The sequence below is a fragment of the Ranitomeya imitator genome, chromosome 1 (genome assembly GCF_032444005.1).
Source record: "Ranitomeya imitator isolate aRanImi1 chromosome 1, aRanImi1.pri, whole genome shotgun sequence".
NCBI classification, from domain to species: Eukaryota; Metazoa; Chordata; class Amphibia; order Anura; family Dendrobatidae; genus Ranitomeya; species Ranitomeya imitator.
In genome coordinates, this window is record NC_091282.1 from 834,518,235 (window position 1) to 834,662,413 (window position 144,179).

At 46.8% G+C, this 144,179-nt stretch overlaps 1 protein-coding gene across 8 annotated transcripts; it reads right to left on the reverse strand.

Moving 5' to 3' along the window:
* Nucleotides 1–3,661: 3,661 nt before the first annotated feature.
* MBD3 (methyl-CpG binding domain protein 3) lies at nucleotides 3,662–116,594 on the reverse strand. Of its 8 annotated transcripts, none has more exons than XM_069740628.1 (8): nucleotides 116,132–116,502; nucleotides 97,860–97,919; nucleotides 76,150–76,209; nucleotides 59,207–59,366; nucleotides 58,392–58,529; nucleotides 58,212–58,302; nucleotides 42,906–43,083; nucleotides 3,716–4,581 (listed from the first exon to the last, which is right to left on the reverse strand). In XM_069740628.1, the coding sequence occupies exons 1-8, from the start codon at nucleotides 116,197–116,199 to the stop codon at nucleotides 4,407–4,409; spliced, it is 930 nt and encodes a 309-aa protein (XP_069596729.1). In that variant the 5' UTR covers nucleotides 116,200–116,502; the 3' UTR covers nucleotides 3,716–4,406. The 8 variants fall into 8 exon arrangements, with proteins under 8 accessions (XP_069596734.1, XP_069596729.1, XP_069596737.1 ...); XM_069740636.1 differs by having other exon boundaries at nucleotides 116,090–116,436; XM_069740631.1 differs by lacking the exon at nucleotides 97,860–97,919 and having other exon boundaries at nucleotides 116,132–116,536.
* Between the last annotated feature and the right edge of the window lie 27,585 nt (nucleotides 116,595–144,179).

A 144,179-nucleotide genomic window follows, 5' to 3' on the forward strand; every position in this document is an offset into this window, starting at 1 on the left:
TTTGGCTAAAAACTAGAGATGGGCAGACACCTGGATGTCTGAGTCCGGCGAGTTTGGTCGAATAGTTTAAAAAGTTCGAGTTCGGATACCAGAACAGTACCCGGACCTGAACCCGAACCTCATTCACTTGAATGGGGGCATGAAAATCCAGTGTTTTGCTGCGCTGTAATGTGCATGACAGCACTGAAAATGCTGCTTCTGATCAGCAGTGAAATCATCCCCGCCAGTCAGAGAACCGCGGTTCCCACGCTGTCAGAAGACAGCGTGAGCGCTCAGCTGTGATTAGAGTTATAAAGTTTACCTCCAGTCATTGGTGCCAGCTGATGGGACAACTGCTCCCATCATCCAACACCTGCTGCCACTAATAAAAGCGAGAGCAGGAGCAGCGGATGGGAGAAATCATCAGCCGCTCCTGTGCTGTAAAGAAATCATTTTTTTTTTTTTTTTTAAATGGCGTGGGTTCCCCTGTATTTTTGTTAACCAGCCAGGCAAAACTGACAGCTGGGGGCTGCAACCCTCAGCTGTCAGCTTCAGCAAGGCTAGTTATCAAGAATAGAGGAGTCCCAATGCTGTATTTTTTAATTATTTAAATAAATAATTTAAAAAAAAGCGGCATGCTGTCCTCCCCATTTTTAACAACCAACTTTGCTAAAGCAGACAGCTGGGGGCTGGTATTCTCAGGCAATTTTACACGCCCATTGAGAAAATATATAATATGAGCTGCCCCATAGATTAACACTGGACCCAGTGCTATGCGATGCTTTCTCACATAGCACTCACATGTATTCTACGGTAGTGTGACTCCGTCCTAAGACTGGATTACTCGTGCTGACTTTGGTGCATTGCACTTGCCTTTAGCAGTGCTCTCATATTTTATGTAGATCAGTTGGTCATTCCCAACTAAAATGTCAATAATGGCTCTTGCCTGTCTTTCTTCTCCCATTCCTGATTAATCTGTGGTCTGTACTAATAATTAGTGATGAGCGAGCATGCTCGCCACTACTCGGCACTTGCCCAGGCATCTCACTGCTTGAGATGCTCAGAGCCGGATGAGATTTTCCGGGGTTCCTCAGTGGGAGCTCGGGTCCCCTCCCAGCATGTTTGGCACTCTTTAGAGAGCCAATGCACATGCAGGGATTGTCTGTCACACACTGTAATGATGCAGCCATGTTGGTTGTGGCATTACAGTGATTGGCTGACCGCACAGCGTCATCAGGTCTATATCAGTCCTGGCAATGCCATGTTCGCCACAGACTACTCTGGAATCAGGCAGTGTAGGGAGAGTTGCTGCTGAGCTAGGGAGAGATTTGTTTGTTTATTAGTTTGTGTGGGTATACCACATATTATACACATATCCATCTCAAATAACAGTCCTTCTGAGGACTAATCTAGCTGCATAGATATCAGTTCTAGGCAAGCAGGCAGTGTATGTGGCAGACTGCAGTGCCTATACCAAGAGGGTCCATTGCAGTTATGTCTGCTGCTGCTGCTGCTTTCACAGATATTTCTAGACATAGTCCCAGGTATCAGGGGTCAGGAATTTTTGGGGGGATTTTCATTCTGCTTAATAAGCAATCCAGAGAACACCATTTTTCTGCTCCATTTGCTTGATGGAACTGCAGAAAACAGTAAGATCCTTTCCATATTACAGTGTAAAAAATCAATCTATTTAAAACTGGTTTGTCAGTCACATGGATCATATATGTGCTCTCAAAATTCTGCCATTTCTGGCCTCCATTTAAATTTTGTTGCAGTGTGCTAGCGAAGTTATTGACACCAGTTTGCTGTTAAAAATTGTTACCTACAGGCCAGCTATTTAAAACTGTGGATTTCCGTCACACAGATCACATATAAGATCGCTCCAAATTCAGCCATTTGTAGTGAAAGTGGAAAATATTGTCCTCCATTTAAAATGGGCAATGCCAGTGGCAAGGGATGGAGAACTGGACGTGATGGTGATGATGCATGCAGAGGCCGTGGGCAAGCTGAAATTGTGCCACAACAAACCCCCACATCTTCTCGCCCGACCTTCCTGTCCCAATAACTATGGGACCGCAGCACACCACTAGTGCTTGGAGACAACTGATCCCACACTTGGACACTCCAGAGAGCTGATCACTTTTCCATTTATAGATTCGGGCATCTCGCCACTTGAAGTGGGGCAAGAGGAGATCACATGTAGCAATGCCCAAATATTTGCGCAGCCAGTGTCACACGAAAGCGACGATGGGAAAGTGTCACAAGAGATGGACGATGATGAGACACAATTGCCAGAAAGTCAGGAGGAAGACCAGGGAGCAGAAGACGAGGTGGTGGATGATACAGTAACTGACCCAACCTGGCAGGAGGACATGCAGAGTGAGGACAGCAGCACACAGGGGGAGGGAGATGTAGCACCCCAACAGGCAGGAAGAAGCAGTGTGGTGGCCACAGACAAAAGGCGGGCAACCATTCTCCGGAACACCAACACGGCGGAAGTTGCCAGTCCAACTGTTAGGTCTTCCCGAGTCTGGTTGTTTTTTTAAAGACTCTGACGATAATCCCCAAAAAGGTCATTTGCACCACCTGCCAGGCAAGCATCAGCAGGGGTATAGCAGGGGAAATAACAATCCTGAAGAGTCCTTTAGAACCTAGATTCTGCCGTTCCTGTTATTCCAACTGTAAGTGGGGCTTCCATCATTTGAGCATGTGTTGGGACTCTTGACGCCGTCCAAGGAGTGCAGACCCCGGACTGTAGGGTCACACAACTGACAAGGGAAATAGTATCACCCAATTTGTTTCAGGGAGGGAAGGGAAGGGAAGGGAAGGGAAGGGAAGGGAAGGGAAGGGAAGGGAAGGGAAGGGAAGGGAAGGGAAGGGAAGGGAAGGGAAGGGAAGGGAAGGGAAGGGAAGGGAAGGGAAGGGAAGGAAGGAAAAAAAAAAAAAAAGGAGTTCTAATGAAAGATGCTCCAAAAAAAAAAAAAAATCATGAAGAATACTAATGTACATAATAAACCAGCAACAAAACACCAGGCAGGCTCTCTTATACACAACAACCATTTCTGAAAAACTAAAATTACTGACAAAAAAAAAAAATGAAAAAAACAAAATAGCTGTAAAACTGTTACATTTCGCTGTCAGGGGAGGCATTTCTGAATAGCCAGGTCAACACTGCATCAATTTAACCCCTTAGTGACAGGGCAACATTTTTCAAATCTGACCAGTGTCACTTTATGAGGCAATAACTCTGGAACACTTCAACATATCCCAGTGATTCGGAGATTGTTTTTCCATGGTAAATTATAATTTATGATAATGGTAAATTTAGGTCGATATGTTTTGTGTTTATTTATAAAAAAAAAATATCAGAAGTTTGCCAAATGTTAAAAAAATAGCAATTTTAAAACTTTGAATGATGATCTCTTTAATCCAGATAGTCATACCACAGAAAAACAAGAATAAATAATATTTCCCACATGTCTGCTTTACATCAGCACCATTTGTGAAATGTTATTTTATTATGTTAGCATATTGGAAGGTTTCATTTTTTCAAGGAAATTTACAAAATTTATTTTTTTAGTGACCTATTCAGGCTTGAAGTGACTTTGAGGGTCCTTATATATTGGAAAACCTCCAAAAGTTATATCATTTTAAAAACAGCACCCCCCGACATATTGAAAACTGCTGTCAGGTAGTTTATTAACTCTTCAGGTGATTTTCAGGAATTAATGCAAAGTGACAAGACAGAAATGAAAGTTTATTTTTACCACCTAAATGCCGCTAACTTCTGAACAGGTTACAACATCCGGCAGACTCTAAGGCCGCTATTTGGCCATTAATTGCCATGGCAAACATCAGGACCACAAAATGATGATCTCAGGGTGTCAATGATGTTATATAGGAAGACCCCACACTCTGCTAATCATTTATATGATGTAGTCACTATTGACAGCATCATCTAAGGGGTTAAACAGATATGGACAGTACCAGCACTGACCATGGCTGATGCAGCAGGTTGTCAGCTATAGTGTACAGCCGACAGCTGCTGGATTGTCACCCACTGGGGGATGCTAGTCTCATATCTCAGGTCAGCAAAAAGATGTATTGTGGTCATTAAGGGGTAAACAAAGGTGAAGCATCTTCAGTTATTGTTCCTTCATCTAAGATTTATATATGGCAAAAAAAAACAAAAAAAAAAAAAAAACAACAACCCACATTTGTAACTTAGCTCAAAAAACAGAAGCCCAAATGTACTTGGATTTAAAAACTGTGGAAACCTGTAGTGACTAAAGTTCAAGATGAAGGTGGCTCCAGATCTACTAATCTTCCCCATTGTACATTTGAAGTGTTTGCCAAGGGAAGAAAGAATATAAAAAAAGGACCACAAATGTCTACAATATTGAAAGCAGAGAATGGAATTCTCGCACTCATGCATCATCTGCTTCCTGTCCTCGGACATCTTCCTCTTCGTCATCGTCATCAAGATCTTTATCAAGTGGTGCACCACCGTCTTTCGATATCTCCTCTACATGAGCGAGCATGTCTGCCATAAGAGCTTCTTCCAACTTTTTCCTCACCTGCTGCACAAGTTCTTCCTGTTTCCTGGAAAATATTAAAGATTTGAGTGTCAATGACATATTACATGGCCCAGGACAAATCTGCAACCCCAGGCAAAAATTATGGAATCAGCAGCCTTGGAGGATGTTCATTCAGTTCTTAAATTTTGTAGAAAAAAAAAAGCAGATCACAGACATGGCACAAAACTAAAGTCATTTCAGATGGCAACTTTCTGGCTTTAAGAAACACTAAAAGAAATCAAGAACAAATGTGGTAGTCAGTAGGGTTGAGCGACCTTAACCTTTTTAGAGTCGAGCCGTGTTTCGCGAAACCCGACTATCTTAGAAGTCGAGTCGAGTGGAATCGGCTGATTATCGCGAAAAGTCGGGTATCGCCCGAAACACGAAACCCAATGCAAGTCAATGGGGGAGCATAGTCGGCAGTGAGTGGAGGCCAGGAAAACACCTACACTGCCCATTTTAATGGCAAAAACATCCATTCTTGTTACAGAAGCTTGTCAATCGTAATTTAGCTTATAATAATTGGAAGGCATTTGAAATTGGGGGTCATTTGGCTAAAGTTGTGGGGGGTAGGGCTGGTTCAAGTAATTAGTGGGCCCAGGAAATCTGGAACACGTCACGGCAGTGGAGCAGGGAGAGGTAAGAATTTAAACTTTGCAAGTGCTGTGATCCTGAGCAAGCAGGGGGGGCCCACTCGTTGGCATTGGCACTGGCAGAGGGCCCCTCAAAGTACAGCGGTGTGTTTGCACGGCGGGGGCGCCTCCCACCGGCAGCAACACTTTTGCGTACTATGAGAGGCCCTGTGCCAGTGACGTCGCCAACTAGTATTCCTCCCCCCACCTGATGAAGGAACCTGCACTTTCATCTGCACCTTCCTCTTTATCCCCGTGTAAGGTGGTATGGTATGCGGGAAGAGGAACCTGACTTTCAGCAGGGTCACAATCTTGCTGTGTAGCGTGCACGGGAAATGTTGCGTTATGGGTCAATGTACCAGCAGACTCATCTATCACTGGCTGGGCAATGGGCAGGATGAGGAGGAAACAGATATAGGCCCAAAGAATAAAGTGGGCTAAATGCAGTTCAAAATTGGTAACACAGGACTAACCAGGGGTCATTGCAGTGGAGGACAACTGGAATGAGAGGCTGACACAGAGAGTAGGCCCAAATCAGTAAGTAGTCGAAATGCAGTTCAAAATTGGCAACCGTAGTAAACAGGCGGCACAGCTTTGTTCAGTGGAGGAGAACAGCAAGGAGTGGCAGACACCGATAGTAGGCCCCAACCCAACTAGTAGGCCAAATGCAGTCTAACATTAACAACTACTTAACGAGAGCCTGAAAATGGAATTTCAGGACAGGAAACCAGGAGAACAGCAAGGAGCGGCAGACACTGTTAGTAGGCCCCAAACCAACTAGTACGCCAAATGCAGTTGTTCCATTTAACCACTATTTAACAAGAGCCTGAAGATAGAAGCTCAGGAAAGGCAACCTGGAGAACACCTTGGAGTGGAAGACACCGTCTCTACACCCCATACCCAATTTGTAGGCCTAATGCAGTGTAGTTTTCTACAACTACTAAACGAGAGTCAGAAGACCGAAGCAATGTGGATGAAACCTGGGGAACACCTTGGAGTGTAACACACCGTCTCTCTACACCCCATACCAAATGTGTAGGCCTAATGCAGTGTAGTTTCCAACAACTACTAAACGAGAGCATTAAGATCGAAGCAATGGAGAGGAAACCTGGGGAACACCTTGGAGTGGAACACACCGTCTCTCTACACCCCATACCCAATTTGTAGGCCTAATGCAGTGTAGTTTCCATCAACTACTAAACGAGAGCATTAAGATCGAAGCAATGTGGACGAAACCTGGGGAACACCTTGGAGTTGAACACACCGTCTCTACACCCCATACCAAATGTGTAGGCCTAATGCAGTGTAGTTTCCAACAACTACTAAACGAGAGCATTAAGATCGAAGCAATGGCGAGGAAACCTGGGGAACACCTTGGAGTGGAACACACCGTCTCTACACCCCATACCCAATTTGTAGGCCTAATGCAGTGTAGTTTTCTACAACTACTAAACGAGAGTCGGAAGACCGAAGCAACGTGGACGAAACCTGGGGAACACCTTGGAGTGTAACACACCATCTCTCTACACCCCATACCCAATTTGTAGGCCTAATGCAGTGTAGTTTCCAACAACTACTAAACGAGAGCATTAAGATTGAAGCAATGGAGAGGAAACCTGGGGAACACCTTGGAGTTGAACACACCGTCTCTACACCCCATACCAAATGTGTAGGCCTAATGCAGTGTAGTTTCCAACAACTACTAAACGAGAGCATTAAGATTGAAGCAATGGAGAGGAAACCTGGGGAACACCTTGGAGTTGAACACACCGTCTCTACACCCCATACCCAATTTGTAGGCCTTATGCAGTGTAGTTTTCACCAACTACTAAACGAGAGTAGGAAGATCGAAGCAATGTGGACGAAACCTGGGGAACACCTTGTGGCGGCAGACACCGTTAGTAGGCCCTACCAAAGTTGTACCCCCAATGCAGTTTTAAAATTCCTAGAGGCTGAAAACAAGACTATTGACGCTCAGCTTTTTTCAAAGGAACACAGCTGAATTGAGTGGCGCAGACAGACACAGGTAGTAGGCCTTAAACCAAAAATGTGGCTCACTGCAGCTTAAAAAAGGTTACAGGGGTACACAGGCATCATTGCTCTGGGCAGTGTAGGACAATTTCAATAGTGGACCGCAGACAGACTTTGTACGCCTACTATTAAAAAAAGGATGCTCTATGCAATAAAAAATAGGTTCCAGGGGTACACGGGCAGCAGTGGTCTGGTCAGTGTAGTAGTAGTAGAAAGAACGGGCCGCAGACAGGCTTCGAAGGCCTAACATAAAAAAATATTGGGCTGTAGGCACTTTAACATTGGTTCCAGGGGTACACGGGCAGCAGTAGACTGGTCAGTGTAGTAGTAGTAGAAAGAACGGGCCGCAGACAGGCTTCGAAGGCCTAACATAAAAAAATATTGGGCTGTAGGCACTTTTAAATAGGTTCCAGGGGTACACAGGCAGCAGTAGACTGGTCAGTGTAGTAGTAGTAGAAAGAACGGGCCGCAGACAGGCTTCGAAGGCCTAACATAATAAAATTGGGCTGGCTGTAGGCAATTTAAAATTGGTTCCAGGGGTACACGGGCAGCAGTGGTCTGGTCAGTGGAGGCCTAGTGGAAGGAGGGACCGCAGACAGGCTTCGAAGGCCTAACATAATAAAATTGGACAGGCTGTAGGCACTTTATGATTGGTTCCAGGGGTACTCGGGCAGCAGTGGTCTGGTCAGTGGAGGCCTAGTGGAAGGAGGGACCGCAGACAGGCTTCGAAGGCCTAACATAATAAAATTGGACAGGCTGTAGGCACTTTATAATTGGTTCCAGGAGTACACGGGCAGCAGTAGACAGGTCAGTGGAGGCCTAGTGGAAGGAGGGACCGCAGACAGGCTTCGAAGGCCTAACATAACAAAATTGGACAGGCTGTAGGCACTTTATCATTGGTTCCAGGAGTACACGGGCAGCAGTAGACAGGTCAGTGTAGTAGTAGTTGAAAGAACGGGCCGCAGACAGGCTTCGAAGGCCTAACATAATTAAATTGGACAGGCTGTAGGCACTTTATAATTGGTTCCAGGAGTACACGGGCAGCAGTAGACAGGTCAGTGGAGGCCTAGTGGAAGGAGGGACCGCAGACAGGCTTCGAAGGCCTAACATAATAAAATGGGCTGGCTGCAGGCAATTTATGATTGGTTCCAGGGATACACGGGCAGCAGTACACAGGTCAGTGGAGGCCTAGTGGAAGGAGGGACCGCAGACAGGCTTCGAAGGCCTAACATAATAAAATGGGCTGGCTGTAGGCAATTTAAAATTGGTTCCAGGGGTACACGGGCAGCAGTACACAGGTCAGTGGAGGCCTAGTGGAAGGAGGGACCGCAGACAGGCTTCGAAGGCCTAACATAATAAAATTGGACAGGCTGTAGGCACTTTATGATTGGTTCCAGGGGTACACGGGCAGCAGTGGTCTGGTCAGTGGAGGCCTAGTGGAAGGAGGGACCGCAGACAGGCTTCGAAGGCCTAACATAATAAAATGGGCTGGCTGTAGGCAATTTAAAATTGGTTCCAGGGGTACACGGGCAGCAGTAGACAGGTCAGTGTAGGAGTAGTTGAAACAACGGGCCGCAGACAGGCTTCGAAGGACTTTATAATTGGTTCCAGGGGTACACGGGCAGCAGTAGACAGGTCAGTGTAGTAGTAGTTGAAAGAACGGGCCGCAGACAGGCTTCGAAGGCCTAACAATTAAATTGGACAGGCTGTAGGCACTTTATAATTGGTTCCAGGAGTAAACGGGCAGCAGTAGACAGGTCAGTGTAGTAGTAGTTGAAAGAACGGGCCGCAGACAGGCTTCGAAGGCCTAACATAATTAAATTGGACAGGCTGTAGGCACTTTATAATTGGTTCCAGGAGTGCACGGGCAGCAGTAGACAGGTCAGTGGAGGCCTAGTGGAAGGAGGGACCGCAGACAGGCTTCGAAGGCCTAACATAATAAATTGGGCTGGCTGTAGGCAATTTAAAATTGGTTCCAGGGGTACACGGGCAGCAGTGGTCTGGTCAGCGGAGGCCGATTGTAATGAGTGTCTGCCAGTTAGTAGTCCAAAACAATAAATAAATGTGAATGTCTCGCATTAAAACAAAACGAAAACACTAAAGGGTGCAATCAATAAGTACAGGGGTGGGATCCTCTGCGTAGTTTCAGACCTACTAATTTAGCGCAAAGTATTTACTGTGGTAAATAGAGGACACTGCCCCTGACTATGTTAAGTACCATCATACATGTCAACACAATGGTATTGTCAGTGGCAGGAATGGAAGGATGTCAGCGCATAGACTAAACATTGGTGGAAGTGTGAGAGATAACTGTGGAAGTGGTAGAGCAATGTTTGACCTGGGGGTGGGTGAACTCTCTTGTGGCCGGCGGTATAGGCCCAGGGCCCCTCATGTTACAACAGTGTGTCTGACGTTGGGTGCGCACCACCACCGCCAGAGACACTTTATTGTACTATGAGGGACTCAGTGGCAGTGCCGTCGACCAAAAGCGGGCACACCCACCTCTTCAGACAAACAGCACTCTCACGGGTGCTTGCGCCAAGTCGCGATACCACGGCCCCGTGTGGGGAGTTTGGCCATTTAGGGAGGTGTAAACATGTCGTATGCTGGACAATAAGCTGCAGCAAATTAGACATTAGAAAAGTAATTCACAGTAGTCCACAGGCAAGAGCTTTTCATAGGAAAGCTAGGTGTCGGCCGGGCAAGGTGGGGCAAAAGAATTCGAAATCCAGTTGTGGTTCATTTTAATGAATGTTAGATCATCAACATTTTGGGTAGCCAGACGAGTCCTTTTTTCGGTTAATATTGAACCTGCAGCACTGAATACTCTTTCTGATAGGACACTAGCTGCCGGGCAAGCAAGCTCCTGCAACGCATATTCTACCAATTCTGGCCAGGTGTCTAATTTTGATGCCCAGTAATCAAATGGGAATGACGGTTGAGGGAGAACATCGATAAGGGATGAAAAATAGTTTGTAACCATACTGGACAAATGTTGTCTCCTGTCACTTTCAATTGATGCAGCAGTACCTGTCCTGTCTGCGGTCATAGCAAAATCACTCCACAACTTGGTCAGAAAACCCCTCTGTCCAACGCCACTTCTGATGTGTGCACCCCTAACACTCCTGGTCTGCTGCCCCCTGGAGCTCGTGTGAGAACGATCACGGGCGCTGTGTGCTGGGAATGCCTGAAGCAAACGGTCAACAAGAGTTGATTGTTTGGTTGCTAATATTAGTTCCAAGTTCTCATGTGGCATAATATTTTGCAATTTGCTTTTATAGCGTGGATCAAGGAGGCAGGCCAACCAGTAATCGTCATCGTTCATCATTTTAGTAATGCGTGTGTCCCTTTTGAGGATACGTAAGGCATAATCCACCATGTGGGCCAAAGTTCCAGTTGTCAAATCTGCGGTTGTGATTGGTTGAGGGGCAGTTTCAGGCAAATCTACGTCACTTGTGTCCCTCAAAAAACCAGAACCCGGCCTTGCCACGCAACCAATTTCCAGTAACCCCGGGAAAGCTTTCTCATTAAAAATATACTCATCCCCATCATCCTCCTCGTCCTCCACCTCCTCTTCGCCCGCTACCTCGTCCTGTACACTGCCCTGACCAGACAATGGCTGACTGTCATCAAGGCTTTCCTCTTCCTCTGGTGCAGACGCCTGATCCTTTATGTGCGTCAAACTTTGCATCAGCAGACACATTAGGGGGATGCTCATGCTTATTATGGCGTTGTCTGCACTAACCAGCCGTGTGCATTCCTCAAAACACTGAAGGACTTGACACATGTCTTGTATCTTCGACCACTGCACACCTGACAACTCCATGTCTGCCATCCTACTGCCTGCCCGTGTATGTGTATCCTCCCACAAAAACATAACAGCCCGCCTCTGTTGGCACAGTCTCTGAAGCATGTGCAGTGTTGAGTTCCACCTTGTTGCAACGTCTATGATTAGGCGATGCTGGGGAAGGTTCAAAGACCGCTGATAGGTCTGCATACGGCTGGAGTGTACAGGCGAACGGCGGATATGTGAGCAAAGTCTACGCACTTTGAGGAGCAGGTCGGAGAACCCAGGATAAGTTTTCAATAAGCACTGCACCACCAGGTTTAAGGTGTGAGCCAGGCAAGGAATGTGTTTCAGTTGGGAAAGGGAGATGGCAGCCATGAAATTCCTTCCGTTATCACTCACTACCTTGCCTGCCTCAAGATCTACTGTGCCCAGCCACGACTGCGTTTCTTGCTGCAAGAACTCGGACAGAACTTCCGCGGTGTGTCTGTTGTCGCCCAAACACTTCATAGCCAATACAGCCTGCTAACGCTTGCCAGTAGCTGGCCCATAATGGGACAACTGGTGTGCAAGTGTCAGCTGCCGATGGAGTGGTTGGCCGACTGCGGTCTGTGGAAGAGCTCTCGCTTCTGCAGGAGGACGAGGAGGAGGAGGAGGGGGTGCGAACGCCTACAGCCAACTGTTTCCTAGACCGTGGGCTAGGCACAACTGTCCCGAAATTGATGTCCCCTGTGGACCCTGCATCCACCACATTCACCCAGTGTGCCGTGATGGACACGTAACGTCCCTGGCCATGCCTACTGGTCCATGCATCTGTAGTCAGGTGCACCTTTGTACTCACAGATTGCCTGAGTGCATGGACGATGCGCTGTTTAACATGCTGGTGCAGGGCTGGGATGGCTTTTCTGGAAAAAAAGTGTCGACTGGGTAGCTCGTAGCGTGGTTCAGCGTACTCCATCAGGGCTTTGAAAGCTTCGCTTTCAACTAACCGGTAGGGCATCATCTCTAACGAGATTAGTCTAGCTATGTGGGCGTTAAAACCCTGTGTACGCGGATGCGAGGATAAGTACTTCCTTTTTCTAACCAGAGTCTCATGTAGGGTGAGCTTGACTGGAGAGCTGGAGATCGTGGAACTAGCGGGTGTGCCGGTGGACATGGCAGACTGAGAGACGGTTGGAGACGGTATTGTTTCCGCCGGTGCCCTAGATGCAATATTTCCTCCTACAAAACTGGTGATTCCCTGACCCTGACTGCTTTTGGCTGGCAAAGAAACCTGCACAGATACTGCCGGTGGTGCGGAAAATGGTGGCCTTACAGTGACGGAAGGGATGTTGCGTTGCTGACTAGCTTCATTGGCCGAGGGTGCTACAACCTTAAGGGACGTTTGGTAGTTAGTCCAGGCTTGAAAATGCATGGTGGTTAAATGTCTATGCATGCAACTTGTATTGAGACTTTTCAGATTTTGACCCCTGCTTAAGCTAGTTGAACATTTTTGACAGATGACTTTGCGCTGATCAATTGGATGTTGTTTAAAAAAAATGCCAGATCATGCTCCTATTTACTTAACAATCTCACTTCATTCTGCCTCAAGACCAGGTTTCTCTTGGCGCTTGAATGAAAATCTGTTACAAGATCCCATATGTAAATCCAAGATTGATCAAACAATCACAGATTTCCTGACTGACCACGAGGAAGACACCACGTCCCCCACTGTACAATGGGAGGCGTTGAAAAGTGTAATAAGAGGCGTCCTCATTTCTCATGGCGCTAGGCTAAAAAAAGAAAGAGCGGCGGAAATACTTAGCTTAACAGAACAAATACACCAATTAGAAAACAAACACAAACGAGATCTTGAGGCTAGCACATTTGCTAGGCTCTCCTCGGCCAGACAAAAACTGCTATCTATAATAGACCAAAAATCCAAATGCCTCAGAGAAAGACTTAAGAGCCGCTTCTACCAGCTCGGCAATAAAAGTGGTAGACTCTTGGCCAGAGCTCTCAATCAACGCAATCCCAACACTTACATCCCTTTTATTAAAAACAAAGAGGGGAAGAAAGTTTTTAATACCAGAGATATTCTCTCCAACGTCAGCGAATACTACAAATCTCTATATAACATAGCAGGACACTATAAAGAGGCTCCATTACATTCTCTCCGTAATAAAATCAAATCATATTTACAGGAACATAAACTACCCACTCTGCCTGAAGGTGATCTACTTGATCTTGAAAAGGAATTCTCAGTGGAGGAGGTGTCTGAAACCATCAGCGCCCTGAAACAGGGCAAGAGCCCGGGCCCTGATGGGTACTCAGCAGGCTTTTACAAGTCATTCAACTCACTGCTTAGCCCAATATTCCTGAAGGCATGTAATTATGTCTCTCTTGGGGGCTCGTTCCCTACACAGGCACTCATCGCTCACATAACAGTTCTCCCTAAGCCGGGCAAGGATCCTTCTACTTGCGACAATTACCGTCCGATTTCCTTAATAAACCTAGACATTAAAATATATGCAAAAATGTTAGCCAATAGACTATGTCCCCTTTTACCGAAATTAATAAACCAGGATCAGGTGGGCTTCGTCCCAGGGCGAGAGGCGAGGGATAATACAATCCGAACCATCTCTCTAATTGACAGAGCGGGCAGAGAGGGGGACCCCCTGTGTATCATGTCAATTGACGCTGAAAAGGCCTTTGACCGGGTCCATTGGGAATTTATTTCTCAGACTCTAGAGGAAATTGGCCTAAAAGAGAACATGCTGCGTAGGATCTCCGCCCTGTATTCTTCCCCTAGTGCTCAGGTCAAGGTAAATGGCACACTATCGGAAATGTTCCCGATCAGGAATGGTACAAGACAGGGGTGCCCTCTCTCTCCCCTCTTATATATTCTAACAATGGAGCATTTAGCTGTGGCCTTGAGAAACAACCCATCAATCACTGGTATAAAACTTCGTTCCGAAGAACATAAGCTAGCGCTTTTTGCAGATGACATCCTGTTATATATTACGGCCCCCTCTACGAGTCTACCAAACATCATTTCGGAGCTACATAAATTCGGATTTCTAAGCAACTTCAAAATAAATTCCCATAAATCCGAAATCCTAAACATTTCACTCTAACTCCCTTTGGTAAATCATCTTAGGAAGACCTTCCCATTTAAATGGTGCTTTGATTCCCTTACTTATTTAGGTATTAAAATTACAAGCAAAACATCTAAGTTGTTCGAAACCAACCTAGCACCAACCCTACAGAAAACAAACTCAGATTTAGAGAAATGGCACAGGCTTCAATTGTCCTGGCTGGGTAGGATCAACGCAGTTAAGATGGACCTCCTGCCTCGCCTCTTATATTTTTTCCAAACAATCCCCCTATACCTACCGGCTTCTTTCTTTTCCCGCCTCAAACAAATGATTACTCGTTTTATTTGGTCTCATAACCGGGCGCGTATTTCATATACAACATTAAGTAGATCTAAACTGATGGGTGGATTGGGTCTCCCGGATCTCGCAATTTATAGCTACGCATCAATGGGAACTTGTATTCTAGACCTTTATCACAGTAAAAACAGCAAAAAATGGGTAAACCTAGAAAACGATCTTAACGGATGCGACTCCCGAGTTGTTCTTTGGACAGGAGACAGGGGGCCAGGACCAGGCACTTACATACCCTTCCTCACACGAAACATACTGCTTCTTATTAAAAACCGAAACAAAGACCTTCAGATCACAACTCTCCCGGGCCCCTTAATTCCAATTCATGACAATTCTGCTTTTCCGGCGGGGCTGAATAGAGAGACATTTCTACATAAGAGAAAAGATTCCAATCCCATCATCCATGACTACTTAAAAGAAACTGGTATGAAGACCCTTCGGGAATTATTCCCAGAGGAGGAATCACACTCTGTTGATTGGTTCTTCTATGAACAACTAAAAAGTTATATCCACTCAATCTCTAAACAAGCCAATATCAGCAGACCGCTAACTCCCTTTGAGAAGCTTTGTATATCAGCAAATCCCCCGGATCATACTGTCTCGCTGCTGTATAAAATCTTCCAAGAGGGGAGGGCTCCACTGCAGGGTTGGCCATTGTTTTTCTCGAAGTGGGAGGACGATCTGGGAAGGTCCTTGTCATCTGAAGATAGGGGAAAAATTCTTCTCTTCTCATCTAGATCGTCATTATGCGCGGTATCACAGGAGAGGAGCTATAAGATTCTAGCAAGATGGTACAGATGCCCCTCCATGGTGCATGCGGTGTTCCCCACGACCCCTGACACCTACTGGAGATGTCTAAAGGAGATAGGCTCTTACATGCATATCTGGTGGGACTGCCCCCCCATAAAGGATTTGTGGTTGGCTGTTTTTGAACTTCATAACAAGCTGTCTATCATACAGATCCAACCTTCACCAAGTATAGCATTGTTGTCTCTATGCGACTTGTCAATATCTAGGTTCAAGAAGGGTATCCTTAGACACTTTCTTACTGCAGTCAGAAATTAATTCCTCGGTTTTGGAAACAAGAAAAATTTCCTTCCCGTACAGAATTTGTGGCAGAACTTAATAACATCTATAGAATGGAGCAGCTGATAAACCAGTCACCAGGTAACGCAGAAAAAACCTACAACATATGGGCCCCCTGGATCGCTTTTAGGGAAACTCCTGAACTAGACCTCTGGGTTTCCAGAACCCGACACATTGTATAGCTTGTTCTCGTGTACATCCGGGCCGTTTCTTGACGTGTGTTCTGTCCGCTAGGATACGGAGGCAGCCACACTCCTTCCCCGAATTTCCCCCACCCTCTTCCATTCCTCCCTTCTTCTTGTCCTTCTTCCTTTCCCCTTTTCTGACTTTCTATGTTTGTCTTCCCCATATCCAGTTTGATTATATATATATATAGTATTTTAAATGAATACAAAAGAACATATCAACGGTTACCAGCTATCCCGGATGTTTTCTATTATTATTATCTCATATTCTCGGGTCAGCCAATAGCATTATTAACCAGACAGTTAAAGTATAAGATTTAATTGTTACAACAATGCTCTTCTTGTTCGACTTGTAATTACCGCCTACCATTGCACAGATTTACCAGTTTGTAATGTTTACCTTTAATCTTTATTGCTGTGACCAATAAAATGATTTATACTAAAAAAAATGCCAGACTGCACTCTTCCTAGCATCGGATCCCTTTTCAGGGATTGCAGACTGAGCTTTAACCGGATGGCCACGCTGTCCTCCAACAGGTTTTGGCTTTGCCACGCGTTTTGGGCCAGATACGGGCCCGGCCGATGGAACCTGTTGAGATGTTGATGCCTGCTGCGGCCCCTCCTCCACCTCCGCTTCTGAACTACTGCCGCCTGCACCCTGTTCCCCCAATGGCTGCCAATCGGGGTCAACAACTGGGTCATCTATTACCTCCTCTTCTAGCTCGTGTGCAACTTCGTCTGTGTCACCGTGTCGGTCGGTGGTATAGCGTTCGTGACGGGGCAACATAGTCTCATCAGGGTCTGATTGTGGATCAGTACCCTGAGAGGGCAATGTTGTGGTCTGAGTCAAAGGACCAGCATAGTAGTCTGGCTGTGGCTGTGCATCAGTGCACTCCATGTCAGAATCTACTTGTAATGGGCATGGCCTGTTAACTGTTTCACTTTCTAAGCCAGGGACGGTATGTGTAAAGAGCTCCATGGAGTAACCCGTTGTGTCGCCTGCTGCATCCTTCTCTCTTGTTGTTGTTTTTGCTGAAGAGGACAAGGAAGCGACTTGTCCCTTACCGTGAACATCCACAAGCGACGCGCTGCTTTTACATTTACCAGTTTCAGAAGAGGAGGCAAAAGAGCTAGAGGCCGAGTCTGCAAGGTAAGCCAAAACTTGCTGTTGCTGCTCCGGCTTTAAAAGCGGTTTTCCTACTCCCAGAAAAGAGAGCGTTCGAGGCTTTGTGTATCCAGACGACGAACCTGGCTCCACAGCTCCAGACTTAGGTGGAATATTTTTTTTCCCACGACCACCTGATGCTCCACTACCCCTACCATCATTACCAGCTGACAATGAACGCCCACGGCCACGACCTCTTGCACCAGACTTCCTCATTGTTTTAAAAACTTAACCAAAGTAACTATTTGTTGCTGTCAAACAACTTACACGGTGAGCTATAACTTCAGTATGATTTCAATATCCCTTTACAGGTTGGTGAGACCACAAGGAAAATCAGGCACAATGTTACACACTCTGTTTTCTGTGGCACCAAATCACAGAGATGCCACACACGCAGGACTGTCACTCAAGCACAAATGTCAATATTAATCTCCCACTGATTTTTTTTTTTCAGGGAGACTTTAGAAACAAAATAAAATAAAATGATTTTTTCAGGAAGAATTTAGAACCCAAATCAAGCAACAAAATAAATAGGCTTTCTATGGCCCAACAATTTGAGAGAGAGAGAGAGAGAGAGAGAGATGGCACACCCAGGAGTCAAGACTGGCACACAAGCAGAAAGGGCAATATTAATCTCCCACTGATTTTTTTTTTTTTTTCAGGGAGACTTTAGAAACAAAATAAAATAAAATGATTTTTTCAGGGACAATTTAGAAACCAAATAAAAAAAAAAAAATAGGCTTTCTATGGCCCACTGAGTGAGAGATGGCACACACAGGAGTCAGGAGTGGCACACAAGCCCAGAGGCCAATATTTTTCTCCCACTGATTGATGTAGTGATTTTTTCAGGTAGAATTTAGAACCCAAATCAAGCAACAAAATAAATAGGCTTTCTATGGCCCACTGAGTGAGAGATGGCACACACAGGGATGGCACTCTAGCAGAAATGCCAATCTTAATCTCCCACAAAAAAAAAAATAAAAACAGGGACTGTCCTACAATTACTATCTCCCTGCAGTAATCTCAGCCAGGTATGGCAGGCAGCAATAAGGAGTGTACTGATGCACAAATTAAATAAAAAGTGTGGACAAACAAAAAAGATAGCTGTGCAGAAAGGAAGGAACAAGAGGATTTGTGCTTTGAAAAAAGCAGTTGGTTTGCACAGCGGCGTACACACAGCAATGCAGCTATCAGGGAGCCTTCTAGGGCAGCCCAATGAGCTACAGCACTGAGAAAAAAAAAAAAAAAATGTAGCTTCCACTGTCCCTGCACACCAAAGGTGGTGTTGGACAGTGGAAATCGCTACAGCACAAGCGGTTTGGTGGTTAATGGACCCTGCCTAACGCTATCCCTGCTTCTGACGAAGCGGCAGCAACCTCTCCCTAAGCTCAGATCAGCAGCAGTAAGATGGCGGTCGGCGGGAACGCCCCTTTATAGCCCCTGTGACGCCGCAGACAGCAAGCCAATCACTGCAATGCCCTTCTCTAAGATGGTGGGGACCAGGACCTATGTAATCACGCTGCCCACACTCTGCGTTTACCTTCATTGGCTGAGAAATGGCGCTTTTCGCGTCATTGAAACGCGACTTTGGCGCGAAAGTCGCGTACCGCATGGCCGACCCCACACAGGGGTCGGATCGGGTTTCATGAAACCCGACTTTGCCAAAAGTCGGTGTGGAGACCAGACTGAACCAAAGGATCCATTTTGTCTCCCAGATGAAATCTGCTTCTGCACAGCAAACTTGACATTTCCTTTTATAGAAGTAATCACGCGCGCATTTCTCCTTGATATTGTAGCCTTTCACCCACATACCAGATATTGTAACTTTTCACTAGTATAGATTTGCTTTGTAAGTGATTATGAAATATGAGCGCTTGTGCGCATGTCTGTAAATGCCTAACTTCTTACTATATAAAGAAGGGGCAGCGCCCAGTGAGGCAGGCGTGCTCCGGGGCTACCCCTGTTTATGAACACACAACCTTTGTGCTGCGTGTCATTTACTTGGATTCCTCAATCCAGGAAGCCAGGGACGGAAGAGGACTCAACATTTCTTGGCGCCCGAAACAGGGACCCGAGGCGAGAGTATCTGCTCGAGATTCACCTGCGGATACGGACAACGGAGATCTGGGATAATGGACGGCAAATGAACTGAAAAACCTGGCCAGGTAAGAGACATAATTAGTTCTCTTTTATCTGCCCTGTATTATCCGAAAGATCTCTACGAGCCGTGTCATGCTGGGTTAGTCTAGTAGTGAGTAGATACCTATAAAACTCGGGTTACCATATTGTATAGATTTATGAGTCCTGTCCCTGGCAGTGTGTGAACAAGTGTGAAGGTTGTGGCATGTTATGAAAGAAGGATAAAAGTACGTAGAACAATAAGCCGAAATTGTTAGGACAAGTCTTATTAGTGAAGTCAGCCTAACTGGGTCATGTGGTTGCGTCCTTTCGGGGAGACCTCCGCCCATGCTTGACTCTCTTTGAGAAACTTGTTCCTTCATTTTTGGATAAGAGTTTGATAGAATGAGCCCAGGACACGAGTCCATGAGCCTGGGACAAGTATGATAACAGAGACGGAGAGTTTGGTGATCTGTTTGGTGTTGCTGATCCTGTTTGCGTGCATTGTAGGAATCAAGTTTATTCTGCACATTAGAAAGAACGGAGCAAATCAGCCCTTCAATATCTTAGCTCCCTAGGAGAGAAGGCAACGAGACATCACTCCAGAGAGGTGGTTGTCCAAACGTCACCTAGGGTAGATACAGCTATTATTGAAAAGAAAAATGGGAAATAAACAGACAAAATCCGTCTTAGGACAAGTAGAAGCAAAAGATATCATACAGGAAAGATGTGGAAAGACAGTCAGAAGGCAGATCAGAAGGGTAAGAGAAAAATTGGGAATTTCAGAAGCACTTATGTTTAGCACTGAATGGGAAAGACTGAGTAAAGAACGAGGTGGAATTATCAAAGACAATGGGTGGGAAGAAATCATACACTGTATGATAAAGGTCTCAAAAACAGCTAAAGAGGAGAATTGGAAGTATGATCCAGACACTTCCAAATGGAGTATGGGTACGGGAAAATGTTGTGCTACGACTCATTCAGTTCCTCCTCCTTACCTAGATCCGAATGTTCAACCATTTGTACCTTCTGAAGGAGGACAAACCAAACCAAATTTATATCCTGGGTTAAATGGGGTGGAAGGATGGGTGTGCAAAAATTGTGGCCAGCAGAATCCAGACTGGAGAACTGAATGTTCTGCCTGTGGGGCCCCCAGAGGTCATCAATTGTTAGCTCCTGTTAGGATAGTACCGAAACCCTTCAGAGAAACTGGTGTAGATGGAGCAATGGCAACTAGATATCACCAAACCCGACAATACTTCCCTTGGTCCCCCGCTGAAGGAATGTCTCTTCTACATAATGCACCAGATCCTACCCAGTACCCAGTTAGATTCGCACAGTATATACAGCAAATTATGCAGACTCATGCAGGAGTCTGGGCAGATGGAGAGGAATTATGTAGAATGAAAATGACTCCTGGTGTCTTCCAGGAACTGCTAACACATCTACAGGGACACAGGCCACAGGTGGGACAGGAGCTACAAGAGGGACAAGCGGGACAAGGTGCCTTACAAACGATAGAATCAGGAACACAATTTGTAGACCATTTAATAGTTTTCATGAGGCAGAAACAGAGGCAGAGAGGAACAACGGGAGTGGTGGCTCAGAGACCTGGACAATCGGTAGATGAATATTATCTAGGGGTAGAGAATAATTTTAGAGATGAAGGAATAGATCTAACCGCTCCAGGAATGATGAGGTTAATTACAAAAACCTTTATAGATGGATTGTCTCCAAAAGTAAAGAAAAAACTTAAGGCTGCAACTCCTGATTGGAGAACCTTGGAAGACCCACACTTGGCCAGGCAAAAAGCCGTAGGGATAGAGTTGGATTTAAGAGAAAATCATAAGCCTGTCAGAATAGCGCAAGCAAACACAACAGGTGGAAGGGCAAGACATAATTTTCCCTGTCATTACTGCAAGAAACCAGGACATTTCCAGAGAGAATGTAGAAAGAAGCAGGCAGACATAAAATCAGGAAAATTTGTACCAAAGAATAAGCCCTCAGACATCCAACAGACATCCATAGTGGATGGTCCCATACCAGACTCAGATTGACTCAATGTGTTACAAACTTCCCTACCAGCTAGAAGACCTATAATACAGGTGAATGTGGGGGGAAGAGAGATTCCATTTTTAATAGATACAGGTGCAACTTCCTCAATTTTGAATCAGGATTTTCTTCCGAACCCAGAAGATGTTTCACAGCAAACAACTTTGGCTGAGGGTTATGATGGGGTAATTCGAACACTGCAATATACTGTGCCCCTAGAGGTCTCATTAGGACCTAAATGTTTTGCATCCAGATTTTTGTATGCCAGAGGTGCCCCAACATGTTTGTTGGGAACTGATGTCTTGAAGAAATTAGAAGCTAACATCAATTTTAGGGAAGATGGCACAGTCATGCTGACTATCCCTGATGATGCGGAAACATTAGAACAATATGTCAGAATTCAGGCTTTTGAGGATTATACTGAAGAAAAAGAGTACACCACAGATCTAGACCTCTCAACAGTCCCAGAAACACTGTGGGCACAGGGTGACACTGATGTGGGATTATTGCATATCTCTCCTGTAAAACTATCTGTGCAACCAGGAACTGTTCTCCCACAGCTCAGACAATACCCTGTGAGTGCCCAGCAGGAACTAGCGATTACAAAACAGATAGAGGGATATAGAGAGAAAGGGGTTTTGGTAGAGATACAATCACCTGCTAACACTCCTCTGTATCCAGTCAAGAAGAGAACTCTTGATAAGGGTTCTATGCCCAAATATCGTATGGTACATGATCTAAGAGAAATAAACAAAGTTCTAGATCCAATCACCCCAGTTGTACCCAATCCTCATACGTTACTATCACAGATACCAGCCAGTTCTCAAGTGTTTACTGTAATAGATCTTTCAAATGCATTTTTCTCGGTTCCTTTACACCAAGACAGTTGGCATTTGTTTGCATTTACATTTAAGGGCAAACAGTTGGCGTGGACACGCCTTCCACAGGGAATGATACACTCCCCTACTCTTTATTCAAATGCCCTACAAACAGTCCTTCAGAGGTTTGAACCCGAACCACAGGTAGTAATTTTGCAGTATGTGGATGACCTACTACTTTGCTGCCCAGATCTAGAAACTGCAGAAAGGTCCACTGTGAGTTTACTATGTTTCCTAGAAAAAGAAGGGTGTAAAGTGAATAGACAAAAGCTACAAGTTTGTCAGACCAAAGTGGTCTTTCTAGGTCATTGCATTTCTCAAGGTAAAAAGCATCTTACACCTCAAAGAACTGAAGCAATAAGACAGATGAATGAGCCTAGAAATCATAAACAGCTACGAGCATTTTTAGGAATAGTGTCTCATTGTAGACAATGGATTATACATGCCAGTCAACTAATGCAACCACTGTATGACTGTGTAAAAAGTGAACCTTATTTGTTGACAAAAGAAGGTCAGATTTCGTTCCAACAATTAAAAGATGCCCTTGTTTCAGCTCCAGCGTTAGGGCTACCAGACTACACCAAACCATTTCAGCTTATGGCTGCAGAAGTTGATTCCCATGCTACAGGAGTTCTTACCCAGAAGCATGCAGGGAAACAAAGACCAATTGCATATCTTTCAGCAAGGTTAGATCCCGTAGCTAGAGCAGCGCCAACCTGTGTACGTGTAGTTGTTGCTGTCTCACTATTGTTGGACAAAGCATCAGAAATTGTCCTAGAGCATCCACTCACAGTTCAAACTACACATGATGTTTATGGGATATTAAACCAGGTCCAACCAAAACACATCTCCATGGCCAGACATTTGCGGCTTCAGTGTTCTTTGCTGCTACCCTCCACTATCACATTTGCAAGGCTTCAGACTCTCAATTTAGCTACACTGCTACCTCTCGAGTCTGAAGGGGGGAATAAGGACACTGATACACACACAAATTTTTTCCCTACAGACACACATGATTGTACAGAGCTAATTTTACAAGAAACGGTAGGCTTACCCAATGTATCCGAAACACCACTTCAAAATCCAGATTTAGAGCTGTTTATAGATGGTAGTAGGTTTGCAGATGACACAGGTAACTTCCATACAGGGTATGCAGTTGTGTCAGGATCTGAAACTCTCAAAGCAGAACCGCTTCCACCGAAACAATCTGCACAAGAAGCAGAACTAACAGCATTGATTGAAGCTCTAAAAATAGCTAAGAATCAGACAGCTAATATATACACTGATTCTAGGTATGCACATGGTATTGTGTTTGATTTTGGAGTAATCTGGAGAGCTAGAGGTTACATGACAGCGTCAGGACAACCTGTAAAACATGCTTCTCTGATCAAACAGATCTTAGAGGCTGCACAAGAAACAAAAGAAGTAGCAGTAATCAAGGTAGCTGCACATGTGAGACTCGACACTAGGGAATCTAGGGGAAATGATAGGGCTGATAAAGCAGCCAAAGCAGCAGCAGTCAAACCCTTACAACAGGTCCATACTGTAAATCCCACGGAAAATACTGAAGATAGACTGAGACAAGCACAGGAAGATGCAGGAGAAGAGGAGAGGGACAGGTGGAAAAAGGAAGGGGCAGAAGAACAAGAGGGAATTTGGAAGAAAAATGGACTAATATGTCTACCTAGAGCCTGGTACCCGATAGTAGTTGGTGGATTACATCACCCTACGCATGTGTCTGCAAATGCAATGACACTACTGGCAAAGCAAGTCTGGTTGGCTCCAGGTTTTGGCAACTACGCAAGAGACTATTGTGCTGCATGCGCTATATGCCTGACACATAATCCCGGACAGACAGCAAAGACCCCTATGAAGCACCACGTCCGACCTCTCTACCCGTTTCAACGGTTGCAGATAGACTTTATCCAGCTGCCAAAGAGTAATGGGTATGAGTATGTGTTGGTGTGTGTGGACATGTTCTCGGGGTGGCCAGAGGCCTATCCAGTTCGGAAGGCTTCAGCTAAAAACACTGCTGTAAAGCTAGTTACCGAACTGGTGCCCCGTTATGGTCTCCCTGAAGTGATCGAGTCAGATAGGGGTACTCATTTCACTGGAGAAATATTTCAAAATGTACTAAAAATGTTGGGTGTTGAAAGTCAGTTACACACTCCGTATCATCCTCAAAGTTCTGGTAAGGTAGAACGCATGAATGGAACTTTAAAATTAAAAATACAGAAAGCCATGGCTGAAACAGGAAAGCCTTGGACAGAATGCCTTTCACTGGCCCTTTACTCAATACGCAATACCCCAAGGGGTAAGACTAAACTGTCTCCATATGAAATTTTGTTTGGCAGGACTGCCAATTTAGGATGTTACTTTCCACAGCAACTTGTGTTAAATATTGAATCACTGACTTCCTATGTGCAAAATCTTCAGAAACAATTAACTAAGGTGCATGCACAAGTTTTTGCTTCCCTTCCAGATCCTGATAACACTGAAGGAAGTCACAAGTTGGAACCAGGTGATCAAGTCTATATAAAAAGACACACCAGAAAGGCTCTTGAACCAAGATTTGACGGACCCTTCCAAGTCCTGTTGACAACACCTACATCAGTCAAGCTTGAAGGAAAGGCATCATGGATACATGCAAGCCATTGCAAAAAAGCAGTATAAAACTCATGATATTGATGTTAATAATGTTAACCACAACGAAGGCATGGGAAAGACTAAATTCTTTAGCCCCTTTGAACAATAGATTCGTACAACATCATAGAAAATTAGTGCACGACTTGTTAAACAATACACAAACCCTGACAGATTGTTGGATCTGTACCCATTCGCCGGTATCAGCCACAATTATACCTTTTCTAGCAGTTCCCGTATCAGCAGAAGAAATATTCGCTTGGCCTAATTGTTCAGACAACCTGGCCAACAACCAAACTGGCAACACTAGACTATGGAATACTACAATCGCCATACCAATTGTGGGATGGGTAGAATTTCCTTGGTGGCAGGGTAATCTCTCAGGGAGTAGTACACATCTACAATATTTGGCCTATAAGGGTGGAGCCTGGGTCCCTAGGAATAAGACTGGATTAACTAATTTAGGACAGGTCCCCACAGAAAATCTACAGCTCAGTTTCAGTACAACCGCCCCTCCCTCTGATGCTTTCAAACCTGTAGTATTGGAAAGATACCGTATTTTCCGCTTTGTAAGACGCACTTTATTTCCCCCAAATTTGGGGGGGGAAATGTGGGTGCGTCTAACAAAGCGGATATACCGCTTACCATTACAGGCTGGGAGGAGGGGGTGTCCGCCGCCGCTACCGCCTGCCGCCGCTGTCGTCCGCCGCCACTGCCGGGGTTGTCCGCTGCTGCCCCGGGTGATGCTGAAGGCTCCGGTGCTGCGGGGGGCTCTGGCGACATATTGTGAAAGACCAGAGCCCCCCGGCAGTTCTTCCATGCGTTCCAGTATGACTAATTCCGGGAAAATGGCCGCCGGAATCTCGGGAGATGAGATTTCAGCGCTGAGATCTCATCTCTCGAGATTCCGGCGGCCATTTTCCCGGAGTTAGTTCCAGTATGACTGACTCCGGGAAAATGGCCGCCGGAATCTCGGGAGATGAGATTTCAGCGCTGAGATCTCATCTCTCGAGATTCCGGCGGCCATTTTCCCGGAATTAGTCATACTGGAACGCATGGAAGAACTGCCGGGGGGCTCTGGTCTTTCACAAAATGTCGCCAGAGCCCCCCGCAGCACCGGAGACAGCCCTACAGCACAGGAGCCCCCTGCAGACCCCTCATCCCAGCCTGCAGCAAAGGAGCCCCCTGCAGACCCCTCATCCCAGCCTGCAGCAAAGGAGCCCCCTGCAGACCCCTCATCCCAGCCTGCAGCACAGGAGCCCCCCTGCAGCACAGGAGCCCCCTGCAGACCCCCTCATCCCAGCCTGCAGCAATGCTCCACTCCTGCCTCCGGCAACGAGCCTGGGACCCTGATCCACCACAACCACAACCCCCGGTAAGTAATAAGACGCATGGATTATAAGACGCCCCACCAATTTATTAAAAAATAGTTTTTTCCTATTTTTCTCCTCAAAATTTGGGGTGCGTCTTATAATCCGGAGCGTCTTACAAAGCGAAAAATACGGTACATACATAATAGAAAATGGGAACATTCTGAGTTGTTCCCCCAAGGTGATGATAACAGTTGTACAAGTAAGCCGGGGAACCTGGTTTGTAATGAATCTGATGAGTATGTCAACGGAATGCATGTGTGTGGGAATCCCGCAGCCGGGTACTGTAGCCCCTTGGGACAAAAGCCCTCTTGGTGTATGCTTCAAAATGTATCTAGTTTTGTGGATTTGGCTCACAGATTGGTATTGCAGCACTCAGCTCTATGGGATCTGCCTGAAGGTACATTTTGGATATGCGGAGAAGGAGCATATAAATGGCTTCCCGTAGGTATAAAGGGTACTTGTACATTAGGACGCCTAACCCCAGCTACTTTCATAATTTCAAATAAACAAGTGAATATGCAAGCCGTGCCCAAGCACACACTATATAAAAGAGCTGCAGATAACTCACCACGTCCCTCGGGGAGGCCACATATAGTACAAATGGGAATTCCCAACAAAATTGCTAGTACCATTTTTATTTATCCTATGTTAACACAAATGTGGGATAAATTAGTTAGAGCCACGGATTATCTAGATGATCAGATCTGGGATATATTGGATATACTAAACACTAGTGTAGCTGTACAGAATCAGCTTATAATAGTCGTCAACCAACATACCCTGGTATTGGATTACCTAACTGCCTCACAAGGGGGTATGTGTCAAATCATTGGACCCACCTGCTGTCATTATATAGACCCGAATAGTACTATGAGTATGACATTTAAATTAAAGGACGTACAACGACTCAGAGATCAGTATGACAAAGACAATGACCAGAATAAGGATAGCTGGTGGTCAGATACCTTTTCTTTTCTTAACCCAGCCAACTGGTTCAGAGGGATCGGTGGGTGGGTTGCCGGGATTATGCAGAGCATAATACATATAGTTATGATTATTGTAATCATATATGTGTTATTCAAGATTGTACTCAAGGGTATCTCAGTATGCACAAATAAATTTTGTGTAATAGATGCAAGAGTATAAAGTTTATTATTGCCGTACTAATTTTCTTTTATATTTTAGTATACTGCCGCATAAAGAAGAAAATGCACAAGCTTCATGCAAAAATTTATGACAAATAATAAAAGAATATGTCAAAGGGGGGAATTGTGGAGACCAGACTGAACCAAAGGATCCATTTTGTCTCCCAGATGAAATCTGCTTCTGCACAGCAAACTTGACATTTCCTTTTATAGAAGTAATCACGTGCGCATTTCTCCTTGATATTGTAGCCTTTCACCCACATACCAGATATTGTAACTTTTCACTAGTATAGATTTGCTTTGTAAGTGATTATGAAATATGAGCGCTTGTGCGCATGTCTGTAAATGCCTAACTTCTTACTATATAAAGAAGGGGCAGCGCCCAGTGAGGCAGGCGTGCTCCGGGGCTACCCCTGTTTATGAACACACAACCTTTGTGCTGCGTGTCATTTACTTGGATTCCTCAATCCAGGAAGCCAGGGACGGAAGAGGACTCAACATCGGCGACTTTTGAAAATGAACGACCCGTTTCGCTCAACCCTAGTAGTCAGGAATCATTACTTTTTTAACCAAGCATAGGAGTAAAATTATGGAATCAATTATGAGGGAAAAAAATACACTTCTATTGCTGGATGGAAATCAAAAGTGTCCTGACGTTTTGCGATTCCAACAAATTGGCATCAGACTTAAATGGGTTGTCCCACAAATAAAGCACACGTTAAATCAATGCATCTTGGAATAAAATGAATGCATTTCCAAAATTGGAGGTGTAAAAAAAACAAAAACTATATATATATATATATATATATATATATATATATATATATATATATATATATATATATATATATATATATATATATATATATATATATATATATATACACACTATGAATTAACACATGTGGAATTACCGTATATACTCGAGTATAAGCCGACCCGAGTATAAGCAGAGACCCCTAGTTTTGCAACAAAAAACTGGGAAAACTTATTGACTCGAGTATAAGCCTAGGGTGGGAAATGCAGCAGCAACTAGTAAATTTCAAAAATAAAAATATATACCAATAAAAGTAAAATTAATTGAGACATCAGTAGGTTAAGTGTTTTTGAATATCCATATTGAATCAGGAGCCCCATATAATGCTCCATACAGTTTATGATGGACCCCATAAGATGCTCCATACAAAATACGCCCCATAAGATGCTCCATATTAAAATATGCCCCATATAATGCTGCATAAATGCTGATTACGGCCCCATAAGATGATCCATACGGAATTGGCCCATATACCGTAATGCTCCACAAATGCTGATTATGGCCCCAAAAGATGCTCCATATAACAATGTGCCACATGTAATGCTGCTGCTGCAATTAAAAAAAATAAAATAAATGACATACTCCCCTCTGGTCGCTGCCTACTGCTCCTCTGGCGACTCTAGGTTCAGCACCTGTTCACACTGAGTCTATGTTTGGATGTGCCGGTCATGTTTTTGAAATGTATTCTCTAGCCTTCTGATCGTGCACTCCGCCTCCTAGCTTCAGGTGTTTTAATTACAGCAGGTCCAATACCCCTCCACAGAGAGAGAATTTTAGTCTAGTAAGAGGTTTTCACATGTACCCATTCAGATGGAGACGTTTATTCTCAGCGAGGTAAGGCAAGTTTAGGACCTGGTATAAGAGAGATGCCGTAACGGGGCTACCAGGTACACATAAAATTGGCCATTTTTCTGCGCTAAAAGCTCTCATTTTTCATATTTCTAGTGCAGTAATGCAGTTCAAATTTCGTTTTTCAAGTTTGTATGTTCTAGCGCTGCAGTGTGCTGCCTTATTTACTTAACTGCTGCTCCTCAGTGTCCCGTCTCTCCGAAGTGACTGTTCAGGCAGAGGGCGGTGCGCACACTAATACGTCATCGCGCCCTCTGACCTGAAAAGTCACTGCAGAGGACAGGGAAGACGGAGCGGGGGTGGAACGGGGAAAGGTGAATATGAAATACTCACCTGCTCCCGGCGTGGTCCCTGGCAGCTTCTCCCGGACAGATGGTCTCTGGCGTCGGCAGCTTCTTCCCCTGTTCAGCGGTCACTGGTACCGCTCATTACAGGAATGAATATGCGACTCCACCCCTATGGGAGTGAAGTCCATATTCATTACTTTAATGAGCGTTACCAGTGACTGCTGAACAGGGGAAGAAGCTGCCGGCACCGGAGACCATGGGACACGCAGGGACCGCGCCAGGAGCAGGAGAGTATGTGACCGTCGTCGCTCCCCCTCACCTGCCGACCATGACTCGAGTATAAGCTAAGAGGGGCACTTTCAGCCCATTTTTTGGGGCTGAAAACCTCAGCTTATACTCGAGTATATACAGTATTTACTTAACAAAAAAGTGTTAAGCAACTGAAATTAGGTCTCATATTCTAGGTTCTTCAAAGTAGCCACCTTTTGCTTTGATGACTGCTTTGCACACTTTTGGCATTCTCTTGATGACCTTCAAGAGGTAGTCACCGGGAATGGTTTTTAATTCACAGGAGCGCCCTGTCAGGTTTAATAAGTGGGATTTATTGCCTTATAAATGGGGTTGGGACCATCAGTTGTGTTGTGCAGTCAGTCGGTCAGTCGGTCTGAAAAATTGGGAAAACTTAGAAAGTGTCCCCAAGAGCAGAGGCAAAAACCATCAAGCGCTACAAAGAAACTAGCTCACATGAGGACCGCCCCAGGAAAGGAAGACGAAGAGTCACCTCTGCTTCGAAGGATAACTTTATCCAAGTCACAAGCCTCAGAAATCGCAGGTTAACAGCAGCGGAGATTAGAGACCAGGTCAATGCCACACAGAGTTTTAGCAGCAGACACATCTCTACAACAGCTGTTAAGAGGAGACTTTGTGCAGCAGGCCTTCATGGTAAAATAGCTGCTGAAACCACAGTGTTTAGTTGGACCATCATTTATTTTTCAACAGGACAATGACCCCAAACACACCTCCAGGCTGTGTAAGGGCTAGTTGACCAAGAAGGAGAGTGATGGGGTGCTACGCCAGATGACCTGGCCTCCACAGTCACCAGACCTGAACCCAATCGAGATGGTTTGGGGTGAGCCGAACCGCAGAGTGAAGGCAAAAGGGCCAACAAGTGCTAAGCATCTCTGGGAACTCCTTCAAGATTGTTGGAAGACCATTCCTGGTGACTACCTCTTGAAGCTCATCAAGAGAATGCCAAGAGTGTGCAAAGCAGTCAAAGCATAAGGTGGCTACTTTGAAGAACCTAGAATATAAGACAATTTCAGTTGTTACACACTTTTTTGTGAAGTATATAATTCCACATGTGTTAATTCATAGTCTTGATGCCTTCAGTGTGAATGTATAATTTTCATAGCCATGAAAATACAGAAAAATTATATATATATATTACACACATACAAACATGTATACATACCGTATATACTCGAGTATAAGCAGAGATTTTAAGCCCAAATTTTGGGGCTGAAAGTGCCCCTCTCGGCTTATACTCGAGTCATGGTCGGCGGGTGAGGGGGAGAGAGGACTGTCGCATACTCACCTGCTCCTGGTGCCCCTGAAGCGGTCCCTACCTGTCCGATGGTCTTCGGGTGCCGCAGCTCTCCTCTGTTCAGCGGTCACGTGTTACCGCTCATTAAAGTAATGAATATTGACTCCACTCCCATAGGGGTGGAGCCGCATATTCATTCCTGTAATGAGCGGTACCATATGACCGCTGAACAGAGGAAGAAGCTGCTGGCTCCCAGAGACCATCTGTCCGGGAGAAGCTGCCAGGGACCCCGCTGGGAGCAGGTGAGTATTTCATAGTCACCTGTTCGTGTTCCACCCGCCGGGTGCCGCACCGTCTTCCTGTCCTCTTGCAGTGACTGTTCAGGTCAGAGGGTGCGATGAGGTATTAGTGTCAGAGCGGAGAGACGGGATGCTGAGGAGCAGCGGTCAGCAAGCAAGGAGAGGGGAGTATGTTGTTTATTTTTATTGCAGCAGCATTCTATATGGCACAGTTTTATATGGAGCATCTATGGGGCCATACTGAACTGTATGGAGCATCTATGGGGCAATAATGAAATGTATGGAGCATTATATGTGGCACAGTTTTATATGGAGCATCTATGGGGCCATAATGAACTTGTAATGCAGCATTACAAGGGGCACAGTTTTATATGGAGCATCTATGGGGCCATAATGAACTGCATGGAGCATTATATGGGGCACATTTTTATATGGAGCATCTATGGGGCCATAATGAACTGTATGGAGCATTATATGTGGCACATTTTTATATGGAGCATCTATGGGGCCATAATGAACTGCATGGAGCATTATATGTGGCACGTTTGTATATGGAGCATTATATGGGGCGTATTTTAATATGGAGCATTATATGGGGTTCCTGATTCAATATGGATATTCAAAAACACTTAAACTACTGATGTCTCAATTAATTTTACTTTTATTGGTATCTATTTTTTACTTTTGAAATTTACCAGTAGCTGCTGCATTTTCCACCCTAGGCTTATACTCGAGTCATTAAGTTTTCCCAGTTTTTTGTGGCAAAATTAGGGGGGGTCGGCTTATACTCGGGTCAGCTTATACTCGAGTATAAACGGTACATATACACACACATCTTTATTATAAAAAATGTTAAATTTTGTGTTTCTGTGCGGTCGCCGCACACCTCAAATCGCCGCATGCGGACACATCCGCATACAATGCATGTCCCTGTGTACCCAATCTTAAAGATGGGCACACAGGGCAAAGCAGGACGCAGGCGGAAGTAGGCGGAGCTTCACGGCGGAAGCAAGGAAGTACGCTGCCATCCGCAGCGCACAGCATCGCAAGTGTGAAACCAGCCTAAGTGGGTTGTCCACTTTCAGGAAAGTGTGCCCCAGTTTCTGGAAAAAACCCGAAAGGATCTCATCAGTTATTCGCCATCCCTGGGCTCACCTACTGTCCCTGCACCTTGCCTGTAGCGGTAATGTCACATCACACAATGTCAATAGCATACGGCACTGTTCTAGCTGATCATAGAGTTCAGCTGTGGTGCGCTGCAGCAAGGTTCAGAGCACCTACAGCTGAGCGCTCGAGAGCGCCTACAGGGGGGGACATTACCGTTACAGCCAAACAGGGCCTGCACTGAATCAAGGGGGGAAAGGTACCTGCATAGTTTTAGATTTTACAGAATTTGGGGCTTGTTTTCCTGAAAGTGGACAACCCCTGTAAGTACACTGAAATCAGGGGGAGGGGCAGGGAATGGGGCTTTGTAGATACAGGTAAGGACTTGGCTGTAGCGTTTTTAACAGAATCATAAGCTACAGGCTGGTCACTGTCATCCAATCACAGACTGCTGGAGAATACATGGAATTTACCAGTGAGAAATTGGGCTTGGCCTGGGGTTATGACGGTATTGCCTAGAGGCAGTATATGGAGGTGAATCCCACTGTAAACAGTGGTGCATGTTACGGCCTGCTGTTAGGGATCTACATCACAAGGCATCCAGGTGTATTTCTCTGGTGGAACGCTCAAAGCCTAATGTGAACAGAGCCCAACACTGAAGGCTTCCATTTCATTTTACAAGGAAATGACACTGGTCAGTTTTTGGGAGGAATTCGTTTTAACCTTCGCTTTTGTACCTCTATAATGTAAATCTCTCTAATTTTTCCAGATAAAACACCCAAGTGTATACTAACATTTTCAAGGAAAAGTTAAAGTTTTCATTGGCAGCATTTTTGGGCTTAGAACATTTTCTGTTTGCTTCCAAGCCTAGAGTTCACATTTATAGAGCCATTTTAGGGCTTAATTTTTTAAGAGTCGTGATTTTCTCAATGTTTTTTTTTATATGACTTCTTGATTGTTTTTTTATTTCATATTTGCATGTCAGTACAATGAAGGCGCTACATTTTTTAGCAGGTTTTATTATTTTTTTCCCCGTTAACCTTGCAGCATAAATAATGAGATTTTTCTTTAGTAGTTATGGACACGGCAATACCAATTGTGTACTTTTTTTTTTTTTTTTTTAGTTTTCACACATAAGCTGTGTTTTTTTGTGGTGAAAGTTTTTTTTTTTTTTTTTAAATTGTGTTTTAGTCCCTCTATGGACTTGAATGTTTTTCATTTTACTCGCAATACTAATATACCACAGTGCATGAGATCCATCAGGTTTTACAATGACACTGCCCATTGTACTCTGCTTATGACAGGGCCTAACCCCCAAAGACATTACTTTGCTTTGGGATAGCATGGCAACTTCTGGAACCTGCAATTGCGATTATTGGGTCCCAATATATTAACCCCTTCATGACCCCAGCTTTTTTCGGTTTTGCGTTTTCATTTTTCGCTCCCCTCCTTCCCAGAGCCATAACTGTTTTATTTTTCCGTCAATATGGTCATGTGAGGGCTTGTTTTTTTTGCAGGACGAGTTGTACTTTTGAACGACACCATTGGTTTTACCATGTTGTGTACTAGAAAATGGGAAAAAAAAATTCCAAGCGCAGTGAAATTGCAAAAAAAAAGTGCAATCCCACACTTTTTTTTTGTTTGGATTTTTTGCTAGGTTCACTAAATGCTAAAACTGTCCTGCCATTATGATTCTCCAGTTCATTACACGTTCCTAGACACCAAACATGTCTATGTTCTCTTTTATCTAAGTGGTGAAAAAAATTCCAACTTTGCTAAAAAAAAATTGTGCCATATTCTGATACCAGTAGCGTCTCCATTTTTCGTGATCTTGGGATGGGTGAGGGCTTATTTTTTGCGTGCCGAGCTGGCGTTTTTAATGATACCATTTTGGTGCAGATACGTTTTTTTCATCGCCCGTTATTGCATTTTAATGCAATGTCGCGGCGACCAAAAAAACGTAATTCTGACGTTTCTAATTTTTCCTCACTATGCCGTTTAGCGATCAGGTTAATCCTTTTTTTATTGATAGATCGAGCGATTCTGAACTCGGCGATGGCAAATGTGTATATTTGTGTTTTTTATGTTTTATTTTGAATGGGGCAAGAAAGGGGGGGTGATTTAAGCTTTTATATATTTATTTCATATTTTTTAAAACATTTTTTTTTTTTTTTTACTTCTGCCATGCTTCAATTAGAAGCTGGCATAGCCTGATTGGCTCTGCTACATAGGAGCGATGCTCAGATCGCTCCTATGTAGTAGAATTGCTGCATTGCTATGACTACGGGGTGGCGATCACAGCAATTCGACATCAACAACCATAGAGGTCTTCAATAGACCTCTGGTTGTCATGCCGACGCATCGCTGACCCCCGATCATGTGACGGGGGTCAGCGATGCGCTCATTTCCGGCCCGATGGCGGGAAGCGCTAGTTAAATGCCGCTGTCAGTGTTTGACGGCGGCATTTAACTAGTTAATAGCAGTGGGTGGATCACGATTCCACCCGCCGCTATTGAGGGCACATGTTGGCTGTACAAAACAGCTGACATGCCCCGGCTTTGATGCGGGCTCCCCGCCAGAGTCTGCATTAAAGCGGGGTTCTGACCTTGGACGTACTATCCCGTCCGAGGTAAGAAAGGGGTTAAAGAGGGAGCCATCTCACTCAGTTAAAGGGACTGTCACCTGAATTTGGAGGGAACAATTTTCAGCCATAGGGGCGGGGTTTTCGGGTGTTTGATTCACCCTTTCCTTACCCACTGGCTGCAATATTGGATTGAAGTTAATTCTCTGTCCTCCATAGTACAGGCCTACGTAAGGCAAGATTGCCTTGTGCAGGCGTCTACTACGGAGTACAGAGAATGAACTTCAATCCAATATTGCAGCCAGCATGCAGCCAGCGGGTAAGGAAAGGGTGAATCAAACACCCGAAAACCCCGCCCCTATGGCTGAAAATTGTTCCCTCCAAATTCAGGTGACAGAGTCCCTTTAACCATCTAGATATATAGAAAATGTTCAGCACAGCCAAAAGGAGGAGGTGCACGGTCATAGGTTCCCAAGCCTTTATGTAAAATGCAAGTGACTAGCACACTCCAAAAGTGTTGTGATGCAAAGTGGGGGTTTTATTTACATACAGTATTCACAAACGTTTTGGTCGTTACTGGACCTTCATCAGTGTGCTAGTATACTAGTATGCTTAGAGAAGCCCCGAGTAGCAAAGTTAGATTGCATCAATAAGAAGCCTGAAGACATATAGGTCGCGGGGGTAGGCACAAGCCGCAGAGATACAATGGTGTGTCACAAGTGACACTAACTGCTGGATGGAGCAGGAGCCACGCGGAATGTACTGCCAGTATGGGCTGCAAAATAGTGCGCATGAGGTAGAAACAAGCTACTGAGATAGGGTAGTGTGTCACGGACTGACACTATATGCGGAGCCTGCACTTGCGGTGGACACCGCGTGCTTCCTGTTGCTGATGAGGCGGATAGTGCGCACTATTCTTGCAGCCCAGACTGGCGGTGTATACCGTGTGGCCCCTGCTTCATTCAGCAGTTTGTGCCTACCCCTTGAGCACTATTTTGCAGCCCATACTGGCGGTACATACCACGTGCCTCCTGCTTCATTCCGCAGATAGTGTCAGTCCGTGACACACTACCCTATCTCAGTAGCTTGTTTCTACCTCATGCGCACTATTTTGCAGCCCATACTGGCAGTACATTCCGCGTGGCTCCTGCTCCATCCAGCAGTTAGTGTCACTTGTGACACACCATTGTATCTCTGCGGCTTGTGCCTACCCCCGCGACCTATATGTCTTCAGGCTTCTTATTGATGCAATCTAACTTTGCTACTCGGGGCTTCTCTAAGCATACTAGTATACTAGCACACTGATGAAGGTCCAGTAACGACCGAAACGTTTGTGAATACTGTATGTAAATAAAACCCCCACTTTGCATCACAACACTTTTGGAGTGTGCTAGTCACTTGCATTTAACCATCTAGATGTCACAGTCGCAATTGACAGCAGTATTAGTGTATGTGCACACGTTGCAGATTAGCCTGTGGAATTTTCTGTGCAGATTCTTCCTCTCTTGCCAGAAAACACAGGTGCGGATTTCATGCGTTTTTTTTCATGCGGATTTGTATGCGTTTTAGAAAGCTAAATAAATATCTATTGTGATGTAATTTCTTGTCCAACCTCTTCATTTACATACTCCATTGAAGAATAATGTTTACACACATAGAGAGACAAATAGATAGAGCTATGGATAGATAGACAGATAGAGCTACAGATAGATGATAGATAGATCTTAAAGGGAAGGTGCCACAGTTTTCTTGCAGTTTTTTTGTGAAATTAAGCTAAAAATAGTAAATAAAATGTATTAATGCAATATTTGCAAACATTTCTATATGAAAAATATTATATATTTTCTTACAAATATATATATTTACCACTAAGGGGAGCATTTTCCGTTTAAGACCTCAAGCAGCTATAGTGAGACTTACCAGCTTTACTGTTAGGCTACTTTCACATTGCGTCGATACGGGGTTGTCGCTAAGCCTTCGGCGCGACGTACCAATGCACGTTGTGAAAATTTGGCACAAAGTGGGCAGCGGATGCAGTTTTTCAACGCATCCGCTGCCCATTGTAAAGTCCCGAGGAGGAGGGGGAGTTCCAGCCGCGCATGCGTGGTAGGATACGATGTGTGGCCATCCATCACAATTCGTCGCTAATGCAAGTCTATGGGAAAATGCAGGATCCTGTATTCTCAAAAAAACTATGGATTGTGACGGAAGCTGAAAAACGCAAGTGTGAAAGAAGCCTTAGCTGGAAAATTGGGGCAGCAACTGCTGACATCATCATTTCCCTCCTCTTTTGGGTGGTCTAGTATCCCTGGGGCAGAATGAAGAGCAGCATCACAGGGCAGCGCCATTTTGTGTGTGACTGCCCTGTGACCTACTATCACCAGCAGTTACTGCATCAGAAGCAGTGCTTGTTTACAGAGGAGCAGAAGATAATGGACTCAGCAGCATGGTGAACTGGAGGAAGAGTGAAGACATGTGGTGTGTATGGAGCAGCATTGTCTGAGGGGAGCTGTCTTTGACTCATCCATCAGTAAGATAAGGAGATCCAGGTCTGCAGTGAATGGCCAGGCATAGTGTGAGGGAGGGGAGAGATACATTGGTATGGCTGAGAGAGACTGATGGGAGAGCGAGACATGTAGTATGATGAGTGAGACACGTATGGATCATGATGGGGGAGAGAGATACACATGGAACAGAAGGGGTGAGACACATGGAGCATGATGGGGGAGAGAGATACATATGGAACAGCAGGGGTGAGACATATGGAGCGTGATGGGGAGAGAGATACACATAGAATAGCAGGGGTGAGACATGGAGCGTGATGGGGAAAGACACGTAGTATGATGAGTGAGACATATGGAGAATGACGGGGAAAGACACACATGGAATAGCAGGGGTGAGACACTTAGGCTATGTGCACACGTTGCGGATTTTGATGCTTTTCCGCAGCGTTTTTGGATGCGCGGAATTGCATCAAATCCGCAGTGTAGTGCACAAGCAATGTTAGTCAATGGGAAATTGAGAATTGTTGTGCACACGCTGTGGAAAAATAAGCACGGATTTGCAGGGTTTTATTTTCCGCAGCATGTCAATTCTTTTTGCGGATCTGAACCCATTGACTACCATTGAGTCAGGCAAATCCGCAGCAAAACCGCAGGTTTAAAAATCTGTAGTTTTGCTGCGGAGTTGCGTGCGATAAACGCTGCAGAAAGGGAGGAGGAAGAGTGTGTGGAGACTTGTGTGTGCGGAGACTGTGTAAGCTGTGAATATGTGCGTGTCTGTGTGTATCTGCGTGTATGTGTGTGTGCGGGAACAGGGAGTATACTGCTGTTTTTTTTTTGTTTGTTTTTTTTTACAGGAGATCGAGGGCGTTGCATGGATTAGCTGAATAATAAAGATGGGAAACTGTTGTGTTTTATTTTATTAAAATACTTTATTCTGGCTGTGTGTTTATTTAACCCCTTAACAACTATAGGATTAATAATGGATAGGCGTCTTATTGATGCCTCTCCATTACTAAGCCGGCTTGATGTCACCTTACAATACAAAGGTGACATCAACCCCGCAAATATTACCCATATGACACCACTACAGGGCAGTGGGAAGAGAGAGGCTAAGTGCCGGAATTGGCGCATTTTAGAGATGCGCCATTTCAGGGGTGGCTTTGAGCTGGTGTTTTTAGCTGGGGAAGGGGGGGAGGTGGCAATATCCATGGCCCCTTCCTAGGCTATTAATATCAGCCTCCAGCTGTCTGCATAGCCTTTTCTGGTTATTAATTATAGGGAAACCCCACGTCGTTTATTGGGGGGGGGTGCCCCTATTTTAATAGCTAGTAAAGGCTAAATATACAGCTGCGGGCTGATATTCATAGCCTGGCAAGATCCATGGGTATTAACCCCTTCCTAGGCTATAAACCTCATATAGTTCTCACATAATACCGCCATATAGATCACACATAATGGTGACATATAGTTCTCACATAATACTGTCATATAGATCACACATACCGCCATTGTGGTCTCATACAATACCGCTATATATTTCTCACATAATACCGCCATATAGATCACATATAATACCATCATATAGATCACACACAACACCATGTAGATCACACATAAAACCACCAAATAATTCTCACATAATGCCACATAGATCACACCTAATCCCACAATATATTTATCATACAATACAGTCATATATTTTTTACATTATTCCACCATACTGATCAAACATAATACCACCATACAGATCACATATAATACCGTCATATAGATCACACATAATGCCATAATACAGATCACTAATACTTGGCGGCATCAAGTGTGGTCTATATAGCAGTATTATGTAATAAATATATATGGCAGTATAATGTGTGGTCTTTATGGGAGTATTATGTGATAAATAGATACGGCCGCATTATGTGTGATCCATATGGCAGTGTGCTGGTCTATGGGGGGGGTCACAGAGAGAAATATATGGTGGAGGGAGCAGGGTGACAGGAGCACAGAGTATTTCAGGAGAGCAGTAAGCTGGTCTATGAGTGGAGTGTGCACATGCTGACACACGCTCACAACTGTATACTTAGCCTTTACTGGCTAATAAAATGGGGGACCCCAAACAAAAAACAAATGATGTGGGGTCCCCCTATAAATAATAACCAGCAAAGGCTATGCAAACAGCTGCGGGATATTAATAGCCTAGGAATGGTTCATGGATAGTGCCCCCCCGAGCTAAAAACTATCAGCTCTCAGCCGCCCCAGAAATGGTGCATCTATTAGAGGTGCCTTTTCTGGCACTTTGCCCGGCTCTTCCCACTTGCCCTGTAGCAGTGGCAAGTTGGTTTCATATTTGTGGGGTTGATGTCACCTTTCTATTGTCAGGTGACATCAAGCCCACAGCTTAGTAATGGAGAGGTGTCTATAAGACACCTATCCATTACTAATCCTATAGTTGTATTGTAAATAAAGACACAGCAAGTATAAAGTCCTTTCTTAATCTTAATTAAACCATACTTACCGAACGCATAATCCCTGAATCCCTCGTCTCCTGCAACAAAAATAAACCACAAATATTCCTCACCTGTCTGCCGAGAAGATAATCCATAATGTTCCACGGCGATCCTGATCACTTTAGGGGCAATCACATCAGTGATATGACTGCTCTCAAATACAGCCGGCGATAAACTGACAGGAGGTGATCGGCCCCTGCAGTGGATCACTGCGCCGCTGTGAGTATGTTTTTTTTATTTTTATGTGAATGTGTATGTAATGAAACTTTTTTTTTTTTTTTTTAAACTGTGAGCACAGGTGACGGCAGATGATACTACTCTCCCATCAGACATAGCCCAATGGGAGCAGTAGTCTCAACGGTCCGCGTCTGCTTTTTTACCGCAGCGTCACAGTCAGCTGCGGAATCACCCTGACATCTGCCAGCATGATCCCGCAGAGCTGTGACCAGCAGTACTGGTGGTAGTGTTACAGCTGTGGGGTGATGATGACATGTGACAACATGACTCTTGGAGCTCCTGTTATCGTACGCACTGAACTGTGTGTGCAATGGGGAAAGACATGCAGGGGGAAAGGAGTGCATAGGAGGGAGAGCGACCCATGGGGAGAGAGACACGCAGGGGGAGAGGAGTGCATAGGAGCAAGAGCGACCCATGAGGAGTGAGACATGCAGGGGGGAGAGGGAGAGCGACCCATGGGGAGAAAGACATTCAGGGGGAGAGGAGTACATAGGAGCGAGAGCGACCCATGGGGAGAGAGACATGCAGGGGGAGAGAGACATGCAGGGGGAGAGGAGTGCATAGGAGTGAGCGACCCATGGGGAGAGAGATGCAGGGGGAGAAGAGGGAGAGCGACCCATGGAGAGACATGCAGGGGGGAGAGCAACCCATGGGGAGAGAGACATGCAGGGGGGAGAGGAGTGCATAGGAGGGAAAGCGAACAGGCACAGGGGGATGGAGAGCCAACATGGGGAGAGACAGTCACCTCCGGGGTCACAGAGGGAGATATATGGGGGAAGGAACAGGGTGAAAGGGCACAGAGTATTTTACGAGAGCAGTGTGCTGAACTATGGGAGATCACAGAGATGATCCCTGCTGTGTGCATGCTACTTCTCTCCAGTTTTGTGAAGAACATTCTTGCCATCCCCCCTTCCACCTTAATCGCTGTCCTGTCAGCTGTCCTGCTCTCTCTCCAGGTGTCAGCTCCCTCTCTCTGCAGGCTGTGAATGCAGCTTACCAGAGATCACTGGGACTGTGTGTGAGTGGGGAGGCGGAGACAGAGCAGAAGGACACAGGGCAGCGTGTGAGCCGCAGCAGAGGACGTCTGCTCAGGACACACAGTGCCTGGAGTACAGAGGAGCACGGAGGTAAATCACCCACACTCCCCACTCTCCATCTTCCGGCTCCAGTGAGCGCTTCTGTCCTGCGATAGAGAGTAAGTAGAGCTCGGCAGATAGCACTGGGCTATAATAAAATGGCGGCCAGTCACACCTACAGCAGTGAATTGTGCAGCCCACAGAGGCGTGCCCAGCTCACTGCTAATGCTGCTGCAATGTTTGAGATAGGAGATAATAAACCACCGCGGACCCTATGTCCATGGGGTGCCGTATGATGACACAGTGTCGTGCTACTGCTGTGAACACAAATAGTAATACAGGAGAAACAGGAGTCAAATGCTAGTAATTACAAAAGTAAACAAACTTTATTAAATCACATATACAAGAACAAGATTAAAATCGTTTTAGTACGTAATACACACAATTCATTGAGCAATCAGTATATGATATAACAATATGAGGTAGAAGACAACAATTCCAACTAAGTGAGTACCGGTAAGGCATGCCCCCACAAATGGGCTGTCATTGTATAATAAAGGTCAGTCTATATGGCATAAATGTACGCAAAGTAACGCCATAGATATGCAGATAAGTAAGGCTGTGTTATACCAAGATTGCACGCCCCTGAAGTTGAACTCGCACCGAAACGTGCGTTGGGGAGTGAGGTCCGGGACGCTTACCTGACACAATTATGGGTAACTACTTTGTTTAAATATATGCTTCAGTAGCTAATGCCTATGTCATCAGCAGGTGGGGTAATTGGCTGATATGGGTCTTTGCACTTGCTGGATGGCTTAGAGTGGATGAGACTAGCGGTGGCTAATGATTTATAGGGATATGTACTGCTTATAAATCCACTGCTAATGGCTATCTAATATAACCCATTGCCAATCTTGGTATAACAAATGAATTGTGTGTATTATGTACTAAAACGATTTTAATCTTGTTCTTGTATATGTGATTTAATAAAGTTTGTTTACTTTTGTAATTACTAGCATTTGACTCATGTTTCTCCTGTATTACTATATATTGTTGAGTTGTGTTGCCCTTTCGAAATATGCAATTTAGCATACACATGCAATTTTATGCATGGTAAAAAACTAACATGTCTTGGGGACTATTTATTAAATTGCTGTGAACACAAGATGTCAGCCCCCAGTGCCTTCTTTAAACTTGTAACACACGAAATCTGTTTCACATGCATTCAAAACTTGGTTATAACAGCATGTTAAGCTACATTACAGTGATTTATTAATGATCTACAAACTCAGTACCTTCCCTTTAAGGCTAAACCCCCCCACAAAATTGTGGTTGATGCAGCAAGGTGTCAGCTACAATGTGCAGCTGACACTTGCTGCATTTTTGACCATCAGGAGGGTAGATCACTTTGAAGATCAGGGTCCCTTAATATCAGCTATAAAAGAAAAGGTATATATACCATTTTGGCATTCTCAACTTTTTTCTTTTTTTTTTTTTTTTTTTTTAGATACAAGTTCCCTTTTGTGTGGACAGGGGAAATTGATTCTGTGTCCCAAATACCTGGGAGCCAAAACTATTTTTTTTTTAGTTTTAGAATGGAGTGGCATTGGCTTGTTTTTCGTGGGACAAGCTGAAGTTCACATCTGTACCATTTTGAGGTAAATATGGCATTTTCATCACTTTTCATACCATCCCATGGGAGGTGAATTTAAGAAAAGAAAAAAAAAAAATATGACAACATTCCTTTTTTTCTCCAATCAATCCTGGCAGTCGAAGCATTGTCTGTCTGCAAGTTTAGGTTAACTGGCATTATTTCCAAAGGGTGAAGTTCTATATATTCCATCTACTAATCATAATTTTTCTAGTCAAAAGTGAGGAAAAAAAAAAAAGGATATTTACCATGGATAAAATAGCAATGCAATTATCTAGCTTTGGGGGAAAAAAAAAAATCACAGAACTATATGCACTTTTCCATATATAGCTCTTACAACATATTGTAATAGTACACAAATATACATCTACCTGATGTCCTCATCTGTAACCATAAATGCTTTACAAAGTGGCTGAGAAGTGTTAAGCCACACTCCTGGGTTCTTCTCCACTGCAGCAGACAACTGCCCAGTGATTGGCATGGTGCTCGTATGTAAGGCACTAGCAATAGCAGAAAGGAGAGTTTCATCAGTGCATCCAGGGCCCACACCTAGGAGTGGAGAAAAGGTCAGGAACACCATTATTAGCAATGTAAAAAAAACAAAAACAAACCACCAACAAAGGGCAAACGGCGACGATCACCATGTCACATATTTGCAGCCATCCTCACCTTCCTCATGATAGCCGCATACCCATTGAGGTTTCTGCTGTTTGACCAGTGTCTGAACACCAGCTGGTCTGCATTTAGAAGACAAAATGTAGGCTAAGTGCAGCCACTTCCAGCTGAATCTGGGCAACGTAATGTCAGGCCAAGCCCAATAATGCCAGCAGAGTGAGAACCTCACACGGTGGGCTGTAGGCAGCTAGAATTATACAAGTGCTTCTCACTAAATTAGAATATCATCAAAAAGTTCATTTATTTCAGTTCTTCAATACAAAAAGTGAATCTCATATATTATGTAGAGTCATTACAAACAGAGTGATTTAATTCAAGTGTTTATTTCGGTTGATGATTATGGCTTATAGCCAATGAAAACCCAGAAGTCATTATCTTATTAGAATACTTTACAACGCCAGCTTGAAAAGTGATTTTAAAATCCAAAATGTTTGACCTACTGAAATGTATGTTCAGTAAATGCACTCAATACTTGATCGGGGCTCCTTTTGCATCAATTACTGCATCAATGCGGGGTGGCATGGAGGCGATCAGCCTGTGGCACTGCTGAGGTGTTATGGAAGCCCAGGTTGCTTTGATAGCAGCCTTCAGCTCGTCTGCATTGTTGGGTCTGGTGTCTCATCTTCCTCTTGACAATACCCCATAGATTCTCCATAGGGTTAAGGTCAGGCGAGTTTGCAGTCCAATCAAGCACAGTGATACTGTTTGTAAACCAGGTGTTGGCACTTTTGACAGTGTGGACAGTAGCCAAGTCCTGCTGGAGAATGAAATTTTCATCTCCAAAGACTTGTCGCCAGAGGGAAGCAGGAAGTGCTCTAAAATTTCCAGGTAGACAGCTGTGCTGACTTTGGTCTTGATAAAACACAGTGGACCTACACCAGCAGATGACATGGCTCCCCAAACCATCAATGATTGTGTAAACTTCACACTAGCCCTCAAGGAGCTTGGATTGTGGCCTCTCCACTCTTCATCCAGACTCTGGGACCTTGATTTCCAAATGAAATGCAAAATTTACTTTCATCTCAAAACACCACCTTGGACCACTGAGCAACAACCCAGTTGCTTTTCTCCTTGGCCCAGGTAAGACGCGCCTGGCGTTGTCCCTTGGTCATGAGTGGCTTGACACAAGGAATGCGACACTTGTAGCCCATGTCCTGGATACATCTGTGTGTGGTGGCTCTTGAAACTAACTCCAGCAGCAGTCCACTTCTTGTGAATCTCCCCGACATTTTTGAATGACCTTTTCTTAATCCTTTGAAGGCTGTGGTTATCCTGGTTGCTTGTACACCTTTTTCTACCACACTTTTTCCTTGCATTCAACTTTCCATGAAGCCCGTCGCACAAGCGCATGTTGCTTATCTCCCTTTGACGTGGGCTCCGGCACGGAGCCCACATCTTTTCCAGCACATCATCGGTTTTGAACAGCTGACATGTGCCCGGAACAGCCGCGGGTGGAATTGCGATCCATCCGCGGCTATTAAGCCGTTAAATGCTGCTGTCAAACTTACAGCGGCATTTAGCGCACACTTCCGGCCATCGGTGACCCCGTCACGTGATCGCGGGTCACCAAGACAACCAGAGGTCTCCTCGAGACCTCTATAGTGGTCACTGCCGGCTTGCTGTGAGTGCCGCCCGGTGGTCGGCGCTCATAGCAAGTGAGGTAGTCTGCTACATACAGGTGATCTGATCATCGCCTGTATGTAGCAGAGCTGATCGGGTAATGGCAGCTTCTAGTCTCCCATGGAGACTATTGAAGCATAACTAAAGTTAAAAAAAAAAAAAAAAAAATAAGCTTTTAAAAATATAAAAAAAAAGTTTAAATCACCCCCCCCACCCCCTTTGCCCCATTCAAAATTAAAAAGAAAATAAAAAAAAGTCAAAACATACACATATTTGGTATCACCGTCAGGGCTGCCACTAGGAATTTCAAGGCCCCATACTGGCAAAATTTTCCGGGCCCCCTTAAGACTCCGCCCAGGCTCCACCCCAGCCCCGCCTTCACCCCTTGAACTGTCCACAGCCCCACTGCTGTCTCTTGGCAAAACTCCACTTCTCACAAATCACACATTAACAGTTCCCATCACCAGATCAAACACATAGCCAGCAGCTTTTGTTTTGGCCAAAAGGTTTTTTTTAATCTGAGACGACAACAAGGTAGACTCTTTTGGCCGGGCCCTACTCTACTCTAACCTATTTAACATTTGTTAAAATATGCAATACAATTTAGGTGTATTTTTATTTATTTTTCAATTTTTCAAATGACCAATAATACCACATACAAGGGACAAATACCACAACACGATGACCAGACACCATATTATCACAACATAGTGACCTATAATACTATCTACAAAGAACAAATACCGCCACACCATGTGCAGACCACATATTACCATCACATGGTGACCAAATACATACAAGGAACAAATATCAACACAACATGAACAGACCACATATTACCACCACACAGTGACCGAATAATAGCACATACAAGGAACAAATACCGCTACACCATGGCCGGACAACATATTACCACCACATTGTGACTGAATAGTACAATACTGATCATTAATTTAAAAAAAATACTATCACCATAAGTGCCATTATACACAGGAGATCTGTACTTAGTATGCAGTGTGTGTACAGGTAATACAGTGGTCACCGATGCCATTATACACAGGAGCTCTTTATATGTTGTCAGTGTACAGGTAATACAGGGATCACCAGTGACATTATACACAGGAGCTCTGTATATAGGGTACAGTGTACATGTAATACAGCGATCACTAGTGACATTATACACAGGAGCTCTGTGTATAGTGTACAGATAATATAGTGATCACCAGTGACATTATACGCAGGAGCTCTGTATACAGTATACAGTGTATGGTGTCAGTGTACAGGTAACATACTCACCAGTGACGTCTCTAGCTAAAGTCCTTCATCTTTGCATTTCTTTTTAATCCAGCGCAGACCGCTATCACTTATTTCTGCCAGGACTCGTCTCTGCATAAAATAACAGAGTTATCTAAAGCACCGCTTCCAGAGCACATTCCCCATTTTTTCCCTTTCTTCTACACTTCACATCTGACTACACACGTTCACCCACCATTAATATATAATTGGTTATTATGCAACCCACCATTCCAAATATAAATTATAATCCGCCACTGTGCCCCCACTATCTGTATATAGCCACTTTCCCCATGTAATATATAAATTAATTAGCACCTGTATTCTTTCTCCCAATTTATTACCAGTCACTTTATCCTCAACGACCCCACTATGTACCTCCCGTTTTAACCCTTACCCCGATTCATTATAGTTACATGCCCATTCTGCCTCAATTCATTGCCATGTCTTCTCTCTCTCCCACCCTCTATTCATTATCAATTGCTCTTCTCCACCCTAAAAATTCATTATTTGCTCTCCCCACCTTCAATACACCATTTGCTCTTCCCACCTCCAATTGAATTGCTGTCCACGTCCCTCACACTCACTTCATGTGAGGTCCCCATCACCCCCACTTCATCATTTAGTCCCCTATCCCCCCCGTCACTTCATCTGCAGTCCCCCTTACTTCATCATGTGCAGAACCCCCTCAAACACACTTCATCATTTGCAGTCCCCATCACCCCCACATCATCATTTGCAGTCCCCCCACATCATCATTTGCAGTCCCCCCACATCATCATTTGCAGTCCCCCCACATCATCATTTGCAGTCCCCCCACATCATCATTTGCAGTCCCCCCACATCATCATTTGCAGTCCCCCCACATCATCATTTGCAGTCCCCCCACATCATCATTTGCAGTCCCCCCACATCATCATTTGCAGTCCCCCCACATCATCATTTGCAGTCCCCCCACATCATCATTTGCAGTCCCCCCACATCATCATTTGCAGTCCCCCCCCATCATCATTTGCAGTCCCCCCCACATCATCATTTGCAGTCCCCCCCATCATCATCATTTGCAGTCCCCCCCACATCATCATTTGCAGTCCCCCCCACATCATCATTTGCAGTCCCCCCACATCATCATCATTTGCAGTCCCCCCACATCATCATCATTTGCAGTCCCCCCACATCATCATCATTTGCAGTCCCCCCACATCATCATCATTTGCAGTCCCCCCACATCATCATCATTTGCAGTCCCCCCACATCATCATCATTTGCAGTCCCCCCACATCATCATCATTTGCAGTCCCCCATCATCATTTGCAGTCCCCCCACATCATTTGCAGTCCCCCCACATCATTTGCAGTCCCCCCACATCATATGCAGTCCCCATCACCCCCACATCATTTGCAGTCTCACCTCACCTATTTAAAAAAAAAAAAAAATTTTATACTTACTTCAGTCGTTCCGGGGCGTCTAGTGTTTCCAGCAGTGAAGCAGCAGCTAGAATGTATGGGCTGCTGAGAGGACCTGACAGGAGCGCCTACATTCTAGCACATTCACTACTGAGACAGCTAGAATGTATGGGCTGTAGTCAGGACCTGCAGGGAGCCCATACATTGTAGCTACAGCCGAGCAGGAGCTGCGCAGCCGACTAGGTGAGACGGCCGTGCACAGCTCCAAGAAGGCTCCCGGGCCCCAGTGCCGACCTGTGCGCCGCAGTGCACAGTATTTTAGTGCATGATGGGGCCCGATCAGTAGAAGCACAACAGTGGGGCCTCGGATCTGCGGGCCCCTCTCTGTACTGCTGCTGACCGGGCCCCATACAGCAGTAACGGCTGTAATGCCCTGATGGCGGCCCTGATCACCGTGTTCAGAATCGCCTTATATATATATATAAATTAAATTAACCGCTATACGGTGTAACGAGAAAAAAAAGTCAAAATGTCAGAATTACGTTTTTTTTGACGTCACGACACCGCATTAAAATGCAATAACAGGCGATGAAAAGATTGTATCTGCACCAAAATGGTATGAATAAAAACGTCAGCTCGTCACGCAAACAATAAGCCCTCACTCAGCCTGAGATCACGAAAAATGGAGATGCTGCGGGTCTCGGAAAATGGAGCATTTTTTTTTTAAAGTTTGGATTTTTTTTGCACCACAAATAAAAACGAACCTAGACATGTTTGATGTCTATGAACTCGCAATGATATGGAGAATCATAAAGGCAGGTCAGTTTTAGCATTTGATGAACATGATTTATAAAAAAAAAAAAAATAAAAAACTTTTTTGCCAATTTCAAAGCACTTGGACATTTTTTCCTATTTTGAGTGTAAGATATGGTAAAACCAAAAGGTGTAGTTCAAAAGTACAACTTGCCCAGCAAAAAAACAAGCTCTCACATGGCCATATTGCTGGGAAAAAAAAAAAAAAAAAAAAAAGTTATGGCTCTGGGAAAAAGGGGAGTGAAAAATAAATGCAAAAACAAAGACGGGCAAGGTCTTGAAGGAGTTAATATGCTTGGATATAGCACTCTTAGCAAAGACCTTTTGTGGCTTACACTCCTTGTGGAGTGCGTCAATGACTGCCTTTTGGACATATGTCAAGTCAGCAGTCTTCCCCATGATTGTGGAGGTTACTGAAGTAGACTATGGGACATTTTTAAATGCTTAGGAAGCCTTTGCAGGTGTTTTTTGTTACGGTAATTATTCTAATTTACTGAGATAATGACGTTTGGGTTTTCATTGGCTGTAAGCCATAATCATCAACATTAACCCCTTAACGACCGCCGATACGCCTTTTAACGGCGGCCGCTAAGGGTACTTAAACCACAGCGCCGTTAATTAACGGCGCTGTGAAAAAGTAAATAGCGCCCCCCAGAGTCGGATTTTCTCTGGGGTCTCAGCTGCCAGGGGTAGCCGAGACCCCAGAGAACATGATTCGGGGGGTTTTTTACCGACCCCGCTTTTGCGATCGCCGGTAATTGACCGTTTACCGGCGATCGCAAAAAAAACCAAAACGCAATTTCCCTTTTAATTTCTCTGTCCTCCGATGTGATCGCACATCAGAGGACAGAGAAATGGGGTCCCCAATAGCCCCCCGATACTCACCTGTCTCCCCCGATGCTCCTCGTGGCTCCCGATGGGCGCCGCCATCTTCTTCCGGCAAAAAAATGGCGGGCGCATGCGCAGTTCACCCGCGGGCCGGCACCGGGAGGATCTTTGGGGTCTCGGCTGCCGGGGGTAGCCGAGACCCCAAAGAACATGATCGGGGTCGGTCTTACCGACCCCTGTTTTGCGATCGCCGGTAATTAACTATTTACCGGCGACCGCAAAAAAAAAAAAAGCAAAGTAATTCTCTGTCCTCTGATGTGATCGCACATCAGAGGACAGAAAGCATTAAGCTACTTACTGGTAGCGGCATTTCTCGGAGGCCCATGACAGCACGACGAGAGAGGGGATCCGCCCATTAGGAACAGGAAACCTACAGATACAAAAGGGCGGTACCTCTCCCTTGCCTCAGTTGTATTTCAGAGTCTTGAGAGGACTACCGCGGTTAGTGGTACACAAAAATATACACTATATACAGATTATATACAAAAATAGCAGACATCTATTGGGACTGGTATCATATTGTGAAATATATACATTTATATGGAGTGCAACCCCCACGTGAATAGGGAGGGAACTAAGGGTGCTGTCATGGGCCTCCGAGAAATGCCGCTACCAGTAAGTAGCTTAATGCTTTACTCGGACTCCCATGACAGCACGACGAGAGAATTACAGAGATGTAAGCTTCCTTAGGGAGGGACTATGGCCTGTAGCACCCTTAACCCGAATGTGAGATCAGAGGAAGCCCCCAAATCCAACCTATAGTGCTTAAAGAAGGTGGACGGGGATGACCATGTGGCCGCCTTACATATCTGGTCGATTGATACTCCAGACTTTTCCGCCCAGGATGTAGCCATGGCCCTGGTGGAATGCGCCCTCAGATTCTGCGGAGCCGGACCCCCACCTGCAGTGTAAGCCAAAGAGATAGCCTCCCTAATCCACTTTGCTAGTGTGTACTTTGATACCCTAAGTCCCTTTCTAGGGTTTTGGAAAGATAAAAACAACGCATTATCTTTCTTCCAAGTGTCAGTAATAGAGATGTATTCTAGCAGGCATCTCCTAACATCTAATGTATGGAGTAGTTCTTCTTTAGGGTTGGAGGGATTGGGAAGGAAGGATGGTAAAACTATCTCCTGTGTCCTGTGAAACCGTGATGACACTTTTCGGTAAATAGGCTGGGTCCGGTCTGAGGATTACTCTGTCTGGTAGAAACTCTGTATAAGGGGATACCCTGGAGAGCGCTTGTATGTCTCCAACTCTACGAGCAGATGTAATTGCCACAAGAAAGGCTGTCTTAAGAGATAGGGCCTTAATTGAAGCTGAATGTAATGGTTCAAACGGCTCTCTAGTCAATGCTGACAGGACTAGGTTGAGATCCCAAGGCATAGATCTATCTTTATGTATGAGTCTAGATCTAATAGAAGCTTTAATGAACCTTGAGATCCAATAATTATTGGCGATGTTACATGAAAATAGAGCCCCTAGGGCCGAGACCTGTACTCTTAGAGTACTAGTGGATAGATCTAGCTCTAGGCCTTTTTGCAGAAATTCTAAGATTTGTTTAATAGGTAATCCCTCTTCTAAATTAAAATCAGAAGAGGCCAGAAATTTCCGCCAGGTCCTAGCGTAGATTGTTGTGGTTATTTGCTTTCTACTTTTCATAAGGGTCTCAATTAGACTCGGGGAGAACCCTTTGCTTTTTAGTAACGCCCTTTCAAAATCCATGCCATTAAATGGAGATTCTATACTTGAGGATGGCTGATCGGCCCCTGGTAGAGCAGATCTGGAATGTCCGGAAGTACCCAGGGGTCCTCCACTGACATGATCCTGAGCCAAGTGAACCAGGCCCTTCTGGGCCAGAATGGGGCAATCAATATAACTCTGGCTCGATCTTCTCTTATCTTCCTGACTACTAAGGGTATCAGGCCTAGTGGAGGAAATGCATATGCCAGTTGAAAATCCCATCTGATCAGAAAAGCGTCTACCGACAAAGGATTTTCTCTGGGATTTAGGGAACAAAATTTTGTTGTCTTCCGGTTGTCCCTGGTAGCAAATAAGTCTACTTCTGGATGTCCCCATTTGTGGACGATCTGATCGAACACGTAATTGTTTAGGGACCATTCCCCTTGTCTCAAGGTGTTGCGGCTTAGAAAGTCCGCTTTGATGTTTTCTTTTCCTCTTATGTGTAGAGCAGTTAGGGATAAGAAGTGATTTTCTGCTGTCTGGAACAGACGATCCGCCACTCTCATCAGTGACTCGGAATGAGTTCCACCCTGATGATTTATGTATGCGACTGCCACCTGGTTGTCTGATAGGATCTTGACATGATGACCCTGTAGATATATGAGGAATTTTTTCACTGAAAGCTCTACTGCCATTAACCCTTTCTGGTTGGAGGAGGCTGATGTTAGGGGAGGGGACCATAGACCCTGAACCATCATGTCATCCATGTGTGCTCCCCAACCCGTAGGGCTAGCGTCTGTAGTTACCACACGTGTTACCTGTGACACCCAGGGAACTCCCGCCGATAAGTTTTTACTGTCTAGCCACCACCTAAGAGAAGTGAGTGCTTTTGGACCTAAGGTAATCTGATCCTGCAGGGACCCCTGTAAGATTCTATCATTAACCAGCACCTCGGATTGTAATGGTCTGGTGTGGAACTGGGCCCAACGGACAGCGGGAATGCAAGAGGTTAAAGAACCCAATAGTGACATAGCCTGTCTAAGGGTCATGGATGGCTTATCAATTGCCCTAGACACCTGTTGTTGGATATGTAACAACTTGTCAGGTGGAAGACAACACTGTTGGGATTCTGAGTTTAACAATAGTCCCAAAAATCTTTGTATTTTCTGGGGCTGTAAACGAGATTTTTCGTAATTTACGATCCACCCCAGATGCTCAAGTTCGGATGTGGCTGTCTCTAGCTGAGAACGGCAATGGTCTTCAGAGCTCCCTACTATAAGGAAAGTCATCCAAGTAGGGAATAATTAGGATGTCAGACTCTCGTAAGTGTGCCATGACTTCGGCCACTAACTTTGTAAACACCCTAGGAGCTGCTGATAAGCCGAAGGGAAGAGCTCTGAACTGGAAATGGCAAATCTGGCCCCCCATTGACACAGCTACCCTCAGGAATCTCTGGAAGTGTTCATGTATTGGAACATGATAGTATGCATCTTTTAGATCTACCACTACCATGAAACAGTGATTAAACAACATTTTTATTGCTGAATTGATTGTTTCCATTTTAAATGATTCATTGACCAGGAACTCATTAAGACATCTGAGATTAATGATCGTTCTAAAAGATCCGTCTGGTTTCTTAATCAGAAAAAGAGGAGAATAAAATCCCCTTCCTCTTTCTGATTTCAATCAGCACGTTCTTGGAACATAAGTTGATAACCTCTGCTTCCAGGGCTGCTTGCTCAAGGGGGGAGGAACGTAAAGGGGTTAATTTAAATTTTTCACGAGGCCAGTGATTGAAGTCCAGTTTTAGACCTTCAGTAATGATGCCTCTGACCCATTTACTGTTTGTAATGTCAAGCCAAGCTGAAGAGAATGCTGACAGTCTACCCCCCACAGGGATCGCTAGTCATTGGTCCGGTTTTTTCTGATCCTTTGAGGAACGGCGAAACATATAGCCCGTACCTCTACCGCGTCTGTCTTCCCATCTGAAACTTTCTCTAGTGGGAGAGGACCCGCGTTTTTTCCCGCGACCAAATCTCCTTCGATTGAAGGGCCGGCGGTAAGATGAATATAGACTGGGGAATTTCTTTTTGTCATCCCCTGCTTTTTCCAACAACTCGTCCAGAGTTGGACCGAAGAGATATTGTCCTTCGCACGGAATGGCGCAGAGCTTGGTTCTAGACTGAATGTCACCTGACCAGCATTTCAGCCACAAGGCCCTGCGAGCCGCGTTGGATAGTCCTGCCGCTCTGGCCGCCATTCTGACAGTCCACCGATGCGTCCGATAGGAAGGCTGCAGCATTCTGGATGGTCGGTAGAGCCTTCAGAATAGTATCCCTGGATGCACCGTCCTTAAGCTGAGACTCTAACTGATCTAGCCAGACCATTAAAGATCTGGCCGTACATGTTGCCGCTACGGCTGGTCTGAGAGATCCAGCCGCCATCTCCCAGGTACCTTTAAGGAATATATCTGCCTTTCTGTCCAGAGGATCCTTGAGGTTTCCCATATCCTCAAAGGGTAATGAGGCCTTTTTTGACGCCTTTGCAACAGCCGCGTCCAGTTTAGGAGCTTTATCCCATGTATCCACAACCGGATCGTCAAAGGGATACCTGCGTTTTAACGCTGGTGGTAAGGCCCCCTTTTTTTCTGGTTTCTTCCATTCTCTAAGGATTAAGTCCTGAATCTTTTCGTTTACCGGGAAAGATCTATGTTTTTTACGATCAAGTCCGCTAAACATCATCTCCTGTTTCGAGGGCTGTGATTTAGGTTCCTCTATACCCATGGTGCCTCTGACTGATTTGACGACTTTGTCGATTCTATCCAAGGGTAGAGTCCAAGAGAGTCCTATGCTTTGAGCCTTCCGCTTGGGATAGGGACCGTAGTGATTCCCTTACTTCCAGCCGGATCATTTCCCTCAGATTTGCCGGAGTTACGGACTCTTCTGTTACCTAGGGGAGGACAATATAGGAGATAACTAATATCTGACCTAAAGTCACTACCACCAACCCGCTCCTGTAGACCTCACCGTCTGCTGTATACAGGGGGCACATAATTTTTTTGAACAAGAGTCAGGTAGAGGGACTCAACAGAGGGCACATTCCTTATGTTTAGACTTCCCCATACTCTTCTTCCCCTGGAATGATAAAGTATAAAGGGGCCCGCGTCACAGAGTGAACTTTCACGTAGATCACTTACCCGTGCGCCAAAGTACAATACCGGAATCCGAGGGGTCTCTTTAGTCGAAGCTCTGGATCCTTGTTCGGAAGAGCTCTTACGACTGGGCTGGTCGCCTCTATCCTTCTGTTTGGGCTTCTGACGTACCTCGTCTGGCAGCTGCTGCTGCTCACCACCACTCTCCATGACGAAATGCGACCAAAAGCAGGGATCTGACATCTCCACCTGCATAAATACCCCTTAGATCCGGTCAGCAGATGGGCCAGCGCTGTCCCTATTGGCCCAGGATACAGCAGAGGGCAGGAGATCTTGCGGTCAAAAACCGGCACACAGACGCGATGGGCGCCGCCATATTGGAAAGACTGCGCATGCGCAGACGTCCGGCGACCCGGAAGCGGCCGCTAACTCCGCCCCCCCACGTCACTGCACCCGGAAATGCTCCAGCACGCGCTGAGAGCTGTGCAGGACGCCGGGGAATGGAGCGCAGCGCTCCGGGAGCTCACCCACACGCCTGAGCCTGGCACCTGCTGCCCCACCATACCGCTGCACCACCAATGAGAATACTTACCTGCACTGACGCTGATGGAGGCAGGAAATCCTCCGGACTCCGCTCCCTGCTGCGAACGCCACTGCCGTGAAGTCCAGCAAGGACCACCGTGGCGTCTCCAGGGATCTCCGCACCGGCCGAGGTAGGAGACCCCCCCGCTACCGTAATCGGCCGGCCGGCCTGGGCCTTCTGTCTGTAGGCACCCGTCCCCTCAGGAACAGGAAACCAACTGAGGCAAGGGAGAGGTACCGCCCTTTTGTATCTGTAGGTTTCCTGTTCCTAATGGGCGGATCCCCTCTCTCGTCGTGCTGTCATGGGAGTCCGAGTAAATAGGGGGATTCGGGGACCCTATCATACTCACCGCTGTCCCTGGGTCCTCCTGCTGCTCCTCCTGGCCGCCGGGAAAAGAAAATGGCGGGCGCATGCGCAGTGCGCCCACCATCTATCGCCATCTGCCGGCCGGCAGGAGAAGAGCAGTTGGGGCTAAAATTAGGGTTAGGGCTAGGGTTAATGCTCGGGTTAGGGTTGGGGCTAAATTTAGGGTTAGGGTTCTTTCACACTTACGTCGGTACGGGGCCGTCGCAATGCGTCATACAGACGCACGTTGTGAAAATTGTGCACAACGTGGGCAGCGGATGTAGTTTTTCAACGCATCCGCTGCCCAATCTATGTCCTGGGGAGGAGGGGGCAGAGTTACGGCCACGCATGCGCGGTCAGAAATGGCGGACGCGACTTACAAAAAAAAAATGTTACATTGAACGTTTTTTTGTGCTGACGGTCCGCCAAAACACAACTCATCCAGTGCACGACGGACGCGACGTGTGGCCATCCGTCGCAATCCGTCGGCAATACAAGTCTATGGGCAAAAAACGCATCCAGCGGGCACATTTGCAGGATCCGTTTTTTGTCCAAAACGACGGATAGCGACGGATGCCAAACGCAAGTGTGAAAGTAGCCTTAGGGCTAGGGTTAGGGTTGGGGCTATAGTTAGGGCTAGGATTGGGGCTAAATTTAGGGTTAGAGTTGGGATTAGGGTTAGGGTTTGGATTAGGGTTGGTATTAGGGTTAGGGTTGGCATTAGGGTTATGCTTGGGATTAGGGTTAGGTTTGGGATTAGGGTTAAGGTTAGGGGTGTATTGGGATTAGGGTTAGGTTTGAGGTTAGGGTTGAGATTAGGATTAGGGGTGTGTTGGATTTAGGGTTTTGATTAGGGTTATGGTTAGGGTTGACAATAGGGTTGTTTTGGGGTAAGGGTTGTGATTATCGTTAGGGTTAGTGATTAGGATTATGGATCGGGTTGGAATTAGGGTTAGGGGTGTGTTGGGGTTAGGGTTGGAGCTAGAATTGGGGGGTTCCCACTGTTTAGGTACATCAGGGGGTCTCCAAACACGACAGCCAATTTTGCGCTCAAAAAGTCAAATGGTGCTCCCTCCCTTCTGAGCTCTGCCGTGCGCCCAAACAGTGGTTTAGCCCCACATATGGCACATCAGTGTACTCGGGATAAATTGTTCAACAACTATTGCGGTCCAATTTCTCCTTTTACCCTTGTGAAAATAAAAACTTGGGGGCTACAATATCTTTTTTGTGGAAAAAAAAAATATTTTTTATTTTCACGACTCTGCATTCTAAACTTCTGTGAAGCACTTGGGCATTCAAAGTTCTCACCACACATCTAGATAAGTTCCTTGGGGGGGGTCTAGTTTCCAAAATGGGGTCACTTGTGGAGGGTTTCTACTGTTTAGGTACATCAGGGGCTCTGCAAACGCAACATAACGCCCGCAGACCATTCTATCAAAGTCTGCATTCCAAAACGGCGCGCCTTCCTTCCGAGCTCCGCCGTGCGCCCAAACAGTGGTTTACCCCCACATATGGGGTACCAGCATACTCAGGACAAATTGGACAACAACTTTTGGGGTCCGATTTATCTTGTTACCCTTGTGAAAATAAAAACATGGGGGCTAAAAAAATCTTTTTTGTGGAAAAAAAAATATTTTTTATTTTCACGACTCTGCAATCTAAACTTCTGTGAAGCACTTGGGCATTCAAAGTTCTCACCACACATCTAGATAAGTTCCATGGGGGGTCTAGTTACCAAAATGGGGTCACTTGTGGGGGGTTTCTACTGTTTAGGCACATCAGGGGCTCTCCAAACGTGACATGGCGTCTGATCTCAATTCCAGCCAATTCTACATTGAAAAAGTAAAACAGCACTCCTCTTCCAAGCTTTGCGGTGCGCCCAAACAGTGGTTTACCCCCACATATTGGGTATCGACGTACTCGGGAGAAATTGCACTACAACTTTTGTGGTCTAATTTCTCCTGTTACCCTTGTGAAAATAAGAATTTGTGGGCAAAAAGATCATTTTTGTGTAAACAAATGCGATTTTTTATTTTCACGGCTCTACGTTATAAACTTCTGTGAAGCTCTTGGGGGTTTAAAGTGCTCACCACACATCTAGATAATTTCCTTAAGGGGTCTAGTTTCCAAAATGGTGTCACTTGTGGGGGGTTTCCACTGTTTAGGCACATCAGGGGCTCTCCAAATGCGACATGGCGTCCGATCTCAATTCCAGCCAATTCTGCATTGAAAAAGTCAAACGGCGCTCCTTCACTTCCAAGTTCTGCTGTGTGCCCAAACAGTGGTTTACCCCCACATATGGAGTATTGGCGTATTCAGGAGAAATTGCATAACAAAATTTATGGTTACATTTCTGTTTTTACACATGTGAAAATAAAAAAAAATGGTTCTGAATTAAAATGTTTGCAAAAAAAAGTTAAATGTTCATTTTTTCCTTCCACATTGTTTCAGTTTCTGTGAAGCACGTAAAGGGTTAATAAACTTCTTGAATGTGGTTTTGAGAACCTTGAGGGGTGTAGTTTTTAGAATGGTGTCACACTTCATTATTTTCTATCATATAGACCCCTCAAAATGACTTCAAATGTGATGTGGTCCCTAAAAAAAAATTTTGTTTCCAAAATTGTGCTGATGTAAAGTAGACATGTGGGAAATGTTATTTATTAACTATTTTTCGTGACATATCTCTCTGATTTAAGGGCATAAAAATACAAAGTTTGAAAATTGCAAAATTTTAAAAATTTTCGCCATATTTCCGTTTTTTTCATTTATAATTGCAAGTAATATCGAAGAAATGTTACCACTAACATGAAGTACAATATGTTACGAAAAAACAAACTCAGAATCAGCGGAATCCGTTGAAGCGTTCCAGAGTTATAACCTCATAAAGTGACAGTGGTCAGAATTGTAAAAATTGGCTCGGTCATTAAGTACCAAATTGGCTCTGTCACTAAGGGGTTAACAGAAATAAACACTTGAAATAGATCACTCTGTTTGTAATGACTGTAATATGTGAGTTTCACTTTTTGTATTGAAGAACTGAAATAAACTTTTTAAATTATATTCTAATTTAGTGAGAAGCACTTGTATTTGCCAGAATGGCTTTATGAAGGTAATCAGGGTATCTAAAAACGGAGCTGGATCCTCTATAGATGGCATAGATAGAAAAGAACAAACGTACCGAAAAAGTGTCTACAAAAGAACAGTGTAAGAACAAAGCACCTACCCTGAAGTCCTTTTGGCAATTCCATAGTTTTCACAAGTTCCTCGGCTATGTCAAAAGCATTTAAGCCACTTAATTTCTTTTCCCAAAAAAGCTATTTATAAGGATAAAATAGTAAAAGTTTAGTCCTGGAAAGGTGTACTCATCAAAAGGGGGTTTTAAATACATTATGTAATTAGCTACCTGACGTGGCTGGTCAACTGCTTTCTGGGGGTCACTTTTCACTTTGTTAGAAGGGTGGTTTGTAACTTTGGTGACTGGTTGCTTGAAGATGGAGGCAGTCTGTCTAACTGGAAGAGCGGTGTTCAGATCAGGCTTGCCCTACAAAAACAAAATTATTATGAAGTAAATGGAACAGTTAAGTTTCACTTTTTTCAGTCGTTCTGCTCTGTGTATACAGGTCTCTTGTTTTAAGAGGAGTTTTCACCAAATTTTTCATAATGTTCTTCCTGTATGACTCTGACCAATCATAAACAGGCCCCAACACTCAGGCGTTCGTAATTACACTCGCAGTGAGATCAGGCTGTCATTAGATCTCAGGAGAAACCCGCTTGTTCTGGACTCCTGTGTGAGATGAAATGACACCCTGTTCTGATCTCGCTGCAAAGGGATTACAAACAAGTGCTGTTGCCACCTTAGTGCTCTCAGCTTTGGACAGACCGTGGTCATGATGGGGGCAGTAAAGCAGAGATGTCTGTGCCAGAAGGGTTTGTAGTGTGATGCAGGTAAACTCTGCTGCACTGCCCCTCCCCACACATTCACTGACATAGGATGTTAGACCAGTACATCTCAAGACACTGAAAAACCTGCCCGGACCTATTGTTGGGGAAGTGGTATTGTTCTGCTGTGATGCTGCCTTCTTATGATTGGTCGGCATCATACAAGAAGGAGCACATGCCCCCCAGTGAAAACTCCCACTTGGACTTAACAAAAATTAACTCATTAGGTAGCAAATACTTTGATTTCGAATTGGTACTCCTAAGATTTAACTAAATTACCTTAGCCTGATTTAGTCCATCGTATCGCAAACGTTGACGGTTCTTGTTGATTTTGCTCATCAGCATTTTCCCAGTCCGAAAGTCAAATGTGCTTAGGTCCATGGAGTTTCCAAGGTATCGTGCCAGTTGTGGCTTACTACGGAACTTCTTACCACTTGGGCTGAAAATGAAGGCAAGACTGAAAATCGTTTTCCTCGTTTGACTTCAATTAATTATTGATAAAGGGAACATAAAAGCTAGAAATGAAAAAGTTAGTAAAAAGAAGTTAAACTTGCCCCTACTGTGTGTCAGATTTTCCATGCAAAGTGTCTCTTCAGAGAGGAAGAGGACTAGAACTCTAGTTCCACCTATTGGAAGCAGTCAATCCTAACAGTCAATGTCGACCCTTTAACGAGTCTTGTCACACAACTAAGGATAAAAGCCAAACCAGAATCTCAATTTGTGTTTAGGGGTATTATCCCTAGTCAGTGCAAAGAGTGAGATCTGGTTTGGCTGTAAGAAGCGTCTGACTACGATCTGACGAGAGGCAGTATCCCGAAACACAGTGTCTGCAAATTGAAATTCTGGTTTGGCTTTTATACTAAGTCATGTGACAAGGCTAGTTAAAGGGTCAACTTTGACTTTTAGGATTGCTACTTCCAATAGGTGGCACTAGAGTTCTAGTCTTCTTCCTCTCTGAAGAGACAATTTGCATATTTCCCAGAGGAGCATTGAGGCTTTAAGTCTCCTCATCTCGGCATGCTTAACATGTCACTTGCCGCAAGGAGAAACGATACTTCTTAGATCACGGTCCGATTTTTCATAAAATATTGAAATACATGCTGGAGTGATGGAATAAGCACTTTCTGCAGACAGCTGTCTTCAGGTCCCCTTACACAGAGAAAAGTCAGCCTAACTCACCCACTTGATGCCTATCTAATGCGAATAGGGGCCTCCCAAATAGTAGGCAATGCCAATACATCCTAATTCAGTTGTTGCACCCTGTGCAAATAGGGGCATAGCCTTCCTTTTCTTTGAGCTGGACATTACATTTAAAAAGCTCCCCACTGCTGGGTGTCCATTAGTCGGGGCCTCGGTCCTTCTCAGCCCTTATTCACACATGCGTCATTAGACACATGGTGAGGGTTTAACATTAGAGGTTAGGACCATCGAGAATACAGTCACCGTGACGTGGCGGGATGGCTTTACCGTATTTTTAATCAAAATTATGTTAACCAAGTACCCTATATTTTCATGCACTATTGTTATTTATTTACTGCTGTAGTTATTTACTCATTTGGTTTTTGTCTGTTTAGTGGCCAGTGTGAAGTTGAGCCTAAACGCTGCATATTCCAGTTCATTGCTTTTGGTTTCAATGTCCAATAGAGACAAGCTATCAGCAGACATGTGTTCTTAACGAAGGGTGAATTTACACTATGAGTGTAATAGGAGTGTATTAATATTCTGATCTACTGCTGCTCTCTCTGGCATTTAGCTGGGCGCTGTGTGACCCGGAAAGGACTTATAATGCAAGCCTATAGAGCATCAGAACAAGACCTTATAGGCTGTCATTGTCAGAGACCTTCGGCTCACGCATAGAGAAGGCTAGTCGCAATTGTGGCGACATCACCGCTAAGAGAAGAACACGTGCTCAAAATTGTTGGTACCCCTCGTTTAATGACAGAAAAACCCACAATGGTCACAGAAATAACTTGAATCTGACAAAAATAACAAATAAATAAAAATCTATGAAAATGAACAAATGGAAGTCAGACATTGCTTTTCAACCATGCTTCCACAGAATTAAAAAAAAAAATATAAGACTCATGAAATAGGCCTGGACAGAAAATAGAATTAGGCTTACCGGTAATTCTGTTTCCAGGAACCTTCCACGACAGACACTTCGGAGGTTGTCTTCCCCGCCCTAATAGGGGACAGGAACACAAAGAGGTTAAATACCCCTCCCCTTCCTGCAACCACCAGTGTTTTCCTGGACACAGTGGCATGTTTAATTACCACAAAGTGCAGGAATCATTCAATAAATAAGTCATCAGATAGGGAGGGAAATTAGTGCTGTCGTGGAAGGTTCCTAGAAACCGAATTACCGGTAAGCCTAATTCTATTTTCTCTAGTCACCTTCCACGACAGCCACTTCGGAGTAGTACCAACAGCTAATTTCTTTAGGGAGGAATCACAGCCTGCAGAACTTGTCTGCCAAAAGTTAAATCCCTATTGAAATTTAGCCGGTAATGTCTAGTGAACGTGTGGATGGACGACCAGGTGGCGGCTCTGCATATCTGCTCTGATGAAGCATTCCCCCTCTCTGCACATGATGTTGCCATCACCCAGGTAGAATGTGCCTTCAGTGAAGCAGGTGGATCAAGTTTCTGTGATGAATAAGCCAGGCAAATAGACTGTTTGATCCAATTCGCGATAGTGTTCTTTGCCGCCTTCTTGCCTTCTCATCCTGAGAACTGGATCAATAGATTTTGATCAATTCGCCAGGCTTCAGTCTGTCGTAGGCAAGATACAGCCACCCTGCGGACATCAAGGGTGTGGAAGGTTTCTTCCTTAGGGCCGGAGGAGTTTGGGCAGAATGAGGGCAGCACAATATCCTGATCCCTATGAAAATCTGATTACTTTAAGTAGAAAGGACTGATCTAGTCTCAGTATAATCCTATCCGTAGTGATCAGGTATGGTTCCTGTATGGACAGGGCCTGTAACTCTCCTATACGTCTAGCCATAGTGATTGCGACTAATAAAACTGTTTTAAGGGTTAAGTTCTTTATGGTCATAGATTCCAGGGGTTCAAACAGATCTTGGGTTAGGCTGTTAAGAACGATATTAAGGTCTCAAGGTGGCACCTTACTACGGAGTCTAGGACGAATCCTGGATGCCGGCTAAGTCTAGATCAAAAAAGGTGCTAAGGGCAGATACTTGCACTTTGAGTGTGCTAGGGGTAAGGCCCATTTCTAAACCTTTCTGTAAAAAGTCTAGGACCTGTGCTATATTGGGATGGAAGGGGTCTGGGGTTTCAGGGGAGCACCAGGACGTAAAAGTTTTCCAGACCTTGGCATAGATGGCATTGGTTACTGGCTTTCTGCTTTTCTGGAGAGTTTGGATTACTTTATTCGAGAGTCCTTTGGCTCTTAAAATTCTGTCTTCAGTAACCATGCAGCCAGGTTCAGTTTGTATAGGTCCGGGTGCAGTAGGGGACCTTGGTGAAGGAGGTCGACTTTTTGAGGTAGAAGGCAGGGACCCTCTAGAGTCATGTCCAGAAGGGCACTGTACCAGCTCCTTCCGGGCCACAGTGGAGCGATTAGGATTATGGTGACCGGGTCTGTTCTGATTTTTTGTAGTGTCAGTGCCAGCATGGGGATGGGTGGAAAAGCATACGCAAGATTGATCCTCCACAGTTGTGAGAATGCGTCTATTCCCTGCGCTCTCTCCGTGCGATAGAGGGAGAAGAATGCCTCCGCCTTCGCATTTTGTCTGTTGGCAAACAGGTCCACCTCTGGAGTTCCCCATCTCGAGGTCAGGGACATTGAACACTGTTTGGTTGACACACCACTCTCCTGGGTGTATGTCTTTCCGGCTGAGGAAGTCTGCCTGAGTATTGTCTAACCCTCTTCGATGTACCGCTGTGACTGGCATAAGGTTTATCTCTGCCCAGAAAAAAAATTTTTGCTGCTATTTCCTTCAGACCGGCATACTTCGTTCCTCCCTGGTGTCGCAGGTAGGCCACTGTGGTCATGTTGTCAGAGTAGATACGAACATGGTGATTTTGGATCAGCGCAGATGACGCTTTTAAGGCTTCTTCCACAGCTTTCAGTTTTCTTAGGTTCGAAGAACTGCTGCTGATGCTTGATGTCCATCGTCCTTGAAAGTGGTAACCCTCTACCACTGCACCCCAGCCTCGTCTGCGGGCATCTGTGCGGAGTGTCTTCAGGGGGAGCTGATCCCAGCTGACCCCCCTCTGAAGATTTTGGTAATCTAACCATCACCTCAGGGCTGATTTTACATGGCCGGGGAGAAAAATTCTGAATCTGTCGTTCCCTGGAATGTAGAAGCACATAGGTTTGAAGGGTTCGCGTGTGAGCCTGAGCCCAGGAAACTGCTTGGATGCATGCGGTCAGGGATCCTAGAACAGACATTGATTCCCTGAGTGTCAGTGATCGCTGGTCTCTGAATCTGGTTATTCTGCGGACAAGGTCGAACTGACGATCCCTGGGTAGAAATGTTGTTCTTTCTTCCGAGTCCAGGAGAACCCCCCAGAAACTTTCTCCTTCTGGAGGGATGGATCTCTGATTTTTCTAGATTCGGAATCCAGCCTAGGAACCGTAATATCTCCAGTGTCTTTGTTACGTCCGACTCCAGACAGGGGGGTAGATGGTGCCATGATAAGAAAGTCGTCCAAATATGGGGCAATGCATATTCCTTGGCGACGGATGAAGATCATTACTTCCGCCATAATTTTTGTAAAAACCAGTGGAGCCATAGAGATGCCGAAGGGTAGGACGTTGAATTGGAAATGTTTGAGTTGCTGCCCCTGAGAGACTGCGAATCTGAGGAATTTCCTGTGTTCTGGATGGATTGGTACATGGTAGTATGCATCCCTCAGATCCACTGTCACCATTACCCAATTTTGCCCGATGAGGGGGGATCACCGACCTGATTGTTTCCATTTTGAATCTCCTGTAGCGAACAGATTTGTTTACTGGCTTCAGGTTTATGATGATCCTGTTCTACAGACTGTTTTGTTACCAGAAAGAGACGAGAATAGTGGCCACGTCCTTCCTCTCGTTTTGGCAACTGCGAGATGACATTTGATTGGATTAGGTTTTGTAGATCTTTTAACAGGGAGTTTTGGAGGTGTGGGGTTTGTAGGGAGGTTATCCACAAGCATTGTGGGGGAGGTCTCTCGAATTCTATTTTTAGTCCATCTCGTATGGTACAAAGGACCCACTGATTTGCGGTGATGGACTGCCACTGGGTGAAAAAGAGTGAGAGACGACTCCCGCCCGGAGCACAGTCATTGTTTATCTGGGGTCTGTTGAGTCTGAGGGACAAGGATGTTCCTGCCCTTGACTCCATCTCCCTGTTTTGCCTTTTCCACTATAATCCCTCTGTGAAGATTGATCATGGGGGGATTGGGTACGACGACGAAAAAAGCATCTTTTAGGATTTCTTTGTTCAGAAAGAGATTTCTTCTTGTCTGCTGCCTTAACCGAGATATCATCCAGAACGGGACCAGATACATGATGGACGTGGAAGGGGATGCTGCACAGCATGGACTTGGAGACGAAGTCACCCACCCCAGGATTTTAGCCAGAGTGCTTTCCTAGATGAGTTGGAGAGGACGGCAGCTTTTGCGGCTACTCGGACACTCAGCAGAGGCGTCGGCTAGGAACTCTGTTGCTTTTTGTAGCAGGGGTAGGGCGTCTAAAATCTCCTCTCTTGGGGTCCAGCTGGACCCGTTGAAGCGCGCAGGCGCGAAACGGCCGTCGTCCTCTTGCACCTCCCTTCCTACCAAGCCGCCTCTCCACCCGATAGTCTGTGAATGTATACTCTGAATAAAGGACATTTTTCATACAGCAATATTGGGTGAGTGCCACTTTATTTTTTCTTCATTCCTTGGATCTCCATTGCTTTTTTGTTGAGCACCACCCTAATGCTTTTGATTACCGCATGCCATAGTGGTTCTAAATTGAGTCTCCATTTTCCAGCGCTGTTTGTTTGACAGTCTAGGCATACCCCACGTTATACCATATTCATGGATGAAACACTTGGTGCCATTCTATCTTCACCTCACTAGATATATTTTGACTGTATATTTCTTGTAATTACCTAGTGCGCCCTTAAGGCAATTAAATCATAAATTAATTTTGGGCTGAACATTTTACTCTGATTGCGAATCTTAGAATACCCAGCGTGGGTAACAGGGCAGTCTCACCAGCGGTCATTTGCTCTAGGTGCAGTTCCCTTATTAACTTGAGAGACAAAGGGGGCGCCGGAGAGATGTGCCTTTGTAGTGACGTCACGGATTGGTGACGTGGGAGGAACCGGGTTTCCTTCCCACAGAGCAAGGGGGTTTGTCACCGTCCATGTCCGTTCCAGCATCAGACAGGTCTTACCCTGGTGTCTCCCCCACCTGGAACTTTAAAGGGGATCGAGGGTCAGCGTCATCTGTGCTCATCCTCCAATCTTGGCCCAGTTGGGGGAATCCTTTCCAGAACACCCCGGTATCTGACCGCTGAAGGAACCAGCGGCCGGCGAGCACGTGCGGTCCAAGTGGAACGCACAGGAAGAGACCGGAAGTGACGCGTGTCCCACCGGAAGGGACGCGTCAAAGTGCCGAGACGCGCACCACCCTCCCCCAGCGTGCCCCGACCAAGGATCGAGGCAAAGGAGAAGGAAACCGGGGGGCTAGTACGACACCGCCCCGCTTTTCCCCCAGAGGGGGCGCAGGAGAGGCGGGAAGGTCCAGAGTTACGCCGAGGCTAGGAGATGGGAGCAGCACCGCAGGAGAAGCCCCCGACCTCGGCTGCCCGGCTTGAAAGGTAGTGTGTGGAGCTCCGATCGCCGGCCACGGCAGCCCCTTTAGATCCTCTTCATGCCGTATAGGGGACAGGAAAACACTGGTGGTTGCAGGAAGGGGAATTTAACCTCTGTGTTCCTGTCCCTTATTAGGGTGGGGAAGTGTTATGGCTGGCAATCAGGCAACACAGCGTGCAGTAATCAGCGCACATACAGAGATCTGGCAATAACCAAAAACAATAGGACGAGCTCTGAGACGTGGAATCTCTGTAGACTGCAGTACCTGATCTATCCTCACACAACTATAAGCAGCAGTGGATTGCGCCTAACAACTACCTATGCAACTCGGCACTGCCTGAGGAGCTGCCTAGCCTGAAGATAGAAATACAAGCCTGACTTACCTCAGAGAAATACCCCAAAGGAATAGGCAGCCCCCCACATATAATGACTGTTAGCAAGATGAAAAGACAAACGTAGGAATGAAATAGATTCAGCAAAGTGAGGCCCGATATTCTAGACAGAGCGAGGATAGCAAAGAGAACTATGCAGTCTACAAAAACCCCTAAAACGAAAACCACGCAAAGGGGCAAAAAGACCCACCGTGCCGAACTAACAGCACGGCGGTGCACCCCTCTGCTTCTCAGAGCTTCCAGCAAAAGACAATAGCAAGCTGGACAGAAAAAAACAGAAAACAAACTAGAAGCACTTATCTAGCAGAGCAGCAGGCCCAAGGAAAGATGCAGTAGCTCAGATCCAACACTGGAACATTGACAAGGAGCAAGGAAGACAGACTCAGGTGGAGCTAAATAGCAAGGCAGCCAACGAGCTCACCAAAACACCTGAGGGAGGAAGCCCAGAGACTGCAATACCACTTGTGACCACAGAAGTGAACTCAGCCACAGAATTCACAACAGTACCCCCCCCTTGAGGAGGGGTCACCGAACCCTCACCAGAACCCCCAGGCCGACCAGGATGAGCCACATGAAAGGCACGAACAAGATCTGGGGCATGGACATCAGAGGCAAAAACCCAGGAATTATCTTCCTGAGCATAACCCTTCCATTTGACCAGATACTGGAGTTTCCGTCTAGAGACACGAGAATCCAAAATCTTCTCCACAATATACTCCAATTCCCCCTCCACCAAAACAGGGGCAGGAGGCTCCACAGATGGAACCATAGGTGCCACGTATCTCCTCAACAACGACCTATGGAATACATTATGTATGGAAAAGGAGTCTGGGAGGGTCAGACGAAAAGACACCGGATTGAGAATCTCAGAAATCCTATACGGACCAATAAAACGAGGTTTAAATTTAGGAGAGGAAACCTTCATAGGAATATGACGAGAAGATAACCAAACCAAATCCCCAACACGAAGTCGGGGTCCCACACGGCGTCTGCGATTAGCGAAAAGCTGAGCCTTCTCCTGGGACAAGGTCAAATTGTCCACTACCTGAGTCCAGATCTGCTGCAACCTGTCCACCACAGAATCCACACCAGGACAGTCCGAAGACTCAACCTGTCCTGAAGAGAAACGAGGATGGAACCCAGAATTGCAGAAAAATGGAGAGACCAAGGTAGCCGAGCTGGCCCGATTATTAAGGGCGAACTCAGCCAACGGCAAAAATGACACCCAATCATCCTGGTCAGCGGAAACAAAACATCTCAGATATGTTTCCAAGGTCTGATTGGTTCGTTCGGTCTGGCCATTAGTCTGAGGATGGAAGGCCGAGGAGAAAGATAGGTCAATGCCCATCCTACCACAAAAGGCTCGCCAGAACCTCGAGACAAACTGGGAACCTCTGTCAGAAACAATATTCTCAGGAATGCCATGTAAACGAACCACATGCTGGAAGAACAAAGGCACCAAATCAGAGGAGGAAGGCAATTTAACCAAGGGCACCAGATGGACCATTTTAGAAAAGCGATCACAGACCACCCAAATGACCGACATTTTTTGAGAAACGGGAAGGTCAGAAATGAAATCCATCGAAATATGTGTCCAAGGCCTCTTCGGGACCGGCAAGGGCAAAAGCAACCCACTGGCACGTGAACAGCAGGGCTTAGCCCTAGCACAAATTCCACAGGACTGCACAAAAGCACGCACATCCCGTGACAGAGATGGCCACCAGAAGGATCTAGCAACCAACTCCCTGGTACCAAAGATTCCTGGATGACCGGCCAGCACCGAACAATGAAGTTCAGAGATAACTTTACTAGTCCACCTATCAGGGACGAACAGTTTCTCGGCCGGACAACGATCAGGTTTATTAGCCTGAAATTTCTGCAACACTCTCCGCAAATCAGGGGAGATGGCAGACACAATGACTCCTTCCTTGAGGATACTCGCCGGCTCAGATAACCCCGGAGAGTCGGGCACAAAACTCCTAGACAGAGCATCCGCCTTCACATTTTTAGAGCCCGGAAGGTATGAAATCACAAAATCAAAACGAGCAAAAAATAACGACCAACGGGCCTGTCTAGGATTCAAGCGCTTAAGTCAAGTTCTTATGATCAGTCAATACCACCACGCGATGCTTAGCACCCTCAAGCCAATGACGCCACTCCTCGAATGCCCACTTCATGGCCAGCAACTCTCGGTTGCCCACATCATAATTACGCTCAGCAGCAGAAAATTTCCTGGAAAAGAAAGCACATGGTTTGAACACTGAGCAACCAGAACCTCTCTGTGACAAAACCGCCCCTGCACCAATCTCCGAAGCATCAACCTCGACCTGGAACGGAAGAGAAACATCAGGTTGACACAACACAGGGGCACAGCAAAAACGACGCTTCAACTCCTGAAAAGCTTCCACGGCAGCAGAAGACCAATTAACCAAATCAGCACCCTTCTTGGTCAAATCGGTCAATGGTCTGGCAATGCTAGAAAAATTACAGATGAAGCGACGATAAAAATTAGCAAAGCCCAGGAATTTCTGCAGACTTTTTAGAGATGTCGGCTGAGTCCAATCCTGGATGGCCTGAACCTTAACCGGATCCATCTCGATAGTAGAAGGGGAAAAGATGAACCCCAAAAATGAAACTTTCTGCACACCGAAGAGACACTTTGATCCCTTCACGAACAAGGAATTAGCACGCAGTACCTGGAAAACCATTCTGACTTGCTTCACATGAGACTCCCAATCATCTGAGAAGATCAAAATGTCATCCAAGTAAACAATCAAGAATTTATCCAGATACTCACGGAAAATGTCATGCATAAAAGACTGAAAAACAGATGGAGCATTGGCAAGTCCGAACGGCATCACCAGATACTCAAAATGACCCTCGGGCGTATTAAATGCCGTTTTCCATTCATCTCCCTGCCTGATTCTCACCAGATTATACGCACCACGAAGATCAATCTTAGTAAACCAACTAGCCCCCTTAATCCGAGCAAACAAGTCAGAAATCAATGGCAAGGGATACTGAAACTTAACAGTGATCTTATTAAGAAGGCGGTAATCAATACACGGTCTTAGCGAACCATCCTTCTTGGCTACAAAAAAGAACCCTGCTCCCAATGGTGACGACGATGGGCGAATATGTCCCTTCTCCAGGGACTCCTTCACATAACTGCGCATAGCGGTGTGTTCAGGTACGGACAAATTAAATAAACGACCCTTAGGGAATTTACTACCAGGAATCAAATCGATAGCACAATCACAATTCCTATGCGGAGGTAGGGCATCAGACTTGGACTCTTCAAATACATCCTGAAAGTCCGACAAGAACTCTGGGATGTCAGAAGGAATGGATGACGAAATAGACAAAAATGGAACATCACCATGTACTCCCTGACAACCCCAGCTGGTTACCGACAGAGTTCCAATCCAATACTGGATTATGGGTTTGTAGCCATGGCAACCCCAACACGACCACATCATGCAAATTATGCAGTACCAGAAAGCGAATAACTTCCTGATGTGCAGGAGCCATGCACATGGTCAGCTGGGCCCAGTACTGAGGCTTATTCTTGGCCAAAGGTGTAGCATCAATTCCTCTCAACGGAATAGGACACCGCAAAGGCTCCAAGAAAAATCCACAACGTTTAGCATAATCCAAATCCATCAGATTCAGGGCAGCGCCTGAATCCACAAACGCCATGACAGAATACGATGACAAAGAGCACATTAAGGTAATGGACAAAAGGAATTTGGACTGTACAGTACCAATAACGGCAGAGCTATCGAACCGCCTAGTGCGTTTAGGACAATTAGAAATAGCATGAGTAGAATCACCACAATAGAAACACAGTCTGTTCAGACGTCTGTGTTCTTGCCGTTCTACTTTAGTCATAGTCCTGTCGCACTGCATAGGCTCAGGTTTACTCTCAGGCAGTACCGCCAGATGGTGCACAGATTTACGCTCGCGCAAGCGACGACCGATCTGAATGGCCAAGGACATAGACTCATTCAAACCAGCAGGCATAGGAAATCCCACCATTACATCCTTAAGAGCTTCAGAGAGACCCTTTCTGAACAAAGCCGCTAGTGCAGATTCATTCCACAGAGTGAGTACTGACCATTTCCTAAATTTCTGACAATATACTTCTACATCATCCTGACCCTGGCATAAAGCCAGCAGATTTTTCTCAGCCTGATCGACTGAATTAGGCTCATCGTAAAGCAATCCGAGCGCCAGGAAAAATGCATCAACATTACTCAATGCAGAATCTCCTGGTGCAAGAGAAAACGCCCAGTCCTGTGGGTCGCCGCGCAAAAAAGAAATAATAATCAAAACCTGTTGAATAGGATTACCAGAAGAATGAGGTTTCAAGGCCAAAAATAGCTTACAATTATTTCTGAAGCTCAGGAACTTAGTTCTGTCACCAAAAAACAAATCAGGAATCGGAATTCTTGGTTCTAGCATCGATTTCTGATCAATAGTATCTTGAATCTTTTGTACATTTACAACGAGATTATCCATTGAGGAGCACAGAGCCTGAATATCCATGTCCACAGCTGTGTCCTGAAGCACTCTAATGTCTAGGGGAAAAAAAAGACTGAAGACAGAGCTAAGAAAAAAAAATGATGTCAGGATTTCTTTTTTCCCTCTATTGGGAATCATTGGTGTGGCTCCTTGTACTGTTATGGCTGGCAATCAGGCAACACAGCGTGCAGTAATCAGCGCACATACAGAGATCTGGCAATAACCAAAAACAATAGGACGAGCTCTGAGACGTGGAATCTCTGTAGACTGCAGTACCTGATCTATCCTCACACAACTATAAGCAGCAGTGGATTGCGCCTAACAACTACCTATGCAACTCGGCACTGCCTGAGGAGCTGCCTAGCCTGAAGATAGAAATACAAGCCTGACTTACCTCAGAGAAATACCCCAAAGGAATAGGCAGCCCCCCACATATAATGACTGTTAGCAAGATGAAAAGACAAACGTAGGAATGAAATAGATTCAGCAAAGTGAGGCCCGATATTCTAGACAGAGCGAGGATAGCAAAGAGAACTATGCAGTCTACAAAAAACCCTAAAACGAAAACCACGCAAAGGGGCAAAAAGACCCACCGTGCCGAACTAACAGCACGGCGGTGCACCCCTCTGCTTCTCAGAGCTTCCAGCAAAAGACAATAGCAAGCTGGACAGAAAAAAACAGAAAACAAACTAGAAGCACTTATCTAGCAGAGCAGCAGGCCCAAGGAAAGATGCAGTAGCTCAGATCCAACACTGGAACATTGACAAGGAGCAAGGAAGACAGACTCAGGTGGAGCTAAATAGCAAGGCAGCCAACGAGCTCACCAAAACACCTGAGGGAGGAAGCCCAGAGACTGCAATACCACTTGTGACCACAGAAGTGAACTCAGCCACAGAATTCACAACAGGGAAGACAACCTCCGAAGTGGTTGTCGTGGAAGGTGACTAGAGAAATGATGGTACCCTTAATATTTTGTTGCACAACCTTTTGAAGAAATCGCTGCAATCAAACGATTCCTGTTACTGTCAATGAGACTTCTGCACCTCTCGACAGGTATTTTGACCCACTACTTAAGAGCAAACTGCTCCTGTTGTCTCGTGTTTGAAGGTTGCCTTCTCCAGGCGGCATGTTTCATCTCTATCCAAAGATGCTCAATATGATTTAGGTCAGGGCTCATAGAAGGCCACTTCAGAATAGTCCAATGTTTTCCTCTTAGCCATTCTTGGGTGTTTTTAGCTGAGTGTTTTGGGTCATTATACTGTTGCAAGACCCATGACCTGCGACTGAGACCAAGCTTTCTGACACTGGGCAGCACATTTCTCTCTAGAATGCCTTGATAGTCTTGAGATTTCATTGCACCCTGCACAGATTCTAGACTCCCTATGCCATATGCAGCAAAGCAGCCCCAGGACACAACAGAGCCTCCTTTATGTCTCACAGTAGGGAGTGATCTTTTCTTGATATGCTTCATTTTTCGGTCTGTGAATATAGTGCCTTTCCAAAAAGTTCAAGTTTTGTCTCTTCTGTCCATAAGACATTCTCCCAGAAGATTTGTGGCTTGTCAACATGCAGTTTGGCAAATTCCATTATGGCTTTTTTATGATATTTTTCCCAACAGTGGTGTCCTCCTTGGTCGTCTACCATGAAGTCCATTTTGGCTCATACAACGACGGATGGGGAGATCTGACACTGATGTTCCTTGAGCTTGAAGTTCACCTTTAATCTATTTAGAAGTTTTTCTGGGTTCTTTTGTTACCATTCGTATTATCCATCTCTTTGATTTGTCATCAATTTTCCTACTGCGGCCATGTTCAGGGAGGTTGGCTACAGTCCCATGAAAAATATGTGCAACTGTAGTCACAGGAGCATCATTCTGCTTGGAGATGGTCTTACAACTTTTACCTGTAACATGTTTGTCTATAATTTTCTTTCTAATCTCCTGAGACAACTCTTTCCTTTGCTTCCTCTAGTCCATGTTGAGTGTGATACACACGTCACCAAACAGCACAGTATCTGTAGCCCTATATACAGGCCCACTCACTGGTTTCAAGATTGTAGACACATGTGATGCTAGTTAGTGGACACACCTTGATTTAACATGTTCCTGTTGTCACATTTTCAGGGGTACAATTATTTCTGTCCAGGCCTATTTCATGAGTTTTATTTTTTTTTTTATTCTGTGGAAGCATGGTTGAAAAGCAAGGTCTGTGTCATTTGTTCATTTTCATAGATCTTTTATTATTACTTTTGTCAGATTCAAGTTATTTCTGTGACCATTGTGGGTTTTTGAGTCATTAAATGAAGGGTACCAACAATTTTGACCTGGTTTGTAGGGGAGTATATTATTATACTCGTACTACATTACATGCACGTATACACACATTTAATAAAATATAGACGGGAGTACTTCTGTAAGGTCTAATTCAGACAGCAGTGGGGCACAATCCAGGTGATTGCATCCAGTCTGTTCATTGCTGTCTGCAGACGTCTCAATTCAGCTTTAGTCTGCTTCATTTTGGGGAGAGGGGCTAGAGATATTAAGCAGTCTGCCATCTAAGAGGTACTGGTTTCCTTTACAGGAAGACACTGGTGAAAAGGAAAAGAAAGGGGTAAACGTATGGTCTCTTGGAACACATACAGAAGAATTTATCATTTCTCGGTTTTAGGCTATAGTCACACTAGTATTTTACATCAGTATTTGTAAGCCAAAACCAGGAGTGGAACAATCGGAGGAAAAGTATAATAGAAACATATGCACCACTTCGGTATTTATCACCCACTCCTGGTTTTGGCTTACAAATACTGATGTGAAATAATGATCGCGTGACCGTAGCCTTAAAGTGGTTTTCCACTACATCTATAATGATGAACTACCAATTGGACAGGTCTTCAACAACAGATGGTGGGGTGCACTAATCGCAGTCTACATATGGCCACTGCCCCCGGAAGAAGGCATTAGCCGAAACGTACGTAGGGACTGAGCACCTATAGGTATGTGGAGCCTCTGTTAGTAATTTGTTTCTATTCTATTTATGCTGCTATTACAGCAGCGGACCTAGTAAGACACTATTTGCACTTTACTTTAGTAAGTTTACGGTTGCCCTATTTTTGCTGCACAACTTGTCTTGTGGCCCAGTGTGGTTTTTGTGCAATATAGAGACTCAGTACTTGTTATTAGCATTTGCACATGTGCACTTTATAGTGGTATATCTTATTTATATGCAGGGATTGTTATATTGAATACAATTTTGTTACACCCCCTTGTCCTTTGCCTTTGTTATATATAGTTATTTATTCAGCACTTTTTAGCACCATTGTGCACATATATATATATATATTTTGTAGTTTGGGTAGTGCAATATATGAGATATATTTAGCGTTTTTTTTATCTTAGTTTTTACACACTTTTATATAATTTTGTGGTTTTATTTTTTGCATTATTTATTCTATATATTTTTCGAGTGCAACATATTGGGTATATTTAGCGCTATTTATTTCGCTTTATCGTCACACAAATTTTGATTATATATATACACTGCACATTATTTGCAATTTTTACTAAAATATATTATTTTTCACTTTTTTGTGATTAGAGATTTTTTCATTATACACTTGTATAATTTTTTATCATTTTTTATTATTATTTGTATTCATCAATCCTTTTAGTGCAATATAAATGTATTATGTGAATACAGGGTCTATATTTCATATTTTATATATATTGAGGTGCTCCATCATACTATTGTAGTGTGTTTGATAATTATCAGCTTTATTATGTACTGTATTATTTTTTTATATTATTATTATTATTAATAAAGATTATTTTAATACTGTGTCTGTGTACTGCACTTTTATGTTTTGGATGATTCATGTTTAGTGGTGCATGACATATATTTCACATACAAGTGGTTATTTATTGGATTAATATGGCCACTGCTATAGCTTCTAACCTGCAGCAGATTGGTGAGGATATTGGGTGTTGGCCCCCCACTGTCTGTTACTGCTGGCTTTTCCTAAGAATAGGCCATCGATACAGTGGAAAACCCATTTACAAAGAGACATAATGGAATAAGCAGCGAGTTGCATGGCTAATTCCAATACTAGCTCCTACAAATTCAAGGGCAGACAAATGTGTACAATTATGGCTTACCGAGTAAACATTAAGGGTATGTGCACACGTTCAGGATTTTCACGTTTTTCCGTGATAAAAATGCATAAAAAACGAGTACATATGCATCCTATCATTTAGAATGCATTCTGCAATTTTTGCGCACATGATGCGTTTTTTCTGCGAAAAAAACGCATCGCATTAAAAAAGAGCAGCATGTTCATTAATTTTGCAGATTTTTTGCGTTTTTCCCGCTATTTAATGCAGTGGGAAAAAACGCGCAAAAAAACTCATGCGGATTTCTGGCAGAAATGTCCGTTTGTCAGGAAATTTCTGCAAGAAATCCTGAACATGTGCACATACCCTAAAGATGGAGTTGCATAGGCAGCAGCATCTCTAGAGACTACAATATAATTATGACATCTCAAAATTCATATGATGCAATTACAAAACATGATCATGAATTGTAAAAATGAGATTACGGTAATAAGTCAGTGTTGGAAACAGTGGTCCAGACAGGTAAATACACATAGTAAAATAACTAGCACAAATAAATATTGTCTATCTCCGGCAGATACCTGTTGCTAATTACAACCTACAGGGCAAGGATGGGGAACCTTTTTTCTGCAAAGGGCCATTTGGATATATCGACCTTTGGGGTCCTGATATCGGGGGCCCGGTACCAACTTGATTATGATCGTACTATATATTTGGTTAAACTTTTACTGATAATTAAATATCCCCTAAAGTGATGGCTGGAGCTGCTTCTCTTTGATGTGACATGTGACAGGGCGGGGAGCATAGACAACTCTGGAGACACTGGGCTGGGGCATAGACTTCACTGGAGACACTGGGCTAGGGCATAGACTTCACTGTAGACACTGGGCTGGGGCATAGATATCACTGGAGACACTGCTGCAGCCTTCTTTTGTGGGACGGTCACCCATTGTGCGCCAACTCCTCCCATGGTACCTTTGGACCAACGTACCCTTCCATTGCATGCGCCGCAGTGTTTTGTAGTGAATGCTACATGTGAGTCCTCACAGAGTAATAAATTAAACGGTCGGCGGCTATCAAAATGCAACTGCTGGCTATAACACTTTGGTGTATAAAAGGTCATGGTGCGCCGTACACGGAATCCATTCACAAATGTATTGGGGTCTCTCAGTCTGTAGGCACAACATGTTTGTTTTGATGTCTCTGCTATCAATAGTATCTCCCATGAAGATGGCATCCAATTTGCAGACAATTTAGTGAGGGAGGACCCCCTCCTACATGGAGATCAGCCAAAGTTACTTATTTGGATAAATGGGTGGTCTAGTCTAAACAAGAACATTACCATTAACATGACTAGGGTAAAAATAACAAAACCTGGAATACTCACCTGCTGTCACCAGCACAGGCAGCGAGCGTGTTGGTATCACAGTTCTTCTGTAACTGAGGCCTGTAACGGGAGAGAATGCCTGATTGGTATTTTCTCCCCATCCATGTCCCCTGTAATGTTTAGGTCACAACCCTTGAATTTTTTAAACTGACCCACAAATCAATTTAATAGCGTTTATATCTAATCTAAGGGAGTAACTATGGGGATTAAAGTAATGTAGTTTTTTGTTAATGTGTATGCGTGTTAGCACTATTGCCTTGCAGCACTGGGTTCCTGGATTTAAATCCAACTAAGGGCAACATGCTCTTGTGTTTGTGTGGATTTTCCCCCGGGTACTCCAAAAAAATATAGTAAAAGATCAATTGGCTTCTAATGAAAATGTGAGCACGACTGTGAGCCCTTCTGGGGACAAGGACCGATATGAATGGTAATCTGTACAGATCTGCAGAATATGCTCACAGAGAGAAATACAATTGTAATACATCTATTATTCATCAAAAAGGTGGAAATATGTTGAGATGCAAAGAGAATTTTTTTTTACTACTTAATTACATTTTTTTGCTTTATTAGAAATGTTTATGTATCCATAATCCCCCTGGATTTAGACAAAAATCCCCCTGGATTTTAATATCCCCGTTTTATTCAAAATTATGTGAATAATCTGCTGAATATTATAAGGGGGCTTCCCATGAAATACATGTACTCCCCATCCACAAAGTAACAAAGTTATGATTCCAAGAATAGGGGTCTCAAAGTCCCAGTGGTCATCACTGCTTCATTCACTTCTATTGGACTGACAATGAAAGCCATTGTACAAGTGCCAAAGAAGTGTATGAAAAAGTAGTTGAGAATGTACAACACTGTTCCATCAGAAGCTATGTTACAAGCAATAGGTTCATAAACATTTTAATGAAAGGAGAGGTTTCATTTTCGAAGTTTATAACGAGTAGACACTTTGGTAAGCAGTGAGGAGCCTTTTGAATAAATGTGGTCAATTCATGTGTACATATGAAGTACCGTAATTTGACAAAAGCAAGAAATATTTCTGAGATTCATTTCTACCATCTAAAAGTGCAGCTTGATAACTGAATTATGAATCCATTTCCATTGGGTGCCTAACCTAAGCCTGTCACGTTACATGGCTGCTTAACAGCAGAAAAAGGTTCCAGTTTCGTTTCGTTCACCTGTTCTGGATGGAGGACCCACCACATACGGTAATGTATTCATGGACCCTGACTTATGAGCAGGCAGTAGAGAACTTATGGCTACTGGAGCTCTGATGGCTCATGACATGACACCGATTAAGAAACGGATTACTTTCCGAAGTATTTTTGGCATTTTCCCGCCAGTTTCAAAGAGCTCTACCAGAATTTGGGGAGGCACACGGCATGACTACATCTGTCAGTCAAACTCAAGGTAAGGGACAGCGTTTCTTGTGCCAGAAAAATGTCCCTGACAGAAGTAATATATCGGCCGACAGACACACGCCACTGATAAGATGGGCTGAATCATTGCACCTCTAGAAGTTGTCGCACCTTATTCCTACACGTCCCTCGTTAAAGATTGGTGTACAAAATGCCAGTCTTAATGGAGTATGTGCTAAACAGTTTACATACACTCTCCCCACCTTACTGTATTTCTAAATAAAGGTACCGTCACACTAAGCGACGCTGCAGCGATACCGACAACGATCCGGATCGCTGCAGCGTCGCTGTTTGGTCGCTGGAGAGCTGTCACACAGACAGCTCTCCAGCGACCAACGATCCCGATGTCCCCGGTAACCAGGGTAAACATCGGGTTACTAAGCGCAGGGCCGCGCTTAGTAACCCGATGTTTACCCTGGTTACCATCCTAAAAGTAAAAATACAAACGCTACATACTTACCTACCGCTGTCTGTCCTCGGCGCTCTGCTTCTCTGGTCTGGCTGTGAGCACAGCGGCCGGAAAGCAGAGCGGTGACGTCACCGCTCTGCTTTCCGGCCGCTGTGCTCACAGTCAGACCAGAGAAGCAGAGCGCCGAGGACAGACAGCGGTAGGTAAGTATGTAGCGGTTGTTTTTTTTACTTTAACGATGGTAACCAGGGTAAACATCGGGTTACTAAGCGCGGCCCTGCGCTTAGTTACCCGATGTTTACCCTGGTTACCAGCGAAGACATCGCTGAATCGGTGTCACACACGCCGATTCAGCGATGTCTACGGGGAGTCCAGCGACGAAATAAAGTTCTGGACTTTCTTCCCCGACCAGCGACAGCACAGCAGGGGCCTGATCGCTGCTGCCTGTCACACTGGACGATATCGCTAGCGAGGACGCTGCAACATCACGGATCGCTAGCGATATCGTCTAGTGTGACGGTACCTTAAGCAGACCGGAAAGAATGCTTAAAGCATCTGACCTCACGGAAAACATCCTAAACAGAGGGAATATCCGTGCTGTGGTGGAGGGTGCCTAGAAAATGAATGACCAATACGTAGAATTCTATTTCCTCAAATCAACATCACCAAAAGGGGACATGCCAACAAAACAAGTAGAGTTGAGCAGATCAATTCACAGGATACTGGTCCATCGGCCAAATCAGTATTCTGTGACCGCCGGACAGGAGTGCTGCAAATCTCTTACCTTCCACGATCCCCGATGTAACTTTTCATTGCTTGGGCTGGCGCCACTTCATCTGTGTCACAACACAATGTTGAGATCGCACCAGCGCCACTAATCAAATGCTACACCAGGGACCTTGAAAGGTAGAATCGCAGAGCTTCCATCCACCTGTCACAGCACCCCGTTTTTTGGACAAATCTCCCACATGAATGGAGGTATATAGGAACCTTCCCCTGATGAGTATAAGAAAACGAAACGCGTAGGGAAGTATATATTATCTATTTGGGGTTTCTATGGGAACTGGTGACATAACGATGGGGTATTTGTATGGATGAGAATGTGCCATCTCCCCAGACATAGCACCAGATTTAAACGGCTATTGTCTTACCTTTGAAAAGAATAGGGCGAGACTGTCCCTCTTTTTTTCACACCATTCAGAAACCATTTGAAAGGTATTATTGCATTCTACTCAGCATCCTATATGGAAAGTGTATATTTGTTTTTTGGTTTGCTGAAAGATATTTGATGTGAAATCATATAGTTCTCTTCAATTGCCAAGGGAATTTTGTGTCATAAGATCCTCAACAGTTTGAGGTTTGTGGTTTAATTGGCATTCCGTTTTGAATGTGATATATTGTGAGTCATATATGTATTTTTTTAATACTATTCTATGGTATACTATTTTAAATGAATATATTAAAAGTTGATTTTTAACTAATTAATCACACCCTGCTTTTTGTACAAATCTCTTACCTTCCACGATCCCCGATGTAACTTTTCATTGCTTGGGCTGGCGCCACGTCATCTGTGTCACAACGCAATGTTGAGATCGCACCAGCGCCACTAATCAAATGCTACACCAGGGATCCTAAAAGGTAGAATCGCAGTGCTTCCATCCACCTGTCACTTCACACCGATCTAATGCTATAAAAGAACGCAGCAAAGGAATAGGGTCTTATCCAAGTATTACATGCTCACCTGATAGGGTCGTATGTGTTGACACAACCCAAATATGGCATCTAATATCACCTGCTGAGGCATCCACGAGGATTCAACATACCAAGATATCAGGAAAGTGGGTTTACTCTGCGCTGCTGAACTTCCAAGGATCCAGGAACCAAAGGATATTCCAAACTGGTTAATGGTAAGTTCACATTAGAAGTTTTTTCAGCGTTTTTTTTTTCCTGCAGAAAAACCTGTTCTGCAGAAGAAAAAAAAGCATGTTTTCCTTGTTCTTTGTTGCTGCAGTTTTGGCATGCTAGATTTGTCTCTTCTGCATGCTGCTAAAGTTTAATGCTTAGTACTATTCTATAGAATCAGGTCTTGGCACAAAATACGCAGCAAGACCTGATACCTGTGTCTTTGCAGTGGTTTTTTTTTACCATCCATTCAGTTCAATGGGTGAAAAACACTGAAAGAAGTGACATGATCAATTGTGTAAAAAAAACATGCTAACAGACAATCTTATCTTATTAAATAGTTTATTGAAAGTAAATTTTTAGCCATCTTAAGTTAAGGATCAGTTGCATTCATTGCCAAATTGTAATTAAAAACCATGTGCGTGCGTGCGTGCATGAGATTTCTGAAATCTCAGACTTGGCTGGTCCTGTAAAATTTGCATAAAAAAAATAAATAAAAAAACGCTGCAAAAACTCCTAGTGTGAATTTAGCCTGTCAACGTGTTTCAAAGTCAGACTCCTTCAGGACAACCATGGTGTGGTTTAGTCCTGATAAAGCTTGTAACTTCAAAACACAGTGACAACTAGACCACATTCCTGGATACCTCGCTTATTTATCCTTGATTTACCGGCAGCGCAGAATTAACCCTTTCATTCAATGTCACATCTAAAAAAGATTCTTGCAAAAAGAAGGCAGAACAATCTCCTGAGAACTGTGGAACAACTTTGGCACAAAAGGATTGATCTAAGCAAAGAATAATTTGGTCATCCAAAAACTTATGATCTCACATGTCTTCTTCAGATCTTGTAGAAGAGGAGGAGGAATGGAACTACTATTAGATTGCCCCATAATGAGATGGCGCTGATCTTTCATTTCTACGGTAATTTATACCTCTAGTTCCGACATTTTTTTGCAAAAATTCTTGAAGCTGATGAAATTCCTGAAGGCAAGAGGATAAAGCATTTCTAGGATTGGGAGAAATGGCAAAATCAGGAATTTAATTTACATAGCAAGGATGTGCATATGAAAGCAGGCATCCTAGTGGATGATGGCGGTCATGACAAAGTACTTGCCTATCAGAGGAATTGTGACATTTACGTACTCAGTCTTGAACAAAGAACAGGTTCCGTGGTTGTAGACTTATTATTCTGGAAGTTCCCCGTTTTTTTCACAAATAAGAGACAAGAGTAATGTCAAGATTCCGGTTTAGAGAATGCCTAGGGCCAGGAGTTTCTGAATGCCAGCGATTAGGGAACTGTGCTTGAGAATGGAGGTGATCTTCCTAACATTGCTTGGAGGTTGGTTACAAAATTGATTTTGAGTCCTTCCCTGATGGATTATAAAAGATTCATGCTTTGGAAAAATCTCTTCGGACACTCGGGTAAAAATCTGATATTTTGTCTTCCACATTCATTAGTTGTCTTAAGTCAAATAACAAAAGACTTACTGGCACATCCAAATCAGAAAACTGGTGTGAAAAGGTGCAAACTAAAAAGTAGCCATCTCTAAACATAAAAAAATAAAGTTGCACTCTGTAGTGCTGAGGCATGTAAATATGGACAGTCTGTGGCGGTTCTAACTGCAGCAAGATTCTCCCCATCCATAAATTCAGGCTTTAGCCTAAGAGGTGTTCACACCAGACAGGTTCCCAGCAAACCGCCTTGTCGTTGGCTGATAGGCATTCCTTCGCACTACAGAGCGCAACTTCACTTTTAGGTCTTAAGTCAGCTCAGACTAAGCTCCATTACTCCCTTTAGGTTAACTCCAAAGGTGCACATCACTTCTACATCCATAGTGATTCTTACTGAGCTAAGCAATTCTTTCATGTTTTCTGAAGAACTGTAGTACTTCTCTTACTGAACAACAATGGACATAATTAAAGGGACCATCAACATAGAATGACTGTTTAAACCAAGCAGAGCGCTTGGTCAACTCTTGCCGTGGACAAACATTGAAATACACCTTACCACCTGCTTGTTTTCCATCTACCTCCACTCTTCTCTGGCTCCTTGAAGCTACAGCTGTCAATCAAAGGGGGGAAAGTGCGCAAAAATATTCGGCCACATCAAGGGTGCACCAAGTACTTGTATTTGGATTGAACAGTCGTTCTGTGATAATAGACTCCCTTTAAAGCGAAACGTTCATCAGATTCATGATATCCAAACCACGGGCGGTATGAATCGGACACTGGCCGCTCAATTGCAGGATACCAAGTGACCAAGTTTGGGATGACTAGAATGAGGAAAGTTTATGGAAAAGGTTTCTGAGGAAAGCTTTACAAAGCATGTATATTCTGTAACAGTCCCCAGAAGGCAGCAATCGCACAGTGTGTCTGATTCACATTGCCCATGGATTGGGCAGAACGACTAATGGCAGATTCCCCTTCAGTCCCCAGCTTCTAAAATCTCTTCAGGTAAGGAATCCTTTCTAATAAAATAAAGTAGCACTCTCTAGCACTACAGCATGACTCCATGAAATATACGAAATGTGAATTGCATTACTTTTCTAGAAAATAGGAAAAATTGAGAATACTTAGCCCATATATTGATCAAGAATTCTCAATTTTTCCTATTTATGGGCTAAGTTCTCAATTTTTCCTATTTTCTAGAGAAGTAATGCAATTCACATTTCGTATATTTTGTGTGTTCATGCTGTAGCGCTAGAGTGCTGCTTTATTTGTTAGTTATGTAGAGATGGCTACTCTTAGCAAGCACCTTTGCACACCTGATTTCTGTTTGTAAGTGAAGGTCAGTCTTGATATTGGTACCGTTTCGAGACTCAATCTGACTTATTCCAAACATAACTTTCTTCTTTTGGAGTATAGGAGGCAGTAGGGAAGTACATTAAGAAAAAGGAGGCTACAGTTGACCATTTCTTGAAATATAATCTCTTTAACGTCACCCATCTTTTCTTTTCTAATCTTAGAAGGAAGACCGTTTTAAATTGCAAACTTTATTTTCAGATCAGAGGTTTATCTTTATACGTTTAGGTGGCAACTCAGATGAGAGACAAAAGTCCAAGCACAAAGGAGACGAGCTGGAGAAAGGCACAGCACTCCGCCTCAGCTGCCTGGTAATCTCACAGTACTCAATACCGCAATCTACAGTTCTGTTACTTAAAAAGAACCTATCAGCGCCTGTTTGGAAAGTAAAGTAAAGACATGGCTGTAATACCAATTACATTCACACGTTTGGTGAAGAAATAGACTCTGTGGTTCTTCTTTCATCACCATTTGAAGTTTTCTGCTAGATTTCGGTGCACAGGGGTCGGACTGTGCACTGAGTCTTCTCCTCCGTCTATTCCCCAGCCCCCCACCTGCCTCCATTCTGTGAATGAACAGTGAACTGGAGGCAGGGCCGGCGTCAGCACCTGGCGCACCTGAGCAAGTGCCAGGGCCCTGAGCAGGCGAGGGGCCAACTCGCCGTCAGGGACACCGGCGTGCGCAGTGGACACTTCATGAAACTGCCTGAGATCGGGCTCTGAGCTCTCCATGAGACAGCACAGACACGAGACTGACTGTGCGCTCCATGAGACGGAGGCTGAATGACGGATAGAGGGCACTGAGCGCACTGTAAGATGGCAGAGGGCCTGGCAGGGACTGGAGGAGCAGTTGATGCCAGGCTGCTGTGGTTGCTGCAGGCAGTGAGGACGGAGCCGCAGAGCTCAGGCTCATACACCCGACGCCACCGCTCTTCTCACCTGGCGGCTTCTTACAAGGAGTGCGCCTGCAGCAACACAGGGCTCCGGGGACGTCTGGTCTGCACTCCGGCACGTGTAGCAGACGGAGGTACCAGGGTCAGCATGGGAGTGTTGAGCTGCCCCAGGGCTCAGCACCCTTCTGTTGCCCATTTTGCACCTGGCACTGGGTAAGCCCGCACCCATCACAGGGCGCTATTTGCACCCAGCACTTACTATCTTGCGCTGCTGCCACTCATAGCTGTTGTAAATAGTGACCACAAACAGCGCCATATATGTGCTGCGACCCCCAATTATCTGCACCCCTGTATCGTGTGTGATCTTGTAAGTGGGAGCAGACATGGTATAGTGAGAACCCCTATATATCTTTATGTACCCCTAAATGCCTGTCTGTGTGCACCCCATATAGCTATTTGCACCCAATGCCTGTCCTGTGTGTGTGCACCCCCATATATCTATATGCACCCCTAAACGCCTGTCCTATGTGTCTGTGTGCAGCCCCATATATCCATTTGTACCCCTATACACCTGTCCTATGTGCCTGTGCGCACCCCCATATATCTATTTGTACCCCTATACGCCTGTCCAATGTGCCTGTGCGCAACCCCATATATCTATTTGTACCTATATGCCTGTCCTATGTGTCTATGTGCACCCCCATATATCTATATACACCCCTATATGCCTGTCCTATGTCTATGTGCACCCCCATATATCTATATGCACCCCTATACGCCTGTCCTGAGTCTGTGTGCACCCCCATATATCTATATGTACCCCTATACGCCTGTCCTAAGTGTTTGTGTGCACTCCCATATATCGAAATGCAACCCTGTACACCTGTCCTGTGTCTGTGTGCACCCCATATCTCTATATGCACCCCTATACGCCAATCCTGTGCACGTGCGCATCCCAATATCTTTATGCACCCCTATATTCCTTTACCATGGGCCCCTCAAACTGTATGGCACATTATATGGGCCTCATTATACTGTATGGAGCAATACATGGGGCTCATCATATACTGGAGCATTATATGGGGCCCATTCTGTGTGGAGCAATTTATGTGGCTCATACTGCATGGAGCATTATATTGGGCTCAAACTGTATGGAGCTGATTACACTGTATGGGGGCAATATATGGGGCTGCTTATTCTGTATGGAGCAATATATGGGCCTCATAATACTGTATGGAGAAACATTCTGTCCGATTTCTGAGTGAAATCTTTGGCATTTGCAGTCTCTGTGCATCATGAATTGTGGTATGTGTTAAAGGGGCCCAAAGACTTTTTCGCCCGGGGCCAAGAAAAACCTGGAGCCGGCCCTGACTGGAGGGGCTGGGGAATCATAGACCAGGAGAAAGACCCAGTGCACAGTCCGACCCCTGTGCACCAAAATCTAACTAGCAGAAAACTGGAAATGCTGATTTAAAAGAACAAAAAAAAAAAAAAAAAAAGCTGATTTCATCACCAAAGGTATCAATGTAATCAGTATTACAGCACCAATACAGCCATGTCTTTACTTTACAAAATTGCATCATCAAAAAGAACCTGGCAGCACAGAGTTTTTGATGATGCAGATTTTCTGCCTCATTCTTTTCCATCCATTAAAAGAAATCTGTCACCACCTGGACGATTTTGAGCTATTACTATGGGCACAGAGGTAACTGAATAGTTAAACAAGTCTTGCCTGTATGTCTCATAGATGTGCTGTACAGATTGAGAAATTGACAGATTGAAGAAATAACTTCTCCTGTTATCACGCCGACCTTTTTAGTAAACACCAGTGATTGTCTTACAGCTGTCTCTAACATCATGTCCTCCCTCTATCTGAAACTAAACCTGTCAAAAACTGAACTCGTGTTCTCTCCCTCTACTAATCTACCTTTGCCTGACATTGCTATCTCTGTGTGTGGTTCCACCATTACTCTAAAGCAACATGCCCGCTGCCTTGGGGTCATCCTTGATTCCGAGCTTTCATTCACCCCTCACATGCGATCACTGGCTCGCTCTTCTTATCTGCATCTCAAAAACATTTCTAGAATTCGCCCTTTTCTTACTTTCGACTCTGCAAAAACTCTTACTGTTTCACTTATTCATTCTCATCTGGACTATTGTAACTTTCTACTAATTGGCCTCCCTCTTACCAAACTCTCCCCGCTCCAATCTGTCCTGAATGCTGCAGCCAGGATCATATTCCTCACCAACCGTTACACCGATGCCTCTACCCTGTGCCAGTCATTACACTGGTTACCCATCCACTCCAGAATCCAGTACAAAACTATTATCCTCATCCACAAAGCACTCCATGGCTCAGCACCACCCTACATATCCTCTCTGGTCTCAGTCTACCACCATACCTGTGCCCTCCACTCCGCTAATGACCTCAGGTTAGCATCCTCAATAATCAGAACCTCCCATTCCCGTCTCCCAAGACTTTACACGTGCTGCGCCGATTCTTTGGAATGCACTACCTAGGTTAATACGATTAATCCCTACAGTTTTAAGCGTGCCCTAAAAACTCATTTGTTCAGATTGGCCTACCACATCAACGCATTAACCCAACTCCCTGTGTGGCCCATTCAAAAAAAAAAAAACAATCAGGTTACTCGCATCATGTTCTCATACACTTTATGCAGTTATTAGCCCTCTGTGTCTGTACTGCGACATACTTAAGCAGTTAACTGGTTCATGCAGCTTTACATGAACACCCGAGTCTTAAGGTACCGTCACATTAAGCGACGCTGCAGCGATATAGGCAACGATGCCGATCGCTGCAGCGTCGCTGTTTCGTCGTTGTGTGGTCGCTGGAGAGCTGTCACACAGACAGCTCTCCAGCGACCAACGATGCCAAAGTCCCCTGGTAACCAGGGTAAACATCGGGTTACTAAGCGCAGGGCCGCGCTTAGTAACCCGATGTTTACCCTGGTTACCATTGTAAATGTAAAAAAAAAACAAAAAAAAAAAACACTACATACTTACATTCCGGTGTCTGTCGCGTCCCTCGCCGTCACCTTCCCTGCACGGTGTAAGCGCCGGCCGTAAAGCAGAGCGGTGACGTCACCGCTGTGCTTTGCTTTACGGCCGGCCGGCGCTGACACAGTGGGGGAAGCTGACGGCGAGGGGACGCGACAGACACCGGAATGTAAGTATGTAGTGTTTCTTTTTTTTTAACATTTACAATCAGCGTGGATTTGATTTAAATCTAACTGATTTAAATCACGATTTAAATCACTAGTCAGTAAGGCTTGATTTAAATCAGTGATTTAAATCAAAGTTTCTACCTAAACTAGTTCTTGCTACTTTAACATGCAAGTAGATGAAGATTTTTAGAATCACTTTTTATATTACTTTTTTCTCCCCAGTTTAATGGGTTAATCATTCATATTTGGACACCACTGTTCTGTTGTACTTAGGAAGGAGAAAAATAATCCTGACCTTAATAACAATCTAAATAGATTTATTCAACTGAAACAATAACAACATTACAGCATAAGTTATTTGCTTAAACAAACATCCATGTTTGTTAACTAATTTGGCTAAACAAAATATATATATTATAAGAAAAGAAACTTAGACTGTCAGCCCAGCCGACACATGAAAAACTTAAATACTACTGTCCCTGCTGTCCTCTGTAGCTCACTTGTCGTCATCTTCATCATCATCTTCTTCTTTGTTCCTATTCATAATCTGGAAAAGAAAAACAAGCTTTCCTGCTTTATTGGGTCACAACCGATTTCTCAATTTAGAATGAATGAGTCCAAAAGAAGAGAATATTCTTTCAACGCCTGCAGAAGAAGCTACTGCTGTTAAAAGTGAAATCATTACTTGAACAGTCTCTAAATCCAAGCGCTTAAGTGACTTCCACCAGTTTACTGGTGTGACCTTCCTTAAAATATCTTCAGCAAACATATATTTCTTGAATGGTTCCCCCTTAGCTCTGAAGTTTATTATAGTTGGCATTAAAGATGGATGATTGCTGGATACCCATGTCACAGCTAACTCCTCTTCCTCAGCACATAGGTTTTGACCCCGATATTGGATATTGACAATATTTGCCAAAAAATGAGCTGGAGTCAGTGCTTGTCCCATTCGTTTGTTTACTGCTTGTAATTTAATTCTGTCCATGTGTAGTTCTGTTTTTAAGTGTTCACTCAGTTCCTTCCAAATTTCAACAGCATCCGCAATAAAACAGCTACTTTTCTGTATTTTGTTTAAAGCTTGAGAGATGGGTTTCAGGAAGCTCAGCATATGTTCAACATTTCTCTTAAGCCCAATGTTGAGAATTTTGGCCGTGACAGTGCCATCTATTTTATCTCGATTTTCTTCACAAAGTGTCATCAGAATAGGCCAGTTTTTGATATACTGCTCAAAACAGTCCACCACAGAGTTCCATCTAACATCTTGTGGGAGCGTTAGCTTGGTTCCACCCATCCTTTTCAGAGCTGCTGCAGCAAAATGATTATTACGGAAGTATTTAGCAATTTCAACAACATTAGCCTTTATTTCTGGAACACTTAAGTCTTTGGCTAAGAGGTGCAGCAAATGAGCACTGCAACCATATGTTATTAGCAGCTTTGTATTCCCTCCCTGCTCTTCTAAATCTCTTCTCATCTTGGATACGTTTGCAGCATTGTCAGTGACCAAACTGCATACTAGACATTTGAATTTTTGTTCACATGTCTTTATAGGTTTTACTGCCACTTCTTGTAAGTATTCTGCTGTGTGTGCATTTCCTGACGTATCAGTTGTTTGTGCAAGGAAGACTTTACCTTCTTCTGTTGTTATACCAGCACATACAATAGGATCATTGTGGACATTACTCCACCCATCAATACTTAGGTTAACAATTTTACCCTCCAGAGCTGTTGCACATTGCTCCATTTCTCTGTCATACACTTGATCCAGCAGTTTCCCTGCAACATCAGCTCTGCTGGGTGGACTGTATCCTGGTCTCAGTGACTGAACCATATTAATGAAATGTGGGTTCTCAGTCAGACGGAAAGAAGAGTTCGTTGCATAAATAAACTGGGTAATTTTTTCATCAATCAACTCTTTTTCTAATCTGCTAGTTCTTATCACAAACCTATCTATGGTGGTTCCAGGAGGTAAAGGTTTTTTCTTCCTTTTGGGTGATGGTGATATGTGGCTGTGGGTGTCTGATGCTGCTGCTGCTGCTAATGAAGCACTAACCTGGATGGATAACTCTGAAACTGTAGAACAGGATGATGGTGATCTTGGAGGTGGATAGTTTCCAGAATCCATGAATTCCCCTAAACAAAAAAAGTCAATGCTGTTATTTTATTGTTTATACAATTTCTGCTTATTGTACACAACACATCACTGCCCCTGCCCCAAAAAGGAATATTTGTTTTTCTTCATAACTGTACCAAATGACAGTAACATGCAGTAATAATAAGAAATATAATTTTTCTCACACATGACAGTTCAGTCTTTAGAAATAGGATTCAATAAAAATGTTTACCAACCTGAAGATCCTGCCTGTTCAGAAGTGTTTCTTTGGTCATCTTCATCACCGCACTTCTCATGTTGTTAACTCATTCGCACCACCAGGCCTTGCATCTCTTTGCTGTATCGTTTGCATTTTGCATGCATGCCTGCCTTACAGATAGGCGAAGGAGCTTCATTAAAATATTCCCAAACTGGGTCTCTTTTACGGCCTGCTGCCATTATAAGGAAATAATGTAATAAACCTCAGATGGTAAACACAAACAGATCCAGACTTGTCTGTCTGTGGCTATGCTGCAGTATTGTGCTCAAAGTTTCACTTTCATTTTCTTGTCTGCTTGCCCTTCCTCCTCCTCACACTTAGATTCACATTCTTCTTGTGTTGTGCAGATCTATTCCACTCCAAACAATCAGAAACATATTGTCTAACTTCTTGGACTTGGCACTGAAGGGGTTGATTCTGTATTCATAGGTTGGTAGAACAATAGGATTAAGGTCTTTTTCTCAGCTCTGTTCATGTTGTAACATATTTGCCGTGAAGAAGAGGCTGGGACCTCTGCGGAGTCAAATTCAGTTTTGAGAACTGCGTAAGTAAAGCGAGTGTCTGATAATATAGGAGAGAAACTGCCCACTAATCCTACAGAAACCTCTGGAAGAGCATGGCATTGTGAATGTTACACATACAGCCTTTATTCTACTGAGTTACTGAGCATTGTGAATGTTACACATATACAGCCTTTATTCTACTGAGTTAAACAACTCAGCTTTATCTCATGATGGAAGAACCAGGTAAAATATTTTCCTCAAAAAGCAGTTTATTGAACAAAATTCGATTTAAATAAAAAAAAATTCGATTTAAATAAAAAAAAATCCGATTTTTTTTATTTAAAAAAAAAAAAAAAACATTGATTTTTATCCACCCTGTTTACAATGGTAACCAGGGAAAACATCGGGTTACTAAGCGCAGCCCTGCGATTAGTAACCCAATGTTTAACCTGGTTACAAGTGAAGACATTGCTGAATCGGCGTCACACACGCCGATTCAGCGATGTCAGCGGGTGATCCAGCGACGAAAAATATAGTTCTTACCGATAACGGTATTTCTCTGAGCCCATGACGGCACCACGGATAGAGGGGATCCGCCCACCAAGGACAGGAAACCTACGGATAAAAAGGCGGTACCACTCTCCTGCATCAGTTGTTTTACATAGAGAACGATGGGAGACTACTAAACATTTGTTAATTTTAACTGTTTATCATAACTAGATACCACGTGACTTTAAAACTATGAGTAGACTATGGCACTATTTTGATGTGAGCACCCACAAGTGAAGGGAGGGAATGTGCGGGTGCCGTCATGGGCTCAGAGAAATACCGTTATCGGTAAGAACTATGTTTTTCTCTGATCGCCCATGACGGCACCACGGAGAGAATTGCATAGATAGTACATTCAGGGAGGGACCACCGCCTCCAGAACCCTTTTACCAAAAGTAACGTCTGAAGAGGAGATTAGGTCCAATCTATAGTGCCTATAGAATGTGGATGGTGAGGACCAGGTAGCAGCTCTACATATCTGGTCAATGGAAGCTCCAGCCTTCTCCGCCCAGGAAGTCGCTACTGCCCTTGTTGAGTGAGCCTTAACCTCCCCGGGAACGGACATCCCACTTGCCGAGTATGAGAGACTGATGGCGTCCGTGATCCATCTTGCTATGGTGGCTTTAGATGCTTTTTTCCCCTTCCGGGGACCCTGGAAACACACAGAGAGGAAGCCTCCCTACTCTCTCTAGTGACTTCTAGGTAATGTAAGAGACATCTTCTTACATCTAGTGTATGTAGTGTTTGTTCCTCCTTATTTTTAGGATTGGGACAGAAGGAGGGGAGAGATATCTCTTGAGACCTGTGAAATTTTGAAGCCACTTTCGGGAGATATGCTGGGTCTGTTTTTAAAATGACCCTATCCTCTAGAAATTGTGTGTAAGGAGGGTTAACTGAGAGAGCCTGTAAATCGCTAACCCTACGGGCAGAAGTAAGGGCGACTAATAAAGCTGTTTTGAGAGATAGGTTTTTTATTGTAGATTCGTGTAATGGTTCGAATGGCGGACTAGTCAGGCCTTTAAGGACCAAGTTTAAGTCCCATTGAGGAACAACTTTTACTGGAAGAGGCCTTGATCTTCCTGCCGCCCTGATGAATCTAGAGACCCACCTATTTGAAGCAAAGTAAAAGTTAAATAGGGCTCCCAATGCCGCCACATGAACTTTTAGGGTGCTAGTGGCTAAACCCATCTCCAACCCATTTTGTAGGAATTCTAGTATGGAAGCAAGGGGAATGTCTTTCCCTATTTTTTCACCTGAAGACAGAAATTTTTTCCATACTTTGCCGTATTGTTTTGTTGTAACCGGCTTCCTACTTTGTAACAGAGTTGAGATTAACCCTGGAGAGAACCACCTGCTTTCTAATAATTTCCTTTCAAAAGCCAAGGTGTCAAGTGCAAGTTCTTGACTCGAGGATGACAGACTGGGCCCTGCGACAATAGATCCTGGTGGTCTGGCAATACCCAAGGGTCGGATATTGACATCTTCCTCATCCATGAGAACCAAGGTCTCTTCGGCCAGAACGGGGCAATTAAGATGACCAGCGCCCCGTCCTCCCGAATCTTCCTCAGCACTGCTGGAATCAGAATAAGAGGAGGGAAGGCATAGACCAGATGGTGACCCCAAGATATCAGGAAAGCGTCCACAGCTACTGGGTTCCCCAGGGGAGATAGGGAGCAGAAGGAGGTTACTTTTTTGTTTAGATGACTCGCAAAGATCTATTTTGGGAACACCCCATCTTTCTGTGATCTGGGTGAATATCACCTGATTTAGTTCCCATTCCCCCTGTTTTAGACTGGACCGGCTGAGGAAGTCTGCTTTGTAGTTGTCTACTCCCCTTATGTGTAGGCTTGTTAGGGATAAGAGATTGCTCTCGGCTATTTGCAGGATTGATTTGGTCACTTCCATTAGATTTTTGGAACGGGTACCCCCCTGGTGATTTAGGTAAGATACTACCACCCGATTGTCCGACATTACTGACTACATGGTGAGAGTGAAGGACCCCCAAGAATTCCTGAAGGGCATATTTTACTGCAAGGAGCTCCTTCATGTTGGAGGATTTGTTTACTGTAGATGGAGACCAAATGCCCTGGGTTACTAGGTCGCCCAGATGAGCCCCCCACCCTGAAGGGCTTGCGTCCGTAGTCAGGACTTTCGAGATCTGAATTAACCACGGGACTCCCTGGGAAAGATTTTCCTGCGATTTCCACCATGTCAGAGAGTGATTGGTGCGAGGAGATAGAGTTAACTGCCCGTCTAAATGCCCTCCTAGATGGATTTACTCTGATAATATCTGCCATTGAAGATCTCTTGAATGTAATTGGGCCCACTGGACTGCGGGGATGCAAGAGGTCATGGAGCCTAAGAGGGACATGGCCTGACGGAGTGTTATGGAGGGGAGAGATTGGGTTCTCGATACTAAACTTTTTAGTTTTTGTATCTTGTTCTCCGGGAGCCAACATTCCATCTTTTTGGAGTCTAGAGTGAGACCCAGGTACTCCTGGACCCGAGAAGGCATTAGTCTGGATTTTCCTATGTTTATTAGCCAACCCAATTCCTTTAAAGAATGCATCACTATTGCCAGTTGATCCTCGCAATGTTGCGGGGAGGAGCCTATCACCAAGAAATCGTCCAGATATGGAACGATTAGGGTATTTTCTTCCCTGAGGTGAGCCATTACCTCTGCTATCAGCTTTGTGAAAACCCTCGGGGCTATGGCAAGACCAAATGGTAGAGCTGAAAATTGGAAGTGATTTAGGACTCCCCTGATGTGAACTGCCATCCTGAGGAATCTCTGGTGATCCTTGTGTATTGGGACGTGATAATATGCGTCCTTTAGGTCCAGGACCACCATGAAGCATTGGGGAAACAACATCTTGATAGATGATTTTATTGTTTCCATCTTGAATGCTTGAACCTCCAGGTAATCGTTTAGTTTTTTTAGATTTATAATAGTCCTGAAGGAACCGTCTGGTTTCTTCCTCAGGTATAGAGGGGAATAGTACCCTTGCCCTCTTTCTTATGGGGGAACCTCCAGGAGTACTCCCTTTTTTACTAACCCGATGACCTCGTTTTCCAGTGCCAGCTGTTCTTCTGCCGAAGAGCTTATAGATGTCATCATAAAAGAGGGACGGGGGCATCTTTTGAATGTCAGCCTCAGACCTGATTCTATAATGTTCAGAATCCATTGACTGGAGGTAATCTTTTTCCAGGCTGGGAGAAAGAGAGATAATCTCCCTCCCACCTGGGGCGAACCTTCATTGAGAAGGTTTCTTGTTATCGCTGGGGTTTTTGTTAAAGATGAACCCCTTGTTTTTGTTCCTCTTATCCTCCCACTTTCCCTGGCCTCTCCCAGGGTTCTTGCGGAAAAACCTCTTGTTCCGAAAGGGCTTCCGGTAAGAGGGGAGACCTAGAGAGGGAAAGGACTTTTTCTTGTCCCCTGCTTTTTCCAAGATGTCGTCTAATGTGGAACCGAACAAAAACTCTCCTTCGCAGGGGATAGTACACAGTTTTGTTTTTGTTTGCAGATCGCCAGGCCAATTCTTAAAGGGAACCTGTCACCCCGTTTTTTGAGATTGAGCTATAAATACTGTTAAATAGGGCCTGCGCTGTGTGTTCCTATAGTGTATGTAGTGTACCCCGATTCCCCATGTATGCTGAGAAATAACTTACCAAAGTCGCCGTTTTCGCCTGTCAATCAGGCTGGTCAGGTCGGGAGGGCGTGGTGACATCGCTTGTTCTTCCTCAGCTTTACGTTGGTGGCGTAGTGGTGAAGACACAGCGCGCGATCTGCGCTGTCATCCCTTTCGTCGGTGGGGGCGGCCATCTTTCTGGGGCCGCGCGTGCGCAGATCGAGTGCTCTGCTGCACGGGGCTTCAGGAAAATGGCCGCGGGATGCCGCGCGTGCGCATTAGAGATCGCGGCGGCCATTTTCCCAAAGCCGAGATGCAAACTCGGCTTTGGGAAAATGGCCGCCGCAATCTCTAATGCGCACGCGCGGCATCCCGCGGCCATTTTCCTGAAGCCCCGTGCAGCAGAGCACTCGATCTGCGCACGCGCGGCCCCAGGAAGATGGCCGCCCCCACCGACGAAAGGGATGACAGCGCAGATCGCGCGCTGTGTCTTCGCCACTACGCCACCAACGTAAAGCTGAGGAAGAACCAGCGATGTCACCACGCCCTCCCGACCTGACCAGCCTGATTGACAGGCGAAAACGGCGACTTTGGTAAGTTATTTCTCAGCATACATGGGGAATCGGGGTACACTACATACACTATAGGAACACACAGCGCAGGCCCTATTTAACAGTATTTATAGCTCAATCTCAAAAAACGGGGTGACAGGTTCCCTTTAAGCCAGAGGGCACGCCTGGCCGCATTGGCAAACACTGCTGACCTGGCAGCTAATCTGATGGAGTCTGCCGAGGCGTCAGCCAGAAAAGCCGCAGCTCCCCTTATTACAGGTAATGTCTTCAGCATCGAGTCTCGGGAAGTTTTCCCCTTTAATTGACCCTCTAGTTGATTTAACCAGATCATTAGGGAGCGGGATGTGCAAGCTGCTGCCACTGCCGGTTTCAGGCCTCCTCCCGCTGACTCCCAAGAGCCGTTGAGGAAGGCGTCCGCCTTCTTGTCCATAGGGTCTTTTAGGACCCCCATGTTCTCAAACGGGAGAGCGAATTTCTTTGATGCTTTAGCTATTGCTACATCTAATTTGGGGGCTTTTTCCCAAAAAGAGCAGGATTCATCCTCGAAGGGGTATTTCCTTTTTGGAGTTAGGAGAGTCTTTTTCATGGGTTTTTTCCATTCCTTCTTAATGAACGCTGCAATTGCTTCATTAAGCGGGAAAGCTCTTCTCTTTTTTTGTTCTAAGCCCCCAAACATGATGTCTTGTGCTGACTTTTTAGGGTGGGAGTCTACTAATCCCATAGTACTCCTCATTGCCTTTGTGAGGCCATCGGTGTCCTCTAGCGGGAAACAATTGTGACCTCCTGAGGAAGAAGTGGATGATGAAGATGAGGAGGATGAGGAGGAGGAGGATACTGAACTCGCACTATCGCTGTCAGATTTAGAGACTGGGGACGGGGACCTGTGTCTGGTCCTTCTCCGTTTTTTTCCCCTTTTAAGGGATCTAAAGGTGTCTTCCACCTGTTCTTTAATCAGGTTTTTAAGATCTGTTGCAAACCCGGGCAGGCTTTCGGATACAGTCTGCTGTATGCAGGAATTACATAGCTGCTTCTCCCATGCGGGTGGAAGATCCTCTTTACAGATGGCACAGATTTTGTGCTTTGTTTTACCTAATCTTACGAAGATCAACTTACCACCTCCAGGACCCATAAATACAGGTTGGGGATTCTCTGCCTCTGGCTTTTTCCCCGACGCCGTGCTGGACTCCTTGCTGTGTTGAGACCTTTGGCGTTCTTTGCTGGTGTCCTGGTGACCTTTCTGCTGTCGCCTCTTTTGCTGCTGCGATGCTATAGGTGGAGGTGATTCAGGCAAGGGAGATGCCGGGTCGCTCATACTGCTGCTGGTCTGCTGTCACTGCCAATAACGCGTGCTGCGCTGATGCTGCGACAACTAGTAGCTCCTAAGGCTCTTGCCGATATACTGCAGAGCCACTGGGAGGAAGTAAATTCTCCCTTTTAAAGCTCCCGCCGCTTTTTTTTTTTTTCCCGGCGCCTGCGCAGTAGCGCTCAGCCGACGGCGAGGAGCGTTGAACGCCGGCGCCTACGCAGACGCTTCTGCGGCGCCTTTTGGAACTCCCAAGCGTCAGATCGGCGTCGCCTGCGCAGTGGCGTCCAGACAACGGCGAGGAGTGCCGAACACCGACGCCTGCGCAGTTGGGTTTCAGCGGCGCCTGCGCAGATCCAAGCCCCAGCGTCTCGCGAGACCAGCGCAACTCCGGGCATGCGCCGGACTCTCAAGATGGCCGCCCGGAGCGCAGATATGGCGCTGCTGACCGGCACCCCCGTCCTATGCAGACCCTACCGCGCGGCTCTGCATGCCCGATGGCAGTGCAGTGTGCAGGCTGACGCGTGCTAGGGGAGGGCCGCGCCGCACCTCCCGCAACCACAGAGGGACCCCCCTGGATGTTGCCGCTGCTGCATCTTACCTGGGGAGGTGACTGCGAACTCCTTGTCACCTCCCCCACTCACCCTAGAGGCCCACTAGCCCCCAGCGGTGGTGCTTCGGGTCACCACCCCAGCCGAGGCAGAGGGACCCCAGCTGCCTGAGTCGGACTGGTTGGCCCCGGAATTCCAACGTTGACTGGTAAGTCCGTAGGTCTCCCATCAAGGACAGGAAACCAACTGATGCAGGAGAGTGGTACCGCCTTTTTATCCATAGGTTTCCTGTCCTTGGTGGGCGGATCCCCTCTCTCCGTGGTGCCGTCATGGGCGATCAGAGAAATAAAGTTCTGGCCTTCTAGCTCCGACCAGCGATCTCACAGCAGGATCCTGATCGCTGCTGCGTGTCAAACACAACGATATCGCTGTCCAGGACGCTGCAACGTCACGGATCGCTATCGTTCTAAAGTCGCTCAGTGTGAAGGTACCTTTACACTATGGCTGGTCCGAATAACTAAAGCAATTGTTACCATCCACCTCTCGTGTCTCCCCTTTTCCTCATAGTTTGTAAGCTTGCGAGCAGGGCCCTTATTCCTCTTGGTATCTATTTTGAACTGTAATTTCTGTTATGCTGTAATGTCTATTGTCTGTACAAGTCCTCTCTATAATTTGTAAAGTGCTGCGGAATATGTTGGCACTATATAAATAAAATAATTATTATTGATGTATAATCTATTAATGATTTCTTCTGTAAGGTGCTTGGAAGAAATCCCTGCCTCCTCAATTATACTATCACCCCCCTCCCATCAGCGTCACACTGAGCTGGTCTCGCTGTTACACGCTCAGTGTCCGCCCCTGTATATGTACTGTCTGAATTGATCCTCTGCGCAGGCTGTATAGATCAGCTGCCCGGAAAGGTGCTGGCTCAGTGTCGGAGCCCGCACAAAACAGGGGTAACTGACATGTGAGTATTATGGCACATGTCAGAGAGGAGTTAAAGTAAGTTACTTACATATTTTCAAAGCAAAGAAGCTTAAAAAAAACATCACCAAAAACTCATTGTGGGAACGTAGCCTTAAAGGTGTTGTCAGCACAGAATGATTGTTCACTGCACTTTCCCACCTACATGTTCTCTTTTGTGGGATGGTCACACATTGTGCGACAACTCCTCCCACAGTACTTTCGGACCAACGTACCCTTCCATTGCACGTGCTGCAGCGTTCTGTAGTGAATGCTACATGTGAGTCCTCACAAGATAATAAATTAAAGGGCCAGCAGTTGTCAAAATGCAACTGCGGCTAGAACAGGTCAGTCACTGGGAATCTGCCCAGAGGTCATATAAAAGGTCATGGTGGGCCGTAAACGGAATCCATTTACAAATGTATGGGTGTCTCTCAGTCTGTAGGCACAACATGTTTGTTTTGATGTCTCTGCTATCAATAGTAATTGTCTCCCATGATGATGGCATCCACTTTGCAGACAATTTAGTGAGGGAGGACCCCCTCCTACATGGAGATCAGCTACAGTTATTTATTTGGATAAATGGGCGGTCTAGTCTAAATAAGAACATTACCATTAACATGACTAGGGTAAAAATAACAAAACCTGGAATACTCACCTGCTGTCACCAGCACAGGCAGCGAGCGTTTTGGTATCACAGTTCTTCTGTAACTGAGGCCTGTAACGGGAGAGAATGTCGATTGGTATTTTCCCACTTCTGCACTTTCCCACCTACTTGTTCTCGATCTGGCGATATCGAGCCAAAACGGTCAAAGCGGAGGATGGGGTGGAGATAGAAGGAAAACAAGCAGGTGGGAAGATACATTCAAAATGAGTGTCTCCTTCCACATACAGCCTCCCACAGCGGTACATGGCTCCTCAGCCCCCTTCAATATACAGCCTCCCACAGCAGTACATGGCTCATCAGCCCCCTTCAATATACAGCCTCCCACAGCAGTACATGATTTCTCAGTCCCCTTCTACATACAGCCTCCCACAGCAGTACATGGCTCCTCAGCCCCCTTCCACATACAGCCTCCCACAGCAGTACATGATTCCTAAGCCCCCCTTCTACATACAGCCTCCTATAGTGGTACATGGCTCATCAGCCCCCTTCTACATACAGTCATGGCCAAAAGTATTGACACCCCTGCAATTCTGTCAGATAATACTCAGTTTCTTCCTGAAAATGATTGCAAACACAAATTCTTTGGTATTATTATCTTCATTTAATTTGTCTTAAATGAAAAAAAACACAAAAAGAATTGTCCTAAAGCCAAATTGGATATAATTCCACACCAAACATAAAAAAGGGGGTGGACAAAAGTATTGGCACTGTTCGAAAAATCATGCGATGCTTCTCTAATTTGTGTAATTAACAGCACCTGTAACTTACCTGTGGCACCTAACAGGTGTTGGCAATAACTAAATCACACTTGCAGCCAATTGACATGGATTAAAGTTGACTCAACCTCTGTCCCGTGTCCTTGTGTGTACCACATTGAGCATGGAGAAAAGAAAGAAGACCAAAGAACTGTCTGAGGACTTGAGAAACCTAATTGTGAGGAAGCATGAGCAATCTCAAGGCTACAAGTCCATCTCCAAAGACCTGAATGTTCCTGTGTCTACCGTGCGCAGTGTCATCAAGAAATTTAAAGCCCATGGCACTGTGGCTAACCTCCCTAGATGTGGACGGAAAAGAAAAATTGACAAGAGATTTCAACGCAAGATTGTGCGGATGTTGGTTAAAGAGCCTCGACTAACATCCAAACAAGTTCAAGCTGCCCTGTAGTACGAGGGTACAACAGTGTCAACCCGTACTATCCGTCGGCGTCTGAATGAAAAGGGACTGTATGGTAGGAGACCCAGGAAGACCCTACTTCTTACCCCGAGACATAAAAAAGCCAGGCTGGAGTCTGCCAAAACTTACCTGAAAAAGCCTAAAATGTTTTGGAAGAATGTTCGCTGGTCAGATGAGACAAAAGTAGAGCTTTTTGGGCAAAGGCATCAACATAGAGTTTACAGGAGAAAAAAAAAGAGGCATTCAAAGAAAAGAACACTGTCCCTACAGTCAAACATGGCAGAGGTTTTCTGATGTTTTGGGGTTGCTTTGCTGCCTCTGGCACTGGACGGATTGACCGTGTGCATGACATTATGAAGTCTGAAGACTAGAAAAAAAAATTTTGCAGCATAATGTAGGGCCCACTGTGAGAAAGCTGGGTCTCCCTCAGAGGTCATGGGTCTTCCAGCAGGACAATGACCCAAAACACTTCAAAAAGCACTAGAAAATGGTTTGAGAGAAAGCACTGGAGACTTCTAAGGTGGCCAGCAATGAGTCCAGACCTGAATCCCATAGAACACCTGTGGAGATATCTAAAAATGGCAGTTTGGAGAAGGCACCCTTCAAATATCAGGGACCTGGAGCAGTTTGCCAAAGAAGAATGGTCTAAAATTCCAGCAGAGCATTGTAAGAAACTCATTGATGGTTACCGGAAGCGGTTGGTCGCAGTTATTTTGGCTAAAGGTTGTGCAACCAAGTATTAGGCTGAGGGTGCCAATACTTTTGTCTGGCCTATTTTTGGAGTTTTGTGTGAAATGATCAATGTTTAGCTTTTTGCTTCATTCTCTTTTGTGTTTTTTCTTTTAAGACAAATTAAATGAGGATAATAATACCAAATAATTTGTGTTTGCAATCATTTTCAGGAAGAAAGTGAGTATTAGCTGACAGAATTGCAGGGGTGTTAATACTTTTGGCCATGACTGTACAGCCTCCCGCAGCGGTACATGATTCCTAAGTCCCCTTCTACATACAGCCTCCCACAGCAGTACATGATTCCTCAGCCCCCTTCTACATACAGCCTCCCACAGCGGTACATGGCTCCTCAGCCCCCTTCTACATACAGCCTCCCACAGCGGTACATGATTCCTCAGTGGTACATGGCTCCTCAGCCCCCTTCTACATACAGCCTCCCACAGCGGTACATGATTCCTAAGCCCCCTTCTACATACAGCCTCCCACAGCGGTACATGGCTCCTCAGCCCCCTTCTACATACAGCCTCCCACAGCAGTACATGATTCCTCAGCCCCCTTCCACAGCGGTACATGGCTCCTCAGCCCCCTTCTACATACAGCCTCCCACAGCAGTACATGGCTCCTCAGCCCCCTTCTACATACAGCCTCCCACAGCGGTACATGATTCCTCAGTGGTACATGGCTCCTCAGCCCCCTTCTACATACAGCCTCCCACAGCGGTACATGATTCCTAAGCCCCCTTCTACATACAGCCTCCCACAGCGGTACATGATTCCTCAGTGGTACATGGCTCCTCAGCCCCCTTCTACATACAGCCTCCCACAGCGGTACATGATTCCTAAGCCCCCTTCTACATACAGCCTCCCACAGCGGTACATGGCTCCTCAGCCCCCTTCTACATACAGCCTCCCACAGCAGTACATGATTCCTCAGCCCCCTTCCACAGCGGTACATGGCTCCTCAGCCCCCTTCTACATACAGCCTCCCACAGCAGTACATGGCTCCTCAGCCCCCTTCTACATACAGCCTCCCACAGCGGTACATGATTCCTCAGTGGTACATGGCTCCTCAGCCCCCTTCTACATACAGCCTCCCACAGCGGTACATGATTCCTAAGCCCCCTTCTACATACAGCCTCCCACAGCGGTACATGGCTCCTCAGCCCACTTCTACATACAGCCTCCCACAGCGGTACATGATTCCTAAGCCCCTTCTACATACAGCCTCCCACAGCAGTACATGGCTCCTCAGCCCCCTTCTACATACAGCCTCCCACAGCGGTACATGATTCCTAAGCCCCCTTCTACATACAGCCTCCCACAGCAGTACATGATTCCTCAGCCCCCTTCTACATACAGCCTCCCACAGCGGTACATGGCTCCTCAGCCCCCTTCTACATACAGCCTCCCACAGCGGTACATGATTCCTCAGTGGTACATGGCTCCTCAGCCCCCTTCTACATACAGCCTCCCACAGCGGTACATGATTCCTAAGCCCCCTTCTACATACAGCCTCCCACAGCGGTACATGGCTCCTCAGCCCCCTTCTACATACAGCCTCCCACAGCAGTACATGATTCCTCAGCCCCCTTCCACAGCGGTACATGGCTCCTCAGCCCCCTTCTACATACAGCCTCCCACAGCGGTACATGATTCCTCAGCCCCCTTCTACATACAGCCTCCCACAGCGGTACATGATTCCTCAGTGGTACATGGCTCCTCAGCCCCCTTCTACATACAGCCTCCCACAGCGGTACATGATTCCTCAGTGGTACATGGCTCCTCAGCCCCCTTCTACATACAGCCTCCCACAGCGGTACATGATTCCTAAGCCCCCTTCTACATACAGCCTCCCACAGCAGTACATGATTCCTCAGCCCCCTTCCACAGCGGTACATGGCTCCTCAGCCCCCTTCTACATACAGCCTCCCACAGCAGTACATGATTCCTCAGCCCCCTTCGACAGCGGTACATGGCTCCTCAGCCCTCTTCTACATACAGCCTCCCACAGCGGTACATGATTCCTAAATCCCCTTCTACATACAGCCTCCCACAGCAGTACATGATTCCTCAGCCCCCTTCTACATACAGCCTCCCACAGCGGTACATGGCTCCTCAGCCCCCTTCTACATACAGCCTCCCACAGCGGTACATGATTCCTCAGTGGTACATGGCTCCTCAGCCCCCTTCTACATACAGCCTCCGACAGCGGTACATGATTCCTAAGCCCCCTTCTACATACAGCCTCCCACAGCGGTACATGGCTCCTCAGCCCCCTTCTACATACAGCCTCCCACAGCGGTACATGATTCCTCAGCCCCCTTCCACAGCGGTACATGGCTCCTCAGCCCCCTTCTACATACAGCCTCCCACAGCGGTACATGATTCCTCAGTGGTACATGGCTCCTCAGCCCCCTTCTACATACAGCCTCCCACAGCGGTACATGATTCCTAAGCCCCCTTCTACATACAGCCTCCCACAGCAGTACATGATTCCTCAGCCCCCTTCCACAGCGGTACATGGCTCCTCAGCCCCCTTCTACATACAGCCTCCCACAGCGGTACATGATTCCTCAGTGGTACATGGCTCCTCAGCCCCCTTCTACATACAGCCTCCCACAGCAGTACATGATTCCTCAGCCCCCTTCTACATACAGCCTCCCACAGCGGTACATGGCTCCTCAGCCCCCTTCTACATACAGCCTCCCACAGCGGTACATGATTCCTCAGCCCCCTTCCACAGCGGTACATGGCTCCTCAGCCCCCTTCTACATACAGCCTCCCACAGCGGTACATGATTCCTCAGCCCCCTTCCACAGCGGTACATGGCTCCTCAGCCCCCTTCTACATACAGCCTCCCACAGCGGTACATGATTCCTCAGCCCCCTTCTACATACAGCCTCCCACAGCGGTACATGGCTCCTCAGCCCTCTTCTACATACAGCCTCCCACAGCGGTACATGATTCCTAAGCCCCCTTCTACATACAGCCTCCCACAGCAGTACATGATTCCTCAGCCCCCTTCTACATACAGCCTCCCACAGCGGTACATGATTCCTAAGCCCCCTTCTACATACAGCCTCCCACAGCAGTACATGATTCCTCAGCCCCCTTCTACATACAGCCTCCCACAGCGGTACATGATTCCTCAGCCCCCTTCTACATACAGCCTCCCACAGCAGTACATGATTCCTCAGCCCCCTTCTACATACAGCCTCCCACAGCAGTACATGGCTCCTCAGCCCCCTTCTACATACAGCCTCCCACAGCAGTACATGGCTCCTCAGCCCCCTTCTACATACAGCCTCCCACAGCGGTACATGATTCCTAAGCCCCCTTCTACATACAGCCTCCCACAGCGGTACATGGCTCCTCAGCCCCCTTCTACATACAGCCTCCCACAGCGGTACATGATTCCTCAGTGGTACATGGCTCCTCAGCCCCCTTCTACATACAGCCTCCCACAGCGGTACATGATTCCTAAGCCCCCTTCTACATACAGCCTCCCACAGCGGTACATGGCTCCTCAGCCCCCTTCTACATACAGCCTCCCACAGCAGTACATGATTCCTCAGCCCCCTTCCACAGCGGTACATGGCTCCTCAGCCCTCTTCTACATACAGCCTCCCACAGCAGTACATGATTCCTCAGCCCCCTTCTACATACAGCCTCCCACAGCGGTACATGGCTCCTCAGCCCCCTTCTACATACAGCTTCCCACAGCGGTACATGATTCCTCAGTGGTACATGGCTCCTCAGCCCCCTTCTACATACAGCCTCCGACAGCGGTACATGATTCCTAAGCCCCCTTCTACATACAGCCTCCCACAGCGGTACATGGCTCCTCAGCCCCCTTCTACATACAGCCTCCCACAGCAGTACATGATTCCTCAGCCCCCTTCCACAGCGGTACATGGCTCCTCAGCCCCCTTCTACATACAGCCTCCCACAGCGGTACATGATTCCTCAGCCCCCTTCTACATACAGCCTCCCACAGCGGTACATGATTCCTCAGTGGTACATGGCTCCTCAGCCCCCTTCTACATACAGCCTCCCACAGCGGTACATGATTCCTCAGTGGTACATGGCTCCTCAGCCCCCTTCTACATACAGCCTCCCACAGCGGTACATGATTCCTAAGCCCCCTTCTACATACAGCCTCCCACAGCAGTACATGATTCCTCAGCCCCCTTCGACAGCGGTACATGGCTCCTCAGCCCTCTTCTACATACAGCCTCCCACAGCGGTACATGATTCCTAAATCCCCTTCTACATACAGCCTCCCACAGCAGTACATGATTCCTCAGCCCCCTTCTACATACAGCCTCCCACAGCGGTACATGGCTCCTCAGCCCCCTTCTACATACAGCCTCCCACAGCGGTACATGATTCCTCAGTGGTACATGGCTCCTCAGCCCCCTTCTACATACAGCCTCCGACAGCGGTACATGATTCCTAAGCCCCCTTCTACATACAGCCTCCCACAGCAGTACATGATTCCTCAGCCCCCTTCGACAGCGGTACATGGCTCCTCAGCCCTCTTCTACATACAGCCTCCCACAGCGGTACATGATTCCTAAATCCCCTTCTACATACAGCCTCCCACAGCAGTACATGATTCCTCAGCCCCCTTCTACATACAGCCTCCCACAGCGGTACATGGCTCCTCAGCCCCCTTCTACATACAGCCTCCCACAGCGGTACATGATTCCTCAGCCCCCTTCCACAGCGGTACATGGCTCCTCAGCCCCCTTCTACATACAGCCTCCCACAGCGGTACATGATTCCTCAGTGGTACATGGCTCCTCAGCCCCCTTCTACATACAGCCTCCCACAGCGGTACATGATTCCTAAGCCCCCTTCTACATACAGCCTCCCACAGCAGTACATGATTCCTCAGCCCCCTTCCACAGCGGTACATGGCTCCTCAGCCCCCTTCTACATACAGCCTCCCACAGCGGTACATGATTCCTCAGTGGTACATGGCTCCTCAGCCCCCTTCTACATACAGCCTCCCACAGCAGTACATGATTCCTCAGCCCCCTTCTACATACAGCCTCCCACAGCGGTACATGGCTCCTCAGCCCCCTTCTACATACAGCCTCCCACAGCGGTACATGATTCCTCAGCCCCCTTCCACAGCGGTACATGGCTCCTCAGCCCCCTTCTACATACAGCCTCCCACAGCGGTACATGATTCCTCAGCCCCCTTCCACAGCGGTACATGGCTCCTCAGCCCCCTTCTACATACAGCCTCCCACAGCGGTACATGATTCCTCAGCCCCCTTCTACATACAGCCTCCCACAGCGGTACATGGCTCCTCAGCCCTCTTCTACATACAGCCTCCCACAGCGGTACATGATTCCTAAGCCCCCTTCTACATACAGCCTCCCACAGCGGTACATGGCTCCTCAGCCCACTTCTACATACAGCCTCCCACAGCGGTACATGATTCCTAAGCCCCTTCTACATACAGCCTCCCACAGCAGTACATGGCTCCTCAGCCCCCTTCTACATACAGCCTCCCACAGCGGTACATGATTCCTAAGCCCCCTTCTACATACAGCCTCCCACAGCGGTACATGGCTCCTCAGCCCTCTTCTACATACAGCCTCCCACAGCGGTACATGATTCCTAAGCCCCCTTCTACATACAGCCTCCCACAGCGGTACATGGCTCCTCAGCCCACTTCTACATACAGCCTCCCACAGCGGTACATGATTCCTAAGCCCCTTCTACATACAGCCTCCCACAGCAGTACATGGCTCCTCAGCCCCCTTCTACATACAGCCTCCCACAGCGGTACATGATTCCTAAGCCCCCTTCTACATACAGCCTCCCACAGCGGTACATGGCTCCTCAGCCCCCTTCTACATACAGCCTCCCACAGCGGTACATGATTCCTCAGCCCCCTTCCACAGCGGTACATGGCTCCTCAGCCCCCTTCTACATACAGCCTCCCACAGCGGTACATGATTCCTCAGCCCCCTTCCACAGCGGTACATGGCTCCTCAGCCCCCTTCTACATACAGCCTCCCACAGCGGTACATGATTCCTCAGCCCCCTCCCACAGCGGTACATGGCTCCTCAGCCCCCTTCTACATACAGCCTCCCACAGCGGTACATGATTCCTCAGCCCCCTTCCACAGCGGTACATGGCTCCTCAGCCCCCTTCTACATACAGCCTCCCACAGCGGTACATGATTCCTCAGCCCCCTTCCACAGCGGTACATGGCTCCTCAGCCCTCTTCTACATACAGCCTCCCACAGCGGTACATGATTCCTCAGCCCCCTCCCACAGCGGTACATGGCTCCTCAGCCCCCTTCTACATACAGCCTCCCACAGCGGTACATGATTCCTCAGCCCCCTTCCACAGCGGTACATGGCTCCTCAGCCCTCTTCTACATACAGCCTCCCACAGCGGTACATGATTCCTCAGCCCCCTCCCACAGCGGTACATGGCTCCTCAGCCCTCTTCTACATACAGCCTCCCACAGCGGTACATGATTCCTCAGCCCCCTCCCACAGCGGTACATGGCTCCTCAGCCCCCTTCTACATACAGCCTCCCACAGCGGTACATGATTCCTCAGCCCCCTTCCACAGCGGTACATGGCTCCTCAGCCCCCTTCTACATACAGCCTCCCACAGCGGTACATGATTCCTCAGCCCCCTTCCACAGCGGTACATGGCTCCTCAGCCCCCTTCTACATACAGCCTCCCACAGCGGTACATGATTCCTCAGCCCCCTTCCACAGCGGTACATGGCTCCTCAGCCCCCTTCCACAGCGGTACATGGCTCCTCAGCCCCCTTCCACAGCGGTACATGATTCCTCAGCCCCCTTCCACATACAGCCTCCCACAGCGGTACATGATTCCTCAGCCCCCTCCCACAGCGGTACATGCCTGCTTCCACATACTTGCCTGCTTGAAATACAGTGGAATCCCAAGGCTATGTGCACACGATCAGTAATCGCTGCGGGTTGGACCCTGTGTACTTGTGCAGTGGCCAAATGTTACAGTATAGTGGATGGGATTTTAAGAAATCCGATGCCCACTATGTGTCCTCAGACACCAGCGGCTCATCCGCAGAAATAGACATTCAACGCGTCTCTCCAGACTGCAGCATAGCAATTTCACCCATACAAGAGAGATTTCACCCATACAATGTATTGGATACGGTGAATCCGCACGGTTCACTGATCACACGCAGATTCACCTGCAATCAATAGATGGCAGCTCTTTGGATGAAGCGAACATGCACCGCGTCCATAGTGCTGCCACTTCCGGATCGTCGGCACATACCACATGTGTGTGCATTGTATGTCCGTATTCAACAGTCTGGAGAACCCCTTTAAAAGCACAAGTCCACAATGTGGCACCAGAGTGCACATCATGCCTTTTCGCTGGCCTTAGGAAGAAGAGAATGCCCCCTACAGGTGACAATATAGTGGGTGTCCGTTGTATACTAAAGCAGACATCCTGCTGCATCGACCATGACCGATCATGATCATCGGATTCCATACATTCTGGCGTCAAAAGAAAATATTTACCAGAGGTGTCCCCCTCTAATCTCATCGGCACCCTGCAGTCATGTGGTTCAGATGCCATGGCAACCTGAGGTGAGTAATTGCCCCCTGATCTGCAAGCTAAGGTCACCTGTTAGAGATTGTAAGCAACATTTTACTGTTAAAGGGAAGGTGCCACCAGTTTTTTTGTAGTTTGTTTTTTTGTGAAATTAAGCTTAAAATAGTAAATAAAATGTATTAATGCAATGTTTGCAAACATTTCTATATGAAAAATATTATATATTTTCTTACAAATATATATATTGACCACTAGGGGGAGCATTTTCCGTTTTAGACCTCAAGCAGCTATAGTAAGACTTACTAGCTTTACTGTTAGCTGGAAAATTGGGGCAGTAACTGCTGACATGACCATTTCCCTCCCCTTTTGGGTGGTCTAGTATCCCTGGGGCAGAATGAAGAGCAGCATCACAGGGCAGAGCCATTTTGTGTAGTGATGGGACTTCGGGGTTTTTTTTTTTGGGAATCGGCTCTTTCGGTTCGGCTCAGCAAGAAGAGCCGGCTCTTTCGGCTCTTGAATCGGCTCTTCAGTAATCTCACCAAAATAATGACACAAAACCTTCTAGTTAACAGATTAATATTGTTTATATTATTTTTCATTATAAGAACATCAAACAAATGCAAAAAATGTGCAAAACAGCCGTATAACTTAACAGTGAAACATTTTTAGAAGGTCATTAGGACAAATTGGCATTAAGAAACACTAAGTGCCTCAGTTTGGACGGGCTGATCCGGTTTCTTCTCTCTGTGGTTGTGTGCCCTGTTTTGGAGAAAATTGTCTCTGAAGGGACTGATGTTGCTACTGAACACAGGGCAGGATGCCAATAAAGGCTTCTTTCACACTAGCGTCGGGCTCGACCCGTCGCAGTGCGTCGGGCCGAGGTTACCGACGATAGCATTGTCTCTGCTGCACAACGGGTGCAGCGGATGCTGCTTTTCAGCGCATCCGCTGCCCCATTGTGAGGTGCGGGGAGGTGGGGGCGGAGTTCTGGCCGCGCATGCACGGTCGGAAAGACGATCCGTCGGCTGCAAAAAACATTACATGGAACGTTTTTTGCGGCCGACTGTCCGCCACAACATGGCGCAACCGTCGCGCGACGGTTGCAATCCGTCGCGTAATGTTAGTCAATAGAGAAAAAACGCATCCTGCGAACACTTTTGCAGGATGCGTTTTTTCTGCAAAATGACACATTGTGATGGATTGCAGTTAACGCTAGTGTGAAAGTAGCCAAAGATGTAAGAAGACAGTGCATGAGGACAAGTGAAACTTGAGCTGTGACTGGCTGCTCTGTGGTCACATGTTCTGCCTTCATTTACATCCTGCTTCTGTATTGGCCGGGTGAATGAGATAACACTGAGCGCTGCTGCCGACTCCTCTCCTACAGGACTGTCAGCAGCAGCTTTACTCTCTCCCCCTCCAGCACACAGTCTCTCCTGGCTCCTCTCCTCCCCCTCCACCACCAGGCTGAGGGAAGGGAGGAGAGCAGAGAGCCACTAGATAAGCGGCTCACTGATAGGTGCCGGCTGGTATCGTTCACAGTGAAGAGTCGGCTCTTTGAGTCGGCTCGTTCATGAACGTCACATCACTAATTTTGTGTGTGACTGCCCTGTGATCTGCTATCACCAGCAGTTACTGCATCAGAAACACAGCTACAGAGTTTACAAAAAAGCAGAACACAGTGGGCTCAGCAGCATGGTGGACTGGAGGAAAAGTGACGACATGTGGTGTTTATGTATGGAGCAGCATTATCTGAGCAGAGCTGTCTGTGACTCATCCCTCAGTAAGATAAGAAGGAGGAGATCCAGGTCTGCAGAGAATGGCCAGGCATTGTGGAGGGAGGGGAGAGATACATTGTATGGCAGAGAGAGAGGCAGGCTGTGAATGCAGCTTACTGGAGATCACAGGGTCTGTGTGTGAGGAGGCGGACACAGAGCAAGAGAAGCACACAGGGAGGGCAGCGTGTGAGAGCAGAGGATGTCTGCCCAGGACATGCAGTGCAGTGCCTGGAGTACAGAGGCGCATGGAGATAAATCACCCGCACTCCCCATCCTCCGGTTCCAGTGAGCGCTTCTCTCCTGCGATAGAAAGTAAGTAGAGCTCGGCAGATAGCACTGGGCTATAATAAAATGGCGGCCAGTCACACCTACAGCAGTGAATTGTGCAGCCCACAGAGGCGTGCCCGGCTCACTGCTAAAGCAGCTACAATGTTAGAGGTAGGGTCAGCGCCGATCTATTATCTCCTATGTCCATGGGGTGCCGTAAAATGACACCGATAGTGTCTGCTTGAGGGTGAGTTCTAATTCATCTATTCAAACTGATGTTTTCCGCAAAGAGACGGCGGTCAATTCATTGGTACATGCTTCATCTGGGCACAGCCCAGCCACAATTAGGGCCGTCCCGGTCGGACAGTTCCTCCGGATGAGGCGGATCTGCTCGACTGAGGATAGCTTCAAACAACAGGCGGAGGATCTGAGTAAACGCTTCCAAGAAAGAGGCTATAGTAAAAGGTGTATTCGATACGGGTATAACAGGGCCAGGAGGACTCCACGCAATCATCTGCTATATAAAAAAAACAGAAAAGGAGGAGGGTAACGAAACAATCAGATTTATATCTGAATATAACCACAAATGGAATAACATCAGAACCATCTTGGCAAAACATTGGCGTATTTTGAGCACTGAGCCCTCCCTGGGTCCGTACTTATCCGACAGTCCACTTATGACCCCACGTAGGGCCAAAAACCTAAAAGACCTCTTGGTCAAAAGTCATTACACCCCATCCGTTACCAATTTGTTTGGGATCTCGCGACGAACTAGGGGTTGTTACACGTGTGGCCACTGTCTGGCCTGCGCCAATGTCCTGCGCTGCACCTCATTCCACTCAGCGGATGGAAAGAGGGAATTTCAGATCAAAGATTATATTTCCTGTAGTAGCAAGAATGTTATTTATTATGCTACGTGCGGGTGCCCACTAATATATGTGGGTTTGACATCCAGAGAACTGAGAGTGAGGGTGAGGGAGCACATGCGTGGCATTGGCGCGGCGAAGACGGTGGCTGACATATCGGAATTAACCACTATCCCCAAGCACTTTCGCGAAGTACATAATTGTGACCCAAGGAGTTTTAAGGTGCGGGGCATCGAATTGGTGTATATGGGGATTAGAGGTGGCAACATCAAACAAGTTTTGGCTCAGCGTGAGTTAAAATGGATAGTGGTGTTAGACACAACCAAACCTCATGGGTTAAATGAAGCTCTAAATTTCGCCCCTTTCCTGTAATAAGACATAATGGGTTACTCTCAATAAGGTTTCCCCTGTGGATTTTCCTCTTTTGTGTGTTGTTTTAATTTGTGTGTAATTTTATTCTTATTTTTTATTAATTTAGATTGCTTTGTGTGTGTGGGATCGACTTCTCCCATTGATCACGGTGGGGTTCTCAAGCAAGCAGTTGCACTATATGACATCTTATTCTACTCCCTGCAAGAATATGGATCATGGATCCTTGTAAGAATATGGACTATGGATTGCCGCCGGAACCGGACTCATATACGCCATCTATATTGTGCATACTATTTATACGGTGGTGGCAGTTGTGTGTGCTGTTCCATATCCATACCCGCTAGGGAGTACATGCTGTAGTGCGCGTGCTTGCCTCGGTCCCTGCGCCCCTGGTGTCCGGCCTGTTCACGTCCGCGATGTTGATTCGGTTGCTAGGTTTCTTGCGGCCAATCACCATCTGCTAGACGTAGGCCGGGCTACGGGGTGGTAGGGGCGGTGAGCCGCGAGCGCATGCGCCGCTTTATATGGCTTGATGACTCACCCGGTCACATGATTAGCATGTGACCTGGGAATTATGGGATATAAGGTCCTACAGCCCACAGAAACAACACATCCCCTTGAGAAAGCAGTATAACGGCAGCGAAACGTGCGTCGGGGGTAGCGCCCAATCCAGGGGGCATCTTCATGTGGTAAGATCCTTGGTTTATGTGGGGTCCCAGGAGAGATTTCTACAGTGATTTTTGGTGTTAGACACATATGGTTCCCTGGGACACACTTTATCTCCACCCTTGTTTGCGGTAGGATGTGTCTCCCTTTATTGCATTCATTACCTTCCCACATGCACACAGCCACAGTGGCTATACTTGCAGGACGTGGGGTGTGTAGGTTGTTTTGCCATTAGGAGGTATTTTTCTCCGCTCCTGGGGGTCGCTTAGGAGATTTAGGATCTTATTTGTGTCATATTTTGAGTATGGTTACATTTGGTCCACACTTTATATATATCTACATGTATGTCCCTCTGGTATGTTTCATTGGTGTTTTTTAATTGTGTGAATTTTTTTTTTACTAGTTTTCTAATAAATATGTATCTTTTTCTAAAAACTCCCGTTGTCCTCCTATATGTATATCGTTATATGGGGAGTAGCTTGTGAAGTGAGCCTAGATATGTTCTCTGGCCACTGTTCTATTATGAGTCTGGGTTTATTTGGTGTGCTAATGTTAGATGTAGGGTCAGCGCCGGTCTATTATCTCCTATGTCCATGGGGTGCCGTAAAATGACACCGATAGTGTCATGAACTGCTGTGAAACCAAGATGTCAGCCCCCAGTGCCTTCTTTAAACTCATATTACACACGTAATCTGTTTCACATGCATTTAAAACTTGGTTATAGCAGCATGTTATGCTACATTACAGTGATTTATTAATGATCTACAAACGCGGTACCTTCCCTTTAATAAAAAAAAGAAAAATGTAGATTTTTGTAAAAACTTCAAAACTGAATAGACTCATCAAAAAATATGTTCATAAATTTCCTTGAAAAATAATGAAAAACAATGTTTCACCCAATATCCAGTGTGCGCTTGCGTCCAAAGAAAGCAGAGGCGAGAAACACCCCCACAGCCCAGCCAATTGGGGGGTGCGTGCAACTGGGTCCCGCCTAGGTGAATCCAGAAATTAACGTGACGCCAGCTTCAGCCGAGGTCACGAGACGCGGACTGTGCGAGGAGCGATAGCGCCACATGTGGCAACAACAGGTATTTACAAAATACTTATTCAGAAGGTGTAAATCGATGGACAGCGCAGCGGACCACCTCTATTGTGTGAGATGACAGGTACGGGGTCTAAAAATTCACTGTTTGGGATTGCTCAATTTTTCCAATTTTATCACAAATAAACAGAAGTTATAATTAAGATTACCACTAATATAAAGTACAACGTGTCACAGAAACCACTCAGAGTCGGGGGGATACAGGAGCGTCCCAGACACTGGGCAGACCAGGAGATGGAGCCTGGTCACTATGGGGTCTCACCACACTTCCAGGACCCCTGCTCTCCTCACACCCCTGTCACTATGGGGTCTCACCGCACTCCCAGGACCCCTGCTCTCTCCCCCCTCTGTCACTATGGGGTCTCACGGCACTCCCAGGACCCCTGCTCTCACCCCCCTCTGTCACTATGGGGTCTCACGGCACTCCCAGGACCCCTGCTCTCACCCCCCTCTGTCACTATGGGGGTCTCTCCGCACTCCCAGGACCCCTGCTCTCTCACCCCCCTCTGTCACTATGGGGGTCTCTCCGCATTCCCAGGACCCCTGCTCTCCTCAACCTCCTCCGTCACTATGGGGCCTCACCGCACTCCCAGGACCCCTCCTCTCCTCACCCCCCTCCGTCACTATGGGGTATCACCGCATTCCCAGGACCCCTGCTCTCCTCACCCCCTCCGTCACTATGGGGTCTCATCGCATTCCCAGGACCCCTGCTCTCACCCCCCTCTGTCACTATGGGGGTCTCTCCGCATTCCCAGGACCCCTGCTCTCCTCAACCTCCTCCGTCACTATGGGGCCTCACCGCACTCCCAGGACCCCTGCTCTCCTCACCCCCCTCCGTCACTATGGGGTATCACTGCATTCCCAGGACCCCTGCTCTTCTCACCCCCTCCGTCACTATGGGGTCTCATCGCATTCCCAGGACCCTTGGTCTCCTCAACCTCCTCCGTCACTATGGGGTCTCCCCACACTTCCAGGACCCCTGCTCTCCTCCGTCACTATGGGGTCTCACCGCACTCCCAGGACCCCTATTCTCCTCACCCACCTCTGTCACTACAGGGTCTCAGCGCATTCCCAGGACCCCTGCTCCCCTCACCCCCCTGTCACTATGGGGTCTCACAGCACTCACAGGACCCCTGCTCCCCTCACCCCCCTCTGTCACTATGGGGTCTCACCGCACTCCCAAGACCCCTGCTCTCCTCACACCCCTGTCACTATGGGGTATCACCGCATTCCCAGGACCCCTGCTCTCCTCACCCCCTCCGTCACTATGGGGTCTCATCGCATTCCCAGGACCCCTACTCTCTTACACCCCTCTGTCACTATGGGGTCTCACCGCACTCCCAGGACCCCTGCTCTCCTCACCCCTCCGTCACTATGGGGTATCACCGCATTCCCAGGACCACTGCTCTCCTCACCCCCTCCGTCACTATGGGGTCTCATCGCATTCCCAGGACCCCTGCTCTCTCACCCCCCTCTGTCACTATGGGGGTCTCTCCGCATTCCCAGGACCCCTGCTCTCCTCAACCTCCTCCGTCACTATGGGGCCTCACCGCACTCCCAGGACCCCTGCTCTCCTCACCCCCCTCCGTCACTATGGGGTATCACCGCATTCCCAGGACCCCTGCTCTCCTCACCCCCTACGTCACTATGGGGTCTCATCGCATTCCCAGGACCCTTGGTCTCCTCAACCTCCTCCGTCACTATGGGGTCTCCCCACACTTCCAGGACCCCTATTCTCCTCACCCACCTCTGTCACTACAGGGTCTCAGCGCATTCCCAGGACCCCTGCTCCCCTCACCCCCCTGTCACTATGGGGTCTCACAGCACTCACAGGACCCCTGCTCCCCTCACCCCCCTGTCACTATGGGGTCTCACCGCACTCCCAGAACCCCTGGTCTCCTCTGTCACTATCGGGTCTCAGCGCACTCCCAGGACCCCTGCTCTCCTCACCCTCCTCTGTCACTATGGGATCTCACTGAACTCCCAGGACCCCTGCTCCCCTCAGTCACTATGGGGTGTAACTGCACTCCCAGGACCCCTGCTCCCCTCACCCCCCTGTCACTATGGGGTCTCACCGCACTCCCAAAACCCCATCTCTCCTCACCCCCCTCAGTCACTATGGGGTCTCATCGCACGCCCAGGACCCCTGCTCTCCTCCGTCACTATCGGGTCTCAGCGCATTCCCAGGACCCCTGCTCCCCTCACCCTCCTCTGTCACTATGGGGTCTCACCGCACTCCCAGGACCCCTGCTCCCCTCACCCCCCTCTGTCACTATGGGGTCTCACCGCACTCCCAAGACCCCTGCTCTCCTCACACCCCTCTGTCACTATGGGGTCTCACCGCACTCCCAGGACCCCTGCTCTCCTCCATCACCATGGGGTCTCAGCACATTCCCAGGAACATTGCTCTCCTCACACCCGTCACTACGGGGTCTCACCGCACTCCCAGGACCCCTGCTCCCCTCACCCCCCTCTGTCACTATGGGGTCTCACCGCACTCCCAAGACCCCTGCTCTCCTCACACCCCTCTGTCACTATGGGGTCTCACCGCACTCCCAGGACCCCTGCTCTCCTCCATCACCATGGGGTCTCAGCACATTCCCAGGAACATTGCTCTCCTCACACCCGTCACTACGGGGTCTCACCGCACTCCCAGGACCCCTGCTCCCCTCACCCCCCTCTGTCACTATGGGGTCTCACCGCACTCCCAAGACCCCTGCTCTCCTCACACCCCTCTGTCACTATGGGGTCTCACCGCATTCCCAGGACCCCTGCTCTCCTCCATCACCATGGGGTCTTGGCACATTCCCAGGAACATTGCTCTCCTCACACCCCTGTCACTATGGGGTCTCACCGCACTCCCAGGACCCCTGCTCCCCTCACCCCCCTCTGTCACTATGGGGTCTCACCGCACTCCCAGGAACCCTGCTCCTCTCACCCCCCTCTGTCACTATGGGGTGTAAGGCTACGTTCACACTAGCGTTCGGCTAGTGTGCGTCGCCTTAGCGTCGGGCGACGCAGCGGCGACGCACGCCCCTATGTTTAACATGAGGGACGCATGCGTTTTTACTTGTTGCGTTTTCCGACACGTGCGTCTTTTTTTACGCTTGCGTCGGACCAAGAAAACGCAACAAGTTGCATTTTTCTTGCGTCCGATTTTCGTCAAAAAACGACGCACGCGTCGAAAAACGCAGCGTTTTTTGGTGCGTTGCCGACGCAGCGGTGCACAACGCTAGTGTGAACGTAGCCTTACCGCACTCCCAGGACCCCTGCTCTCCCCTCCTAAAACAATTAATGGATTCAGATGGAAGCAGCGAAGGAGCCATCACGCACAACCGTAACCTCCCGTGGCCTCCCCGCCGGCCCCACTGGAGGCCACACGCGGCAGGGCTGCACGAAATAGCAGTCGCTGGTGCCGTCTGAATCCTGGCTTTGGGGTCATACACATGGAGGCTAACCGCAGTGTGAGAACAGCCTCCTGTCCTGGCCGTACATTGTGCTGGTGTCCTCTCCCCGAGGACAGACACACAGACAAAGCCCGAGCGGCGGCGGCCGCCTCTCACCACGGCGCGGTGCAGTAACGTGCAGCGCCACCTGGGGGCACCGCCGTGCCGGGGCTGTTCTCACTGCTGGCCGTGTCACTACAACGGCGTGTATCCCCGCTAGAGCAAAGCAAACCAACCTATAATAGTAGACATCGCTCTTGCCAGCGGACAAGCCTGACCTGCGGGTCACCTCTTCCTTTTTCCAGCCTTGTGGCAGAGCCGAGCACTCCCAGCGTTTCCTGTCCATTCCGCCGCCGGTCCGGTCACTCTCGGGGGTATCCACCGCGCGTATTCCTCCTCCGCCGCTACCGGCAGGTACTGACTGCTTGTCTGCTGCAGACGCTGATACACACGCTGTTTGCACAGAATATCGTGGGGGTGAACATGAATGCGCGACCACTATTGTTACAAGCAGGTCACAGTGGAACCGTCCAAATATCGCGACACTTCGGCAGTAAATTACGCTCAGGCCACGTGACTCTACGCGCTCATTTCACTTCATTGTTGATCAAACAGCAATTGTCTGTGTCAGCCAGGACAGGAGGAGGTCCTCCACCACCGTCTGAGCCTGTACACCATAGAGCAGGCCAGGAGGAGGTCCTCCACCAGTCTGAGCCTGTACACCATAGAGCAGGCCAGGAGGAGGTCCTCCACCACAGTCTGAGCCTGTACACCATAGAGCAGGCCAGGAGAAGGTCCTCCACCACAGTCAGCCTGTGCACCGTAGAGCAGGCCAGGATGAGGACCTCCACCACAGTCTGAGCCTAAACACCATAGAGCAGGCCAGGAGGAGGTCCTCCACCACAGTCTGAGCCTGTGCACCGTAGAGCTGGCTAGGAGGAGGTCCTCCACCACAGTCTGAGCCTCAACACCATAGAGCAGGCCAGGAGGAGGTCCTCCACCATAGTCTACACCGTAGTGCAGGCCAGGAGGAGGTCCTCCACCAAATCTGAGCCTGTACACTATAGAGCAGGCCAGGAGAAGGTCCTCCACCACAGTCAGCCTGTGCACCGTAGAGCAGGCCAGGATGAGGACCTCCACCACAGTCTGAGCCTAAACACCATAGAGCAGGCCAGGAGGAGGTCCTCCACCACAGTCTGAGCCTGTGCACCGTAGAGCTGGCTAGGAGGAGGTCCTCCACCACAGTCTGAGCCTCAACACCATAGAGCAGGCCAGGAGGAGGTCCTCCACCACCACCACAGTCTGAGCCTGTGTACAAGAGCAGGCCAGGAGGAGGTCCTCCACCACAGTCTGAGCCTGTACACCATAGTGCAGGCCAGGAGGAGGTCCTCTACCACAGTCTGAGCCTGAAAACCATAGAGCAGGCCAGGAGGAGGTCCTCCACCACAGTCTGAGCCTGTACACCGTAGTGCAGGCCAGGAGGAGGTCCTCCACCACGGTCTGAGCCTGAACACCTTAGTGCAGGCCAGGAGGCCTTAACTTTAAGTTTAACTTTGTGTTAAATTTGGTAAGTTTGAGGAAAGGGGAGGGTCCGAGGAAACCAACCCTTTTAGTGATGTCACCAGGCTGAGCTGTAAGTTTTAGGCAAGGCACCCAGAAGTGAGTCTTTCCTGAGCAGCCCTTACTGCTAGTCCTGATGAACTGGGATATTTGGGAACTCCGCCCACTAGCCTGGTTGCTTGCAATGTCCTGAACCCATGTAAGTGTTAATTTCTCATTTAACCCCTGTTATTTTTATAATTACCTTGTACTTATTTTCAATTGTCTCTTTTGTAACATCCTTGTAATATTTTGATAAAACACTGCCTAATCTTTCGGAGTAAAATATTCATATTACTAGTTTTCGTTCTTCCTGCTCTAAAACGTACCCTAAGACTTCTGAAGGGAATTACGCTACTGTTTTGGGTTAGCTTCGGACCCGTTTAATCGAAGCTGGTGGCAGCATACATTTGTACTGGGTATTTGGGAGTCATTGTAGCGACTGCGGCGTTTATAATTATTGTTCCTGCCTGAGTGGGAGTAGTTAAATCGCCTTGCTGCAGCGTGCCCAATAGCCAGTACATAGCAGGCAGCCTTTCTGGTGACTAATTGTCCTAGGTGCAGTACCTAGTCTGACCTGAGGCTAAAGGGGGCGCCAGAGAGCTGCAAGTTCTCAAGCGGAACTGTAAAGCGGGATATACATAAATCCCTGCAGTTCGTGTTATATTGCAGAGCAGTGGGATAACTAAAATAAGCCCCTGGTGTATACTGATAGGCCAAAAGCCTTGTGTGTGTTTTCATCACAGTGTAGCAGTGGAGGGGTAACTAAGATAAGCCTCCCTGCACATGTGACAGCCGTCTGTTGGCCTAAAGTCACCCCGACCCGTGACGTAGGGGTGACGGTCACGGTGTGAATCGTGGCAGCAGGCAAGGAGAAAGTTCTGCACCAGGAATCTGAGCCTGTGCACCATAGAGCAGGCCAGGAGGAGGTCCTCCACCAGGATTTTGAGCCTGTGCACCATAGAGCAGGCCAATAGGAGGTGCTCCACCAGGAGTCTGAGCCTGTGCACCATAGAGCAGGCGAAGAGGATGTCCTCCACCAGAAATCTGAGCCTGTGCACCCAAGAGCATGCCAGGAGGAAGTTCTGCACCAGGAGTCTGAGCCTGTGCACCATAGAGCAGGCCAGGAGGAGGTCCTCCACCATGAGTCTGAGGCTGTGCACCATAGAGCAGGCTAGGAGGAGGTCATCCACCAGGAATCTGAGCCTGTGAACCACAGAACAGGCCAGGAAGAGGTCCTCCACCAGGAGTCTGAGCCTGTACACCATAGAACAGGCCCTGAGGAGGTCCTCCACCAATAATCTGAGCATGTGCACTATAGAGCAGGCCAGGAGGAGGTCCTCCACTAGGAGTCTGACCCTGTACACTATAGAGCAGGGCAGGAGGAGGTCCTCCACCAGGAGTCTGAGCCTGTGCACCATAGAGCAGGCTAGGAGGAGGTCATCCACCAGGAATCTGAGCCTGTGAACCACAGAACAGGCCAGGAAGAGGTCCTCCACCAGGAGTCTGAGCATGTGCACTATAGAACAGGCCAGGAGGAGGTCCTCCACCAATAATCTGAGCATGTGCACTATAGAGCAGGCCAGGAGGAGGTCCTCCACCAGGTATCTGAGCCTGTGCACCATAGATCAGGAAAGTAGGAGGTCCTCCACCAGGATTCTGAGCTTGTCCAATATAGAGCAGGCCAGGAGAAGGTCCTGCACCAGGAGTCTGAGCCTGTGCAGCATAGAGCAGGCCAGGAGGAGGTCCTCCACCAGGAGTCTGAGCCTGTGCACCATAGAGCAGGAAAGGAGGAGGTCCTCCACCTGGAGTCTGAGCATGTACACCATAGGCTCTATGGCATAGAGCATGCCAGGAGGTGGTCCTCCTCCAGGAGTCTGAGCTTGTACACCATAGAGCAGGCTAGAAGGGGATCCTCCACCAGGAATCTGAACGTGTGCACCACAGAGCAGGCCAGGAGGAGGTCCTCCATCAGAAATCTGAGCCTGTGCACTATAGAGCAGGCCAGGAGGAGGTCCTCCACCAAGGAGTCTGAGCCTGAGCACCATAGAGCAGGCCAGTAGGAGGCCCACCACCAGGAGTCTGAGCCTATGCAGCACAGAGAAGGCCAGGAGGCAGTCCTCCACCAGGAGCCTGAGCCTGTCCAATATAGAGCAGGTCAGGAAGAGGTCCTCCACCAGGAGTCTGAGCCTGTGCACTATAGAGCAGGCAAGGAGGATGTCCTCCACCATAAGTCTGAGCCTGAACACCATAGAGCAGGCCAGGAGGAGATCCTTCACCAAGAATCTGAGCCTGTGCAGCATAGAGCAGGCCAGGAAGCGGTCCTCCACCAGGAATCTGAGCCTGTGCACCATAGAACAGGCCAGGAGGAGGTCCGCCACCAGAAGTCTGAGACAGTTCACCATAGAGCAGGCCAAGATGAGGTCCTCCACCAGGAGTCTGAGACTGTGCACCGCAGTGCAGGCTAGGAGGAAGTCCTCCACCAGGAGTCTGAGAGCCTGTGCACCATAGAGAAGGCCAGGAGGAGGTCCTACACCAAGGAGTCTGAGCCTGTACAGTATAGAGGAGGCCACGAGGAGGTCCTCCACCAGGAATCTGAGAATGTGCACCATAGAGCAGGCCAGGAGGAGGTGCTCCACCAGGAGTCTGAGACTGTGCACTATAGAACAGGCCAGGAGGAGGTCCACCACCCGGAGTCTGAGAGCCTGTGCATGATAGATAAGGCCAGGAGGAGGTCCTACACCAAGGAATCTGAGCCTGTACGGTATAGAGGAGACCACGAGGAGGTCCTCCACCAGGAATCTGAGAATGTGCACCATAGAGCAGGCCAGGAGGAGGTCCTCCACCAGGAGTCTGAGTCTGTGCACTATAGAACAAGCCAGGAGGAGGTCCACCACCAGGAGTCTGAGAGCCTGTGCACGATAGATAAGGCCAGGAGGTCCTACACCAGGAGTCTGATGCTGTACACATCAGAGCACGCCAGGAGGAGATCCTCCATCAGGAGGCTGAGCCTGTATACAGCACGGCAGGCCAGGAGGAGATCCTCCATAAGGAATCTGAGTCTGTACACCACAGAACAGGCCATGAAGAGTTCCTCTCTCTGGAGTCTGAGCCTGTACACGATAAAGCAGGCCAGGATGAGGTCCTCCACCAGGAGTCTGAGACTGCACCATAGAGCAGGCCAGGAGGAGGTCCTCCACCAGGAGTCTGAGACTGTGCACCACAGAGCAGGCCAAGAGGAGGTTCTCCAACAGAAGTCTGAGAGCCTGTGTACCAAAAAGAAGGCCAGGAGGAGGTCCTCCACCAGGAGTCTGAGCCTGTACACCACACAGCAGGCCAGGAGGAGGTCCTCCATCAGGAGTCTGAGCCTGTACACCTCAGAGCAGGCAAGGAGGAGGTCTGCTATCAGGAGTGTCACGATTCACAAGGTGACTGTCACCCCTACGTCACGGATCGGGGTGACTTTAGGCCAACAGACGGCTATCACATGTGCAGGGGGCTTATCTTAGTTATCCCTCCACTGCTACAATGTGATGAAATCACACACAAGGCTATTGGCCTATCAGTTTACAGCAGGGGCTTATTTTAGTTATCCCACTGCTCTGCAATATAGCACGAACTGCAGGGATTTATGTATATCCCACTTTACAGTTCCGCTGAAAACTTCTTTCTGGTGAGGTCCGTCAAAGGTTTTGCCAGGTTACTATAGTGCTGTACGAAGCGTCTATAGTACCCTGCGGTGACCAGGAAGGACATCACCTGTTTCTTGGTCCCGGGAGTGGGCCAGTTCACGATCGCTCCCACTTTCGCAGGCTCTGGCTTTAGAGTGCCTCCGCCTACCCAGTGCCCCAGGTAGTGGACCTCACTCATGCCCATCTGGCACTTTCCCGGCTTGATAGTCAGTCTGGCTCGGTGAATTCGCCTGAGCACCTCCTCGAGATGCTGCAGGTGTTCATCCCAGGAGGAACTAAAGATGGCAATGTCATCCAAGTACGCCACTGCTTACTCCTCCAGTCCCTGAAGCAGGAGGTTGACCATCCGCTGGAAAGTGGCAGGGGCATACTTCATGCCGAAGGGCATGACCGTGGACTCGTACAGTCCGAAGGGTGTGATAAAGGCGGACTTCTCCTGCGCCTCGGGGCTCAGGGGAATCTGCCAGTATCCTCGACTCAGATCCATTATTGTCAGGTATTTTGCACCAGCTAACCTCTCAAGCAGCTCTTCGATGCGTAGCATTGGGTGCGAGTCAGAGGCTGTGATGGCATTAAGCCCCCTGTAGTCCACGCAGAACCGGGTGGTCCGGTCCTTCTTTGGCACGAGAACTACAGGTGAGGCCCATGCGCTCTTTGACCGTCGAATCACCCCCAGCTGTAACATCTCATTGATCTACTGGCACATAACCTGCTGCACCTGGTCGGAGATTCGATAAGGTGTTCACCGTAGTGGGGCATGATTCCCGATGTCCACCTCGTGGACTGCTACCTCAGTCCTTCCAGGCCGGTTGGAGAAAACGGCCCGGAAGGGTTCCAGTGTGGCTTGCAACTGCGACCGCTGGGGTTCAGTTAGTGAGGAACTTACCTCCACATCCTCGATGGACCCACCGGCCTTGGCTTGGGCCAGCATGTCCAGGAGGGTGTCTTCCTCCCCGTCTTCGGGTAAGCTGCAGACCGGTAGGACGAAAGGTTCACGTTCGTGATGAGCCTTCATCATGTTGACGTGAAAGGCCTTTCGCCTACCCCGAGTGTGGTCAGGCGTGACCACGTAGGTGACCGGGTTGAGCTGTTGGTGGACGACGTACAGGCCCTCCCAGGCTGCCTGAAGCTTATCCTTTGGTACGGGGACCAGCACCCACACCTTTTGATCCACGTGGTAGGTCCGCTCCCGGGTGTTCTGGTCGTACCAGTGCTTCTGGTCAGCCTGAGCCTGCACGATTTCAGCTGAAAAGACTGGGTGAGTGCCACATTTCTTCTGCTTATGTATACTCTATGGATTGTGGACTTCACATGTTGAGCACCACCCATTTCAGCAGTGAGCCCAGGTCTGTCCTATCCACAGAGGATCACAGTTTTATACATTGGTGAATTACACAGGGTTCAGTGCCAGACACACCCGCTATTGTCTTAGATGTTTACTATATACAGTGGGGCAAAAAAGTATTTAGTCAGTCAGCAATAGTGCAAGTTCCACCACTTAAAAAGATGAGAGGGGTCTGTAATTTACATCATAGGTAGATCTCAACTATGGGAGACAAACTGAGAAAAAAAAATCCAGAAAATCACATTGTCTGTTTTTTTATCATTTTTTTTGCATTTTATGGTGGAAAATAAGTATTTGGTCAGAAACAAACAATCAAGATTTCTGGCTCTCACAGACCTGTAACTTCTTCTTTAAGAGTCTCCTCTTTCCTCCACTCATTACCTGTAGTAATGGCACCTGTTTAAACTTTTTATCAGTATAAAAAGACACCTGTGCACACCCTCAAACAGTCTGACTCCAAACTCCACTATGGTGAAGACCAAAGAGCTGTCAAAGGACACCAGAAACAAAATTGTAGCCCTGCACCAGGCTGGGAAGACTGAATCTGCAATAGCCAACCAGCTTGGAGTGAAGAAATCAACAGTGGGAGCAATAATTAGAAAATGGAAGACATACAAGACCACTGATAATCTCCCTCGATCTGGGGCTCCACGCAAAATCCCACCCCGTGGGGTCAGAATGATCACAAGAACGGTGAGCAAAAATCCCAGAACCACGCGGGGGGACCTAGTGAATGAACTGCAGAGAGCTGGGACCAATGTAACAAGGCCTACCATAAGTAACACACTACGCCACCATGGACTCAGATCCTGCAGTGCCAGACGTGTCCCACTGCTTAAGCCAGTACATGTCCGGGCCCGTCTGAAGTTTGCTAGAGAGCATTTGGATGATCCAGAGGAGTTTTGGGAGAATGTCCTATGGTCTGATGAAACCAAACTGGAACTGTTTGGTAGAAAGACAACTTGTCGTGTTTGGAGGAAAAAGAATACTGAGTTGCATCCATCAAACACCATACCTATTGTAAAGCATGGTGGTGGAAACATCATGCTTTGGGGCTGTTTCTCTGCAAAGGGGCCAGGACGACTGATCCGGGTACATGAAAGAATGAATGGGGCCATGTATCGTGAGATTTTGAGTGCAAACCTCCTTCCATCAGCAAGGGCATTGAAGATGAAACGTGGCTGGGTCTTTCAACATGACAATGATCCAAAGCACAGCACCAGGGCAACGAAGGAGTGGCTTCGTAAGAAGCATTTCAAGGTCCTGGAGTGGCCTAGCCAGTCTCCAGATCTCAACCCTATAGAAAACCTTTGGAGGGAGTTGAAAGTCCGTGTTGCCAAGCGAAAAGCCAAAAACATCACTGCTCTAGAGGAGATCTGCATGGAGGAATGGGCCAACATACCAACAACAGTGTGTGGCAACCTTGTGAAGACTTACAGAAAACGTTTGACCTCTGTCATTGCCAACAAAGGATATATTACAAAGTATTGAGATGAAATTTTGTTTCTGACCAAATACTTATTTTCCACCATAATATGCAAATAAAATGTTAAAAAAAACAGACAATGTGATTTTCTGGATTTTTTTTTCTCAGTTTGTCTCCCATAGTTGAGGTCTACCTATGATGTAAATTACAGACGCCTCTCATCTTTTTAAGTGGTGGAACTTGCACTATTGCTGACTGACTAAATACTTTTTTGCCACACTGTATATACATATATATATATACATATATATATATATATATATGACAGTATATATGTTTTAACGAATATTTGAGACCATGGATCCATTGTATGTCCGTTTTGCAAACCTGCAAGAAAATCTCGCAGTACGGATGCCATACGGATTACATACCGAGGATGACATGCGCAAAATACGCTGACACACCCTGCCTACGGATGACATACGGATCACTATTTTGGGAACATTTCTGCGTATTACGGCCATAAAAAAGGACCGTATTTTCATACGCTGAGTGTGACACCGGCCTAAGGATGTATTGCTTTCTAAAGCTGCTGGGGACGGCCAGCGGGCCCACAATGTCAACCGCGACCCTCTGGAAAGGCTCCTCTTTCACTGGCAAATGGATCAGGGGAGCCTTAAGGGCAGGCCCCACTCTTTGACAGGTGACACAGGAGCGGCAGTAGTTTGACACATCTGTCCCCATCTTAGGCCAATAGAAGTGTTGAGACAGCCGGGCCTTTGTTTTGCTGATCCCCAAGTGTCCAGCTAGCGGGAACTCATGGGCAATCCGTAACAACTCACCCCGGAATTGCTGCGGGATGACCAGCTGTCTTTCTCTATACCACTCCTTTTGCAATTTTCCGGGTACTGTCTCCTGGTCCAACCTTTCTCATTCCCAGAACACCCACTCCTTATCAGTCACGGAGGTGGGCGTATCGGCAATGTTCCTCAAATTCTCCAGGCTCGCATCTGTGTGCAGAGCGGCCTGAAACTCCTGGCTACGGGAAGCCAAAAGTGACGTCAGGGTCCCTTCCCCACGGGAACCCTCTGGGACCTTCTCTGGGTCCATCTCTGGTTCAGTCACAATGATGACTGAGGAGGGTCCGGAAGGCAGTTATCTGCGTTCCGGATACTCTGACTGCGGGTGACAGCAGCTACGTAGGCTCTCTCCCCGGGGATTTCCACAGACCCATCAGCCGGTGCTGCTATGGGCTCTACCTCACCATCCACCCCAACACTTCAGGGGCATCGCTACTTATGGGCCAGTTACCTTCCTCTGTGGCACTGGTCAATTTCATGGCATCACCTTTCTCACGGTTCCCATGCATCTTCCCATTTCCTGTAGCACCGACACTTGCCCCTGCTAGGGGTTCGGTTCCTCAGCCGTCTCACTCCGCAGAGCGACGTGGCTGAGCACGCCTGTACCCATGGACACATTAACCTTTGCAGAAAACTGGTTATCAGGTTCAGTTGGCACAGGTACAACATTTTCACCATCAATCCTAGGGAAAAAATGGTTATCAGATGCATCATTACAAGATAAAGCATGGTCAGGTAACACATGTGATTTCCCATCATCAGGATTAACGTTACCCTTATTAGCAGATTGGGGAGGGGTGTCAGGAACGTAGTATGCAACCATCCTCCCCAAATCAGTCCCCAATAAAACATCAGTGGGCAAATTGTCAGACAGCCCCACTTCCTTCACCCCGCTCCCGGCACCACAATCAATATAAACCCAGACCATTGGCAAGGGACAGCTGATGCCCCCAATCCCATTGACAGGGTTTTTCCCGGAATGATCTCTTCAGGGGCCGCCAGTTCGGGTCAGATGAGGGTCCGTTCAGCCCCGGAGTCCTTGAGGCCTGTAGCGACATGGCCCCTGACGGTGACATTCTGCACGTTGTCACACACCCTCCCAGCCACCCCACCCACCAAAAGAACTGCTGCGTTAGGCCCTGGGGCCTTGGCTGGGGGGTTCTTTTGCTTGTCTGGACAGTGGGGACTGATATGGCCAGTCCGCTTGCAGAAGAAACACTGGCGAGGTTCGGTGGTAGGTCTGGTGCTGTTGGCCACGGGGACAGGACCTCTGGTGTGTTGGCTGGCACGGGTACTGGCGTTGGTTGCAGGCTTACCCCCTCTCCAGCTGGTGGTGACTGGCTTCCGCACTTCCGATCTACAGTTGGCCTCATAGGCATTGGCAATCTGTGCGTCTTTCGTCACGTCTTTGGGTTCTCTGTCCATCACGAACTGTCGCACATCAGCTGGGCAAAGATATAAGAACTGGTCTTTGATCATCAGGTCTCCCAGCTGCTCAAAGGTGGCCACTGACAGTCCTTGGATCCACTGGTTAAAGTGGGTCCTGAGTCCATGCACCACATCGCCGTAGCTGTCGTGTGGGCCACGTTGGAGGTTCTGGAACTTTCTACGGTAAACCTCAGGTGTAAGCTGGTACTTTGTTCTCAGGGCCTGCTTGATGGCCTCATAGTCACCATCTTGTTCTTGAAGGAGGGCAGCAAACACCTCCAGAGCTTTGCCTCTCAGCCCTGGAGTCAGGTATTGTGCCCATTCTTCTGTAGGCAGCTGGTACTGCCTGCAGGCTTTCTCAAAGGCCCGCAGAAAAGTGTCCAAGTCCCCGTCCTTTTCCATCTTAGGAAAGTGCTCGGGCCGGGGCTTCGGAATCTGAGCGCTGTTGGGCTCACGGCTCCGGGCGGTGGAGGGCATCACCCCCTGTCGGAGCATCTCCAGTTCATGGACTCGCTGGGCTTGGCGCTCAGCTCTCTCCTGGTATTGCTGGATCAGCTGCAGACATCCATCACGGTCATCGGCGGGGAGTAGTTCCAAGACCGCCAGCAGATTGGGGTCCAATCCGCCCTGGTTGCTAGTAGGTCCTGTATTCAGTGGTTGGACCTCTGCTGCAGCTCTATGTTCGCTTGCGCTGGCTTCTGCGGCCACTGGGCTCTGGGAGCGGTCTAGAGCGGCTTCCCATTGCACCAGATCTGCGACCAGTTGGGCTTTTTTTTTGCCTGCAAAGTCAATGTGCTGTGACCTGCATAAGGCAATAAGGGTGTCTCTGGTCTGCTGCTTATAAAAGGTTTCTCCCAGCACAACCATGGTTGCCAAATAAAAGATAAGACAGAAAAACAAAGAGAAGGGAAGGGGATAATTACCAGTACACACAATTGTCTCAGGACCAATAAACACTGAGTTCGTTCTCCAAACTTATTTGCGCAGAGTCCTCGCAAGAACTTTGCAAGTTTTTAGTGAGAGGAATGATTGCTCAAACCAAATCACTACTGCTCTCAGATCCCACCGCGCTGCCACCAATATGTCACGATTCACACCGTGACTGTCACCCCTATGTCACGGATCGGGGTGACTTTAGGCCAACAGACGGCTATCACATGTGCAGGGGGCTTATCTTAGTTATCCCTCCACTGCTACAATGTGATGAAAACACACACAAGGCTATTGGCCTATCAGTTTACAGCAGGGGCTTATTTTAGTTATCCCACTGCTCTGCAATATAACACGAACTGCAGGGATTTATGTATATCATGCTTTACAGTTCCGCTGAAAACTTGCAGCTCTCTGGTGCCCCCTTAGGTACTGCACCTAGGGTAATTAGTCACCAGAAAGACTGCCTGCTATGTACTGGCTATTGGGCACGCTGCAGCGAGGCGACATAACTACTCCCACTCAGGCAGGAACAATAATTATCAATGCCGCCGTCGCTACAACGACTCCCAAAAGCGCAGGACAAGGTATGCTGCCACCAGCTTCGATTAACGGGTCCGAAGCTAACCCCAAACAGTAGCGTAATTCCCTTCAGAAGACTTAGGGTACGTTTTAGAGCAGGAGAACGAAAACTAGTAATTTAAATATTTTACTCCGAAAGATTACAGCAGTGTTTATAAAAAGGTATATAAAGATGTTACAATATGAGACAAAGTGTGTACAAAGTAATTATAAAATAACGGGATTAAATGAGAAAAGGTAAAACTCACATGTTCTCAGATCATTTCAGGCAAAACCATGCTGCTAGGCAGAGCCCCAAATGTCCCAGTGCATCCGGAGGTCTGGATAGGAACAGCTCCTCAGACAAAAACTGAAGGCTGGGTTAAGGGTAGAGACTTATAAACTGCAGCCTCGTGACATCACTAAAAGGCTGGTTAATGATATGTACTGAGGTCAGAGATATTTACGTTCTTAGACTCTGGAGACAAAAGAAATTCCTGACTGAGAAGGGAGGTACAAAAGGTGGTTTTGCAGGATTGGTCACCTGCAGTTTAAAACCACACCCTGCTCACATACTAGCTTCAAGTTACCCAGTGTGTGCCATAGGGCTGGTTTGTTGTATTCATGGGGGAAAGAGGGGGGGGTCACTGCTGCCATGTTCTTTCAGGACTATGGTCAGATGTGCAAAAATCCCTCAGCTATGGTTTTTGCATTATCGTAACAAGAAGTCTGAGCCTGTTCACCTGTTGTGAATTCTGCTTTTGGGCTCCCTCCGGTGGTTGTAGGTGGTAATGCAGTGGTCTCTGGGCTGCAGTCCTGGACAGGTGTATCTGCTGATTGCAGTTCTGACTGGGGTATTTAGGTTTGCAGGACTCATTAGTCCTTGCCAGTTGTCAATGTTTCTTGGGAAGTGTTGGATCTTTGTCTGGTTTCTCCTGCTTAGCTGCCAATTCAGCAAAGATAAGTGTCTGTTGTGAGTTCTGTTTTTGGGCTCACTCTGGTGGTTACTGATGGTACTGGGTGACTTGTGTTCTCTGCGGTCTCTGGTGTCCACCTGTTCCATCAGGTTATGGGAGTTTCCTATTTAACCTGGCTTTTTTGTCATTTCCTCGCCGGCTATCAATGTAATCAGCGTGTCTTTTTACCTCTGCTCCCTGCGTCTGTTATCTTCAGGACAAGCTAAGTTTTGATTTTCCTGTTCCACGTTTTGCTTAATTTCTGTCTTAGTCCAGCTTGCAGATATGTGATTCCTTGCTGCTGGTTGCTCTAGTGGGCTGAAATTACTCCTCATGTTCCATGAGTTGGCACATGAGTTCAAGTAATTTCAGGATGGTTTTTTGAAGGGTTTTTCGCTTACCGCGCAGTTCACTTTTGTATCCTCTGCTATCTAGCTTTAGCGGGCCTCATTTTTGCTGATTCTATTTTCATAACTACGTATGTGCTTTCCTCTCATTTCACCGTTATTACATGTGGGGGGCTGCTATTTCTGTGGGGTGTTTCTCTGGAGGCAAGTGAGGTCTGTGTTTCTTCTTATAGGGGAAGTTAATCCTTCGGCTGGCGCGAGACGTCTAGGAATCATCGTAGGCACGTTCCCCGGCTACTGCTAGTTGTGTGTTTAGGTTCAGGATCGCGGTCAGCTCAGGTTCCATCACCCTAGAGCTTGTTTTGTTTTTGTGCTTGTCCTTTTGTGATCCCCTGTCATTTGGATCATGACAGTATAGCCGGCCCAAAAAAAAAATGGGTCATCGTTTTGGCTGAAGTAGGAGGAAAAGTAGTCTGAGGAAGTTTTTTTTTTTTCCCCTCCTCAGTGTTAGCTGCCTAGCCTTAATTGCAGCTTGACTGCTTTTTTCCTCCTCTTAATCCTTGAATGGCTCTGACCTCAGCTGTTTATCATGGACGTCCAGAGTTTGGCTTCCAGCCTGAATAATCTTGCTGCTAAGGTTCAAAATATACAAGATTTTGTTGTACATACGCCTATGTCTGAACCTAGAATTCCTGTCCCAGAGTTTTTTTCTGGAGATAGATCTAGTTTTCTGAATTTTAGGAACAATTGCAAGTTGTTTCTTTCCTTGAAATCTCGCTCCTCTGGAGACCCTGCTCAGCAGGTCAAGATTGTTATATCTTTCCTGCGGGGTGACCCTCAGAATTGGGCATTTGCATTGGCACCAGGGGATCCTGCGTTGCTCAATGTGGATGCGTTTTTTCTGGCATTGGGTTTGCTCTATGAGGAACCTAACCTAGAGATTCAGGCTGAAAAAGCTTTATTGGCTCTCTCTCAGGGGCAAGATGAAGCAGAAATATATTGTCAGAAATTTCGGAAATGGTCGGTGCTTACTCAGTGGAATGAGTGCGCTCTGGCTGCAAAATTCAGAGATGGCCTTTCTGAGGCCATTAAAGATGTTATGGTGGGGTTCCCGGCGCCTACAGGTCTGAATGAGTCCATGACTATGGCTATTCAGATTGATCGGCGTTTACGGGAGCGCAAACCTGTGCACCATTTGGCGGTGTCTTCTGAACAGGCACCTGAGATAATGCAATGTGATAGAATTCAGTCCAGAAGTGAACAGCAAGATTATAGGCGGAAAAATGGATTGTGTTTTTATTGTGGTGATTCAGCTCATGTTATATCAGCATGCTCTAAACGCACAAAAAAGGTTGATAAGTCTGTTGCCATTGGTACTTTACAGTCTAAGTTCATTCTGTCTGTGACACTGATTTGTTCATTATCATCCATTTCCGTCGATGCCTATGTGGATTCAGGCGCTGCCCTGAGTCTTATGGATTGGTCATTTGCCAATCGCTGTGGGTTTAGTCTGGAACCTCTGGAAGTTCCTATTCCTTTGAAAGGAATTGACTCTACACCTTTGGCTATGAATAAACCTCAGTACTGGACACAAGTGACCATGCGTATGACTCCCGTTCATCAGGAGGTGATTCGCTTCCTGGTACTGTATAATTTTCATGATGTTTTAGTGCTTGGTCTGCCATGGTTACAAACTCATAACCCAGTCTTGGACTGGAAAACAATGTCTGTGTTAAGCTGGGGATGTCAGGGGGTTCATAATGATGCATCTCCGATTTCTATCGCTTCATCTACTCCTTCTGAGGTTCCGGTATTTTTGTCTGATTATCGGGAGGTTTTTGAGGAGCCTAAGCTCAGTTCGCTTCCTCCTCACAGGGATTGCGATTGTGCTATAGATTTGATTCCTGGCAGTAAATTCCCTAAAGGTCGTTTGTTCAATCTGTCAGTGCCAGAGCATACTGCTATGCGGAATTATGTTAAGGAGTCCTTGGAAAAGGGACATATCCGTCCATCTTCGTCCCCTTTGGGAGCAGGTTTTTTTTTGTGGCCAAAAAAGATGGTTCCTTGAGGCCTTGCATAGATTATCGTCTTTTGAATAAGATTACAGTCAAATATCAGTATCCTTTGCCATTGTTGACTGATTTGTTCGCTCGCATTAAGGGGGCTAAATGGTTCACTAAGATTGATCTTCGGGGTGCGTATAATCTTGTGCGGATAAGGCAGGGTGATGAGTGGAAAACCGCATTTAATACGCCTGAGGGCCATTTCGAGTATTTGGTGATGCCTTTTGGACTTTCTAATGCTCCTTCTGTCTTCCAGTCTTTTATGCACGATATTTTTCGTGAATATCTGGATAAATTTATTATCGTGTATTTGGATGATGTTTTGGTTTTTTCTGATGACTGGGAGTCTCATGTTCAGCAGGTCAGGAAGGTGTTTCAGGTCCTGCGGGCCAATTCTTTGTTTGTAAAGGGTTCTAAATGTCTCTTTGGAGTCCAGAAGATTTCTTTTTTTGGGTATTTTTTTTCCCCTTCTACTATTGAGATGGATCCCGTCAAGGTTCAGGCTATTTGTGACTGGACGCAGCCTACATCTCTTAAGAGTCTACAGAAGTTCTTGGGCTTTGCTAATTTTTATCGTCGCTTCATAACTAATTTTTCTAGTGTTGTTAAGCCTTTGACGGATTTGACTAAAAAGAGTGCTGATGTTACTGATTGGTCTCCTGCGGCTGTGGAGGCCTTTCAGGAACTTAAGCGCCGGTTTTCTTCTGCTCCTGTGTTGCGTCAGCCAGATACGTCGCTTCCTTTTCAGGTTGAGGTTGATGCTTCCGAGATCGGAGCGGGGGCGGTTTTGTCACAGAGAAGCTCCGATGGCTCAGTGATGAAGCCATGTGCGTTCTTTTCTAGAAAATTTTCGCCCGCCGAACGGAATTATGATGTTGGTAATCGGGAGCTTTTGGCCATGAAGTGGGCATTTGAGGAGTGGCGTCATTGGCTTGAGGGTGCTAGACATCGTGTGGTGGTCTTGACTGATCACAAAAATCTGATGTACCTTGAGTCTGCCAAGCGTCTGAATCCTAGACAGGCTCGTTGGTCACTGTTTTTCTCCCGTTTCAATTTTGTGGTTTCATACCAGCCAGGTTCAAAGAATGTGAAGGCGGATGCTCTTTCTAGGAGTTTTGTGCCTGACTCCCCTGGAAATTCTGAGCCCACTGGTATCCTTAGGGATGGGGTGATTTTGTCGGCTGTCTCCCCAGACTTGCAACGTGCTTTGCAGGAGTTTCAGGCGGATAAACCTGATCGTTGTCTGCCGGAAAGACTGTTTGTTCCGGATAATTGGACCAGTAGAGTCATCTCTGAGGTCCATTTTTCTGTGTTGGCAGGTCATCCTGGAATATTTGGTACTAGAGACTTGGTGGCCAGGTCTTTTTGGTGGCCTTCCTTGTCGAGGGATGTGCGTTCTTTCGTGCAGTCTTGTGGAGTTTGCGCTCGGGCTAAGCCTTGCTGTTCTCGGGCCAGTGGATTGTTGTTACCTTTGCCTATCCCGAAGAGGCCTTGGACGCACATTTCCATGGACTTTATTTCGGATCTCCCTGTCTCTCAAAAAATGTCCGTCATATGGGTTCTGTGTGACCGCTTTTCTAAGCTGGTTCATCTGGTACCCTTGCCTAAGTTACCTTCCTCCTCTGAGTTGGTCCCTCTGTTTTTTCAAAACGTGGTCCGTTTGCATGGCATTCCGGAGAACATCGTTTCTGACAGGGGATCCCAGTTTGTGTCTAGATTTTGGCGGACGTTCTGTGCTAAGATGGGCATTGATTTGTCCTTTTCGTCTGCATTCCATCCCCAGACGAATGGCCAGACGGAACGAACTAATCAGACTTTAGAAACTTATTTAAGGTGTTTTGTTTCTGCTGATCAAGATGACTGGGTTTCCTTTTTGCCGCTTGCCGAGTTTGCCCTTAATAATCGGGCTAGTTCTGCTACCTTGGTTTCTCCTTTCTTTTGTAATTCGGGGTTTCATCCTCGTTTTTCCTCTGGTCAGGTGGAGCCTTCTGATTGTCCTGGAGTGGACATGGTGGTGGATAGGTTGCATCGGATTTGGAGTCATGTGGTGGACAATTTGAAGTTGTCCCAGGAGAGGGCTCAGCAGTTTGCTAATCGCCGTCGCCGCGTGGGTCGTCGACTTCTTGTTGGGGACTTGGTGTGGTTGTCTTCTCGTTTTGTTCCTATGAAGGTCTCTTCTCCTAAGTTCAAGCCTCGGTTCATCGGTCCCTATAGGATCTTGGAAATTCTTAACCCTGTGTCGTTTCGTTTGGATCTCCCGGCATCGTTTGCTATTCATAATGTGTTCCATCAGTCGTTGTTGCGGAAGTATGAGGTACCTGTCGTTCCTTCGCTTGAGCCTCCTGCTCCGGTGCTGGTGGAGGGTGAATTGGAGTATGTTGTGGAGAAGATCTTGGATTCTCGTGTTTCCAGACGGAAACTCCAGTATTTGGTCAAGTGGAAGGGTTATGGTCAGGAGGATAATTCTTGGGTGATTGCCTCTGATGTTCATGCTGCCAATTTGGTCCGTGCTTTTCATAGGGCTCATCCTGGTCGCCCTGGTGGTTCTCGTGAGGGTTCGGTGACACCTCCTCAAGGGGGGGGGGTACTGTTGTGAGTTCTGTTTTTGGGCTCCCTCTGGTGGTTACTGATGGTACTGGGTGACTTGTGTTCTCTGCGGTCTCTGGTGTCCACCTGTTCCATCAGGTTATGGGAGTTTCCTATTTAACCTGGCTTTTTTGTCATTTCCTCGCCGGCTATCAATGTAATCAGCGTGTCTTTTTACCTCTGCTCCCTGCGTCTGTTATCTTCAGGACAAGCTAAGTTTTGATTTTCCTGTTCCACGTTTTGCTTAATTTCTGTCTTAGTCCAGCTTGCAGATATGTGATTCCTTGCTGCTGGTTGCTCTAGTGGGCTGAAATTACTCCTCATGTTCCATGAGTTGGCACATGAGTTCAAGTAATTTCAGGATGGTTTTTTGAAGGGTTTTTCGCTTACCGCGCAGTTCACTTTTGTATCCTCTGCTATCTAGCTTTAGCGGGCCTCATTTTTGCTGATTCTATTTTCATAACTACGTATGTGCTTTCCTCTCATTTCACCGTTATTACATGTGGGGGGCTGCTATTTCTGTGGGGTGTTTCTCTGGAGGCAAGTGAGGTCTGTGTTTCTTCTTATAGGGGAAGTTAATCCTTCGGCTGGCGCGAGACGTCTAGGAATCATCGTAGGCACGTTCCCCGGCTACTGCCAGTTGTGTGTTTAGGTTCAGGATCGCGGTCAGCTCAGGTTCCATCACCCTAGAGCTTGTTTTGTTTTTGTGCTTGTCCTTTTGTGATCCCCTGCCATTGGGATCATGACAAGTGTCTGTTTCTTTTTCTATGGCACACAAGCTGTGTGCTTGTTTTTTGATTGTATTCCTGCTCTGAGTTTAGTAGTCTCTGGAGTTGCAGATATACGTTCCACGTCTTTAGTTAGATGGAGGAATTTTTGTATAATCTGCTGTGGATATTTTTGGAAGGGTTTTAATACTGACCGCACAGAACTCTGTCCTATCCTTTCCTATTTTAGCTAGATTGGCCTCTTGTGCTAAATCCTGTTTTCTGACTGTGTGTGTCTGTCTTTCCTCTCCTACTCACAGCCAATATTTGTGGGGGGCTGCCTATCCTTTGGGGTTCTGCTCTGAGGCAAGGTAGTATTCCTATTTCCATCTTTAGGGTATTTAGTCCTCCGGCTGTGACAAGGTGTCTAGGGCTTGTTAGGTACACCCCATGGCTACTTCTTGTTGCGGTGTTAAGATCAGGATTTGCGGTCAGTATAGTTACCACCTACTCCAGTGAAAGTTTTCATGCTGCTCCAAGGTCACCGGATCATAACATCACCATAAAGTAGGCCAGTGATGCCCTCCACCACCCGGAGCCGTGGGCCCAGCACCGCTCAGACACCGAAGCCCTGGCCCGATCACTTTCCTGTTATGGAAAAGGATGAGGACTTGGACACTTTTCTACAGAAGAATGGGCACAATACCTGACCCCAGGGCTGAGAGGCAAAGCACTGGAGGCATTTGCTGCCCTCTCTCAAGAACAAGATGGTGACTATAAGGCCATCAAGCAGGCCCTGAGAACAAAGTACCAGCTTACACCTGAGGTTTACCGTAGAAAGTTCCAGAACCTCCAACGTGGCCCACACGACAGCTACGGCGATGTGGTGCATGGACTCAGGACCCACTTTAACCAGTGGATCCAAGGACTATCAGTGACCACCTTTGAGCAGCTGGGAGACCTGATGATCAAAGACCAGTTCTTACATCTTTGCCCAGCTGAGGTGCGACAGTTCGTGATGGACAGAGAACCCAAAGACGTGACGAAAGCAGCGCAGATTGCCGATGCCTATGAGGCCAACCGTAGATCAGATGTGCGGAAGCCAGTCACCCCCAGCTGGAGAGGGGGTAAGCCTGCAACCAACGCCAGTACCCCTGCCAGCCAACACACCAGATGTCCTGTCCCCGTAGCCAACAGCACCAGACCTACCACCGAACCTCGCCAGTGTTTCTTCTGCAAGCGGACTGGCCATATCAGTCCCCACTGTCCAGAAAAGCAGAAGAACCCCCAGCCAAGGCCCCAGGGCCTAACGCAGCAGTTCTTTTGGTGGGTGGGGTGGCTGGGAGGGTGTGTGACAAGGTACAGCACGTCACTGTGGGAGGCCAAGTTGCTACAGGCCTCAAGGACACCAGGGCTGAACAAACCCTCATCCAACCCGAACTGGTGGCCCCTGAAATCATTCCGGGGAAAACCCTAACTGTCACTGGGATTGGGGGCATCAGCTGTCCCTTACCAATAGCCCGGGTTTATACTGACTGGGGTGCCGGGAGCGGGGTGAAGGAAGTGGGGCTGTCTGATAATTTGCCCACTGATGTTTTGTTGGGGACTGATTTGCATACTACGTTCCTGACACCCCTCCCCAATCTGCTAATGAGGGTAACGTTAACCCTGATGATGATGATGGGAAATCACATGTGTTACCTGACCATGCTTTATCTTGTAATGATGCATCTGATAACCATTTTTTCCCTGGGATTGATGGTGAAAATGTTGTATCTGTGCCAACTGACCCTGATAATGATTTTTCTGCAAAGGTTAATGTGTCCATAGGTACAGGAGTGCTCAGCCACGTCGCTCTGCGGAGTGAGACGGCTGAGGAACCCCTAGCAGCGGCAAGTGTCGGTGCTACAGGAAATGGGGAGAAGCATGGGAACCATGAGCAAGGTGATGCCATGAAATTGACCAGTGCCACAGAGGAAGGTAACTGGCCCATAAGTAGCACTGCCCCTGAGGTGTTGGGGGTGGATGGGGAGGTAGAGCCCATAGCAGCGCCGGCTGATGGGTCTGTTGAAATCCCCGGGGAGACAGCCTACGTAGCTGCTGTCACCCGCAGTCAGAGTGCCCAGAACGCAGATAACGGTCTGCCTTCCGGACCCTCCTCAGTCATCATTGTGACTGAACCAGAGGTGGACCCAGAGCAGGTCCCAGAGGGTTCCCGTGGGGAAGGGACCGTGACCTCACTTCTGGCTTTCCCTAGCCAGGAGTTTCAGGCCGCTCTGCACACAGATGCGAACCTAGAGAGTTTGAGACAACTCACCGAGACGCCCACCTCCGTGACTGGTAAGGAGAGGGTGTTCTGGGAACGAGGAAGGTTGTACCGGGAGACAGTACCCGGAGAATCGCAAAAGGAGTGGTTGAGGGAAAGACAGCTGGTCTTCCCGCAGCAATTCCAGGGTGAGTTGTTACGGATTGAATTGCCCATGAGATCCCGCTAGCTGGACACTTGGGGATCAGCAAAACTAAGGCCCGGCTGTCTCAACACTTTTATTGGCCTAAGATGGGGACAGATATGTCAAAATACTACCGCTCCTGTATCATCTGTCAAAGAATGGGGAAGGCGGGGCCTGCTCTTAAGGCTCCCCTGATTTCTTTGCCAGTGATAGAGGAGCCTTTCCAGAGGATCGCGGTGGACATTGTGGGCCGGCTGGCCGTCCCCAGCAGCTCTGGAAAGCAATACATCCTTACTGTGGTAGACTACGCTACCCGGTACCCAGAGGCAGTAGCTCTGTCGTCAACTAGGGCAGATATGGTGGCAGTTGCCCTGTTGGCTATCTTTTCATGTGTAGGATTTCCCAGGGAGATGCTTACTGATCAAGGGACGCAATTCATGTCTCACCTAATGGAGGCTGTCTGTAAGAGAATGCAGGTGAAGCAACTGGTATCGAGTGTGTATCACCCACAGACCAATGGCTTGTGTGAACGCTTCAATGGTACCCTCAAACAGATGCTACGCATGCTGGTTGAGACCCAAGGGCGCGACTGGGAGCGGTACCTCCCACACCTGCTATTCGCTTACCGAGAGGTTCCTCAGGCCTCGACGGGGTTCTCCCCCTTCGAGCTCCTGTACGGCAGGCGAGTCCGGGGACCCCTTGGGTTGGTAAGAGAATCCTGGGAAGAGGAGCTGAACCCTTCTGAAGTGTCCATAGTAGAGTATGTCATGCGCTTCCGTGACAAGATGCAGACCTTGACGCAGTTGGTGCATAACAACATGACGCAGGATCAGGCTGACCAGAAGCACTGGTACAACCAGAACGCCCGGGCGCGGACCTACCACGTAGGTCAAAAGGTGTGGGTGCTGGTCCCTGTGCCAACGGATAAGCTTCAGGCAGCCTGGGAGGGCCCATACGTCGTCCACCAACAGCTCAACCCGGTCACTTTGGGACTGCTCAACTTAATGATCTTACCTTAGAGGGGGCACTTGATAATGTTACTGTATGTCGTGGGGTTGTTCAAGAGCCAGGGGCTGACACCAGGTTCCCACACTTTGCTGTCAATGGTGATTTATTGTATCAGGTGACAAAACTAAGGGAAGGTGAGATAGTGGAGCAGCTGTTGGTTCCAGGACCCTACCAAAAGAAGGCTATCTGGGAGTAGAGAAAACTCAGGAGAGAGTAGTGTGGAGGTTCTATTGGCCAGGATGTTACCGGGAGATCCTAAATGATTGTAGGTCCTGCCCCACCTGTCAGATGACTGCTCCTACTTCTCACTTCCGAAGTCCCTTAGCCCCATTGCCTGTGATAGAGGTTCCCTTTGAGAGGATTGTCATGGACCTAGTAGGTCCCCTAGTTAAGTCTGTACGGGGCCATGAGTACATCCTAGTGGTCATGGACTATGTGACCCGATACCCTGAAGCGGTGCCACTAAGGAACTCTTCGGCTAAGAGTATCGCTTGGGAGCTTGTCCATATCTAGGCTAGGCTGGAGGTGCCAGGAGGAGGTCCTCCTTTATGATTCAGTATTCTAGCCTGTACACCACAGAGCAGGCCAAACTGGAGGTTCCAGGAGGAGGTCCTCCTTTATGATTCAGTATTCTAGCCTGTACACCACAGAGCAGGCCAAACTGGAGGTTCCAGGAGGAGGTCCTCCTTCAGATGTCAGTATCATGCTGTACACCACAGGGCAGGCTCGACTGGAGCTGCCAGGAGGAAGTCCTCCTTTAGGAGTCAGTATTCTAGCCTGTACACCACAGAGCAGGTCAGGCTGGAGGTGCCCAGAGAAGGTCCTTATCCAGGAGTCTGTATTCTAGTCTGTACACCTTAGAGCAGACCATGAGTCTGTATGATCCTGTACACCACAGAGCAGGCTAGGGTGGAGGTGCCAGGATGAGGTCCTACTTCAGGAGTCAGTATCAACCTCTACACCACAGAGGAGGTCATCCTCCAGGAACAGTATTATAGCCTGGGTACCCAGAGAAGGTCCTCATTCAGGAGTCTGTATTCTAGCCGGTACACCACAGCGCAGGCCAGGCTGGAGGTGCGAGGAGGAGGTCTTCCTTCAGAAATCTGTATTCTAGTATGTACACCACAGGGCATGCCAGGCTGGAAGTGCCAGGAGTAGGTCCTCCTTTAGGGGTCTGTATTCTAGCTTCTTGAACACAGAGCAGGCCAGGCTGGAGGATGTCCTCCTTCAACCTGTACCCCACAGAGCAGGCCAGGCTGGAGGTGCCAGGAGGAGGTCCTCCTTCAGGAGTCAGTATTCTAGCCTCTACACCACAGAGCCAGCTAGGCTGGAGGAGCCAGGAGGAGGTCATTCGTCTTGAGTCTGTATGAACCTGTACACCACAGAGCAAGCTATGCTGGATGTGCCAGGAGGAGGTCCTCCTTCAGGAGTCAGTATCAGCCTGTACACCACAGAGGAGGTCTTTCTCCAGGAGTCAGTATCAGCCTGTACACAACAGAGTAGGCAATCTGAAGGTGTCAGAAGGTCCTCCTTCAGGAGTCTGTATCAGCCTCTACACCACATAGGAGGTCCTCCTCCAGGAACAGTATTATTGCCTGAACACCTTAGAGCAGGTTAGGCTGAGGGAGCCATGAGGAGGTCCTCCTTCAGGAACAGTATTATAGCCTGTACACGACAGGGCAGGCCAGGCTGGAAGTAGGTCCTTCTTTAGGAGTCTGTATTCTATTAAATTAACATTGGGGGTATTGCAGAGGTTAGTTGAAAAGCATACCAATATGGGAAAGTCAGTGTGGAAACTTGTGTAAGTTCTCCCACTTAAATGGGAGGCCTGTAATTGACATCATAGGTAGACCACAACTATGAGAGTCAAAATGAGAAAACAAATACAGAAAATAATCTTGTCTGATTTGGCAAGATTTATTTTGCAAATTATGGTGGAAAATAACTATTAACCTCTTTCTGCTATTGGACGTACTATTCCGTCCATGTGGGGTCGGCCTTACTTCCCAAGGACGGAATAGTACGTCCAAGTGCGATCGGCCGCGCTCACGGGGGGAGCGCGGCCGATCGCGGTCGGATGTCAGCTGCCTATCGCAGCTGACATCCGGCACTATGTGCCAGGAGCGGTCACGGACCGCCCCTGGCACATTAACCCCCGGCACACCAACCCCCGGCACACCGAGATCAAACATGATCACGGTGTGCTGGCAGTATAGGGAAGCATCGCGCAGGGAGGGGGCTCCCTACGGGCTTCCCTGAGACCCCCGCAGCAACGTGATTTGATCGCGTTGCTGCGAGGGTCTCTTACCTTCCTCCCTGCAGCAGGCCCGGATCCAAAATGGCCGCGGCATCCGGGTCCTGCAGGGACATAGGTGGCTTACCAAGTCCCTGCTCAGAGCAGGCGCTTGGTAAGCCTGCAGTGCTGTAAGTCAGATCGCTGATCTGACAGAGTACTGTGCAAACTGTCAGATCAGCGATCTGTGATGTCCCCCCCGGGACAAAGTAAAAAAGTTTAAAAAAAAATTTCCACATGTGTAAAAAATAAAAAAAATTCCTAAATAAAGAAAAAAAAATATTATTCCCATAAATACATTTCTTTATCTAAATAAAAAAAAACAAAACAATATAAGTTCACATATTTAGTATCGCCGCGTCCGTAACGACCCAACCTATAAAACTGTCTCACTAGTTAACCCCTTCAGTAAACACCGTAAAAAAAAAAACGGGGCAAAAAACGCTTTATTATCATATCGCTGAACAAAAAGTGGAATAACACACAATCAAAAAGACATATAAATAACCATGGGGGTCGCGTTCGTGGATCGCATCCGGTGCGCCTGGCTCTGGGCCTCTATACTGGTAAGCGCTGCTGAGTATAATCTCTATCACTGTCATGCCATTGGGCCTGGTGGATCTACTGGTTTACATCTTACATCTATAGCAGCATGCTTTGATTGTTCAGCTGGTGTATTGGTCCCATAGTCAGAGCGCACCGGGGGGTTATCCACTCATGTACGTTTTTATCATCCTTGCACGTTGTCATGTTTAATATTTCTATGATGAGATTTTTTCACACTTGTGTATTATTATATGTGATGTAATAAAGTATTATTATCTTTTGGATTACCGATATGCTCCTATTGTACTCCTTTTTCTATATAAATAACCATGGTACCGCTGAAAACGTCATCTTGTCCCGCAAAAAACGAGCCACCATACAGTATCATCAGCAAAAAAATAAAAAAGTTATAGTACTCAGAATAAAGCGATGCAAAAATAATTATTTTTTCTATAAAATAGTTTTTAACGTATAAAAGCGCCGAAACATTTAAAAATGATATAAATGAGGTATCGCTGTAATCATACTGACCCGAAGAATAAAACTGCTTTATCAATTTTACCAAACCCGGAATGGTATAAACGCCTCCCCCAAAATAAATTCATGAATAGCTGGTTTTTGGTCATTCTGCTTCACAAAAATTGGAATAAAAAGCGATCAAAAAATGTCACGTGCCCGAAAACGTTACCAATAAAAACGTCAACTTGTCCCGCAAAAAACAAGACCTCACATGACTCTGTGGACCCAAATATGGAAAAATTATAGCTCTCAAAATGTGGTAACACAAAAAATATTTTTTGCAATAAAAAGCGTCTTTCAGTGTGTGACGGCTGCCAATCATAAAAATCAGCTAAAAAACCCGCTATAAAAGTAAATCAAGCCCCCCTTCATCACCCCCTTAGAAAAATTTAAAAAAATGTATTTATTTCCATTTTACCATTAGGGTTAGGGCTAGGGTTAGGGCTAGGGTTAGGTTTGGGGCTAGGGTTAAGGCTACAGTAAAGGTACCGTCAAACTAGACGATATCGCTAGCGATCCGTGACGTTGCAGCGTCCTCGCTAGCGATATCGTCCAGTGTGACAGGCAGCAGCGATCAGGCCCCTGCTGTGCTGTCGCTGGTCGGGGAAGAAAGTCCAGAACTTTATTTGGTCGCTGGACTCCCCGTAGACATCGCTGAATCGGCGTGTGTGACACCGATTCAGCGATGTCTTCGCTGGTAACCAGGGTAAACATCGGGTTACTAAGTGCAGGGCCGCGCTTAGTAACCCGATGTTTACCCTGGTTACCATCGTTAAAGTAAAAAAAACAACCGCTACATACTTACCTACCGCTGTCTGTCCCCGGCGCTCTGCTTCTCTGGTCTGGCTGTGAGCACAGCGGCCGGAAAGCAGAGCGGTGACGTCACCGCTCTGCTTTCCGGCTGCCCGGCGCTCACAGCCAGAGCAAAGAAGCAGAGCGCCGAGGACAGACAGCGGTAGGTAAGTATGTAGCGTTTGTTTTTTTTCTTTTGGGATGGTAACCAGGGTAAACATCGGGTTACTAAGCGCGGCCCTGCGCTTAGTAACCCGATGTTTACCCTGGTTACCGGGGACATCGGGATCGTTGGTCACTGGAGAGCTGTCTGTGTGACAGCTCTCCAGCGACCAAACAGCGACGCTGCATTGATCCGCATCGTTGACGGTATCGCTGCAGCGTCGCTTAGTGTGACGGGGTACCTTTAGGGTTGGGGCTAAAGTTAGGGTTAGAGTTTGGATTACATTTACAGTTGGGAATAGGGTTGGGATTAGGGTTAGGGGTGTGTCTGGGTTAGAGGTGTGGTTAGGGTCACCGTTGAGATTAGGGTTAGGGGTGTGTTTGGATTAGGGTTTCGGTTATAATTGGGGGGGTTTCAACTGTTTAGGCACATCAGGGGCTCTCCAAACGCGACATGGCGTCTGATCTCAATTCCAGCCAATTCTGCGTTGAAAAAGTAAAACAGTGCTCCTTCCCTTCCGAGCTCTCCCGTGTGCCCAAACAGGGGTTTACCCCAACATATGGGGTATCAGTGTACTCAGGACAAATTGGTCAACAACTTTTGGGGTCCAATTTCTCCTGTTACCCTTGCGAAAATACAAAACTGGGGGCTAAAAAATAATTTTTGTGGGGAAAAAAAAAGATTTTTTATTTTCACGGCTCTGCGTTATAAACTGTAGTGAAACACTTGGGGGCTCAAAGTTCTCACAACACATCTAGATAAGTTCCTTGGGGGGTCTAGTTTCCAATATGGGGTCACTTGTGGGGGGTTTCTACTGTTTAGGTACATTAGGGGCTCTGCAAATGCAATGTGATGCCTGCACACCAATCCATCTAAGTCTGCATTCCAAATGATGCTCCTTCCCTTCCGAGCTCTGCCATGCGCTCAAACGGTGGTTCCCCCCACATATCGGGTATCAGCGTACTCAGGACAAATTGGACAACACTTGGGGTCCAATTTCTCCTGTTACTGTAGGGAAAATACAAAACTGGGGGCTAAAAAATAATTTTTGTGGGAAAAAATTTTTGTTTTATTTTTATGGCTCTGCATTATAAACTTCTGTGAAGCCCTTGGTGGGTCAAAGTGTTCACCACACCTCTAGATAAGTTCCTTAGGGGGTCTACTTTCCAAAATGGTGTCACTTGTGGGGGGTTTCAATGTTTAGGCACATCAGTGGCTCTCCAAATGCAACATAGCGTCCCATCTCAATTCCTGTCAATTTTGCATTGAAAAGTCAAACAGCGCTCCTTCCCTTCCGAGCTCTCCCATGCGCCCAAACAGTGGTTTACCCCCACATTTGGGGTATCAGCGTACTCAGGACAAATTGTACAACTTTTGGGGTCCAATTTCTTCTCTTACCCTTGGGAAAATAAAAAATTGGGGGCGAAAAGATAATTTTTGTGAAAAAATATTTTTTATTTTTAACGGTTCTGCATTATGAACTTCTGTGAAGCAATTGGTGGGTCAAAGTGCTCACCACACCTCTAGATAAGTTCCTTAGGGGGGTCTACTTTCCAAAATGGTGTCTCTTGGGGGGGTTTCAATGTTTAGGCAAATCAGTGGCTCTCCAAACGCAACATGGCGTCCCATCTCAATTCCAGTCAATTTTGCATTGAAAAGTCAAATGGCGCTCCTTCGCTTCCGAGCTCTGTCCTGCGCCCAAACAGTGGTTTACCCCCACCCCCCATATGGGGTATCGGCGTACTCAGGACAAATTGTACAACAACTTTTGGGGTCCATTTTCTCCTGTTACCCATGGTAAAATAAAACAAATTGGAGCTGAAGTAAATTTTTTGTGAAAAAAAGTTAAATGTTCATTTTTATTTAAACATTCCAAAAATTCCTGTGAAACACCTGAAGGGTTAATAAACTTCTTGAATGTGGTTTTTCAGCACCTTGAGGGGTGCAGTTTTAGAATGGTGTCACACTTGGGTATTTTCTATCATATAGACCCCTCAAAATGACTTCAAATGAGATGTGGTCCCCCCAAAAAAATGGTGTTGTAAAAATGAGAAA

Bases quoted from the DNA above. Each gene is read 5' to 3' on its own strand.
- MBD3 (XM_069740636.1), bottom strand. From the start codon at position 116,199: ATGGACAGGAAACGCTGGGAGTGCTCGGCTCTGCCACAAGGCTGGAAA. The intron at 59,367-76,149 runs GTGAGTATTCCA...CTTCATTTTCAG, and splicing joins GCCTGTGCTGGTGACAGCAG to CCCAAGTGGTAAGAAGTTCC. The intron at 58,530-59,206 runs GTAATTTAGTTA...TTGTTTTTGTAG, and splicing joins ATGGACTAAATCAGGCTAAG to GGCAAGCCTGATCTGAACAC.